Below are 144,179 nucleotides of genomic sequence, written 5' to 3'. Positions count from 1 at the left end.
GTCGCCGACTGGGCATCCTCCGTCGTGCGAAGTCCTTCCTCGGCACACCTGAGCTCCTCACCACATACAAGGCTTTCATCCGCAGCTCAATGGAATACTGTTCTCCCCTATGGGCTGGTGCTCCTGCCTCACACCTGGCTCGGCTTCACGCTGTTGAATCCAAAGCTTTCAAAATCATTGGAATCTCCCGCGATGAAGCTATCTCTGAGGGCCTTTCACTCACTCACCGCAGGCAGGTAGGTGGTCTTTCTGTCTTCTACCGACTCCTCTCCGGCCTTGCTCCCCCAGCTCTCTCCGTGCTCTGTCCCCCAAATATTCCTACAGGTCGCACAAGATCTGCCTGCAACCCTCTGATGGTTAAACTGCCGAAATCTCGGCTCTCTGCTCACCTTCACTCTTTCATTCCTCTTTTCTCCCGCCTGTGGAACAAACTCCCACACTCCCTTCAATCCCTCTCCTCCCTCCAGGTCTTTAAAACAGCTGTTCACCACCATCTCTTATCTTCCCCCATCCATAACCTTGATCTTTTCTACCCCCACTAATTCACCCCAGATCCACCTTGTTTGAAATTCCAACTTATTTCCTGGAAATCCTGGCAGTGTCCATATGTTTATACCTCTCCCACCCCCCCCCCTTCACATGCCTCCCCCCCTTCACATGCCTCCCCCCTTCACATGCCTCCCCCCCAAAGCCCTCTCCCTCCCACAGATCTCTCGATGTCTCCATGTCTCTCGGTCCCTGCTCTCAAATGTTGTGTTTGTGTCCTTCCCCCTCTCTCCCCATCTTGTCTACCGCTCCCGATGTTATTTGTTTTATGTGTCTGTTTGTCTTTCTGTGTGATTAATTTTCGCTCTTTCACGAGCCTCGATCTTGTATACAAAAAAAAAAAAAAAAAAAAAAAAAAAAACTCCAGTCTATTTATGAGGATAAAACAAACTCAAAAAAACATTTTCCATAAAGGAATAATTATGTCTCTTCTATTGGAATTGTAGACGGTGGCTTGCAAACCGAGCCTCAAGGGCGGTGTACAGAAGCGTTTTTTAAAATAACAATAAAAACAAGGCGCAGGGAGGTGAAATTATCTGCACATGATATGCAACGCACACAGAGTAAAACGGGTGTTGATTTACATCCATAGGATGTCTAATAAATAAAGAAGATGTAAGGACATCTGACACTAGGCCGAGGCTTCAGACTTTGGTACGCACACGAGGCTGCACCATTGAATAAACTGATCCTACCCGTCATATGTGATGGGCTTTTCACTAGTTAGAGCCGGCGAAGCCGGTGTTGTGAATGAACGCGTACGTATTATGTTGAAAAGCCAGATGTTGCTGGATCCTTTGAGAATTTCGAAGCTTTGACGCACCAAATCGCTACATGGAGGCCGCCATCTTGTGGATGCAGAAGTATGCATACACAATTGCGAAAAAGTTAAATAGGAGTTTGTTTCACCCGACTTTTTTTGATTCACAATCTCATGTTGAAAAGCCAAATTTTGCAGGATCCTTTGAGAATTTCGAAGCTTTGGCGCACCAAATCGCTCCATGGAGGCCGCCATCTTGCGGATGCGGAAGTGTGCATAAACAATTGCGAAAATGTTCAATAGGAGTTTGTTTCACCCGTCTTTTTTTGATTCACAATCTTACGTTGAAAAGCCAGATTTTGCAGGATCCTTTGAGAATTTCGAAGCTTTGACGCACCAAATCGCTCCACGGAGGCCGCCATCTTGCGGATGCGGAAGTGTGCATAAACAATTGCGAAAAAGTTCAAAAGGAATTTGTTTCACCCATCTTTTTTTGATTCACAATCTTACGTTGAACAGCCAGATTTTGCAGGATCCTTTGAGAATTTCGAAGCTTTGACGCACCAAATCGCTCCATGGAGGCCGGCATCTTGCGGATGCAGAAGTATGCATAAAAAATTGCGAAAAAGTTCAATAGGCGCCCGTGGAACTACGTAACTTCCGGTTAGTGCACCCTTCACGACAATAGTCGTGACTCTGGGGTTTTTTGGAAATTTTTCTCTTCCTTAGTGGTGGACCTAAAAAGGTGAATTAGGCTTCAATCCCTTGTTCCCATGCTCAGTAGGTTTGTCTGATTTATGATGTTGTCCTGCACCTACCGGTATAAGCGGTTTACATAAAGAAAGAAAGCTCGGTTTGATTAACGACAATAACACATTGCCGTTGAAACGGCGCTATCGTCTGATCTGTCGGCACTGGTCTTACTGCAAGCTAACTTCTTCTGGTGGAGTAAGCCGCAGTGCCCGGAGAGAACCAGTCCTGACAGCGACTGAAGTTAGAAGACTACACACATACTGTGAAAACGTATGTTAAGCCCAGTTAAAATTTCTTAAAATAGGCCCTAAGCTAGCACATCGTATAGTTACTTCCTTAAGCTTCTTGTGACATATATTGTATGTAGGTATTGGGGAGGACTGTCTGCTCTTCTCTTTTACCAAGCCTTACCAGGTAGGGCAAAGGGGGGCATTAAGCTCCAGGGGGCATTAGGCTCCACTACTTTGTAAATGCATTATATTTACCTTCAATATTTACAATGTAGTGGAGCCTAATGCCCCCTGGAGCTTAATGCCCCCCTTTTCCCTACAGTACCTACTACACCTACCTACTACCAACTACCTAACCTACTTATGCCATAGTGATGGGTAAAATAGTGGCAAGAGGCTTTGGCTTCGCCGGCTCATTGCGGCTTTGCAGTAGGGTACTAGTATTATATAGTTTGTAATTATTGACATATGATTGCTCAATCTTTCTCCTGTGATGGCATCAGCTGTTATGAGACTTGAGGGGATAGAGAATTAGGAAGGATGCACTATATGATTACCTTGTTTAAATTCAGTATTCTTTTACTTATGACAGTAGTCTTTCTGTACTGGTTTACAGTTGAAGTCTAGTGTCCCTGTCTGTTCTTGTCTTCTTCTCTGTTCAATCAAACTGTTTGGGTTCATTGAGAGCAGAACCGTGCCATGATCATTTCAACAAATATGTGAACCAACTTTCCAGGGCAACCTGAATTATTTAAATCCAGACTTTTAAGAGCGTAAATAGTGTTGGAGAAACAGAGACCTTCAAACAATCACCTGGGCATCAGTTACAAATACATTAGAGTGGCATGGGATGTGAAAGAGGGTATAACATGCCATTGTAGCGGTTACCGCTGGATGCACACAATCGCCTTGCACCGGCCAGAACACGGCCAGACGCGCCTCTCCCGGGCATGCCCGGACTCACTGTTCCCGGGCACGCCCGAACCTCCCGGGCACGCCCGGTCTCGTCTTTCCCGGGCATGCCCGCTCTCGCCTTTCCAGGGCTCGCCCAGAGCGTCCGGGCATGCCCGCTATCGCCTTTCAGGGCTCGCCCAGAGCGTCCGGGCATGCCCGCTATCACCTTTCCAGGGCTCGCCCAGAGCATCCGGGCATTCCCGCTATCGCCTTTCCAGTGCTCGTCCAGAGCGCCCGGGCATGCCCAGCCTCGACTTGCCAGGCCGCAGCCAAACACGCCCGGGCAGGTCCAGACTCGCCTTTCCAAGGCTCGCCCTTGACACCCGGGCATGCCCGATATAGCTTTTGCCGGGCAAACTTCCCGACATAAATGTGTATATATATTGCTGCCCGATAAACGGGCTTTTGGTTCAGAATACCTGAGCTGTTTTGTTTCAATAAAGCAACTCGGACGAATTCCGTCTTTGGTCGCGTCACTTCTTTCGACTCGCGTTGGAGCGCAGCTCCTTCACTGGTGACCTACCGACATGGACACGGCGGTGACTCTTAAACTGCCTACCTTCTGGGAGGCTCACGCGGCTGTTTGGTTCGCCCAGGCGGACTCCCAGTTCGCCCTGCGAGGCATCACCGCGGACGACACCCGCTTCCACCACGTCGTGGCAGCGCTCGGTTCCGCCACCGCGGCCCGCGCCCTGAGCCTCCTCGAGCACCCGCCGGCTGCCGAAAGTATGACGCGCTGAAGACGCTCCTCCTCGACGCTTTCGCCCTCTCACCGGCGGCACGCGCACGGCGCCTGCTCGACCTGCCCGAGCTCGGCGACACGCGCCCGTCCGAGCGCATGGACTATATGCTCTCGTTGCTCGGTGAGCACTCTCCGGATTTTCTGTTCCGCGAGTTGTTCCTTCGCCAGCTGCCTCACCCGGTACGCCTCGCCCTGGCTGGCACGTCGATCACCGATCCCCGCGCCCTCGCCAGGGAAGCCGATAAGATCTCCTCGGCGGGCCAACACATCGGCGTGGCTACCTGGAGCCTGCCGCCGTCCGAGGCGATGCCCGAGCGCCCTGCGTGGTTGGAGGCCGAACTGCCGGTGAAACTGGCGGCCGCCACGCCGCACCGACCGCTTCCGACACGACGGCCGGGGCCTCCACCTGACCAGGCATGGTGTTATTACCACGCCAGGTTCGGACACAAGGCTCGGATGTGCCGACCCCCGTGCACTTTCGGCAAGTCGGGAAACGGCCGGGCCGGCGTTCATTCCCAGCCATGAGCGCCGGCCACTCGGGCAACTTGCTTTTTATTCGGGACAAAGCGTCCGGGCGGCGTTTCCTTTGTGACACCGGCGCCCAACTGAGCGTCATACCCGCCTCCGAGCAGGACAGGCGGGACGCCGTTTACGGCCCCTCTTTGGTCGCTGCTAATGGCTCGGCCATACGCACTTTTGGCCCGCGCAACGTCACCCTCTGCTTCGGCAGCCAGCGCTTTCAGTGGACCTTTGTGACCGCCTGCGTCCCCATGGCTTTGCTGGGCGCCGACTTCCTCTGCGCGCACGGGCTGCTGGTCGACGTCAAACGTCGTCGCCTTGTCAACGCCGAGACCTTCAGCTCCCTGGCGTGCACGATGAGCAGCTCCGCACCGACCGAACTGGCGTGCGCCCTCCCGACGGCGAACGAGTTTGCTCGCCTGCTCGTGGAATTCCCGGCCCTCACACGGCCGACGTTTTCGGCCGTCGCAGTGCGGCATGGGATCGAGCACCACATACCCACTACGGGCCCGCCGGTCTACGCCAGGGCCCGCCGCCTCGACCCGGCCAAGCTCGCCGTGGCAAAGGCCGAGTTCGACGTGTTGGAGCACCTCGGCATCGTGCGGCGCTCCAATAGCGCGTGGGCCTCACCACTGCACATCGTGCCAAAGCCGGGGGGCGGATGGTGCCCGTGTGGCGACTACCGCCGCCTCAACGACGCTACCACCCCCGACAGGTACCCGATCCCACACATCCAGGACTTTTCCACCCGTTTGGCGGGACGGGTCATATTTTCCAAAATTGACCTGATACGGGGATACCACCAGGTACCTGTCCGGGTGGCCGACGTCCCGAAGACGGCCGTCATCACGCCGTTCGGCCTGTTCGAATTTTTGAGGATGCCGTTTGGCCTCAAGAACGCGGCCCAGGCGTTCCAGCGCTTAATGGACGGCGTGCTGCGCGACCTGCCATTTCTTTTCGTCTATCTGGACGACATCCTCGTCGCCAGCACGTCCCGTGCCGAGCACCTCCTCCACCTCCGAACACTGTCCGGTCGCCTCAGCGAGCACGGCTTAATTGTCAACCCGGCCAAATGCCCCTTCGGCATGACGACCGTTGACTTTTTGGGCCACCGCATCACCAAGACCGGGGCCGTGCCGCTGCCGACCAAGGTCGAGGCCATCACCACGTTCCCGCGTCCCCGTTCCATCAAGGCCCTACAAGAGTTCCTCGGCATGGTGAATTTTTATCACCGATTCGTGCCCCGCGCTGCTCAGCTCATGCGGCCCCTTTACAAGGCCCTCCGAGGCAAGCCGGCCAAGCATGACATCGTTTGGTCCGCGGCCATGGACGCGGCCTTCGCGAGCGCAAAACGGGGCCTCGCCGACGCAACGCTGCTGGCTCACCCGGTGCTCAATGCGCCCATCGCCCTCACTACGGACGCCTCCAACTACGCGGTGGGCGCCGTCCATGAACAATGGGTGGACGGGGTTTGGCAGCCACTCGCTTTTTTCAGCCGGCAGCTCCGGCTGAATGAGTTAAAATACAGCACGTTCGACCGCGAGCTGCTCGGTCAAATCCTGGCCGTTTGCCATTTCCGACACCTCCTGGAGGGCCGCCCGTTCACGGCTTTCGTCGACCACAAGCCGTTGGTCTACGCAATGGCCAAAGTCACGGAGCCGTGGTCGGCCCGCCAGCAGCGCCACCTCCTCCGCCGTGTCGGAATTCACCACGGACATCCGGCACGTCGCCGGCAAAGACAACGCTGTGGCCGACTGTCTTTCTTGGGCCAGCGCGAACGCGGTCCACCTCGGCGTGGACTTCGCGCTCATGGCGGCCGACCAGACCACCGACACCTCGGTGCAGGCCCTCCGGGCGGCGCACACGGACCTCCGCCTGGCCGACATCCCCTTCGCGGGCACCATCCTGCTCTGCGACATCTCCCAGGGCCAGCCTCGCCCCATCGTGCCCGTTTCCTGGCAGCGCCGCATCTTCGCCTCCATCCACGGCCTTTCTCACCCGGGCCGGAAAGCTTCTCAGAAGCTGGTGTCGGCGCGTTTCGTCTGGCACGGCCTTCGACGGAACGTCCGCGACTGGGCCAACGCCTGCACGGCCTGCCAGCGGGCCAAGGTCCACCGCCACACCCAGGCCCCGATGGCACCTTTCACCGTGCCTGCACGGCGTTTCGACCACGTCCACGTGGACCTGGTGGGTCCCCTGCCCCCATCGCGGGGGTTCACCCACCTGCTCACCATGGTGGACAGGACCACCAGGTGGCCGGAGGCCGTGCCCCTCACCTCCACCACCACCGCCGACGTGGTGCAGGCGTTCATCCCCACCTGGGTCGCGCGCTTCGGCGCACTGGCGGACATCTCGTCCGACCATGGCCCACAGTTCACGTCCGAACTTTGGGGCGCGGTCGCCCGCTCGTTGGGGGTCACGCTGCACCGCACCACGGCCTACCACCCCCAAGCCAACGGGTTGTGCGAGCGGTTTCACCGCTCCATGAAGGCCGCACTCATGGCCGGCCTTCACGACGACGGTTGGACCGACCGGCTGCCGTGGGTCCTTTAGGGCCTCCGCACGGCCCCCAAGGAGGACCTCTGGGCGTCCGCCGCCGAGCTCGTCTTCGGCCAGCCGCTCCGCGTCCCGGGCGAGTTCGTGCCCGACGCTACCAGTCCCTGGTCCGCCGCACACCAGCGCTCGGACCTCCAGGAGGCCGCCCGCCGATTTGCCCTCGTGCCAACGTCCCGCCACGGTGGCCCCCAGTCATACGTCCCCCCGGCGCTTCGCACAGCGGAGTACGTCTTTGTGCGTCATGACGCGCACCGGGGGCCACTCCGGCCGCCGTACGACGGGCCCTTCCGGGTCCTGCGATGGGGCGACAAGTCCTTTGTCGTCGACGTTGGCGGCCGGTCGGACCGGATCTCTGTGGACCGCCTCAAACCGGCGCACATGGACGTCGACCGACCACCACGGTTGGCCCTTCCTCCGCGGCGAGGCCGCCCCCCGTCCACAGTTCCCCCCGCTCGACCACCCACTACCACGTCGGACCCCTCCCCACGACCCTCCAGGGGTCGCTTCGGCCGGGTCATCCGGACCCCCCTTAAATTGACCCTGCCGGTGCAGGTCGATTCTGGAGGGGCGTGTGTAGCGGTTACCGCTGGATGCACACAATCGCCTTGCACCGGCCAGAACACGGCCAGACGCGCCTCTCCTGGGCATGCCCGGACTCACTGTTCCCGGGCACGCCCGAACCTCCTGGGCACACCCGGTCTCGTCTTTCCCGGGCATGCCCGCTCTCGCCTTTCCAGGGCTCGCCCAGAGCGTCCGGGCATGCCCGCTATCGCCTTTCCAGTGCTGGTCGAGAGCGCCCGGGCACGCCCAGCCTCGACTTGCCAGGCCGCAGCCAAACACGCCCGGGCAGGTCCAGACTCGCCTTTCCAAGGCTCGCCCTTGACACCCGGGCATGCCCGGTATAGCTTTTGCTGGGCAAACTTCCCGACATAAATGTGTATATATATTGCTGCCCGATAAACGGGCTTTTGGTTCAGAATACCTGAGCTGTTATGTTTCAATAAAGCAACTCGGACGAATTCCGTCTTTGGTCGCGTCACTTCTTTCGACTCGCGTTGGAGCGCAGCTCCTTCACCATAATATTTTGTCCATACGGAAGGGTTTTCAAAAAAGTGTCAAAAAGGCGATTTGTGTTCTACTGTGTTAAAGTATATATGAATCAATTTAAATAAAATAAAGATTTGAAAAGTTATAGAAAGAAACTTTTTTCAGAAGTTCACCGCCATTGATGCAGCGCCTTTTACACCACCTAATTTAACACGTTGCATTCGTTATTCATGCCTGTTTGTGTCCTTTATGACGTCCTTAAAAACAGTACGTTTCCTGTTTGGAATGACTTTCAATTTTGTTTGACTGTTTTGACAATGTGATGACCACCCAGACCTTCACTGACGCTGGACATACATCCGTGATGATTTTTCCTCCATCATTTCCCTGTAAGTGTTTCGACTTTTTGCATTTTGTATTCCATTGCATTATTTAATTCTTCATGTAATTTTGCTCTTTTGAGCTGATCCGCTATGACAAGTGGACCCTCCATGTGCGCTCATCAAATGTGTCGAGTGAACAAGCTGGCCAGCCCTGGAATATTTGACTAGAGTTGATTTGCTGACAATATGGAATTTGCGTGGTATATCAACAATTCGACAGAAAACCATGAGATTTTCAATGTCGACTAGCAAAAGGTAGAACCTGGGTACCTAACTGAGGGCTAATAGGATGGCTTGGAGATACACACTCACCTCGAAGCTGTCTAGCCTGGGTTAGAATCTCGACCCGGCTATGAACTGTCATCTCGGTGTTTTGCAGCCATGGTGATTCATCAATCTGTGTGCAGTCTCTCCAATGAACGTTAAACTGTCCCTCAGCCAATGATGCTACCCCGTAACCTTGTGCTGCATACCAAAGAAGAAGCAGCAGAAGTTTCCAAGATTAACATCCATCTGAGACCAGGCGCACTCTTGTGATGCAAACTTCCTGCGAAGCACCAATCCAACAGTTTACAGTCAGGTCAAGAATCAAACTCAGACGAGACACCACGAAGGCAAGTACACAACCACTAGACCCTTATCATTCTAGGTGTGACTCGGGCTGAAAAGTAACATGACACCTGAAATATATTAAGTAAGAAAGAGGAATTGTGTAGACTTGTTCCTGAATTTTTATATACAAATATGACTCATGCCCAAGCTCGGGCAAACATGCCCTAACATTATTAGACTAACAACATTACATTACGACATAACATTATTAGACTAGCAACAAGAGACTAACATTATTAGCCCCTGTTGAACTTGGTGCAAACGGAGGCTTATGCATTGGGTCTCGTCCATCCATCTGTCCATCCGTCCGCAACCATATCTCAGAGATGTATGAACCGATTTTGTTCATACTTGGCAAAAATACAATACATGATGGTGTGGCGGACACAAAAGCCCACTGGTGTGGTGACATCATTCCACGCACCAAGTGGGCGGTGGCCACGCCCGAGGGGTAGGCGTGGCCTCATGATATACACCGGGCGACCAGCCCGGAGGAGTTCAGTGTTACAGTGTAGTCTTACAATAAAGACGTTTGTATGTTACCGCTTGTCCGCTTCCTCCTTGCTCACAAGCAGCGCGCGTAACGCCGCGCTTTACTGGTGACCCTCGACGTTGGATCTGCCGGAGCGATCCTTCCACACGCGACGCCATCGCCATGGCCGCCTTCGTCAAACTTCCGGAATTTTGGGAGGCTCAGGCCGAAGTCTGGTTCGTCCAGGCCGAAGCCCAATTTCAGCTTCGGCACCTCACCGGCGATGACACGCGCTACTGCCACGTCGTCGCCTCCCTCGGGCCCGGCACGGCCGCTCGAGTTGTGTCCGTCCTTCGCCACCCACCGGACGGCCACAAGTACGAGGCACTCAAGCGGCTACTCCTAGCCACGTTCAGCCTCACGGACGACGCACAGGCCGACCGCCTCCTGGATCTCCCCGAGCTCGGTGAGACGCGCCCGTCGGTCCGAATGGACCATATGCTGTCACTGTTGGGCGACGAAGCCCCCGGTTCGCTATTCCGGGCGCTTTTCCGTCGCCAACTTCCAGCGCAGGTTCGCCTCGCGTTGGCCGGGACCGGGCTAACGGAACCCCGAGCATTGGCGGCCGAGGCGGACAAGTACTTCGCCGCTTCGGACACGCGGGCGAGCGTTGGCGTGGCCGTCACGGCCTTCGACGCTGCTGTTCCACAGCATCATCTTCTACAGCACGCTGAAGTTCAGCAGCATGCTGATACGCACCTCGTGAACGCCGCCACGCCCCGCCCTCCGCCGCGGCGAAAACCGCCACCGCGGGGAAACCCGTCGACTCCACCGGCCTGGCGGAGCCAGCCGCGCTCCTCCAGCTCCACCACCTGGTGCTGGTTCCACGCCAAGTTCGGCCACGAAGCTCGGCGGTGTCATCCGCCGTGCTCCTTCAACGGGTCGGGAAATGCCCGGGCCGGCGCTCAATTGTGGCGATGAGCGCCGGCCGTTCGAGCAGCCTGCTGTTCATAACGGACACCTTCTCCGGGCGCCGTTACCTGTGCGACACGGGAGCGCAGGTGAGTGTCATTCCCGCCGGCACGTCAGACAAGCACGCCGCGGGTGGGGGCCCCGCGCTGCTTGCCGCGAACGGGACGCCCATCCGTACGTACGGAAAACGCTGCCTCTCTCTGCGGTTTGGAGGGCAGGTTTTCCGATGGACGTTCGTCACCGCCGACGTGCCCATGGCACTGCTTGGCGCGGACTTCCTGTGCGCTAATGGGCTCCTGGTCGACGTCAAGCGCAGACGGCTTGTCCAGGCCGAGACGTTCAGCTCGCTCGCTTGTGCGTTGCCCAGCTCAACGAGCGGCTTGCCAAGCGGCTTGCCGAACGATTCGGTTCCGGCCACGTTGGTCTGTACGCTTCCGGCAGCGGACGCATTCACCCGCCTCCTCGCCGGCTTCCCGGCCCTCACGCGGCCCACCTTCTCGGCGGGGGCCGTCAAGCACGGGGTGGCCCATCACATCCCCACCGTCGGGCCACCGGTCTACGCCCGGGCACGCCGCCTCGAGCCGACGAAGCTGGCGGTGGCAAAAGCGGTGTTCGCTACCCTGGAGCGACTCGGCATCGTTCGGCGCTCAGAGAGCGCTTGGGCGTCGCCGCTGCACATCGTGCCGAAGCCCGGCGGGGGATGGCGACCGTGCGGGGACTATCGCCGTCTCAATGACGCCACGACTCCCGACCGCTACCCCGTCCCCCACATTCAGGACTTTTCCGCCCGTTTGGCGGGCAGGGCCTTCTTCTCGAAGGTGGACCTCATACGCGGCTACCATCAGGTCCCCGTCAGGCCGGAGGACGTCCCGAAGATGGCGGTCATCACGCCATTCGGACTCTTCGAGTTCCTGCGCATGCCCTTCGGTCTGAAGAATGCGGCTCAGGCGTTCCAGCGACTGATGGACAGCATCCTGCGCGACTTGGATTTTGTCTACGTCTAGATATCCTCGTCGCCAGCGCGTCCCGCGAAGAGCACCTACGCCACCTCCGCACGCTATTCGAACGCCTGGGCCAGCATGGCCTAATTGTGAACCCCGCAAAGTGCCGGTTCGGCGCCGCCACAATCGATTTTCTGGGGCACCGTGTCACCAGGCACGGCGCCGTCCCCCTGCCGGCCAAGGTGGAGGCGGTGAAGGGGTTTCCGCGCCCCCGCACGATCAGAGGGCTGCAGGAGTTCCTGGGCATGGTGAACTTTTACCATCGGTTCCTGCCCCGTATCGCCCAGCTCCTGCGCCCCCTGCACGAAGCTCTCCGAGGTAAGCCGGGCAAAGGCGACGTTACCTGGACCGAGCAGATGGACACGGCGTTCACGGGCGCGAAGCTCGCCTTGGCTAACGCCACCATGCTCGCGCACCCGCCGCCCGATGCACCGATCGCCCTCACCACCGATGCCTCGGACTACGCGGTGGGCGCGGTGCACGAGCAATGGGTGCGTGGAGCTTGGCAACCGCTGGCGTTCTTTAGCCGGCAGCTTCGCCCGCCCGAATGCCGTTACAGTACCTTCGACCGCGATTTGCTCGGACTTCACTTGGCGGTCAGGCACTTCCGCCATCTGCTCGAGGGCCGGGCGTTCACTGCCTTCGTCGACCACAAGCCGCTGATCTTCGCGATGGGCAAGGTCACCGAGCCGTGGTCGGCCCGGCAGCAGCGTCACCTCTCGGTCGTGTCCGAGTACACGACGGACATCCAGCACGTCGCGGGGAAGGACAACCCGGTGGCGGATTGCCTTTCCCGGGCCGTCGCCCACGCAGTCCACCTCGGCATCGACTATGCCCGGATGGCAGCGGACCAGGCCGCTGACCCCGACGTCCAGGCCTTGCGGACCGCCGTCACGGGCCTCCGCGTCACCGAGGTGCCGTTCGACGGCGCGGGCGCGGCCCTCTTGTGCGACGTCTCCCTCGGGCGTCCTCGCCCCATTGTGCCCGCGGGCTGGCAGCGCCAGGTGTTTGACGCCATCCACGGCCTGTCCCACCCGGGCGCGAGGGCCTCCCAAAGGCTGATCGCCGACAAGTTCGTCTGGCATGGCCTCCGGAAGGCCGTCCGCGGCTGGGCCAGGACGTGCCTCACGTGCCAGCGCGCCAAGGTGCACCGGCACACCCAGGCCCCGTTGGCCCCGTTCACGGTGCCGGAACGCCGGTTTGACCACGTCCACGTGGACCTGGTGGGACCTCTGCCCCCCTCGCGGGGTTTCACCTACGTCCTCACCATGGTGGACCGCACCACCCGGTGGCCGGAGGCCGTGCCCTTGGCGTCGACAACGGCGGCCGATGTCGCGCAGGCTTTCATCGCCACCTGGGTCGCCCGGTTCGGCGCCCCCTCAGACATCTCATCCGACCGCGGCCCCCAGTTCACCTCGGAGCTCTGGGGGGCGGTTGCGCAGGGGCTCGGGGTCCGGCTGCACCGAACCACGGCCTACCACCCCCAGGCTAACGGCCTGTGTGAGCGATTTCACCGCTCATTGAAGGCCGCGCTCCGGGCCACCCTCCGCGACGGCGGCTGGGTCGACAGGCTCCCCTGGGTCCTGCTGGGCCTCCGGACGGCGCCCAAGGAGGACCTGCGCGCATCCGCGGCGGAGTTGGTCTTCGGGCAACCGCTGCGGGTGCCGGGCGAGTTCCTCCCCGACTCCACGGCACCATGGTCCGCGGCACAGCAGCGCTCCGCTCTGCAAGAGACTGCCCAGAGGTTCGCCCCGGTGCCAACGGCATGCCACGGGCACCCACCGACGCACGTCGCCCCGGAGCTTCGCACGGCGGAGTACGTCTTCGTCCGCCACGATGCCCATCGGACACCACTGCGGCCCCCGTACGATGGGCCTTTCCGCGTGCTGGAGACCGGGGCGAAGCACTTCACCCTGGACATCGGCGGTACTCCTGACCGCGTTTCGGTAGACCGCCTCAAGCCGGCCCACCTCGATGTGGACCATCCACTGCCAGTGGCCCGACCCCCACGTCGGGGCCGCCCTCCTGCGGGCGGACCCCCGGCACCGCCCAGCCCCGCCGCCACGGCGCCCCCCGGTCCTGCACCCATCCCAGGGGCAGCCAGGGGCATCCCACCTGGTATCCCTGCACCCCGGACGCCGCCGATCGCCAGGGGGCGCTTCGGCCGGGTCATTCGTCTGCCCCGCAAACTGGCCCTCCAGGTGCGCGGGAATTCTGGGGGGGCGCGTGTGGCGGACACAAAAGCCCACTGGCGTGGTGACATCATTCCACGCACCAAGTGGGCGGTGGCCACGCCCGAGGGGTAGGCGTGGCCTCATGATATACACCGGGCGACCAGCCCGGAGGAGTTCAGTGTTACAGTGTAGTCTTACAATAAAGACGTTTGTATGTTACCGCTTGTCCGCTTCCTCCTTGCTCACAAGCAGCGCGCGTAACGCCGCGCTTTAATGGCATACATAACACTTCATTTTGTTTCACGAAGCGATTAAAGATGGCCGACTGGGAGACTGGCGGTCATTTTAGTTGTAAAAAACCCGATATTGAACAAATCCTTAACCATTTCTCGGACATCCATTTACCGATGTTGTTCAAACTTGGCACACAGATAAGGAATGATGAATTACATATGCAAGTCATTTTTTTCAACGTCAGATCTAAGATGGCCAACTGGCCGCCATTTTATTACTTAAACGTGTCTCGAACAATTTCTCAGACATGCATGGACCGATATTGTTCAAATTTGGCACTAGCACAGTACATGATGGAAAACACGTGCGCCTCACTTTATTTTGCAATCTAAACAAGATGGCCGAAAGATAGACTGGCGGCCATTTTAGTTGTAAAAAAAACTCCAATATTGAAAACGTTCTCAATGATTTCATGGACATACATTTACCGATGTTGGTCATACATTGCAGACAGATAAGGAATGATGAATTACATATTATGCATGAAGGAGTCCGGGCTCCAGCATGATACGGACAAAAGGATGGCAAGGCACAAACTCTTCCGAGAAGATATTTATTCGTAAAACCAACTCGGGAACACTGAAAAGCCCGTTTATCGGGCTGCCTTATAAAGCACAACCAGAAACCGAAACCGAAACCGAAAGCCACGCCTCTCAGGCGAGGCGTGCTTCGGTGGTCACGTGATCAACAGGTGTAGCTGATTATACCCGCACGCGCGGCATGCTTTGGTGGTCACGTGACCAGCCACTCTGGCGCCGTGGTTCCCCGCCGGTGACGTCACCGGCTGGAGCAAGGAGATTCTGATGCTGGTCTTGCTTGGGGGACCCATGGGTCGCGACACACGCCCCCCCAGAATGGACTTGGTCCAGGGAGGTCAACCTGAGTGGGTTCCGGATGACCCGACCGAAACGACCCCTGGCCAGTCGCGGGGGGGGGGGGGGGGGGAGGGGGGGGTCCGGTGTGGTGGTGGGTGGTCGGACGGGGGGTGTAGTGGACGGGGGGCGGCCGCGCCGCGGTGGTAGAGCCAGCCGTGGCGGCTGGCCGACGTCCATGTGGGCCGGTTTGAGGCGGTCCAGCGAGATCCGGTCCGCCCGGCCGCCGATGCTGACGATGAAGGACTTGTTGTCCCGGCGTAGGACCCGGAAGGGTCCGTCGTATGGTGGCCGGAGCGGCCCCCGGTGCGCGTCGTGGCGCACAAAGACGTACTCCGCCATGCGGAGTGCTGGGGGGACGTAGGAGTGGGGGTCGCCGTGGCGGGACGTTGGCACCGGGGCGAAACGTTGGGCGGCCTCCTGGAAGTCCGTGTGCTGGCGCGCGGCGGACCAGGGGCTGGTGGCGTCGGGCACGAACTCGCCCGGGACGCGGAGAGTCTGGCCGTACACCAGCTCGGCGGTGGACGCCTGGAGGTCCTCCTTGGGGGCCGTGCGGAGGCCCAAAAGGACCCACCGGAACCGGTCGGCCCACCCGTCGTCCTGGAGGCCGGCCATGAGTGCGGCCTTCATGGAGCGGTGAAACCGCTCGCACAACCCGTTGGCTTGGGGGTGGTAGGCCGTGGTGCGGTGCAGAGTGACTCCCAACGAGCGGGCGACCGTGCCCCAAAGTTCGGACGTGAACTGTGGGCCGCGGTCGGACGAGATGTCCACCGGTGCGCCGAAGCGCGCGACCCAGGTGGCGATGAACGCCTGCGTCACGTCGGCGGTGGTGGTGGAGGTGAGGGGCACGGCCTCCGGCCACCTGGTGGTCCTGTCCACCATGGTGAGCAGGTGGGTGAACCCCCGCGATGGGGGCAGGGGACCCACCAGGTCCACGTGGACATGGTCGAAACGCCGCTCGGGCATGGTGAAAGGAGCCAACGGAGCCAGGGTGTGACAGTGGACCTTGGCCCACTGGCAGGCTGTGCAGGCGTTGGCCCAGTCGCGGACATCCCATCGCAACCCGTGCCAGACGAAGCGTGCCGACACCAGCTTCTGTGATGCCTTCCGGCCTGGGTGCGAGAGGTCGTGGAGGGAAGCGAAAATGCGCCGCCGCCAGGAGACCGGCACGACGGGGCGCGGTTGGCCTTGGGAGATGTCGCAGAGCAGGACCGTGCCCGCGAAGGGGACGTCAGCCAAGCGGAGGCCCGTGTCTGCCACCCTGAGCGCCTGCACCGTGCCGTCGGTGGCCTGGTCTGTCGCCATCAGGGCGAAATCCACGCCGAGGTGGACGGCGTTGGCGCCGGCCCGAGAAAGGCCGTCGGCCACGGTGTTGTCTTTCCCGGCGACGTGCCGGATGTCCGTGGTGTATTCCGACACGGCGGAGAGGTGGCGCTGCTGGCGGGCCGACCACGGCTCCGTGACCTTGGCCATTGCGAAAATCAATGGCTTGTGGTCGACAAAGGCCGTGAATGGGCGGCCCTCCAGGAGGTGGTGAAAATGGCGGACGGCCAGGTACAGCCTGAGGAGCTCGAGGTCGAACGTGCTGTACTTCAGCTCGTTGGGCAGGAGTTGCCGGCTGAAGAACGCGAGCGGCTGCCAGGCCCCGTTCACCCATTGCTCATGGACCGCGCCCACGGCATAGTCGGAGGCGTCCGTGGTGAGGGCGATGGGGGCATGGGGGTACCGGGTGGGCCAGCAGCGTGGCGTTGGCGAGGGCCCGTTTCGCGCCGGCAAAAGCCGCGTCCATGTCTGTGGACCAGACGACGTCGTGCTTCGCCGGCTGGCCGCGGAGGGCGGCGTACAAGGGCCGCATGAGTTGCGCCGCTTGGGGCACGAAGCGGTGATAGAAGTTCACCATCCCGAGGAACTCCTGCAGCGCCTTGACGGAGCGGGGGCGCGGGAAAGCGGCGATGGCCTCGACTTTGGCCGGCAGCGGCACAGCGCCGTTCCGGGTGATGCGGTGGCCCAAAAGGTCGATCGTCGCCGCACCAAAGTGACATTTGGCCGGGTTGACAATCAAGCCGTGCTCGCTGAGGCGGCCGAACAGCGTCCAGAGGTGGAGGAGGTGCTCGGCTCTGGACGTGCTGGCGACGAGGATGTCGTCCAGGTAGGTGAAGAGGAACGGCAGGTCGCGCAGCACGCCGTCCATCAGGCGCTGGAATGCCTGCGCCGTGTTTTTGAGGCCGAAGGGCTTCCGGAGGAACTCGAAGAGGCCGAAAGGTGTGATCACGGCCGTCTTCGGGATGGCGGACGGGCACCTGGTGGTACCCCCGAATCAGGTCCACTTTAGAAAAAATGGTCCGCCCCGCCAACCGGGCGGAAAAATCCTGGATGTGCGGGACGGGGTACCTGTCGGGGGTAGTGGCGTCGTTTAGGCGGCGGTAGTCGCCACCCGCCCCCCGGCTTCGGGACGATGTGCAACGGCGAGGCCCAGGCGCTGCCGGAGTGCCGCACGATGCCGAGGCGCTCCAGCGCCGTGAACTCGGCCTTGGCGATGGCGAGTTTGGCGGGGTTGAGACGGCGAGCCCGGGCATACACCGGCGGGCCCGTAGTGGGGATGTGATGCTCGATGCCATGCCGCACCGCGATGGCCGAAAACGTCGGCCGCGTGAGGGCCGGGAACTCCGCGAGGAGACGTGCGAAGTCGTCCGCCAATGGGAGGGCGCAGGAAAACTCGGTGGGTGCGGCCCGGCTCAAGGCGCACACCAGGGAGCTGAAAGTATCGGCGTTGACGAGACGCCGGCGTTTCACGTCTACCAGCAGCCCGTGGGTGCACAAGAAATCGGCCCCGAGCAAAGCCATGGGGACGTCCGCCGTCACGAACTCCCAGTGAAAGAGCTGGCTGCCGAAGCAGAGGGCGACGGTGCGTGGGCCGAAGGTGCGGATGGCGGAGCCGTTGGCCGCGACCAAGGGGGGGCCGCAAACGGCGGCCCGCCTGTCCTCCGCCGAAGCGGGAATGACGCTCAGCTGAGCGCCGGTGTCGCAGAGGAAGCGCCGTCCCGACGCTCGGTCCGCGATGAACAGCAGGTTTCCGGAACGGCCGGCGTTCATTGCTGGTAGGGAACGCCGGCTCGCCCGTTTCCCGACTTGCCGAACGTGCACGGGGGCTGACATGATCGGGCCTGCCGCCCGAACCTGGCGTGGAAATAACACCAGGCCGGGTCCGGCGGGGTGCTCCGGTCGACGCGTCGGGCCCGGGCGACGCGGCGTCGCCGCTGCCAGTCGCGCCGGCCCGGCGGCCTCCGGGAAGGAAACTGCGTCGCGGACGCCGGGCGGGTGGGCGGGAAGGCTCCCGGCCGCCACCCCGACGAGCTGGCTTGCCGAAGCGATCTTGTCGGCCTCCGTGGCGAGGTCGCGGGGTTTACGATGGTCGTACCTGCCAGGTCGACCCGTACCGGGGCCGCGAGCTGGCGAAGAAAGAGCTCCTGAAACAGGAAATCCGAGGGGTGCTCACTGAGCAATGCGAGCATGTAGTCCATGCGCTCGGACGGGCGCGTATCGCCGAGCTCAGGGAGGTCGAGCAGGCGTCGTGCGCGCTCAGCCGGGGAAAGGGCGAACGCGCCCAGCAGAAGTGCCTTGATGGCGTCGTACTTGCCGTCAGCGGGCGGGTTCTGGAGGAAGCTCAGGCAGCGGGCGGCGGTCGCGGAGCCGAGCGCGGCGACCACGTAATGGTAGCGGGTGGCGTCCTCCGTGATGCCACGCAGGGCAAACTGGGAGTCCGCCTGCGTGAACCAGACGGCGGCATGTGCTTCCCAGAAGGTGGGCAGCTTGAGGGACACTGCGGTGTCCATCGCGTGTTGCAAATTCGGGGTCACCAGTGAAGGAGTCCGGGCTCCACCATGATACGGACAAAAGGATGGCAAGGCACAAACTCTTCCGAGAAGATATTTATTCGTAAAACCAACTCGGGAACACTGAAAAGCCCGTTTATCGGGCTGCCTTATAAAGCACAACCAGAAACCGAAAGCCACGCCTCTCAGGCGAGGCGTGCTTCGGTGGTCACGTGATCAACAGGTGTAGCTGATTATACCCGCACGCTCGGCACGCTTTGGTGGTCACGTGACCAGCCACTCTGGCGCCGTGGTTCCCCGCCGGTGACGTCACCGGCTGGAGCAAGGAGATTCTGATGCTGGTCTTGCTTGGGGGACCCATGGGTCGCTACATGCACATCATTTTGTTTTGAGATCAGATCCAGATGACCGACTAGTGGCAATTTTGTTACTTAAACGTCTCTCCAAGTGACTCCAATAATTTCTCGGACATGCATGGTCCGATTTTTTTCAGGCTTGGCACAAAGACAATACATGAATATACATATGAAGAAGATTTTGTTTTGTAATCCATCCAAAGATGGCCGACTGTCGACCTTTAACTCCGTACAGCAACATTACTAAAACCACGGGTCTATGACATTTTATGCCTTTCTCCTTGTTTATTATCCCCAAGGTTTTTGAAAAAAAACAAGACGGAAAGTCTAACAGTGGCGTAGCCGGGCTTGTTTGATACTTTAGTTGAAAAAAGAGGTAATGACGAGGCATGACACAAAGGTGCTGCTACTTTAATATATAAAAGATATATTTTAACCTCTAGTAACTTTGCAGTAACTATGAAGGGATTCGAGTTACGATTACATTTATTATAATATTAACATTATGTTGTAGTGGCTACCGCTGGGTTTACACAATCGCCTTGCACCTACCAGGACGTGAAGCGATCACCATGCCGGGCTCGTCCAGGACGCCCGGGCAGGCCCGCGCTCAACTTGCCAGGCCTCGGCCGGGACGCCCGGGCATGCCCGGGCACGCCCGGCCACGCCCGCTCTCGACTTGCCAGGCCGCGTCCGGGACGCCCGGGCATGCCCGGGCATGCCCGCCCTCGACTTGCCAGGCCGCGGCCAGGACGCCCGGCCACGCCCCCTCTCACCTTTCCCGGGCAAACGCTCCGGGATAATGTGTGTATATATATTGCTGCCCGATAAACGGGCTTTTCAGAGTACCCGAGTTGTTTTGTGACAATAAAGAAACTCGGACGAATTCCAGCTTTTTGTCGCGTCCATTCTTCCGATTGACGTGGGAGCACAGCTCCTACATTGGTGACCTACCGACAGACATGGACACGGCAGTTGCCCTTAAACTGCCTACCTTCTGGGAGGCTCATGCGGCGGTTTGGTTCGCCCAGGCGGACTCCCTGTTCGCCCTGCGAGGCATCACGGCCGACGACACCCGCTTCCACCATGTGGTAGCAGCGCTCGGTTCAGCCACCGCGGCCCGCGCCCTGAGCCTCCTCGAGAGCCCGCCAGCCGCTGACAAATACGGCGCGATTAAAAAGCTCCTCCTCGAAGCTTTCGCCCTCCCATCGGCGGAACGCGCACGGCGCCTGCTTGACCTGCCCGAGCTCGGCGACACGAGCCCGTCCGAGCGAATGGACTACATGCTTTCGCTGCTCGGCGAGCACTCTCCGGCATTCCTGTTCCGGGAGCTGTTCCTCCGTCAGCTGCCTAGCCCGGTACGCTTCGCCCTGGCAAGCACGACGATCACGGATCCCTGCGCCCTCGCCAGGGAAGCCGACAAAATCTCTGCGGCAGGCCAACACATTGCAGCAGCGACCTGGGGCCCACCGCCGTCCGACACAACGCCCATGGTGCCCGAGCACCCGGCACGGTCAACGACCGAACTGCCGACGCAATTGGCGGCCGCTACGCCGAGCCGACCACCTCCAGCACGACGACCGGGGCCTCCACCTGACCAAGCATGGTGTTACTATCATGCCAGGTTCGGACAGAAGGCCCGGACATGCCGACCCCCGTGCACCTTCGGCAGGCCGGGAAACGGCTGGGCCGGCGTTCATTACCAGCCATGAGCGCCGGCTACACGGGCAACTTACTTTTCATCACGGACAAAGCGTCCGGACGGAGCTTCCTGTGCGACACCGGGGCCCAACTGAGCATCATACCCGCCTCTGATCCGGCCAGGTGCTACGCGTCCCGGGCGAATTTGTGCCTGACGCTACCAGTCCCTGGTCCGCAGCTCACCAGCGCTCGGACCTCCAGGAGGCCGCCCGACGGTTTGCCCCCGTGCCAACATCCGACCACGGTGACCCCCAGTCCTACGTCCCCCCAGCGCTTCGCACAGCCGAGTACGTTTTTGTGCGTCATGACGCACATCGGGGGCCACTCCGGCCGCCGTACGACGGGCCCTTCCGGGTCCTGTGACGGGACGACAAGTCTTTCGTCATCGACATCGGCGGCAGGTCGGACCGGATTGCGGTGGACCGCCTCAAGCCGGCGCACGTGGACATCGAACAACCGCCACGGTTGGCTCTTCCGCCGCGGCGAGGCCGCCCCCCATCCACGGTGCCCCCAACTCGACCGCCCACCACCACACCGGACCCCCCCCCCCCCGACCCACCAGGGGTCGCTTCGGCCGGGTCATCAGGACCCCCCTCAAATTGACCTTGCCGGTGCAAGTCGATTCTGGGGGGACGTGTGTAGCGGCTACCGCTGGGTTTACACAATCGCCTTACACCTACCAAGGACGCGGAGCGATCACCATGCCGGGCTCGTCCAGGACGCCCGGGCAGGCCCGCGCTCAACTTGCCAGGCCTCGGCCGGGACGCCCGGGCATGCCCGGGCACGCCCGGCCACGCCCGCTCTCGACTTGCCAGGCCGCGTCCGGGACACCCGGGCATGCCCGCCCTCGACTTGCCAGGCCGTGGCCAGGACGCCCGGCCACGCCCCCTCTCGCCTTTCCCGGGCAAACGCTCCGGGATAATGTGTGTATATATATTGCTGCCCGATAAACGGGCTTTTCAGAGTACCCGAGTTGTTTTGTGACAATAAAGAAACTCGGACGAATTCCCGCTTTTTGTCGCGTCCATTCTTCCCATTGACGTGGGAGCACAGCTCCTACAATGTTATCATTTTTACGAAAATGATATTACTATAAAACTAGAACAATGCGACTGTGTCGCCAATATGCCTCCAAATAGTCCCACAACGGGTAGATGCAATCACTCTGCATATGTATGGGTAGGGAATCACATTTGTGAAGTTTTGTGTTGATCGGATAAGGTTCGTTGTTCTATCCAAGATTGCTGCCAAACCATGTGACCTATGACATCATCATTTTCAAACTATATGCAACAGTGCTGTTAGATTATAATTGTAAAATTTCGCATCGATAGGGTGATCGGTTTCAGAGATATAATTATTTAATATTTCCCTTCAATCCAATATGGCTGCAAAACCATGTGACCTATGATGTCATAAATTTAATATTTCAATACAAATGGGTCATACATCATGTGCATGTAATTTCAGATTTTTAGGATAAGGAAATCGATTAAAACATTTTTGGCTGGTATACCACTTCACCTATGATGTCATCATTATCTGCTTTTGTTCCACATTGGGAGTCCTTGACAATGTGACAAGTTTCAAATTTTTTCATTCAGTGGTTTCCGAGAAATACATTTTTAATCATTTGCTTTTAATCCAAGATGACTGCCATACCACGTGATCTATGATGTCATATTTATCATAAAAACATTCTGCCTGGGTGTCACTCCTACCCTGAAAGTTTCGTCTCAATCGGACATATGGTTGCTGAGAAAAACAAGGTTCAGCCCGTACGGACAGACGGACGGACAACCCGAAAACATAATGCCTCCGGCGACTTTGTTGGCGGCGGCATAAAAACCTTGGCTAATTTCTTACTTCCACAGTTACACCGCTTATCATTGATTCATGAACCATACACCGCGTCAATCCATTAACCTTCCATTCACGACATTGGGATTAAAGTAATTGTTCCCATTTGTATTTTCGTTATAACTATTTATTTTATGGTGTATATATTGTCTCCCGACGAAGATTTTCGGTGCAAATCTTTCATACCTGTATTGAAAATCGTGTTAATTCGGGTCGTGTTTTGAGGCCTTGTAGTTGTACAGTGAACACTGTACAACCTTGAGGCTTTGTTTTTCTCTCAGCGGTCCGTGTTTTTGTGATCCAATAACTTTCGTTCTCTGTTTTCCCAATCTTTTCACCCCATAGCCCTCTTCCTTGTGTAAATCACAACTCAAAAAAATCCCCAAAAAAACATTTCCTTCTCTGTTCTCATTCGTTTATTCATTCTTATTCGTTCGTTCGTTCGTTCTTCGACCACGTGTTTCTCCCCCATTTCCCCAGATAGATTGTCAAATTTCAACTCGTTATTTTATCGTCCATGCGTTATTGTTTTGATTATAGTTACTTTTGGTTTGAATTTCCTGTAACTTGTAATTATTTAATCGTGTTCTGCTCCTCGTGTGCGGCCTTGTAGTTGTACCCCCGTCGGTGTTTGTTATCTTAATCGTGTTTTGCTTGGCTCTTAGTTTTTTCCCTTCTACCCCGAACATAATTAGTGGGGCGGCTTAGCCCAAATATTCAAAAGAATTGTGCATTTTGTGATACAAGCACCAAATTTGGCACACTAGTAGACTATCATATTATGAAAAGATCTGGATATTGGGCCATCTCAGATTCAGAGATTTTATTTTTGCAAGATTTGCAGATTTTGCAAGCTGAGATTGCAACGCCAGGGACGGCCGACTCCTTCCTACGAGCTGCCCACGTCACCCGCACAAGAAGAGCTCATCAAATCACTGCAGCGGCACTGCACATCCTGCAACACCGTGCGTATGAACGCCACTGTATGACATATGCTGATGATGCAGAAGACCTGCCTGAGTTCGAAGACTGGTGTCACCAGAGAGGAGAAGACATTCCCAACTTTCAGTACTGGGCAACTGTGCTGGAACTAGAGATGTTGGTACTGGTCTACGTGCGTTCTCTGCGGCAGGCTTCATTCACGACGTACCTTGATGCCCTGACGGAACTGGTCCCATGGTTCCATGCCTTAGACCACACACACTATGCCAGGTGGGTCCCTGTTCACCTGAGGGACACGGTTGCACTCCCAATGAAGCACCCAGATGTAGCCAGAGAATTCACGGCTGGCAACTTCACTGTACAGAAGACGAAGAAGGTGTTCTCTTCGATCCCAATCGAATCGAAATCTTGCAAAAATCAAATCTCTGAATCTGAGATGGCCCAATATCCAGATCTTTTCATAATATGATAGTCTACTAGTGTACCAAATTTGGTGCTTGTATCACAAAATGCACAACAGGTTTGCTATGCTGCTACACTAAATACTCTGTCTAACGTTCTAAATCCCCACCTCCCCCCCCCCCCCCCACCCCCAAAAACCAAACAAACAAACAAAAAAACCAAAAACATTTATTTTCCTTTCTCCATGTGTACTGTTGACTCATCCTGTATTTTCTGTCCAGGTGTGCTGTTCGCCCCGCCCCCATTAACTCCTTGCCATCCACCGTTTGCCCTTCACGTGACTCGTGGTGGTCCCTCTCGGCTCTCCCCCCGTTGTTATTTTTGTGCACATAAGATTGTTCACGGTTCTGTTTAAATATTATTTAAATATGTATAACCTTTCCCCTTCAGTGTTTTACTCAGTGGTATTTTACAACACGCTGTTTTTCTTCCTATTTAAAAGGCTTTTCTCAATTTCCTCTCCAACTCATTCCACCTCAAAAAAAAGAAATTCAATATCTTATACGTCTCCCTCACTACATGGTCTAAATTCACATTCATTCCATCCCTCCTCCATCATTCTGAACCGGATTGCTAACTTGAAAATCACAACAAACCCTATTTGTTTTCAATGTTCGTCTTTCATTAATCATCCACTTTCTAAACTCCCCTCTTGCCCCTCCCATCCAAATCCCTCCCCTTGCACCTACACTCCTAAACTCCCCCCTTGCCCCGCCACTCTTAAACTCCCCCCCTACCCCTCCACTCCTGAACTCCCCCCTTGCCCTTCCACTCCTGAACTCCCCCCTTGCCCTTCCCCTCCTAAACTCCCCCCTCACTCCTCCCCTTCAAAACTCCCCCCCAACCCCTCCCATTCAAATCTCCCCCCATACCATTCCTCTCCAATTCTCCCTCCTCCCCCCTCCTCCTCAAAGCTGCCTCCTCCCCACTTCGTCTCCCTTCTATCTCATACCTCCACCCCCCCCAACCTTCTTCTTTCCTCTGCCCCCCCTCAAACAACCCCTCACTGTGCCTCATCCCTTCACCTTCAAACCTTTCATCCTCCTCATCCTTCCCTTTCTTGGAACTCTTCTGCAATCGCTGACACACTAACAACTGCTCTCCCTACCTCCCCCTCTCATCCTTCATCTTACCCTACTCCTCCCCTCCCCTGTCCTGTACCCGATGCTCCCCCTCTCTCTTCATTAACGGTATGGACCTCAAACATCCGCGGCCTTCGCTCAAACCTGACTGATCTCTCCATACAGGTTGCTTCTGACAATCCAGACTTGATCTGCTTAACAGAGACTTTCCTCCTTCAAGATGTCTCTGATTCCTTAATATCTCTTCCTGGTTACTCCCTCCTCCGGTATGATAGACCTGAGCCTCGGCCTGGTGGTGGGGTGGCTATCTTTATCAAAAACTCTCTTCCTCACTCTCCTTGCACTGCCCTCTCTCCTCCTCACCCCCAGGAGTACCTCTGGCTACGGCTTCCTCTCCGCTCCCACCTTTTGTTCATATGTGTGCTGTACCGTCCCCCAAACAGTGATGACTCCATCTACATTTCACTGTCTGACAACATGGACCAACTTCTATCCACTCATCCCAACTCTCTCTTCCTCATATGTGGTGACTTCAATTGTCATCATGCCACCTGGTTGGGTGTGGGTTCCTCTCTCACCAGTCATGGCACCTCAGCAAAGGACTTCTGTGACTCACTGGGATTGACACAATCTGTCAATTTCCCGACCCGGATCTCAGCCAATGGAGTATCTTCTCTTCTAGACTTGGTTATGACTAACTTCCCTGCTAATGTCTGCTGCTCTTCTTCTGCTCCAATCGGTTCTTCTGATCATGTGCTTGTCAAAGTGGACATCTCTCTGGCCATTCTCAGAGAGCCTCCTCAGCGTCGACGAGTCTGGCATTTCACTCAGGCCGACTGGGACGGTCTTCAAGCAGCCATCAATCGTCTGGATTGGTCTCCCATCTCCACTGCCTCTGACATCAATTCTTCCTGGGAATTCTTCCAAAGCAAACTGATCTCTCTCATGCACAGATTTATCCCATCTCGCCTTCAGTTGTCTTACCCTTCCTCCCGTCCATGGTACACTGAATCTTGTGGTGAGGCAGTTGCCCTGAAACAACTTGCCTTTGCCTCTTGGAAGGCTAATCCAACTGAAGGAAATCTCAGTTCCTTCCACCAAGCTCGGAACAAGTGTGTGTCTACCCTCAGGAGTGCCAGGAAGCACTATCTCTCCTCACTCAAGAATGAACTCTCAAACCTGTCTCCTTCCTCCAAATCCTGGTGGCATCTGGTCAAATCCGTTTCTGGTGTTTGTTCCCCCTCCATCCCCTCCCTTACCTCAAATGGCCACACAGTTGACATCGCACGTGACAAAGCCGAATGCCTCAACTCTGTGTTTGCCTCAAAATCCTTAGTCCCAAACCCATCTCTCTCTGTTCCCACCTTTCCCAGTCGAACCAAACTGCTCCTGGACTCTGTGACCTTCTCTCCTGACAAGGTGGAGGAGTTTTTGTCAAACCTCGACTCTGATTCTGCAACTGGACCAGATGGCATCAGCCCACGGGTCCTAAAATCCTGCTCTGCCGCTCTATCTCACCCTCTCTCTGTTCTTTTCACCCTATCTTTTGCTCAAGGTCATCTGCCAGCATCCTGGAAATCAGCAAACATTACCGCTTTACACAAAAAAGGTGCAAAAACAGATCCTTGCAACTCCAGACCAATCAGCCTGCTCCCAATTATCAGCAAAGTCATGGAATCCATCATTGCTTCGGATATGAAATCTTTCCTCTTCTCCAATGGCTTGATCTCTGATCATCAATTTGGTTTCAGACCAGGTCACTCTACTCTGGACATGCTGCTTCTGCTGTCTCAACAATGGATGGAGGTCCTCAATGCCAAACAGGAAATCAGAGCTGTCTCCCTTGACATATCACGTGCCTTCGATACGGTCTGGCACCCAGCTCTGCTCACCAAACTCTCCTCCTATGGTATCCATGGAAATCTCCATGCATGGCTTGCGGACTTCCTCTCTGGTCGTAGTCAACGTGTGGCCCTGAATGGATTTCTCTCATCTCCCCTTCCCGTTCAGGCTGGAGTTCCCCAAGGCAGTGTGCTGGGCCCTGTGCTTTTTCTGGTCTTTATCAATGATCTCTCCGACTCTCTGGAAAATCCTCTGTATCTCTTTGCTGATGACTCCACTCTCTGCCGCTCCATTCCTCTTCCCTCAGATCGGCAGTCTGCAGCCTCCTCACTCTCTGAAGACCTGGACAAAATCACAGACTGGTCAAACATGTGGAACATGTCTTTCAATCCTGACAAATCTCACACTCTTACTATGTCTCTCCGAAAAGATCGACTGGACAACCCTCCCATCTACTTTCTCAACAATCCTCTCCAAGAAGTTCTGTCGCTCAAACCTTTGGGTCTCACCATCTGCCATGATCTTTCTTGGGAAAACCACATTTCCAAGCTGGCCTCCAAAGCCAGTCGCCGACTGGGCATCCTCCGTCGTGCGAAGTCTTTCCTAGGCACACCTGAGCTCCTCACCACATACAAGGCTTTCATCCGCAGCTCAATGGAATACTGTTCTCCCCTATGGGCTGGTGCTCCTGCCTCACACCTGGCTCGGCTTCACGCTGTTGAATCCAAAGCTTTCAGAATCATTGGAATCTCCCGCGATGAAGCTATCTCTGAGGGCCTTTCACTCACTCACCGCAGGCAGGTAGGTGGTCTTTCTGTCTTCTACCGACTCCTCTCCGGCCTTGCTCCCCCAGCTCTCTCTGTGCTCTGTCCCCCAAATATTCCTACAGGTCGCACAAGATCTGCCAGCCACCCTCTGATGGTTAAACTGCCGAAATCTCGGTTCTCTGCTCACCTTCCCTCTTTCATTCCTCTTTTCTCCCGCCTCTGGAACAAACTCCCACACTCACTTCAATCACACTCTGCCCTCCAGGTCTTCAAAACAGCTGTTCACCACCATCTCTTATCTTCCCCCATCCAAAACCTTGATCTTTTCTACCCCCACTAATTCACCCCAGATCCACCTTGTTTGAAATTCCAACTTCTTTCCTGGAAGTCTTGGCAGTATCCATATGTTTTATACCTCTCCCACCCTCTCCCCCCCTTCCCATGCCTTCCCCCCAAAGCCCTCTCCCTCCCACAGTTCTCTCGATGTCTCCATGTCTCTCGGTCCCTGCTCTCAAATGTTGTGTTTGTGTCCTTCCCCCTCTCTCCCCATCTTGTCTACCGCTCCCGATGTTATTTGTTTTGTGTGTCTGTTTGTCTTTCTGTGTGATTAATGTTCGCTCTTTCACGAGCCTCGATCTTGTATACAAAAAAAAAAAAAAAAAAAAAAAAAGTGTTATGCTTATATTTACTATATTATTGTTATTATTACGGTGTTGGCTTTCAAGGGTTGATGTATTTAGCCTGGTGTTGGCTTAGCGGTTAGGGTGCCGGCTTGGTATCCTAGGATCCTGGGTTTGAATCCCGGTCGATCGCTGAATTAACACCAGGGTGGTTGACTCAGCCTGTCATCCTTCCGAGGTCGGCAAATTGAGTACCAGCTTGCTGGGATGAATGATCACGGTGTGTACCCTGATTTAGAATAGGTACACCGTATCCCTGCACATCGTAAGAGTGTGACCAAGGGTTGGCGTCAGGAAGGGCATCCGGCCATAAAAACATTGCCTCAAACAGGGAACCATGATTGTCATGGGGCCCGCAAGGCTAACCCCCGCTCTAGCGGGGAAAATGGCCTTTAAACGATCATTCATTCATTCATTGTTATTATGACGCAAACGATACTACTGAAACGATACATTGCTGTATTAATAAACCTGGGCTTCATTTGTCCAAAGCGGTCCAAAGGTGAGGCATGGAGCTTAAGGCCTATATGTACCATTTTGTTGGAAGTGATGTAATGCTGATGCTTTCGATATTTGATGGTCATTTTAACAATCGGTTTGTTTGTGTTTCACACTGTATGAAAAACGTAAAGGTAGAGCATGCGATTGTGATATATGACAGGTTCGACGATATGTTCGGCCTGAACGAGATTGGAATTAAAATGGCGGTGTGTGGAGTCAGCTGCCGTACCGCCGTAATGACATCAGATGTAATCACTTCACCCTGTCATGTGACCATATCCTCAGCTCTGATTGGTATACGTTTGAGGGGACATTACATGTATGATGTCATTGCGGCGTAAACACCCGCTCACTTCGAGAGCGGCAGGAAAGGTCATTCCTCTTTGGGGTATATAGATTACATTCGATCTATGGGCGGGTCTCAAGAACATTGGGTGTGTGTTCATTTACCAAGTTTATTGTGGAGAGATCGCCAAGTGGTTAAAGCATTCGAGCAAGCACTCCATTCAAAACCCTTAAGGAATGGGTGGCTTGGCAAGCGCTAGCTAGCTGCTTGGTAAATGAGCACACCTCCAAACCTTGTGGGGTATATAGATTACAGTAGATCTTCGCTCAGTTCTGCAAGTAAAACTTACCTCATGGATGTCGAGATTCCTCCAAATTTCTTTGTTTAATGTTATAAACGGCATTAGCGACTGTTTAAAAAGATAATAATATGTGTTTGTGGTTTATAATATTTTACAAGCCCTGCTACGCCGCTGTTTCGACTTTTGGTCTTGTTTTTACATGAAATCAGCATTGGGGGATGTATGAAGAATATGACGATTTTTTGGATTTGACTCCCGGTTCATGCCCAGGGTTAGGGCCTTGGGGTCACAGGGGTCAAAACGGGAGAAATAATTTTCTAACTCAAAATCTGATATTGGGTCCTTCCTGGTGGAACTTTCTGCCATCTTTCAACCTTGCTTTAGGTGGGAAGCCTGGGGATTTGCAATGACACGCATCGACTTCGCTCTAGCACGACTTGTGATTGGCTATTTTGGTGACATACACTTTCCTTGAAGTTGATGTATCCAGTATATTTTTAAAACATGAATACCTTTGCTATCTATTGCTGGAAGAAACACAAGATTTTGTTTGAAACGGTGATACTTCTAACAGTTTCGAGATAGTTTTCACTTCACTTGCAGAGATTTTGTTGAAAGTTGGCACACAGAGACTAACATGAGCCCAAAAAGCTGTTTCATGCCAACCTAAGTTGAATTTCTCAATTTAATACCCTTCTGTAATCCATAAAAGAGGGTGATTGTAGGAATGAGCTTTTTCATTTCCTTTCTGGGATAAACACCAGCTCTGTTAACCGTAATAAGGTGATACGAGTGTCTAGAAGGTCATTTTTAATCACTGCACTGTTGAATACTGATCCTGGAAACTGACATCAACTCTGTAAGCTCATTCACCTAGAGCTTATAGAATCTTCACAAACTATTGAAAATGTCGACTCATCCATTGCATCTTAAAACTGCACCATGTTGCTTTACCTAGATTCACTAACAATGGTTTATTGTATGTATAAAACCATCGTGATGCGTCAAATGTGGAGTTATTAATATCTAACATTCAAACACACTTCCACTTATTAGGACAGGGTAAAGTATAGTCGTCTACATTGTCCACAAAGCAACAGCTGCAGTGCTGAAAAGGCAGGTTCTTAATGGACAAGCAAATGGAGCAGCTGACGCGTAGTGTTGCATCATTGGATGGGATTGGATGTGTGCGTCTTAATCCATCCACAATGGAGGAATCATTGTCTGAAAATGCAGTCGTGAAAAGTCCATCAAGATTCGTTCTTTGGTGCTATAAGTATTTGTCTGATGAGAAATATAGATCGGATTTACATCCAGAATCTGATGCATCCAGAATCTGATGCTTCCAGAATCTGATGCGTCCAGAATCTGATGCGTCCAGAATCTGATGCATCCAGAATCGGATGCATCCAGAATCTGATGCATCCATAAATCGGATGCATCCAGAATCGGATGCATCCAGAATCGGATGCATCCAGAATCTCATGCATCTAGAATCTGATGCATCCAGAATCTGATGCATCCAGAATCTGATGCATCCAGAATCTGATGCATCCAGAATCTGATACAACCACAATCTGATGCATCCAGAATCTGAAACATCCACAGTCTGATGCATCCAGAATGTAATGCAGCCAGAATTTGACACATCCAGAATGTAATGCATCCAGAATCTGATGCATCCAGAATCTGATGCATCCACAATCTGATGCATCCAGAATGTAATGCAGCCAGAATTTGACACATCCAGAATGTAATGCATCCACAATCTGATGCATCCAGAATCTGATGCGTCCAGAATCTGATACATCCAGAATCTGATGCATCCAGAATCTGATACATCCAGAATCTGATGCATCCAGAATCTGATGCATCCAGAATCTGATGCATCCAGAATCTGATGCACCCAGAATCTGATGCATCCAGAATCTGATGCATCCAGAATATGATACATCCAGAATCTGATGCATCCAGAATCTGATGCATCCAGAATCTGATGCATCCAGAATGTAATGCAGCCAGAATTTGATGCATCCAGAATGTAATGCAGCCAGAACTTGATGCATCTAGAATCTGATACATCCAGAATTTGATGCATCCAGAATATGATGCATCGAGAATCTGATGCATCCAGAATCTGATGCATCCAGAATGCAACACTATTCTGCATCAGAAAACCATAGTGAGGTAGGCCGAGAGGTATGCGGGATCTGGCTGAGAGGTATGCGGGATTTGGCTGAGATGTACGTGGGATCTGGCTGAGAGGTATGCGGGATCTAGCCGAGACGTACGTGGGATCTGGTCGAGAGGTATGTGGGATCTGGCCTCGAGGTACACACACTCGCCTCTGCGCAGTCTACCCTTGGTTCGAATCCTATTAGCCCAGCTATAAACTGCCATTCTAGTGCATTGATGTGACTGCCCTAAATTAAGTTAAGCTTGAGGACCCTTGTGCAAGCACTGAGGTTGTCCATGAACATTAACGATGAGTATGGTACGTTGATGATCGATGAGGATGCACTGAGACGTGATGACATCACATGGATGGCTATCTTTCGAGCTGAGGTTAACACCGATTCTTATTTGTTTATTTAGCCATTCTCATGTTTAGTGATTCATTTTTGTTTCTTTGTGCTGAAGGGACAAGAGAAACAGATATCATGTACAGGGTTGAGTGACCTTGGCGAAATACAAAGTGGTGGTCCAGAATGAAAAGAGGATTTTAGAGCCACCAGAATAAATAATTCAATTGCTTTGCTTAAAATAAGGAAGAGGTTTGTCAATATGTTCAATACGTTTTGCTTTTACAAACTCTTCCTCTTCCTTCTCATTTTTATGTGTGTGTCATTGGTTGTTATCTCCAAATGTGGGTTTCAGAAGGAGGAACGCAGTCCTCCCAGGTCTCAAAGTATCCACCACCGTTTCAGTAAGGGATCATGATTCATGGACCAGTTTGTGAAGTTTTCTTGTTCTCAAAGTTTTGTTCCAAGGGCTCTTTTGAGGATCATTACCGAGCCTCGGACAGCTTCCAATTGAAGTTTTTTTTGTCGTAATATTCCCAGGGATGGTTTTTAAGATCTCTGTAAGGTTCTTCCTTATCATTCCCATTGCTCCAGTTATCAATGGTATAATTTCTGCACCTTTGGTTAGATTGCTGGTTACTGACACCTCAATTTGCAATGCCTTATTTTCTTTTTTGTACATAAGTCGCTCTTCCACGAGCCTCAACGATGTATAAAAAAATGTATTACTGTATGTCGGGTCAGAATGCTTGTTTTCTATATTCACAATCGAAGGGATCATCAGGTCATACATGAGTATTACTTCTTTGTTTTCAATGATTGCTTTTGGTTCATGTTTTCATGACTTTTCTGGGACTGGGATATTGAAATTTCTGCAGATGTGCCAGTGGATTACTCGACATACTTTCTTGTGCCTTTGAGTGTACAGCTGCTCTGACATGAGTTTTTTGCATCCTGATAGGAGGGGACTCATACTTTCTGTTTCTACCTTGCAAAACCTACACTTGTCCAATTGACTCAATCCTGCAATTTTCTTAAAGCGATAGGTGTAGTGTCCTTGGTCTTGGGTATTAAAAATGATTTGTTCTCCATCCTAGTTGAGCTGACCTCTTAGCCATTCCAAAGAGACTTCTTTGTCTACTCCCAATCTGTCCAATTCTTTTTTATACCTTTCTGCTCTTTTATCGTTTTCCCAGTTGTCAGTGTATATCTGTTGATATTTCCTTTTATATTTTTGTACACCGCTCCTTTCCTATTCAATCTCCAGTTGCTGCATTACATCATTGATGGGTGCCGAAGGGGTCCAGTGATGACGTGCGCCGAAAATGAGTCCTCAGTTTTAACTTTTTTTTCTTTCTTGTTTGTTTGTTTGTTTGTTTTAAGGGCGATGTCTCAGCCATCCTTTGAGCTAGGAAGCTGAAATTTGGGCAAAATGGTGAGCACCTGCTTGGGCAAAAACAGTATTTTTAATTTTTTGGATTAATCAATTAATTTATTAATTACTTAATTATATTATCGATTTATTAAGTACTTATTTATTTTCTTTCTCATCTGGCTAATCTCATGCACCCTTTGAGTTAGGAAGCTGATATTTGGACATGACAGTGACGAAGCGATTTGGCTGTAAAGGGTATTTTTGAATAATTTATTTATTTATTAATCAATTAATCGATTATTTATTTATTATTTTGATTAATTAATTATTTAATTACTTTTCAAAATGTTAAGGATTTGGATGAAACACTCCTGATTTAGGTATGCTATCAGCCAATTGATTAAGAAATTAATTATTTTACGATTACTTAGTTAGTTATTTTAATTACTCAATTAATCAATAAATCCATCAATTGTTGTACATCGTTCCCTCCGAATTCCGTCTCCATGTGCTGCACAGCGGCATCGCCCAGGCAATGTCACGCGCTGGATGATATATTATTTATTTATTTGACATGGGGGTAGTTTACTTTGAATCTATCTGTACTTCGTATTTATTTATTTTCATTAGGCAATTTTCTCTTTTTTGCAATATTTTGGACTTTATTAGTTGCTGTTTTTAGTTTTGTCTATGACATCTTCCATTCGCACCTATCTTTGGACACGTTTTGCAAGGTGGGTTAGGGATACCTTCTCTGGCTTTCTGTCTTCGTGTTTGTACTCAGCCAACCCTCCTGGTAGGTTAGGTGTGTGTGAGTGTTTGTGAACATTTGTCTGCCTTTTCTTCCACAATTTTAGGCCCTTTAGGGTCTAAAAAGGTGTAAGGGTCCTTTCACTGGACAAAAACGAATGGAGCGTTTTTCATCAATTCACGACCAGCTTATCCCACATGGTTTTCACTGCGCGAATACAATCTTCTTATGATGCCTTTCAGCGCCCCATAACCGGGGCCCATAAGTTTCCATCAAATCAAACTGAAAACCAACTTTGTCACCTAATGCACCATAACTATGACCACCCTCCATCGAGAGACATGTCCGTCCTACTTGGGACTGTTCATTGTAAATTTAAATTGTAATATCCATGAGGCATTATAATGGGGAAGTAGGCTATTAAACTCCCTTTTGTCTCTCGATTTTCATTTCAAAATTGAATTGATATGCAAACCTAAAATGGCCATCGTTTTGACCCAATAAATCCACATAATATTTTACAATTAACCCAGACCTCGAGTCAGCTTTTAACACTTATTGCGATTTAACCAAAGAACAGAAATGACGTCATTTTTCACGATCAAACAAACTAACTACACCTGCTGTTACCTTAATATACTGACACTGGATTTGACAGGATTAAAGATAAACTTGCACCTTTGATCAAGGACAGGGCAATTTACCATACCTCTTCTTCTTCTTTCATATGCAGCAGATGCTGCGGCGAAGCATCATTGGCTGAGAGTGCGGCCGTGCCACTGATGCAGTGCCCCCTGTAGGTTAGAGCAGGAAATTGTAATTTGTACAGTGTGCCGGTGATAGCTCGCCTACTCATCACGAAGGACAACGTGGGATCTTTAACATCCACCAACTGATGCCAGGAGACAGGACAGAAAGTTTAACGTCTATCCGAGGGATGGCACACACATAGATGAATCATCTTGCCTGTGAAACACCAGGACGGCAGTTTACAGCTGGTGGAATAGGTTTCGATGGAGCATTGGAGTGATTTGTGGAATAGGGGTTTGCATCGACTTGCTGGTATGATTCATCGAAATTATTTTAAAATGCACTAATGCATTGGGCGATGAATTATTCAGTGTTTCGGAAGCTTAAATATACCTTCGGGGTGATCACATCACCTGCACTAGGTGTATAAGCCGAGGGGATTAGCTATACCTAGCAGGGCTTGGTCCACCAGAAATTATACCTAAATTAAGGGGAGAAACTTGCATCAGCAAAAGTCTGCCCTGCACCAATTACGGTGCAATTTGGGATCAGTCAAAAGCTATGTACTATAATTTCATGGCATTGCCAACATGAAAATTACAACTTGGACTATATGAAGACTCGTTGAGTCATGCAGTGAGTTCTTTGATTTATTTATTTGGCTCATGGAAGAGCAAGGTGACGGAGCATATACACCGACAGTAGGGCAGTGGGGAAACTCTTGCACACACAATAAGCAAAGGAATGAATGAACAGAGAGAGAGAGAGAGAGAGAGAGAGAGATGGAAGGAAACACTGAAACTGCAATTAAGAAGGATTCATGGGGATAATAAAGATTATGGGTAAAGAAGGGGGATGACAGGAGAAGGTGCACCACCACCTGTTTGAATTACACTGTCGTATAATGTAAAAGTTTAATTTCTCAGGGCGTAAGTTAAACTCCATCTGCACATTAATTATTTTTTTTCCCTCAAAGCAAATATAATACAGCGAAAAGCATTTAACATTCAACTTTATCCTCAATCACATTATTGCAACTTATTTTAATCCAGTGGTTAAGCCCCATTATTATCATGCACTTTTTTGGGGAAAGCATGATTTTTGGCTTTTTTTACATGACCACATAGGGTCATTTTTTCATTAAGATCCACTCATGAAACACCCCATGGTGGTCGCCATCTTGGATTCCAATATGGTCACCACGGATACCAACCTATTTTCCTTTATAACTTCATTCCTTGGACAGATGGAAAAGTAATTTAAATTGCTATTTTAAGACACATGCCAAAAGTAATTTTGCGACTCGAAAGTAATTTAAAAGGACACATGAAAGCCCGCTTGGAGTTTACAAAAAAGCACCTAAAGGAATCTCAGACTGTGAGAAAAGATTCTGTGGGCTTTCATTTGTCTTTCACTGAGGAGAGGATTCCGTCTGGCCACTCTGCCATAAAGCCCAGATCGGTGGAGTGTTGCAGTGATGGTTGTCCTTCTGGAAGTTTCTCCCATCTCCACACAGGATCTCTGGAGCTCAGCCAGAGTGACCATCGGGTTCTTGGTCACCTCTCTTACCAAGGCCCTTCTCCCCCGATTGCTCAGTTTGGCTCTAGGAAGAGTCCTGCTTGTTCCAAACTTCCTCCATTTAAGAATTATGGAGGCCACTGTGCTCTGGGAACCTTCAATGCAGCAGAATTTTTTTTATAGGCTTCCCCAGATCTGTGCCTCGACATAATCCTGTCTCTGAGCTCTGCAGGCAGTTCCTTCGACCTCATGGCTTGGTTTTTGCTCTGATATGCATTGTCAGCTGAGACCTTATATAGACAGGTGTGTGCCTTTCCAAATCATGTCCAATCAATTCAATTTACCACAGGTGGACTCCAATCAAGGTGTAGAAACATCTCAAAGATGATCAAGAGAAATGGGAGGCACCTGAGCTAAATTTCATTTGTCATAGCAAAGGGTCTGAATACTTAATAATGTGTAAATGTGATATTTCCGTTTTTTCTTTTTAATTAATTTACAAAGCTTTCTAAAATCCTGTTTTCTCTCTGTCATTATGGGATATTGAGTGCAGATTGATGAGGGAAAAAAATGAATTTAAACGATTTCAGCATAAGGCTGCAACATAACAAAATGTGAAAAAAGTGAAGGCGTCTGACTACTTTCTGAATGCACTGTGTGTGTGTATATATATATATATATATATATATATATATATATATATATATATATATATATATATATATATATATATATATATATATATATATATATTTTGTATACAAGATCGAGGCTCGTGAAAGAGCTAACATTTATCACACAAAAAGACAAACCGACACACAAAACACAAAAAACAAAGGGAGTGGCAGACAAGATGGGGAGAGAGGGGGAAGGACACAAAAGAGAGGGGGAAGAGGGGGAAGGACACAAACACAACATTTGAGAGCAGGGACATCGGGAGGACTTGGGGGGAGGTGGGAGAGGAATAAAACATATGAACACTGCAAGGACTCTGGGGTGAATTATCAGGGGTAGAAAAGATCAAGGTTTTCGATGGGGGAAGATAAGAGATGGTGGTGAACAGCTGTTTTAAAGACCTGGAGGGAGGAGTGGGATTGAAGGGAGTGGGGGAGTTTGTTCCAGAGGCGGGAGAAAAGGGGAATGAAAGAGTGAAGGTGAGCAGAGAGCCTAGACTTTGGCAGTTTAACCATAATAGGGTTGCAGGCAGATCTTGTGCGACCTGAAGGAATATTGGGGGGACAGAGCACAGAGAGAGATGGGGGAGCAAGGCCGGAGAGGAGTCGGTAGAAGACAGAAAGACCACCAACCTGCCTGCGGTGAGTGAGTGAAAGGCCCTCGGTGTTGACTACATCGCAGGAGATTCCAATGATTCTGAAAGCTTTGGCCTCAACAGCGTGAAGCCGAGCAAGGTGTGAGGCAGGAGCACCAGCGCAGAGGGGGGAACAGTATTCCATTGAGCTGCGGATGAAAGCCTTGTATGTGGTGAGGAGCTCAGGTGTGCCAAGGAAGGACTTCGCACGACGGAGGATGCCCAGTCGGCGACTGGCTTTGGAGGCCAGCTTGGAAATGTGGTTTTCCCAAGAAAGATCATGGCAGATAGTGAGACCCAAAAGCTTGAGCGACAGAACTTCTTGGAGAGGATTGTTGAGAAAGTAGATGGGAGGGTTGTCCAGTCGGTCCTTTCGGAGAGACATTGTAAGAGTGTGAGATTTGTCAGGATTGAAAGACATGTTCCACTTGTTTGACCAGTCTGTGATTTTGTCCAGGTCTGCAGAGAGTGAGGAGGCTGCAGACTGCCGATCTGAGGGATGAGGAATGGAGCGACAGAGAGTAGAGTCGTCAGCAAAGAGATAGAGAGGATTTTCAAGAGAGTCAGAGAGATCATTGATGAAGACCAGAAAAAGCACAGGGCACAGAACACTACCTTGGGGAACTCCAGCCTGAACAGGAAGAGGAGATGAGAGAAACCCATTCAGGGCCACACGTTGACTACGACCAGAGAGGAAGTCCGCCAGCCATGCGTGGAGATTTCCATGGATACCAAAGGAGGAGAGTTTGGTGAGCAGAGCAGGGTGCCAGACCGTATCGAAGGCACGTGAAATGTCAAGGGAGACAGCTCTAATTTCCTGTTTGGTGTTGAGGACCTCCATCCATTGTTGAGAAAGCAGAAGCAGCATGTCCAGAGTAGAGTGACCAAGTCTGAAACCAAATTGATGATCAGAGATCAAGCCATTGGAGAAGAGGAAAGATTTAATATCTGAAGCAATGATGGAATCCATGACTTTGCTGATAATTGGGAGAAGGCTGATTGGTCTGTAGTTGCTGGGATCTGTTTTTGCACCTTTTTTGTGCAAAGCGGTGATGTTGGCTGATTTCCAAGCAGATGGCAGATGACCTTGAGCAAAAGAGAGGGTGAAGAGAACAGAAAGAGGGAGTGAAAGAGCAGAAGAACATGATTTTAGGACCCGTGGGCTGATGCCGTCAGGACCAGTTGCAGAATCAGAGTCGAGGGTTGACAGAAACTTTTCCACCTTGTCAGGAGGAAAGGACACAGAGTCCAGGAGCAGCTGGGTACGACTGGGTACGGTGGGTACAGAGAGGGATGGGTTTGGGACACAAGATTTAGAGGCAAACACAGAGTTGAGGCATTCAGCTTTTTCACTGGCAACAATATATATATATATATTGTTGCATTTGTGAGGGGGTAGGAAATGCAATACCTTAGGGCCAGGTAGGATTGTGTAGGGTAGTGTGCTCCGTATGTCGTGTAGCCACCTTGATGTCCATAAGTCAGGCCGGATGTTGCGTAAGAGTGTATCTTTTTCCCCATGACGAGGGGTGGGGCTATGTTAATTAGGTAGGGTTAAGGGTAATTAATCCCCTCTATGTAAATTGCCTCTGTGACCTTTCCTTTGTTCCTTATGACAATGTACTACACGCAAACTACCCGCCAAGCAATCGGCACGTACTAAAAACAATAAATAAAAGTAACCGGAAACAGGACATTGAGCAACACCAATGATATCACCGATCGGACCATCACAAAGCCCAGCGAGTGACCATGAGGCCACGCCCCGAGGAACGATTGGTTAGGACGGCCATGGAGCGATGAGATGGCACTCGCTGATAGGAGCGTGCGCGGACGTCATCGGATGATGTTAGAGCGCGGGGAACAAAAGGCTTGAGTCCAGACAATTTCCTTCTTCTTGGTCCAGGCTATTGAAGGAGCAGACGCAGTTTATACACTCTTGAGCCAGGGACATTGATAGCGTGCAGTCCCGTCATTTTATTTCTCGTGGGTCCTGGCTTTAGTGACGAGCAGACGCATTCTTTTCTCTTGGTTCGGGGTTTGAAAGCGAACAGTCACGGTTTGGTCCTCTTGGTGTCCCGAGTTACTGCAGATGGTTGCGGCTCATGTTCTTGTTCTTTTGGTCCGGGCGATTGGTGTGAGCGGGCATATTGTCTTTCCCTGGTTCATTGGTGCTGACTGCGTGGTGGCTGGGTGCACCTGAGAGATCATTGGTGCTGTGTGGAGCAGATGATGAGGATGAGCTTTGCCTGCTCGCTTTGCGCTCGGTGGCTGTAGTGAACGAACTGCGCGCCAAGGCCTGTTTTCCAGCGCACTGACTCGGGGACCCGTGCTGCGGCTGGTGGGTGAACCGACTGCGTGCCAAAGAATGTTTTCCCGTGCGGGGATGCGGGACCTGTTGCGATCCTGGACGGTCAAGGAGGACCAGAGATGAGTACACACATTTATTACTTTCAGTTATTTTTCACCTTGTGTTGTATACGGGTCCGTATGGGAGCGCTCCATTTAAGATTTTGGTTACTATGCATTTATTTGTTTCCTGGCATTGTTTTTATTAAACCCTTTTATTGTTACTGTTACGTTTGTATGGGGTAGGGATACTATGGGCCAGGTAGAGTGTATAGCTTAGTGTGCTCCAACTGTCGTGAAGAAGAAGAAAAACCTCGAGTACTATAAGTAGGGATCCGGTAGAACGTGTGTTCAGATTAAGTGTATCTTCGTCCCCATTATGAAAAGTGAGGTATACTAATTAGCTCAGGGATTATGGGTAATTATCCCTTGTATGTCGTTAGCTCTGTAATTTATTTCCTTTGTACCTTTTGGCACCACACCATAGACACATAGCCAAGCCACGCAATCGCCCGCATTTAAACTCACTAATTAAAAAGCTAACTGAGAGTCATGAATCATGCCCTACCACTGACAACCCCGACTTGGGAAGCGTACAGGTCGGGCAGGCCGAGGTCACGCCGGAGGAGCCGTGATTGGCCGGGCTTTTAATTGCAGGGAAGGACTGGTAGGGAGCGACTCGCTGATTGGCAAAGCACCCCAGATGACGTCTGAGCCTGGGTGATAAAAGAACGCGCGAGCAGACATTTTTCTCTCTTCGTTCTTCTCTCTTCGTTCTTCGCTCTTTCCTTCTCATTGGCTTCTCACTCTGACCGACCTTTATCGCCCTCGTGTGCCTCATCCTACCAAAGATTATAGCGAATGGTCACGATTCCCTCTTGCACATTCTCGCCCTGAACCTCGTACGAATGGTGGCATTTTGCTCTCGGGTTCAAGGGATCTCATCGCTGGCGGCCGTGTGCTGACATCTTGCTGGTGGTCTGGAGGAGGAAGAGCCACAGACTGGGAACCACGGGTTTCCAAGCAGAAACTGCGAGTGGACAGGCGTGGCCCGTTCGATTTGCGCGCGAGGTCCTGAGTGAGCGTGACACACCGCGAAGCCTGGTTTTTACTGCCCACGCACTGTGCGGAAGAGCGAGCGTATTTTACCGCAAAGGCCTGAGACGACTTTGACAAGTGCTGACGAGACCCCACCAGCCGATTTGAGTTGATTCCCCGACATAAATTACACATTTGTTTTCCAGTTATTTTATACCATTGTCTGTATACGAGTCTAGTTGTTGGAGTGCTCCAATTTAGGAATTTATTATTATTTGACCGTGTTTTATTTTGTTACCGGCATTTCTTAATAAAGCCGGCATTTTCTTGTACATTTTTAATTTGTCTCGGTTTGAGTTGATTTATTGCAGGTTTGGAGACTGCCAGTGGGACCGTGAAGGTAAGCGCTCCGGTTTCTCCCCCTCCCTCTTGCTTCCCCACGCGTATTCTCCGCCATTTGATGAACGCCTCGGAGTAACAGCTTGTTTGGTCATCCGTGCTACCCTACGGTCATCACCAAGGGCAGTCACGCGACATTACATTTTAATTCCGTGTCAGTTTGAGTTGATTATCGTGGTTCAAGGACGTCCAGTGGAAACCGTGCAGGTAAGAGCTTCACTACCCTTCACTGCCCTCCTCCCCTGCACGTATTAACACCACCATAGTTGACTGAATGCCTTGGAGTTTAAGCTTGATCGGCCACCCATCACCTTGGAGGATCTTAATCCCCCGGTGAACGCGACTATATATATTGTCGCGATCCCGGCTGTGAAATGGTTCCCAGCACGGAATACGGACGTTAATGTCCGGGCTTCAAGTAGTCCACGGAGTGGACAGAGAGAACTCAATAAACACAATTGTGTTTTAATCGGCCTTCTAGGGGTAAGGCACGATGCTTTATTGGCTCGATCACAAAAACCATAAATGGTAACAGAATGGAATACACTGCACAAAGCCTGCAGGAACTGTCGGCCCCAGAAGCTCCAAACAGGACGCAGGCAAGATCACTCGCGGTTCCAATCGACGATCTCCGGGACTCGGAGGGTAACAGAGTGGAATACACCGCACAAGGCCTGCAGGAACGGTCGGCCAGCAGCTCCAACACGACGCAGGCAATATCTGACTCACGGTTCCAATCCACGAGATCCGGGAATCACTCGTTCTCTTCCGGAGTTACTCACTCGTAAAATACAGAACGGTAAACGATCAGCCCAACGCGGCTGTCGTGAAGATTCAGGGAAATCCCTTTATCTATTTCCCACTCGGGGCCTTCGAGTCGCGTCCGTTGCATAAGATGGCGACCGCGCTCTCTGGACTCTCCACCAATCACGTGCCGAATCGCTTCCCGATCGCGTGAGGCTCCAAGGAGGCCACGTCACGCGGTGGGCGGGGCACCAAATCTGGGTGAGAACAGGTGGTTTCACCGGTGGTTTCTCACAATATATATATACATACATATATATATATATATATATATATATATATATATATATATATATATGTATATATATATATATTGTCGTGTGCCTGCCCTCTGGTGAACACCGCAGGGTGACACAGATGACCAAATGAGCTTTAACTCCGAGGCGTTCAATTCAACGGGGGACCTTCATTGTATGCACGGGGAGCAAGTTGGGGAAAAGCCGTGAGCGCTTACTTGCACGGGTCCACCCGACGTCTTCGACCCTGCAATAATCAACTCAAACCCGACACAGAATTTAAAATGTACAAAAATACCGGCTTTATTAAAGAAAATGCCGGTAACAAAGAAAGCACGATAAGACTAAATTCCTAATTGGAGTGCCCCCATACAGACCCGAATACAAACAATGGGAAAAATAACTGGAAAATATATATGTATGTTTTGTGGCACTTATCTCTAATCGGCTCTTGAACCTCATCAGGAATCATCCCGGGCCCCGCGTCCTTGTGTGAGAAAACCGCATGCTGCACTCCGGTGGGTGTGAACTAGGCCTCGCCGTGTGGTCCGCTCACTCCTGGCTTCGTGCGCGAAGCGAACAGGTCTTGGCGTGCCGCTCGCTCTTCCAGCCGTGCTTGTCCTCACGATCTCGTTCACCAACACCAACACCAAAGCCAGACGATGCGAGCCAGCCATGAGAAGGCGAAGAGGAGCGATATTGGGACACGACGGTTCATCGTCAAAGCCAGGACTCGAGAGGATGAAGAAGAGGAGAGCGGAAATCAAGAGGAGAGAATGAAGCCAAGAGCACAAAATGTCGGGGAGACGACCGCTCACCACCAAACCCAGAATATGTGAGGAAATCAAGGGGAAGAGAAAATCGTGATGTCTCAAGGAGTGTCCTTTGCTCAAAAGCCCGAAAATGTCGGCCAGAGCGCTCCTTTATAGTCAAGACTCTGACGTCATCCTACAACTTCTCCACCAATCCCACAGTCCCTTCTTACCAGTCTTTTGCGCCAATCAATCCCGGACCAATCACTGCTCTTCGGGGCGTGGCCCCACGGACCTTTTGTGCCTGTGTGCTCACCAGGTCGATGTTATCCATGGTAGTTCTCAATGTCCTGTTTCCGGTTGGTTTTTATTTAGTGTCATAAATGGACAATTTCTTACGATGTGTGTGTGCTGCTGGTGCCATAAGGAACAGAGGAAAAACAACAGAGGCCATTACATACAGGGGATTAATTACCCATAATCCCTAGCTAATTAACAAACCCCACCCCTCTCATGGGTACGAAGATACACTCTTCCACGACACAGTCTACCGGATCCCTACTTATAATACATGGGGGCTTCTTCTTCACGACTGTTGGAGCACACTACCTATGCAATTCTACCTGGACTAAGGTATTTCGTGCCCCCCCTAAAACGGAACAATATTATTTCTTTATTTGTTTATTAAAATTGAATATTGAATAAACTTCAGCCAGAGAATGAAATCCTTAACTTTTAACGATTAATTTTTTTTTCTTATGATTTTTGAGCTTTGAAATTTAATTTTTGCACTGGTTGTACATTAAATTTGTGGTACTATTTTGTTAAGTTAGGCTTCTATATATTAGGGGGCTGACAGGATGGCCTGGAAGTATACACACTCGCCTGTAAGCTGTTTAGCCTGGGTTTGAATCCAGACCCAGCTATAAACTGTCGTCCTGGTGTTTCACAAGCAGGGTGATTCATCAATGTGTGTGTCTACCCTCGGGTGGACTCTAAACTGGGCAACCCATCTGCTGGCTTTCGTTGGTGGACGCTAAGATCCAACAGTGTCCTTCTTGAAGAGTAGGCGAGCCATCACCGGCACCCTGAACAAATTCCTGCCCTAACTCGCCGAAAGTCAGGCCTGGCTAGCCGGTTTGTGAAGATTCGGTCCTAGCTTCCGCCGACTGACTCCACAGGAAAGGTTGGATAATAGTAGTCGTTATAAAACAAGAAGAAGAAGAAAGAAAAAGAAGAAGAAGCAGAAGGCTTTTATAGATTAAACACATCTTCAAATCGGACAGAAAATCGACTTCGGTTGAACAGCTGAATTAAAAAAAAAAAACCGACCATTAAAAAAGAATACGTACATACTATGTAAACATATCCACCCACTCCGCAGTCGCAACCTTTCCGGGGAGACCATTCCATGCATTTGTCTGTCCTTTGGCACCATTAAGTTCAGCTACAGCAGACTTTGCCCAGAGCCTGGTCAATGTCATAACCCAAAACATCTGTCATTTTCCAAAACTTGCAACCATGGCATAAAAAATCTCCTTGTAACTGCAGTCAAAGTTTAAATGTCTGCAAGAGATTGTATGAAGCAAAAGTATGATTGATATTGGATATCATAGACTTGTAAAGTTGCTAATTTGATATTTAATCAAAACAGCAGTGTATAGTTTGAGTAGTTCAACAAAACTCAAATCAATGTTTATTTATTTCTTTATTTAATTATTTATTCACAGTTATGGAGGAGCTTATACACACACAGTATGTAGGAAATTACTTTAGCAGATGTGTGCTTTTACATGAATTATAAGGACATTTGTAAACAACAGACAAAATTCCCAACCAAATCCAGGTATTCCTTGACTCTGAGAGAGCGAGCGGCAAATTTGATTGGTCGGGATGACGTAAAATGGTGGAATATTTTGTCCAATAGTACTGCTAAACTGGAGGTTTTTGAAAGTGCTAAAAAGGGGATTTTTGTTCTACAGGTCCAAGTACTGTACATATACAGTAATTCAGTTTAAATAAAATCAAGATTTTAAAGGTTGTAGAAAAAGGTTTTTTTCTGAATTTTACCGCTGTTGATGCGGCGTCTTTTACACCACCTTAGTTGACACGTCACATTATTTATTCGTGCCTGTTTTTTGTGTCCATTGTAACATCCTTATGAACAGTATTTCCTGTTTGGCGTGGTTTTCAATTTTGTTGGACTGCCAGACATGCAGACAGAAGTAAAAAAAATTTTTTTTAAATCTTTCTGCGAATGCGTGATCGGGACGCGATTCCGAAGAAATTTGCCAAATTCTGAGCCAAAGTACTGATAAATTGCAGGTTCGTTTCCCGATTCATGTTCCGATTCGTGTTCAAAATATAACCTTCAATTTAAATCAAGTTGTTCCTCGATAATAAACTGACGTCTGTAGACACCAGACAGACAAAGTGACCCAGTTGTTTAACCGCGCTTTTCGCTTGGTGTGCTCCACATAAGTATTAGCTTTTGTATGGTTAGAGGACAGATTCAAAAGTTACACCAGATCTAGTTAAGATCATTCAGGTGCAGATTATCACTGGGAGGAAGATCCATTCTGCAGTTTCGTTAAAGGTGGAGACATCTGAGTTTAAGATTTTCAAGAAAAACTCAGAAGTTAATGCGAACCAAGAAAACTTTTTGAATAATGCTGCCCTTGCCCAACAAGAGCCAAGACAGGAAAGGGAGGTGTGTGCTGCCAAGAAGAATGACTGCTGCTTGCACACACTAAGAAAAGTTACAAGCAGGAGAAGAGGAAGTTTTACAGTTCCATTGATTCAGAAGTTTAGGCTGCATGCCAGAAGATGAGGAAAGGACAAAAGATGCCAGTAATACGATGCTGACCGCATGCATAACATGCTGAGTGTTCTTTTATGAGTTTAGAGACAAAAACAATTCGTAGCTCAGATTAAATTAAAATATATGGACAAACCAGAACAGCAGCCATTAATAGTGTGGTCAGAACATACACATGGAGGAAAGGAGGAGAAACACAAAAACGGGTCACCATGGCCCAGAGAGGAGCAGAATGGTAAAGAATCAACGCGTGTAAAGAGATTGTTTGTGTTCAAGGGAGCGCAGGATGTAGTGAAGGGAAGTGTATTTGAAAGACTGAATTGAAGAGGACGAGACAACGGACACAGGGGGACGATCTCCGCAATCGAGAGAGAATAAGAAATGGGAATCATGAGTGGATGCAGGCGGGCAACCATTGTGGACTTTGGGTTGGTAAGCAGGTGAAGGATTCCTGAGGAATGAGTGTGGAAGTGGGAGGCTGCGTAGGAGAAGAGGGGAAGAGCAAAAAATTGTTAATAAGTTGGAAATAAGCCAGGTGTTGCCTGACCGGTTAAGGTAGCTGGCTTGAGATCTTAGGGTCCTGAGTTTGAGCCCCCGTCTGTTCCGTTGACTCAACCTGCCATCCTTCTGAGGTTGGCACAGTCGAGCCCCCAGGAGATGATGCAGCCAAGTTGGAAATAAATCAGATCCTCGTCAGCCATAGATTTTCTCTGCCGGGAGCGAAAACGATGAAGTAGTCTTGAATGGCCGGGATACAAAGACAATGCTAGAAACCCCACATAGGAATAGAGCCAGTGTTTCCAAACCCGGAGCTGATAATGAGCGTTCAGACTCTGCAACTGATGAGAAAACTCATGCATACTTTAATGATTGAGGTTGTTCCCTAAAAAAACGTTATTCGTATCAAAAACTCATGTGTTTGGTCTTATCTTACTACAATTCACCAAATGTCTGTTTGTTCCCAGGTACCGCAAAAACGGCTGAACCGATCGCAACGAAATTTTGGGTGGGTAATCCTGGGACCCCCTGGAGTAAAATAGGCCTAATTGTTTTCCCATGTTTCCCCCCCAATTTTCCAATTTTTCCAATTTTCCAGTTTTTCCAAACACGATGGAATAATATTTACCGATATGAACAGCGATGTTGCTTTTATTGAAATTCTACAAATACTGTTTAGATTTTGATGATTTGCGTGTGATATGATTTAACGGATGTTTATATAAATCGTAAAAAAAAAAAGAAAAAGCCTTCAATTTCTGATATTTTGCCTTTTCATTTGGGCCTCCCAATTGAAGCCCCGCCCGTAGGGCTGGTACCGGTGTTAGTTGAGCATAATTTGTTTCAGGGTCCCACCAACGACTTCACCTTCTCTTAATCGAAAGACACTGCGGAATCTTTCAGGTCCACCAACAACCAATGCTTGTAGATAGGTCTCCAGCATCACATCACATTTGACTTACAGAACACCTTTTATTCAAAGCAGCAGTCCGACAGTTCATAGACAGGTCGAGAATCAAACCCAGGCAAGACAGCTGATGAAAGGAAAGTGTTCTCCGTCTGCTCCGTCCTGTTCGGCAAAACGACAACAGCAGGTAATCATCAAGTTGGAAGACATTCAAACATTGTACGATACTTGTGCAAATAATTAGACAATTATATATGTTTTGTGAAATGAAGCTCCATGAAAGCCCGTTTGGAGTTTGCAAAAAAGCACCTGAAGGACTCTCAGACTGTGAGAAACAAGATTCTGTGGTCTGATGAAACCAAGATTGAACTGTTTGGCTTCCGTCTGGCCACTCTGCCATAAAGCCCAGATCGGTGGAGTGTTGCAGTGATGGTTGTCCTTCTGGAAGTTTCTCCCATCACACAGGATCTCTGGAGCTCAGCCAGAGTGACCATGGGATTCTTGGTCACCTCTCTTACCAAGGCCCTTCTCCCCGGATTGCTCAGTTTGGCCGGGCGACCAGCTCTAGGAAGAGTCCTGGTTTTTTTTTTTTTTTTTTTTTTTTTTTTTTTTGTATACAAGATCGAGGCTCGTGAAAGAGCGAACATTAATCACACAGAAAGACAAACAGACACATAAAACAAATAACATCGGGAGCGGTAGACAAGATGGGGAGAGAGGGGGAAGGACACAAACACAACATTTGAGAGCAGGGACCGAGAGACATGGAGACATCGAGAGATCTGTGGGAGGGAGAGGGCTTTGGGGGGGAGGCATGTGAAGGGGGGGAGGCATGTGAAGGGGGGGGGGGGGGGGTGGGAGAGGTATAAACATATGGACACTGCCAGGATTTCCAGGAAATAAGTTGGAATTTCAAACAAGGTGGATCTGGGGTGAATTAGTGGGGGTAGAAAAGATCAAGGTTATGGATGGGGGAAGATAAGAGATGGTGGTGAACAGCTGTTTTAAAGACCTGGAGGGAGGAGAGGGATTGAAGGGAGTGTGGGAGTTTGTTCCACAGGCGGGAGAAAAGAGGAATGAAAGAGTGAAGGTGAGCAGAGAGCCGAGATTTCGGCAGTTTAACCATCAGAGGGTTGCTGGCAGATCTTGTGCGACCTGTAGGAATATTTGGGGGACAGAGCACAGAGAGAGCTGGGGGAGCAAGGCCGGAGAGGAGTCGGTAGAAGACAGAAAGACCACCTACCTGCCTGCGGTGAGTGAGTGAAAGGCCCTCAGAGATAGCTTCATCGCGGGAGATTCCAATGATTTTGAAAGCTTTGGATTCAACAGCGTGAAGCCGAGCCAGGTGTGAGGCAGGAGCACCAGCCCATAGGGGAGAACAGTATTCCATAGAGCTGCGGATGAAAGCCTTGTATGTGGTGAGGAGCTCAGGTGTGCCGAGGAAGGACTTCGCACGACGGAGGATGCCCAGTCGGCGACTGGCTTTGGAGGCCAGCTTGGAAATGTGGTTTTCCCAAGAAAGATCATGGCAGATAGTGAGACCCAAAAGCTTGAGTGACAGAACTTCTTGGAGAGGATTGTTGAGAAAGTAGATGGGAGGGTTGTCCAGTCGATCTTTTCGGAGAGACATAGTAAGAGAGTGAGATTTGGCAGGATTGAAAGACATGTTCCACTTGTTTGACCAGTCTGTGATTTTGTCCAGGTCTTCAGAGAGTGAGGAGGCTGCAGACTGCCGATCTGAGGGAAGAGGAATGGAGCGGCAGAGAGTGGAGTCATCAGCAAAGAGATAGAGAGGATTTTCCAGAGAGTCAGAGAGATCATTGATAAAGACCAGAAAAAGCACAGGGCCCAGCACACTTCCTTGGGGAACTCCAGCCTGAACAGGAAGGGGAGATGAGAGAAATCCATTCAGGGCCACACGTTGACTACGACCAGAGAGGAAGTCCGCAAGCCATGCATGGAGATTTCCATGGATACCATAGGAGGAGAGTTTGGTGAGCAGAGCTGGGTGCCAGACCGTATCAAAGGCTCTTGATATGTCAAGGGAGACAGCTCTGATTTCCTGTTTGGCATTGAGGACCTCCATCCATTGTTGAGACAGCAGAAGCAGCATGTCCAGAGTAGAGTGACCTGGTCTGAAACCAAATTGATGATCAGAGATCAAGCCATTGGAGAAGAGGAAAGATTTCATATCCGAAGCAATGATGGATTCCATGACTTTGCTGATAATTGGGAGCAGGCTGATTGGTCTGTAGTTGCAAGGATCTGTTTTTGCACCTTTTTTGTGTAAAGCGGTAATGTTAGCTGATTTCCAGGATGCTGGCAGATGACCTTGAGCAAAAGATAGGGTGAAAAGAACAGAGAGAGGGTGAGATAGAGCGGCAGAGCAGGATTTTAGGACCCGTGGGCTGATGCCGTCTGGTCCAGTTGCAGAATCAGAGTCGAGGTTTGACAAAAACTCCTCCACCTTGTCAGGAGAGAAGGACACAGAGTCCAGGAGCAGTTGGGTTCGACTGGGAAAGGAGGGAACAGAGAGAGATGGGTTTGGGACTAAGGATTTCGAGGCAAACACAGAGTTGAGGCATTCGGCTTTGTCACGTGCGATGTCAACTGTGTGGCCATTTGAGGTAAGGGAGGGGATGGAGGGGGAACAAACACCAGAAACGGATTTGACCAGACGCCACCAGGATTTGGAGGAAGGAGACAGGTTTGAGAGTTCATTCTTGAGTGAGGAGAGATAGTGCTTCCTGGCACTCCTGAGGGTAGACACACACTTGTTCCGAGCTTGGTGGAAGGAACTGAGATTTCCTTCAGTTGGATTAGCCTTCCAAGAGGCAAAGGCAAGTTGTTTCAGGGCAACTGCCTCACCACAAGATTCAGTGTACCATGGACGGGAGGAAGGGTAAGACAATTGAAGGCGAGATGGGATAAATCTGTGCATGAGAGAGATCAGTTTGCTTTGGAAGAATTCCCAGGAAGAATTGATGTCAGCGGCAGTGGAGATGGGAGACCAATCCAGACGATTGATGGCTGCTTGAAGACCGTCCCAGTCGGCCTGAGTGAAATGCCAGACTCGACGACGCTGAGGAGGCTCTCTGAGAATGGCCAGAGAGATGTCCACTTTGACAAGCACATGATCAGAAGAACCGATTGGAGCAGAAGAAGAGCAGCAGACATTAGCAGGGAAGTTTGTCATAACCAAGTCTAGAAGAGAAGATACTCCATTGGCTGAGATCCGGGTCGGGAAATTGACAGATTGTGTCAATCCCAGTGAGTCACAGAAGTCCTTTGCTGAGATGCCATGACTAGTGAGAGAGGAACCCACACCCAACCAGGTGGCATGATGACAGTTGAAGTCACCACATATGAGGAAGAGAGAGTTGGGATGAGTGGATAGAAGTTGGTCCATGTTGTCAGACAGTGAAATGTAGATGGAGTCATCACTGTTTGGGGGACGGTACAGAACACATATGAACAAAAGGTGGGAGCGGAGAGGAAGCCGTAACCAGAGGTACTCCTGCGGGTGAGGAGGAAAGAGAGCAGTGCAAGGAGAGTGAGGAAGAGAGTTTTTGACAAAGATAGCCACCCCACCACCAGGCCGAGGCTGGTTGTTCCAAACTTCTTCCATTTAAGAATTATGGAGGCCACTGTGCTCTTGGGAACCTTCAATGCAGCAGAAATGTTTTTGTGGGCTTCCCCAGATCTGTGCCTCGACAAAATCCTGTCTCTGAGCTGTGCAGGCAGTTCCTTCGACCTCATGGCTTGGTTTTTGCTCTGATATGCATTGTCAGCTGTGAGACCTTATATGGACAGGTGTGTGCCTTTCCAAATCATGTCCAATCAATTGAATTTACCACAGGTGGACTCCAATCAAGGTGTAGAAACATCTCAAAGATGATCAAGATAAATGGGAGGCACCTGAGCTAAATTTCAAGTGTCATAGCAAAGGGTCTGAATACTTATGTAAATGTGATATTTCGGGTTTTTTCTTTTAATAACTTTGCAAAACTTTCTAAAATCCGGTTTTCTATTTGTCATTATGGGGTATTGAGTGTAGATTGATGAGGGAAAAAATGAATTTAAACGATTTCAGCATAAGGCTGCAACATAACAAAATATGAAAAAAGTGAAGGGGTCTGAATACTTTCTGAATGCACTGTATATATGTGTGTGTGCGTGTGTATATATATATATATTAGCAAGCCCAGTGGTGATAAGGATCTATGTGGAGGGAGTGGAGAGATGGAAGGAGAGAGAGAGGTACTGAGAGATCAGATCCTCGTTTGGAGATCCAATAATCAAAGGTGCTATTAGCCAAATCACCCAAAACGATGGTCTAATCTCTGAATAGTGGGAATTCCATCCACAGTGGCTTCAGCGAATGGCAACTCCTTGGATCTAACTGCATATATTATGTGTGCAGGAGGAAGGGTCTCGGAGTTATTGCTATTACGTATTGTTGTGCTCTCATGAGATTCACATCAGAATTCCAGGGAAAAATGGGAATTATTTAATTGCAGTGTATAGCTATATAGTTCATCATTAACAGGTGTCCTTATCTGCAAATCCCAGGTGAAGCAGAGTCTCCTTCAGGCCCAATCAAAGTCCATTAATCCAGGAAAGTTTGAACTCTGTTGAGCCTGCTTGACTTGCACAGTGGCTTAAATATATGAACTAAATAAACCACGTGATGGTGTAAACTCGAAAGAGTGTGCATTGAGTGAGCACGGGGATTTCTATACATTGTAAGTTAGCTTGCTGTTCGCATATTCACTGGAGTCCACCTATATATTACGTACTCAAGTAGAGCGAAGTTATAGCAAGATGTATTAAAATAAAGAGGCAGCTCGAGTCGGTGAAGATAAACGTTTGGGTGGCAAGGTGTCAAAGTTCTTACATTTTCACCTGGGTTCCGCAACATGTAGGTATAGGACGGTCATCGATCGGAGCATTCTGAAAAAAGTTTTGAGAGGGCGTGTCAGGGGCGGGGAAATGAGCAGCGGACGGCACGATGATTGGTCGGCTCGGCGAAATGACGTCATGCCGCACTGTGGGAGATGAGAGCGAGCGAGCCAGCGAGGGAATGCGAGCGCGAGGGCGAGAGTGTACGGGGGCCACGCTCGGAGGAAAGTTCGTGCGTGCGCGCACACGTGCGGACGGTCGTGCAGCGACACGAACTTACTGCTTACGAGCGATCGCGGCGCAAGATCGACATTGAGGCTTTGGACCGGCGAGCCGCCGAGAGCCAAAGGTGATGATGCCTCGGGTGGCGGCGCGATGGGCTCCTGACGCCTCGTCCTGAATAACAATCGGAAGAGAGCGAGGAGGTGTGCGCACCGGAGGGGTGCGTGGTGCCCTACGTACGTATGAGTGCACGGAGGGGACGCAGACAGCCAGCCGGGATGATGTCCCCTTCTCATCTGCCTCTGCTTCTGCTCCTAATAAGAAGATCCGTGCTCGTGTCGTGCTCCGAAGATCCGTGCGTTTGGAAGGGAAGGTAGGTCTTCACCATGATAAGAGCAAATAGTCCTTTAAGTTCGTAATGAATCTCGATCCCAACTATATTAAAGGTGAATATATATGGCGAAAGGGGATCATTTTCTTTGCACGATCAGCATCGTCGTCAGGGTCCAAATTTGACATCGATCTCCCGAGGACCCTCCGAGGGTCGGACCCTCTCGAGCTTTTTGGCGCCTTTTACTGCGCGCCTCCTCTAATGGATTCTTTTGATGGCTCCGAGCTTCGTGGCGATTGATCGTCCGGGAGACCGGGGGGTGCACCTCCTGGAGACGGGCGTTTGGGGAGGGGTGCTTGAGTGGGTGGGGGTGGTGAAAGCGAGGAATTTAATTATGAGCGAAGCGGGGAGTTTGTCCAAAGGGCACAAAACGATTACATTGGCGATTGCGGATTTCGCTTCGTCAATTCAAAAGGGATTACACGACAGCTCCCTGCCAAGTCGTGTCTCCCGGAGAAGCACAAATGGAAATCTGCTCAACGAGCAATTGGTCTCTGCACAGCTGGAAGGTTCCCGCACCAAGGTCACCCATTCGAAATGGTCGCACAAGATGGGTGGCCCCTAGAAGTCATGAAATGGTCTTCTAGATGTCTCGGCCATTCGGTCCATCGAATTTTCTGCAGCAGGTCAACCACTTGTGGAGTCGTGATCTGCACGGTGCCAAATGAAGACCATCAGGTCGGTGGTGCCCTCGTTTTTTAAATAGAGACATTCACAAATGTGACAAATCTCATCCTGTGCTTTGTAATCATTTCAGGCTTTCACTTCGCCCATGGAAGGATTGGACCTCTTCACACTTATGATGAGACATTTCGAGGACACCACCGCACTAATGGAATTGTCAGAGGTGAATGGAATGGACTACCGTGTGGAGTCAGACAGTGGGGTAGGCTACAAGTAGTGTCAGGGTCGTTACAGGTGGTTGATGGCCTGGCAGGATGTCCGAGAGGTACGCACACTCGATTCTAAGGCATCTAGCCTGGGTTTGAATCTGTCGTCCAGGTGTTTCACAGGCAGGGTGATTCAATAATGTGTGTATCGTTAAGCTGGCCGTCCCGTCTGCAGGCATTACTTGGTGGACATTAAAGATCCCACGGTGTCTTTCGTGAAGAGTATGTGAGCTATCACCGGCACTCCGAACAAATTACAAATTCTTGCTCTAACTTATAGAGGGCACTGCATCAGGGGCACAGCTGCACCCTCAGTCAATGACACAAGATAATTTAATTTGCATCCCTATTTCCCAAAAGCCTTTGCAAGTAACCTCCTGGAAGCTGGTGTACAGGTATAGTGTTTTTGTATTAGTGTTTACGTGCTTATTATAATTTGCATAGACATGACCGTGGGGGTGGAGTTGCATGTACACAAAGGTGTCACCACAGTTGCTAGACGGTGTGTGTGTGTGTGTGTGTGTGTGTGTGTGTGTGTGTGTGTGTGTGTGTGTGTGTGTGTGTGTGTGTGTGTGTGTGTATATATATATAACATATAATATAACATATATATATATATATATATATATATATATATATATATATATATATATATATAACAGCTGAAGTACCTGGTGTTGCCTGGAGAGATTCAATGAAATATGTGTTTAAATATTTCCTGCATGACAAATTGGGGAATGTTGGCCTTATGGTTTCGTATGAATTACCAATCTTGGGCGTTGCAAAATGACCTTGGACCGCTTTCCCTTCTTTTAACTTATTTTCAACACTCGGGTCAATCGGATGAAAATTGATTATTTTCAGATGAAAATGGATGATTTTAGAAGTTTGACCTTTTGACCTCGGAATACTTGATTTCTAATTCAGTGAAGCACTATGCAAATGCTCTTTAATTTTCAGGTTAATCAGATGAAAATTGATGATTTTGGAGATGAAAATAGATGATTTTAGAAGTTTGACCTTGAATTGACCTTTGACCTTTTGACCTCAGCATAGGTGATTTCTAATTCAGTGAAGCACTATGCAAATGCTCTTTAATTTTCAGGTTAATCAGATGAAAATGGATTTTTGAGATGAAAATAGATGATTTTAGAAGTTTGACCTTGAGATGACCTTTGCCCTTTTGACCTCAGCATAGGTGATTTCTAATTCAGTGAAGCACTATGAAAATGCTCTTTAATTTTCAGGTTAATCAGATGAAAATGGATTTTTGAGATGAAAATAGATGATTTTAGAAGTTTGACCTTGAGATGACCTTTGCCCTTTTGACCACAGAATAGTTTATTTCTAATTTAGTGAAGCATTATGCAAATGCTCTTTAATTTTCAGGTTAATCAGATGAAAATTGACGATTTTTGAGATGAAAATAGATGTTTTTATAAGTTTGACCTCGAGTCGACCCTTTGACCTCCAAAATAGTTGGTTTCCCAATTCAGTGACACAATATGCAAATCTTGTTCAACTTTCAAGTCAATCGGATGGAAAATGACAATTTTAGGAATCCCACCTCAAGATGACCTCTGACCTTTGACCTCAAAATCAATCGGCTTCTCAGTACAACGTGGTGAAGTTTCATGACGGTCGGTTTAGAATTGTGAGCTGTAGGCGATTGACAGACAATCAAACTGACAGAATAACAAAGTCGACTGACCAATGTACTTGAAAAATCCTCGATTTTCGCAAGTAACAAACTTTATTCTTCATAAATATATATATGTATATTGTATATATAAACATATTATATACAATACATATATATATACTAGCAGAAGTACCCGGCATTGCCGGGCGGGGGAGGGGAGGGGAGGGGAACGGGGGGAAGGGGAGAAGAGGGGGAGGGGGAGAGGGGAGAAGAGGGGGGGATGGGGAGGGTGAGGGATGGGAGGGGGTGGGAGGGGGGAGGGGGGGAGGAGGGGAGGGGGGGAGGGGAGCGTGTTGGGGCCGGAGGGGGGATGGGGAGGGGGGGAGGGGAACGGGGGGGGGGGAGGGGAGAAGAGGGGGGGAGGGGAGAAGGGGAGGGGTAGGGTGGAGGGGGAAGGGAAGGGGGGATGGAGGGGGGGAAGGGGGAGGGAAGGGGATGGCCAGTCAACAATGACGTTGCAGTTCTCATGGTCGGAGAGCAGCACAACAATCGGACATAGTCCTGCATATTCTCAACAGCACGAAGCGGATTTTGGAGACTCACCGATCCTGTGACGTCCTCCAGTACCGGCGTTGCCGGGGGGGGGGGGGGGGGGGAAGGGAGACCCGTACATTCCCAACCCGTACATTCGCCCTCTCGACTCAAGCTCACTCGGACAAAAGCCTCGCACAAATTACACCGTGAAGGCCCAATGGTCATGTCTGTGCCACAAATCACGGGCGCACTGAATTGAAAATATATAGAACGCTCATACTCCGTGAAAAGTGAAGCCGCCGTGTCGCCATCTTGGTCAGCACAACTCGACCAACTCGCTTCGCAGATCTCGTTTTGTGCGGCAAGAAACTGCTCCAATCGGTTACGGAAGGGTTGTGGAAAGACGTTTCACAGCTGTTTCAAAGACATTTAATTCATATCGCACAAAATCGATACAAAACACGATCGCATAAAAGGTGAAGTGACGTGTGACTGGATGGAACATCACGTGATCGCTCTGAGCGAATCAGTCTGGCGGCGGGAATGGAACATCACGTGATCGCTCTGAGCGAATGAGCGAGCTGCTCTGGAACCGGCTGAGATTAGCGGGTACTTCGCTGAAATGCGCTGAGGTAAATATGAATAAAAAATATGGATCGTCAAATATTTTGAGTTCGGCCATGTTCGTCCCACGCTCAATGGCCATGTCTATGTCAAATATCAAGCATGTAAGCCTCTCCGTTTAGGAGTCTATCGGTAACATTACACACACACACACAAACTGTGTTTTATATATATAGATATATATGTATGTATGTATGTATGTATGTATGTATGTATGTATATATATATATATATATATATATATATATATATATATATATATATATATAAATATATATATATATATATATATATATATATATATATATATCTATCTATCTATCTATCTATGTATATATATATATATATATATATATATATATATATATATATATATATATATATATATATGTATATATATATATATATATATATATATATATATATATATAGATATATATTTATATATATATATTTATATATATATATTTATATTTATATATATATATATATATATATATATATAAATAAATATATATTATATATATATATATATACTGTATATATATATATACAGTATATACAGTGTTTCTTGGACTATTGTACCCCATTCCAAAAATTTTTGTGACCAATCCCCTATGTCCTGTCTTTTAATCCTTCATTTAACTCTTCCACCCACCTCAATTTATACAATAAAACATCTCATGTTTGATATCATGTGTATAATGTTGTTTAAAAATAAAAATCGAGGCTCGTGGAGAAACATACGAAGCATGACTGCAGTTATAAGTATGTTGTGAGGGTTTTTATATAAAACAAATGGGTTCATTTGAAATGGCAGTTAAGCATGTGCTTTACTTCACCAAAGTACTTATCAGTGTTTATCTGAAACATCAAAAGGCTGGAAAGAAAACTCTCTTGCTTGTGAATTCAGAGATCAAACAGAAGGCCACAGTTTCAGTTATAATTAAATATTTTTGGGTTATCCGTTATCGCCACAGCTTTGAAGTTTCTATCTCATAAACAATTGATTTGTAATCCATTATTCAACATCAAATGATGCATTGCATTGACTAGCAGAGTACCCACCCTACTGGCGATGTTGTTCCGAGCATGCAACACGTTCTTCTGAACCATCCCTTTATTTGGGCGGTGTATAGGCAACAGACCGCTACCTCGATCCCGAAAATAAAAATAACCTGGGTTGCATGCATGAAGCCAAAACATGCGTACTGCTTATGTGCATATATAATACGTCGTGCTTTTATAGCTCGGACAATTACAATTGCACCCACACTAATTTCTTCGGATATTTCGGATTTCGGATAATTTCTTCCACAAAGGAAGAAAACACCAAGATGGGCATTTTTTTCAAACCTTGATGAAATCAAACGAAACTTGCACATGCACAGCTTCAGGGTGCCCTAATTAATCCTTGAAAGTTTCAGCTTCCGAGGTCAAATCCTCTCAGAGGAATAAATGAAACATACAACATATTCTTTCCCTCCGTTGTATAGAGATGGTGGCAGGAGAATAACGTTTTAAACTGATTATGCAATTTGAAAATAAGGTCGTCCTTTGCACTTGTTTTGCAAGTTTTGGGTACGACTTGCACCTCTCTCCACACACCAACCAAAATAAAACTGCAAATGCATTGCCCTTTGCGCCCCCTTGGGGATTCCTAGTGCATTGTGCTTCCGCCTCAGTCACATCCCATCATCAGTGGGTGTCTGCAAAGTTAGATGAAAATAAAGTTATGTTCTTAAATATTTGAGACTGACGAGACATCTCAGAGGTAGTGCACTTGCCCTTACGGTGTCCGGTCGAAGTCCGATTCCTCGCCCGGCTGTGCAATGTTAGATTGGTACTTCGCAAGCAGGGCCTAGGAAGCCATCCCTTGATGGACTTTAAGCTGGGGTGTCCCGTCTGCCTGAACAAATTCCAAGTTCTTGCCCCTAATTACTCCTGCAAGAAAGGCAATGGCCAACCACCCATTGTATTTCTTCACCCACAGTTCTACTTCAGCAGTTCTGAAGGGAATGGCATCGATCCATCCTGGAGAAGGTATCGGATCGATCCATGTTAAGATAGTTGCATTTGCCCATACTCAATTGACACTGATATCTTGACACTGATATCACATGATGCATGACTTACTCAATTGACACTGATATCTTCAACATGAATCCTCTTCTCCCCCACTCACCCCCCTTCCGTCCCCCTTAGCACCCCCAACAGTTCCAGGAGCTTTAGGGAATTAAAGTGTTTGAAGTATTAAACTATTTTACACCCTTTTTAAATTATAGGATTCACACCATATTCCCACTAACTATTGCACCATTGATGTTTAACTCAAAATATGCTTCCTTCAAGCATGACCAAACTTCTTGCAAATGATTGTGGAAGGAATGTTGTTAAACCATTTCCCTTCTTTCGCTTCACAGTGGTCTGAGCCACGAGGGTTGGTTCGCGTGATGTGGAGCAACTTTACCTTTCTTGCTCCCAAGGAGCGCTCACCTGGCTTTACCCCACCGGTGCACTGCGCTTGTTGCTGCGGCCAGGCCCTGCCGTGCCTCCTTCCGGGCCCGTAACGGCCTGCATCAAGCCGAACGCCGAGTTCGCCGGTGCCAACATTTACCTGGAGCACAAGGACCGACTACAACTGCTCGTGGATGAGCATGACTTACAAAAGAAACGGCATCGCCGTGCACTTTTTGGGCCGTCTCACAGCCTCGAGAATCTCTACTGCTTCAGCGGTTTGCCCTTACCGGCTGTTTTTGTCCAGGCCACACCACATGCTGACATCAGCCGGCGAGTGGCCAGCTTTCGATTTGAGCTGCAGACACCGGGATCTCGACCTCTTCCGGCAGACCTTCTCAATGTCTCTGGCACCAGGGGTAAGGTTACTATTAGATTGTAATGGAAATGTTGCGCAACTCATCACATGAACGTTTTTTGCTTTCAAAAACAGTCGTCTTCATCCATGAAGTTGCTTCAGATCAATATCACATGATGCATTTGGTATTGACTAGCGGAGTACCAATCCTATGGGCGATATGGTTTCAAGCGTGCAACACGTTCTTCTGACCCATCCTTTTATTTGGGTGGTGTATAGGCAACAGACCGCTACCTCCTTTCGATAGATATGCCAATGTGGTTGTGTAGATTCCTGTTAATCCACGACCTGTGTTTGTCTCCGAATCTTTGAAACAGATTTTATTATTTTACAAAGCTGATGGATTTTTCAGAACTTAACAAAGAATCTAGAGGGCATCTTACTATAATTCATCAAATGTCCGTCTGTCTGTTCGAAGGTACCCCAAAAACTGCTGAACCGATCGCAACGATATTTTGGGTGGATATTCCTGGGACCCCTTGGAGTAAAAAATTGTTTTTTTGGCTATATTGTTTTTCCAATTTTTTTTGCCAATTTTCCAATTTATCAATTTTCCAGTTTTTCAAACACGATGGAATAATATTTACCGATATGAACAGTGATGTGGCTTTTATTGAAATTCTACAAATACTGTTTAGATTTTTATGAGAATTACAAACCTGCCGTGAATGTGGAAGTGGACAGATTAAGGCAATGCGCAGGTTTGATAATATCCCAATACAACCGTCATTCAATCGTAATGTTAAATTGTTAAACGTTAATCGTGTTAATCGTTTTGTTAAAGTATCAATTGATGATTGGATTTGAGTGAATACAATTACGATTTTGAATTCGTAATTGTGTTCACCCAACCGTATGGAACTTCACATCAGGATTTAAATATTTGTTTATGTCACGAATGTTGTTAAAAGTTTATTATATTAATGTGTATTTGTGATTGGAGTTATGCTGTTTGGAATGAAAAAAAAGAAATATCGAGTTCAAGTGAATGACGAAATGCAGTGACGGTTTTACGTTCTAAACGTGACATTCGCGGATTGCCATATGCAGATTCGCCATTGACTGGGAATGGAACACACGTACCTGTTTGTTTGCGAACGGGTACGTTTTTCATGGAAGTCCTTCACGAACTTGCTGTCCATGTCTGACGTGCGACTGAAGGTGCTACAGGAATGTGGAATTATTTGGTTTCATGCTTTAGCATTCGCCGTTTCTGCATTGTCTGTTTGCTTATGGCCTCCCACCCGTGCGTAGCACGGTTACCTCACTAGTTTCATAAATTCGGAATGTTGTGAACATTTGTTTGTCATTTGATTATCATTTTTGACAAATTATCACAAGGCAGCTCAGGCCCAGGAGGAGACAAAGCAGGGCAATGGCCCTGCTTTGTCACATCCTGACAAATCAATATTGCAGCACTCCCAGCTCATGCAGGTATTTATTCTTTTACTTGTCATAAACCCAGGTTTCCTAATGATGGATATGCATCTGGGAGCTTGTTGAAAAGTTGATTTTATTAACAGGTAAACCACAACACTTGATACAACGGCACAGTACTGCAGTACAAAGCAAAAGGTTACCGCCTTGTTTTTCTTCTTCTCTCTGTGTTCTCAGCATACCTTGCTGTACCACCTTTTATTAGATTCGACCATCTTTAATCCTTTACTCCACAAACTTCCAGAAAACAGGGCCCCCTAGAAACAGCTCATTATTACAAGATCGTGCCGTCTCTGGAAGCCGCTCGAATTTACTTGAACATACATGATTTTTTTCCATCAGCTGTAAAGTATAACTTCTCACATATTAGCACTTGTCATATTTAAAATTTACTCCACATTTACAACTTGCATCGATCTTCAACAAACATGACAAACATCATACATATGAAGCAATTCATTCCAGAAGGAACTAGTATGGCACACTTGGTGGAGCACGTACCTCCGCAAGGCTGAACAGTTTATGTTTTGTATCCACTGATATGTCGGATCTGGATTCGGACCTGAACTAAAATCTAATCGGCTTGTTCTTGTCACCTAACCAACTCATCCACCAAGTTTAGTCATAAATCGTCCATAACTTTTTGAAATATCGTGTTGTATTTCGCTTTTCTCCTGATCTCTCAATGGTGAATAATTCTTTAAAAATTAAATAATTCTCGTATCTGAATTCACATTCAGATCTTCACCAGAATCGAATCGAATCGCCCTTGTCAGACACCCAACCGGTCCACCAAGTTTTGTCCAAATTCATCCACAACTTTTTGAGATATCCTGCTATATATCATTTTTGGCTCTATCTCCCAATGGTGAAGAATCACTTTTAAAAATTTCTGATCAGGATGAATCTTCACCAAAATCCAATAAATTCTTCCTTGTCATATACGCAACCGGTCCACCAAGTTTCGTCTAAATCCGTCTAACTTTTTGAGATATCCTGCCATGTCTAGTTTTTGGCCATATCTCCCAATGGTGACAAAACACCTTAAAAATTCTAGTAGCCGGATCCGAATCCGGATCTTCACCAAAATCTAATCATTTCGTCCTTGTCACATGCACTACCTCTATGCCAAATTTCGTCCGAATCCGTCCACAACTTTTTGAGATATCTTGTTTAGAGACAAACAGACAGACAGACAAACAACCAGACAGACAGGGGTGAAAACATAACCTCCATCCACCTTCGGTGGCGGAGGTAATTCTAATGTCTGGATCCGGGTCTTCACCAAAATCTAATCAATTCGTCCTTATCACAAACCCAACCTACCCACTAAATGTCACCGAATATGTTCACAACTTTTTGAGATACCCTGCTGACTGACAGATAGACAGGGGTGAAAACCACCTCCATCCACCTTCGGTGGTGGAGGTAATCATCCGTACACGTGCATAAAACAGTGCACAGAACATTGATACACCGCTTTACAAAATCATTTAATTCTCTACCTGACTCGACCGTCGGATCATGGTCCTGCGCAGACAGGACGTTGCATCACAAAGTGCACCGTCCCCGTCAGATGGAAGTTAAGGTGTATGTACTGCTAGCATTAGTTGGTGGAATTGAAGATCCCAGGGTTCCTTCCACGAGGAGTAGGCGATATTATCGCCGGCACAATGCACTGGTTCAAAATTCATGCCTGGCCAGCCATTTTGTGAAACGCTTGGGCATAAAACATTCCATGCTTGACTCGCCAAGAAGGTGGGAATAATTGGGGATATTACATAAGTAGTGGTAGTAGTGGTAGTCATAACTACATCAATACAGTTACTAAACTTGCACTCATCATTCAATTTAACCAAAACCTGATCGTTGCCACATGGTTTAAAGTTTGTCAATCATGACATTGTGCTTTTTTCGCAACAGTTTTCAACACTTTTATGATAGAGGACACCATACTGTCACGCAGTATTTCTGGCATGGGGATACTTTTCGTGTTTTATGCCTTTAAAAGAAGCCTTGATGCTGCGCTGTGTTCTCTCGAGCTGACATGTCACATACTGAAGGTGGAAGAAAACCAGAGCTTGAAGCATGCGCTGTTTGTGTCTGGATTTCTTTACAGAACACATGACTTGTTTTTGTTTTCACAGGAATTGGTAAAACAACCGCTAAGATGAAAGTCAACAAGGGTTGATTGATTATACTGTTATTTGTATTCGCTGTATGTTTGGTCATGCTCTCTTTCTTTTAGTGTTACCCTTAGGGGAATATATACTCTGTGTGTGTGTGTGTGTTTGGGTGTGCAAGTAATATAACAACAAGGAACTTTGGTGTGGTGCAAGAGGAGGCCCATCATGCCTGCGCTACACCAACACCAGATACCATTACCCATCCATGTGCGAGCTACCTACAAGTCCTGCCAACATCCCTGTACCTCTCTATTACCGATGTTTCTTGGTACCTTATTCCAGTTTAAACTTATCTCCTCTTTCTACTGCCATCACCCATTCCATGCATTAACTACTCTGATTGAAAGACCCCTTGCCTTATTAATGTCTTAACTCTCAACTTCTTTACTTGCAGGCTTTGGCCTATCACTGCCTATTCTGCTGAGAACCTTTTCTGCACTTATCTTCTTCACATCCTTCATCGTCTTAAACATCTGTATCATATCCTCTCGTAACCACCTCCTTTCTAATGTATCAAGTCCTGTCTCGTCCTTCAGCCGCTCCTCAAAGCTGAGACTAGCTCGGCCCTGGAATCGATCCAGTCACCCTACGCTGAATCCTCTTTATGGCAACTATGTTCCTCCTCAGCTGTGGTGAGCAAAGCTGAACACAATATCCTGTATCAGGCCTCAATAAATTCCTGTACAATGTTAACAACTACCTCTTTTGATTTATAATTTATCCCCCTAGGAATACAACTTAAAACCCTGTTTGTTTCACCTATAGCTACCTGGCATTGTCCTGTCTGCTTACCTCCATATCTATTACCACTTCTCCTGTGTGACATGCTCCAGGATTGCTCCTTCCATCATGTAATCTCCATTTTCATTACTAGCAACGGTACTCGCCCGACGGTACTCGCCTGACAGGCGGGGCTTCAATTGGGAGGCCCAAATGAAAAGGCAAAATATCAGAAATTTAAGGCTTTTTTTATTTTAAACGATTTATATAAACATCTGCAAAGTTTGTGGAGTAAAAGTATAAAAGATGGTCGAATCTAATAAAAGGTGGTACAGCAAGGTATGCTGAGAACACAGAGAGAAGAAGAAAAACAAGACGGTAACCTTTTGCTTTGTACTGCAGTACTGTGCCGTTGTATCAAGTGTTGTGATTTACCTGTTAATAAAATCATCTTTTCAACAAGCTCCCAGATGCAAATCCATCATTAGGAAACCTGGGTTTATGACAAGTATAAGAATTAATACCTGCATGAGGTGGGAGTGCTGCAATATTGATTTGTCAGGATGTGACAAAGCAGGGCCATTGCCTGTGCCTGAGCTGCCCTGTGATAATTTTCAAAAATGAAAATCAAATGACAAACAAATGATCACAACATTCCGAATTTATGAAACTAGTGAGGTACCCGTGCTATGCACGGGTGGGAGGCCATAAGCAAACAGACAATGCAGAAACGGCGAATGCTAAAGCATGAAACCAATAAATTCCACATTCCTGTAGCACCTTCAGTCGCACATCAGACATGGACAGCAAGTTCGTGAAGGACTTCCATGAAAACCGTACCCATTCGCAAACAAACAGGTACGTGTGTTCCATTCCCAGTCAATGGCGAATCTGCATATGGCGATCCGCGAATTTCACCTTCAAAACGTAAAACCGGCACGGCATTTCGTCATTCACTTGAACTCGATATTTCTTTTTTTTCATTCCAAACAGCATAACTCCAATCACAAATACACATTAATATAATAAACTTTTAACAACATTCGTGACATAAACAAATATTTAAATCCTGATGTGAAGTTCCGTACGGTTGGGTGAACACAATTACGAATTCAAAATTGTAATTGTATTCACTCAATTCCAATCATCCATTGATACTTTAACATTTAACGATTAACACGATTAACGTTTAACGATTTAACATTACGATTGAATGACGGTTGTATTGGGATATTATCAAACCCACTCATTGCCGTAATCTGTCCACTTCCGCATTAGCGGCAGGTTCATAATTTTCATTATAATCTAAACAGTATTTGTAGAATTTCAATAAAAACCACATCACTGTTCATATCGGTAAATATTATTCCATCGTGTTTGGAAAAACTGGAAAATTGGAAAAATCGGAAATTGGAAAATTGGGAAAACAATATAGCCTATTTTACTCGAGGGGTTCCCAGGATTACCCACCCAAAATTTCGTTGTGATCAGTTGAGCTGTTTTTGCGGTACCTGGGAACAGAAGGACGGACAGACAGACGGACATTTGGTGAATTACAGTAAGATTCCTATCCATCCCCAGCACTTTACATTTGCTTATGTTAACCTTACGATAACAAAAAACGACGATAACAGAACATGTGATTTGTTTATGACACTCTGGCCTAGGTATAAATACTAAAACATAATTAATTAAAACGGACAAATTCCTTTTTAACCTTTTCTAACTGCATAAATATTTGAGGCTGAAATCCCTAACACCTGTCTTGATTAGCAGTGAACGTGATAATTCTGCTTTAAGACCGTCATAAGGCAGCAGGCAGACTTAAGATTAATTACGTGTTTCGTGACTGTCTGCAGACGCTCGGGCAGACTGCACACTCCGCATCTGAGTGTTATTAGTGCAGGGCCGCAGTGTGTGCATGTTAGAGAATTGAGCCCATGATTATAGCGGTTCACATATGGAATGAACATCAGCAAATACACCCTCCCAATGTTGATAACCCAGAAAAAATGAGAGCAGACTCAGGTCAAAATGTAATTGTGTGTCGTGTCTTAGATCACAAAGACATTTTTTTGAAGATTTTTTTTTTTGAATTTTACAGGATGTAAGGCTCTCGTGGAGCTGACACACACACACAAACGAACACGCGAGACATGACACACGACGGTTAGGTGAGACGAACACAACCGCTGAGCTTGGGGGAAATGCTGTCACTTCCCAGGGTACCCTGGGTACCAACGACGTCACAACAATGGAGTCGCCTTTCTCACTGCACTCAGTGGGGCATTTCCTAAGGAGGAACCTCCTCCTCCCCATGGATGCCTACCTATGGGGATTGCCCATGCCCTTAACCTTTTAAAGGCTGAAAGTCAAGCAACGAAGCAGCACGTACTTTCTAAACCTTTGGTCTGAATCGGCCTGGTTTTGAACCGCTGACCTCCATCAATAAAGTTTAATTACTTGTGATGCGAAGAGTGCTTTTCAGATGGGCCATAATTTCTTTACAAGTCTTCACTTGTCGTTTGTTAAATTAATTACCTGAAGTGATTGGATATGACTTCCTTTTTACCTCTGCCACCGAAGGTGGATGGAGGTTATGTTTTCACCCCTGTCTGTCTGAATGTCTGTCTTTTTTTGTCTGTCTGTCTGTGAACAAGATATCTCAAAATGTTGTGGACGGATTCGAATCGATTCGATTTGGGTGAAGATCTGAATATGGATTCGGATACGAGAATTATTTAATTTTTCAGTGATTCTTCACCATTGAGGGATTGGGCGAAAAGCGATAAATAACATGTTAAAAAAAGGTATGGATAACTTGTGACTAAACTTGGTGGATGAGTTGGTTAGGTGACAAGAACAAGCCGATTCGATTTTGGTTCAGGTCCGAATCCAGGTCCGACCTATCATTGGTATAACAAAACAAACTGTTCACCTGGCGGAGGTATGTGCTCTACCGAGTGCCCTTCTAGTTTATACAGGTAATGAGTCTCATGGAAGAGCATAATTACAGGGGAAATGACTCAACTGATAGTATAGGGCAAAGTGAGAACACTGGGACAACAACAAATGGATGCACACAGCGCAAGGAGAGGATTGACAGGGGCACAATGGGAACATGGTAACAATGGGTGTGGTAAAGCTCAGTAGTGTAAATGGGAGAGATCATGAGGTGACGGTGGTTAGCAAACTTCGAATTCTGAAGGGGAGAGCTTGAGACACCAGGGTCAGGTGGACAATTCCACAGGTGAGAAAATAGGGAATTAAAATTGAGTGAAGATGAGCATTGAGTATTGAAGTACGGAGGGTACTTCTTACCATTCATTGTTTGTTTGAAAATTCTTTTTCTGTATTTCATTTTTTTTCTCTTTCTATTCTTCTTCCCCTTTTGGGGGGTTAAAGGTCATTTGTAACACAATGTGTCATGTACTCATTGTGTTTACAAGATCGTGCATTTTTGGCCTTTCCTCCACTTAATCATACATTCAGCCTCCATAGAACAACAACAGGCATTTTAAGGCCATTTTCCCTGCTAGAGTGGGGGTTAGCCTTGCGGTCCCCATGACAATCTTCTCCATTTCACCCTATTTTCTGCATCTCCCCTTCTTAACCCCCTTGCCCGCATTTCTTCTTCCACCATCTTTAGCCAAGTCTTTCTCGGTCTTCCCCGTCCTCTACTTCCTTCTATATTCATTTCCATCACTCTTCTCAACCAGTCACTTTCATCCTTCCTCAATACATGACCAATCCATCTCCACCTGTTTTTCTTCACAGCATCCATCACAGGCTCTATTCCCATCATCTTTCGCAATTCATCATTTGTCTTCCTCTCTCTCAACGATACACCGCACATCCACCGAACCATTCGCATTTCCACCCTTTCCAGCCTTCGTTGCTGCTCTACGTTCATTACCCATGTCTCGCTCCCATAAATCATAACACTTCTCACACATGCAGCATACACCTTTCCCTTCAGCTTCAATGACACTCCCCTCCTCGTCAGCATGCCACTCAGTTCCCGGAACTTCTTCCATGCACATCTCACTCTAGCAACCGTTGCCGAGTCTGATCCACCTTCTCCATTCAGCATGTCTCCTAGGTAACAAAATGTTTTCACACCTTCCAGCTTCACGCCGTCTCCAAGATCCAACTCAACATTTCCTCCATCTGTAGCTCCCTCTGTGCACACCTTACATTTGAATGTAGCTGCCACACTGGTTAATGACCCTCTCAGACCACTACATTTTTGATGAACCCACTCAGCGCACATTGTACATTGAATGGAGTTCACTCCGACACCCTTCCTGCACACAGCACAGGGCCACTTCCCAGTTCTTTCCACCTCACCACATGCTTTACCACTTGCCATCACCTTCCTTTTTCCAATACTCACCTTCAGACCTTTTGCCTCCATACATTCCTTCCACTTGTTCATCTTCTCCTTCAGTCCAACCATACTTTCCACAATCAACAGCAGATCATCTGCATACAACAACTCCCACGGTAAACCCTCCTTTACGTTCCGAGCCAGCACCTCCATCACAGCTACAAATAGTAGTGGACTTAGTACCGACCCCTGATGCACTCCCACCTTCACCTCAAACTCAACACTGTTCCCGCCCTTCGTCCTTACAGCTGTGCACGCTCTTTCGTACATTGCCATAACTACTCTGATCAACCATTCCTCCACTCCTACCTTCCTCAATGCCCATGTCATTACTTTACGCGGAACCCTATCGAATGCTTTCTCCAGATCAACAAACCCAAGAAACAACGTCTTCTTCTTCTCCATGTACTTCTCCTGCAACTGCCTTACAATAAAAAGCGCGTCTGTCATTCCTCTTCCTGCCATAAATCCAAACTGCATTTTGTCGATCCATATTTGACCTCCAAATTTTGGTTATTTAGCCTCCATAACCTTCAAATATATCAACTTTGCAGGATAAAGATCACTGAGATTGAGTGATATAGTATCAGCTGTGAAATGAATATTATTTCAAAACCAAAACCAACAATATATTTAGCCTTACCCGAATGGGGAAGGGAAGGCCATTGTAATTACCTCCGTCACCGAAGGTGGACGGGGTTATGTTTTCACCTCTGTTTGTTTGTATGTGAACAGGACATCTCAAAACGTTATGGATTCGGACAAAACTTGGTGGACAGGTTTGTTGTCTGACAATGACGAATTGATTTGATTTTGATGAAGATCCGACTCCGGGTCTGGATCACAGAATTAATTAATTTTTCGCATTGATTCTTCACCATTGATTGATCGGGCCAAAAACGATCCAGAATGATATTTCAAAAAGTTGTGGAATGATTCAAACAAAACTTTGTGGATGAGTTGGGTAAGTGACAAGAACAAGCTGATTAGATTTTGTTTCACGTCTGAATCCAGATCCTGCCTATCAGTGGGATACAAAACGTAACCTGTTCAGCCTGACGGAGGTAACCGCTCTACTCAGTGTCGTTCTACTTGTTCATTGTTTCAGTTTGTGTGTATCGTAGCATGCAGATCAACTTTAATATAGCACCCCTTAGTCACAATTTGAAAAAATTGTCGAATTTTATCACAACATTTTACGTCAAATTTAAGCATCAAGTTGATTTAGTACCTTAAATGCGGATCAGTGGCACCCGTTCCGGAGTGCATGTTTGCCCTCACCACCCGCGATTGCAGATGCACTGCAAGTCCTATGGGCTTGTCTAGCACACCTAGGCTGGCCTAGAACACAGTTTGACAAAGTCATCTTGTGCAAACATCACATGTTTATAATCTAATTTAACCATGAGTTGATTTTATCAGTTTAACATGGGTTATGTCTGAGTTTGCCATGCTTGTTCCTGAGGATGTTTTTGGCTTCACCTAGTTTAGTTCTAGTTGGGTGAAGTTGGTTCCTAAACGAACACTGTCGTGAGGTATTGCTTTCGTTATTGCTTTCGTTATTTCTCTATAATGTTTTGGACTTGTATTAAGAAAACTCCCCACCACAAGTGTGTGCACTCCTAATTACCGGCACACACACACACACACACACACACACACACACACACACACACACACACACACACACACACACACACACACACACACACACACAGTGTCCAGGCAGTCGACTATCCCTGGTACTGCAGAAAATAATTGGTTCTGGAGTTCCGTAAGTTGATCGATATCCCCAGGTCACTGAATATAATGAAATATCATTCACCAATCACAAACATTGTCATACATAGAAGAGTGTAATATTGTCTTTCATTTTCAGGAATAGAGGAACATACATTTTGATTTGGTCATTGCAGCTTTGGCCAACTTCATGTATGCTTGCAATTTGACAGGTGCTCATTTATCACCTGCACCTTGATGTTGAACATTTCTTGGTTCCGTGCTTTGGGAATGGTCCAAATTCGAGTGGCTGTTTTTGGTTGAACGCTACGTTTGATGTTTAATGAAAAGCCGAAACAAATTTGGCCAGAAGAAGCGCTATGAACCTTTCAACTATACTGCACTATACCAATGTGAGATTGCAAAAGCAGAAAATAGACAAACTATGGATAACTTGATTACGACTACTATTATCTCGTTATATAGTTCCTTTCATTCATGGACATGATCAGATTTCTTCAACCATCCCTATCCTACACTGCTTTCCGAAATTCTGGCAGACAACTTGGTTGCAACCTTTACGCCATCCATCCAGCAAATATACGCCCTGCCTCTTCTTCTTCTTCCTCCAGCCATATGCAGCGTGGTTGACTTCTGCAGACTTAAAATTGCTGTTTAGTTTTCGAGTTAATCGGATGAAAAGTGACAATTTTTCAGATGAAAATTGATGATTTTAAAAGTTTGACCTTAAGTTGGCCTTTGACCTTTTGACCGTAAAAATAGTTGGTTTCCCAATTTAGTGACTCAATGTGCAAATGCTGTTCAATTTTCAAGTCAATCGGATGTATTTATTGTAGAAATTGTAGAAATATTGTAAAAATTGTAGAAATGTAGAAATTTGACCTCAAGATGACCTTCGACCTCAAAATCAATAGGCTTCTTCGTATGACCAACTCTACCATCTAGTGAAGATTCGTAAAGATCGGTTTAAAATTGTGACCTGTAGGCGATTGACAGACAGACACACAGACAGACAGACAGAATAACGCACAACACCGACCAATATGCTTGAAAAATCTTCGATTTTGCAAGTCATAAATATAAAGTTCATTTGTTTCCGTGACATTAGTGCACATCCTCATGAGTCTCAGAAAGACCCCAAAACCTGTCTGCACACATCCTTATGAGTCTTCGAAAGACCCCAAAACCTGTCTGCACACATCCTCATGAGTCTTAGAAAGACCCCAAAACCTGTCTGCACACATCCTCATGAGTCTTAGAAAGACCCCAAAACCTGTCTGCACACATCCTCATGAGTCTTCGAAAGACCCCAAAACCTGTCTGCACACATCCTCATGAGTCTTCGAAAGACCCTAAAAACCTGTCTGCACACATCCTCATGAGTCTTCGAAAGACCCTAAAAACCTGTCTGCACACATCCTCATGAGTCTTCGAAAGACCCTAAAACCTGTCTGCACACATCCTCATGAGTCTTCGAAAGACCCCAAAACCTGTCTGCACACATCGTCATGAGTCTTAGAAAGACCCCAAAACCTGTCTGCACACATCCTCATGAGTCTTAGAAAGACCCCAAAACCTGTCTGCACACATCCTCATGAGTCTTCGAAAGACCCCAAAACCTGTCTGCACACATCGTCATGAGTCTTAGAAAGACCCCAAAACCTGTCTGCACACATCCTCATGAGTCTTAGAAAGACCCCAAAACCTGTCTGCACACATCCTCATGAGTCTTCAAAAGACCCCAAAACCTGTCTGCACACATCCTCATGAGTCTTCGAAAGACCCCAAAACCTGTCTGCACACATCCTCATGAGTCTTCGAAAGACCCCAAAACCTGTCTGCACACATCCTCATGAGTCTTTGAAAGACCCCAAAACTGTGAGACTCATGGAAAGTCCGTGACAATTTACCACGTCTTCCTCACTTCCCTTTTATTTCTCAATATTCTTTTTTCTACCTGTCTCTCCTCTTGATAGGTATGTCATTTGTAGATTCTTACTTCATATCAAGATAGTCTGCAGATACTGTGGCAATGATTAAACACCAAGGAATGCTTTAGTGGGATATTTCAATACATATTTTTAAAGCTAAGTTTGCACATTTCTTACTGGAATGATGGTCAATACAATACTGGAGAAACAAAATGGAAGTTTGAGAACTCCACTTTGTTATCACAATGGACGATTCTAAGGGTTGTTTGACTTTCTGTAAGTACATATTTGGAGTTTGATTTAACTTTTATGTTAAAGTAGTAAGTAAGGACAATTTCTCCGGCAAATAAACCGCTTTAATGGCTTTACAACAAATTTCTCAGTAATTGTTTCAGTGTGTTTGTTTGAAAATGTGATAACATGCAATGATAACGGGGCCGCCATGCAATCTGGCCAAAATCGGTCCAAAGTAGTGTTGCAGTTGAGTTACGATGCGAATCAAAGAGCATTAATTATAACTAATGAAGAACGAGCCTTTTTCCACTTCGGATCCAAAAGGGTCGCGAACAAAAGCGCACCCTCTCCATATACTTCAGGTGCAGCTGCAGGGGGAATGGTCAGTGGCTCACCCGCGGAGGAGGAGGTCTTTCAATGCCCCATTAGCCGTTAATAAAAGCAGGAATGCCTGCTTCGCCTGTCCACCCTGCCAGACGAGCCGATGCATCAGAAAAGACAGGCTCGGCGGGCCGGAGCAGGGATGATGGACGAGGGGGTGAGGGTTCGGCCCAAAAAAGAAGGACGTGCGCACCGTGTTGGGGTTAGGGCTGGCACGGCGAGGGGGGAACGATGGAGGCAGAGAGGGCCGGTAATTAGGAGGCACTCCAGAGCAGAAGCGACACGGGCAGATTGTTTGTGCGGCGTGTCTGGGTGCATTCCAGCGCAGCTTGCCCCCGTTCCTTGCGACTGCTGGATCCCTGCAGGCGTGGCTAACACAGCTGAGTGCACAGTTTTTTGTTGGTTTTTATCCTCGGCCTGATGGACCAACACTATGCTGATCTGCTTTGTATTAGGCGGTGTAGTCGAAACCATGCTTGTGGAAGAGCGCTTCGTTAGAAGCCTTTTATTGAACCCGATGAAGCCAATTTCCAAAGCAGCAGGATCTTGGCACATGACTTATGGGTAAGCAGACAGCTGATAAATGATTGGTGATTCACACAGACAAAACTATTTTTGAGTTTCATGCAGTTTTAAGACTTTCAATAATTTACAAAGGCAGTTTTGAGAAACGAGGATCTGCGAGCGGCAAATTTGATTGGTCGCGATGAGGTAAGATGACGTAATATTTTGTCCAAGGGGTTTGAAAGTGCCAAAAAGGTGACTTCTGTTCAACTATAATTAAATTGAAATAAATTAAAGATTTTCAAGATTGTAGAAAGAAAAAAAAATTCGGAAGTATCCCGCCGTTGATGCAGCGTCTTTTACACCACCTTTCCTAACGCGTTGCATCAGTTATTTGTGCCTGTTTTTGTGTCCTTTCTGACGTCCTTAAAAACTACGTTTCCAGTTTGAACTTATTTTCAGTTTTGTTTAACTGCCAGACATGCAAAGTAAAAATATGATCTCTCTCCTCTTTGTCGATGGCCTTAAAACGATCATTCATTCATTCATATACTCCTCTTTGTGGATGTGCGATTGGGAGAAATTCAGAGACAAAGTACTGCCAAACTACAGGTTTATTTTCCAATTCGTGTTCAAAATATAATATTCAATAGAAATGAAGTTGTTACTCAATCAGTTGCTCCAAAATTTTGTGTCAATGACGTTAATTGACGGGCAAGTGATAACATTTGTCAAAGCATTATTCATAAACCAATATGGCGGCCAACATAGTCACGTGTAACATTAAGTTCCACGTCAGGGAGCTTCAAATTCAAAGGAGACTGTCTGCACAATTAGATGAGGTGTGTATTTCATGTAGTTGTGCATTTAGCTGGTGAAGTCCCTTCAAAGATTGCTATTGATTTGTGAGCGATCTTCAGCATTCTTGGATGTCACGCAAGCAAGTCGGGTAAGTCTGCTACCATTAATTGGTGGGCGTTCAAGATCCCATGGTGTGTTGTTGTTATGTTGCCCCGGTCAGTTCTGGTTGAACAGACCAGCGGCACGGAAATAGCCGATCAATCTCACAGGAGTGACCTAGAAATCCCTCACATCCAAGCTGTTGTCCCCATGGTGTGTTTAGACACACGGTGTATTTTGTCGAAGGGTATATACCTGAGTTACCACTGCTCCCCTGTCCGATTGGGATCTGCCAGCATAAAGATTCTCAATGGCACCTAATGATGAGAAGGAGGCAATGTCCATCAGGAAACGCTACATATGGCAGATGATGATGACAAGAGGGTTGATCAGTAAGTGTGTGGCATAACATAAACGCACCAGAATAAAATAATGATAACTCATGCGATGAAAATTGAAGTTATTGTAAAATGACTATAATAACAATGACTACATTCCCACAAGGCCATGGTGCAAGAGTTGCTCGTCAGCCATTGTGGCCGTCCACATTAGTACAATTTGACCGAGCTAATGGTTTAATTTCTCGCTCAACCACAATTATCTTGGCAAATTAGAGAGAGAAAAGAGACTTCGTCCAAAAGTTCTAACACTTAAATGTTTTGTTTTGATGTTGCCCTGACAAATCAAGGCTAATAGAGTCTGGCATAATGCTGAGGATTTATTGTCAAATTGCATGTTTTTGTGCCTCAACACATCATATGACATTCTTTGTTATTTTTGAAGTGGCGATGCAGTACCATGGACATGATATCAGAGTATTTTTACGGCATAGCCCATAGGGCAAAGCCGTCGAGAACAGTGTTTGTCCGTCTGTATGTGATGTCCCCTCAAACGTATACCAATCAGAGCTGAGGATCTGGTCACATGACAGGGTGATGTGATTACGTCTGATGTCATTACGGCAGTACGGCGGCTGACTCTCCACACTCCGGCATTTTGATTCCAATTTTGTTCAGGCTGAACATATCGTCGAACCTGTCATATATCACAATCGCCATGCTCTACCTTTACGATTTTCATTCAGTGTGAAGCACAAACAAACTGATTGTTAAAATTATCATCAAATATCAAAAGCATCGGCGTTATGTCTCTTCCAACAAAATGGTACATATAGGCCTTAGGCTTCATGCCTCACCTTTGGACCGCTTTGGACAAATTAAGCCCAGGTTTCGTAATACAGTATTGTATCGTTTCAGTAGTATCGTTTTCGTAATAATTAATAATATTATAGTAAATATAACCATAACACTTTAATCCCAATGTCGTGAATGGAAGGTTAATGGATTGAAGCGGTGTATGGTTCATTATTCAATGATAAGCGGTGTACGGTACTAACAACTGTGGAAGTAAGGAATTCGCCTCGGTTTTTTGATAGCATGTTATTAACCCAAACCTTGTGGGGTATATAGATTACAGTAGATCTTCTGTAAGTAAAACTTACCTCACGGATGTCGGAATTCCTCCAAATTTCTTTGTTTAATGTTATAAACAGCATTAGCGACTGTAAAAAGCTAATCATATGTGTTTGTGGTTTATAATATATTACATACCCGGCTACGCCGCTGTTAGACTTTCGGTCTTGCGGGAGCTCCAAGCATTCTCATCACAAAATTGCAGCAAAATCCACCAATGACATATTTTTCAGGGACTCACGTGGCTGGTGACCCAGCTTGAATTCGAATTCCGACCCAGCTACAAACTGTCATCCTGCCATATCGCTGGCAGGGCAAGGCATCATTGTGTGTGCCATCCCTCGGATGGACGTTAAACTGGGCGTCCCGTCTGCCGGAATTAGTTTGTGGATGCTAAAGATCCCAGGGTGTCCTTCAAGAGAAGTAGGAGAGTCATCGCCGGCATGCTGAACGAGTTCCAAATTCCGACCCTAACATACAGAGGGTGTTGCACTGCGGTACAGGCGCGCCCTCAGCCAATGATGTTACTCACAGCCATGTGCTGCATACTGAAGAAGAAGAAGAAAAAGAAAACAGGACTCACATGATCAATGGCAAAGAAAAACTGTCTACTTTTGCCTGTTCTGTGTGTGTGTGTGTGTGTGTGTTTGTGTCACATTATTTTTGTTGTTATACAATTGGATACCCTTGGAACAATTGCCCCAAAATCTGCTGTACCACATTAGTGTAACATGCGCCAGGCAAACGTTACATAAAAAATTGCAATTGTTAATCAAATTGATGTTAAATCGAATCAAATTCAAAACGAATAAAAAATTGATGCATTGGACGATCAAAACGAATTTATGAAGCTTTCTTACAAGGAGTATGCATAATAATCAAATCATAATAATCATAACATGTCTCCATGGATACTCTTTTCAATGCACATCAACGTACACAATATACAGACTTGGCATTTAATATGGAATATTTTTTTTTTCTTGACTTGGGTTTACTTTCTGAACTCAGTATATCAATCTGGTGAGTTTCTTTTACCCTTCGGTGATGTCTTTGTTGAAAGAACCATGTCACTGATTGTCTTTCGCAGCAAGAAGTCAATAACAGGATTATATCACAGGTGGCGTGACAAAATGTAGGGACAGGTACATTTGACGATTGGCTTCACAATCGGGTATATAAGGGTTGTTGCGTTCTGTATTAGTGGAAAACAACTGCTGCACGTCCACAAAAGTTATTGCTGCTTCCTCTGGAGATGGTCCGTCAACTTGACAATGCTGTTTGTCATGGAGTGGTGGCTTTACGAAATTCTGGTATGAAACAGCGTGCTATTGCTCGGCAGTATGGCATCACTCAAGGTCAGGTGTCAAAGATCCTGAAACGAAATGCTCAGAGGGGTGTCCCTACTCCAATACTGAGGCCAGGACGTCCACGCAGAACCACAAGGAGAGATGATCGCCAGCTGCACCGGTTAGTCTGCAATGGCCGTACCAAGTCAGCTAATCGGCTTAGGGCTGAGTGGCAGCAACTGACAAATGTGCCTGTATCCAGAAGGCTAGTCAACCAACGACTGGTTCAAGCAGGCTATCGTGCCAGGCGTCCCCTGAGAAAGCCACGCCTGACCAGACAACACAGCCAGCGCCGAATTGCAGTGGGCCAGAGAGCACCGTCAATGGCAGCCAGGACACTGGAATCACGTGACCTTCAGTGACGAGTCTAGATTTCTGGTCTATCGTCAAGATGGCCGCGTCCGAGTGTGCAGACAAGTGCATGAAGCCCACAACGAAGATTTTATAGTGCCAAGAGTCCAAGCTGAAGGTGGTGAGGTGACCGTTTGGGCTGATTTTCATGCAGGGGGCAAAACTGACCTGGTTGTTCTGAATGGAAACCTGAACCAGTTCAAGTACAGGATCATTCTGGAAGAAACATTGCTTCCATTTGCTCGTGCAGCCTTTCGAGGAAACTTTGTCTTCCAAGATGACAATGCACAGCCTCATCGTGCTCGCATGATCCAACACTTTCTTGCTGACCGTGGTGTAGAGCATATGGAGGGGCCTGCCATGTCCCCGGATATGAATCCGATAGAGAACTTGTGGGCAGAATTAACGCGTCAAATCGACAACTTGGACCAGCAGCCTACCTCTGTGCGTGAATTGCAGCAGGCTATTGTCACTGCATGGCAAGCGATTCCTGTCCAAACCTTGGCAAATCTCGGGAACAGCATGCCTCGACGTGTACGTGCTCTCCTGAATGCTCGTGGGGGTTACACGAAGTACTGAACTGTAATTTTACTGTCCGTAATCCCAGTCATAATTTAGCTTTTGTTTTTGTTGAAATTTTTTTTTGGCTAATGTGCAAAATAAAGAGATACTTCTGGAAAACGTACAGAAGTTTAACACAGTACTGTCCATGAATTGAGTTCGATATCAGTTTACATCACTTTCAAGGATCAATTTATTTGCTTCGAAATGTCAAATGTGGTTTTTGTTTCTTTTGAAGGTCACATTAACAAAATCTAGAATAATTTCAACATAATTCCAATGAACTTTTGGTTCTAGTTCATCTTGAAAAGTAAGTTCACCCCCACAAAAAAATATTCCATATTAAATGCCAAGTCTGTACGAGAGGCTACGAGCCGGACCATGGTCAGGTGTACCTGCTTGTCCTAATTAGCCGCGTCGCAGACGCTGCTCATAGAGTGCCCTCTGCTGTTGTTGTTGTTCTTCTTGTTCTTCTTGTTCTTGTTCTTCTTGTTCTTGCAGAGAAGACAAAACCTCAAAGCTCCACCAATTCTGGGAACCATTGTGGGAGAGGCTTCATATAAACAAATATCCATCATTTTATTAACTCGCATAGCTTTGAGGCCTGTTTTGTAGGCCCGTGGTGTCTTCCTCTCTCACACAGTTTTATTTCAAATCAAATTCGATATATCATTTCATTTTTCACAGTCGCTAACATAGTTTTAGACTCGGTTGAAAAAAAACGGGAAGAAAATCCGATGAAAGTTGCCCTTTATAGAACGAAATGAATTCTCAAAGGCCTGTAACTTCAAGTCCATTGAGATATATTTTGTTTAAATCGCGGCATGGTGTCATACACCGCCCGAAATAACAGATGGGAAAATGCAGAGATATATTAAAAATTCGTCCATTTGATGACAATCGTCACGATGAAATATTTAATTTATACGTCGTCACAATAATGTGGAGAGAGGGGCATAGCTTCGTTCACGTGTCGCTACACACGAGAAATTGCCGAGATATATTTTTTTACAATCACGGCATGGTCAGTCATACACCGCCTGAAATAACAGACGGGAAAATGCCGAGATATATTAAAAATTCGTCCATTTGATGACAATCGTCACGATGAAATATTTAATTTATATGTCGTCACAATAATGTGGAGAGAGGAGCATAGCTTCGTTCACGTGTCGCCACACACGGGAAATTGCCGAGATTTTTTTTTTTTAATCGCAGCATGGTCAGTCATACACCGCCTGAAATAACAGACGGGAAAATGCCGAGATATATTAAAAATTCGTCCATTTGATGACAATCGTCACGATGAAATATTTAATTTATATGTCGTCACAATAATGTGGAGAGAGGAGCATAGCTTCGTTCACGTGTCGCCACACACGGGAAATTGCCGAGATTTTTTTTTTTTAATCGCAGCATGGTCAGTCATACACCGCCTGAAATAACAGACGGGAAAATGCCGAGATATATTAAAAATTCGTCGCCACACACGGGAAATTGCGGAGATATATTTTCACTTTGCACAAAAATAACATCAAGTAATCGAATCAATAGGAATGTCCTGTGCCTATAACATCGACGTTATAGGCACAGCTGCATCTAGGCATTGTGTAACATCGACGCGGCTTTTGTTTTAATTAAAACTTTTTGTACTTGTTATACGTTAGAACATCCTCGTGCCTTGTTAGATGTATATTTTAAGAATTGAAGATCATGGTGACCAAATCCTTAAAGAGAGGAGATGATGAAAGAGCCAAGAATAAGAGGAAATCTCTCTGGCTGCTCAGATTGTTGGTGCTTCTGCGGTTAGACAGAGTCTAAGTGTGTCTGCATTGTGGCCTATTGAGGTACATCCTGGCATTATGCCCCCAGTATCAAGCCAGCCTCGGAGACGACTCCAAAACAATTGTAATTTTACTTTTTAATCTGAATGTAAATAATTTGAAAAAACCATTAGCGAACTGTCTGGCGGAATGGTGCAGAAGTACTCTGACCTATATACTGTCAGCCGTCTAGTCTGGGTTTGATTCCTGACGAGACTATAAATTGTCCTATTGGTGCTTCACCGGCTGGGTGTTTTGTATCTGCAAGCACACCGTCCTTCAGATGTCTGCTCAAATGGGTTGGCAGATCTTAAAGATTTTTCGCAATGAGTAGGCGAGTTATCACCAGCACCCTGGAAAAATCACAAATTTCTGCCCAAATCACATTCAGGCCCAGCTGGATATGTTTGGATGGTTTTTGTGTAGTTTCCGCCCCTTTTGAGTTTGTTTGTGCCGCCATGATGGCTCTTTGGTTCTTCTCTGTGTCATGTTGTTGGTATCTCCATGTGTGATGTCTTTCTTATCACTGAATGCTCTTTCATTGGTGTGATTCTTGTCTGTTTTCTCTTGAACCATTTTCTGATGGATCTTTTAATGGGGGCACGGTTTACGTTAAACAGGGGAGCTTATTATTGCAGGTGTTTTCTGATGTCTCAGGCTTGATGAGCCAAATGACCTTTCTGGTGACTGGTGGTTTTTTTTCTTCCTGTTTTGATTGTTTTAATGCATCCAAAGACGTTGTGAGCTAAAGTGTACCCTGATTGTTTTGCAGCTGTCTGCAGGCCATGTAACAACACAGAATTGCTGCTGGCAGTGTGCACCAGTGATGTGGGTAAGTCGGGAAAAGCTGGGAATCTATCTCTGATCGTCACAACCCACCTTCTCATAACTTCAACTGTCATGGAAGATGCAACAAACACTACGATGTCATAGGTGGTAATGACATCGGTAGCTAATGCATGTTCATTAGGGTGACACTAAAAACCGAATGTTTCATAATTTTAGGTCTTAGGGTCTGGTTTTGTTTGATCCCATGAGAAAACACTCTTGGTAAATTTTCAGTGATCAAATCATATTTAGAGGTTGCTCATGGCCTCTAAAGTTTCTCTACTGGCGTGGTCAACCCAACACATGCGGTCTAACTCACTCGGCCACCGTGCTCCCTAATAATAATAATTATTATTATAATAACAGTAATAACAATAGGGTACGTTTTTGTTTTTGTTTTTCATCTTAACCCATTAAAGCCCACTGGGAACAATAGCTGCCAGTGATTTATGTTCACGAGCAACGGTAACTATGGGCGGGGCTTCAAATGGGAGGCCCAAATGAAAAGGAAAAATATCAGAAATTAAAGGCATTTTTTATTTTAAACGATTCATATAAACATCCGTTGAATTATATCACACGCAAATCATCAACATCTAAAGAGTACATGGCGCCCATTTTGAAAAAAAGATTCAATTCTGCAAAACGGAAGCGGCCGCTACACATCTTTCTCAGTCGCACGTTTATGTGTGAAGAGTGCGCGTCGAATCTGTAACACGGAAGCGGCGGCTACACGTCTTTCTCAGTCACACGTTTATGTGTGAAGAGTGCTTGCCAAATCTGTAACACGGAAGCGGCCGCTACACCTGTTTCTCAGTCGCTTTGCACACGCTGCCGTGTTACTTCGGCGCCACACGTTTATATAGGAAGAGTTCGTCAGGAGTCGATCTACTCTCTCCTGGTACGTAGAATTTCAACAAAAGCCACATCACTGTTCATATCAGTAAATATTATTCCATCGTGTTTGGAAAAACTGGAAAATTGGAAAACTTGGAAAAATTGGAAAAACAATATACCCTATTTTACTCCAGGAGATCCCAGGATTACCCACCCAAAATATCGTAGCGATAAGTTCAGCCGTTTTTGCGGTACCTTCGAACGGACGGACAGACAGACGGACGGACGGACATTCGGTGAATTATAGTAAGATTATTTTTTAAGTTTATGAATTATTCATGGTCAGATTATATTTGTCTATGTTGCAGTTTGTTATGTAATATGTTTGGACATAATAATGTAATTATAATATTATTATAGAATTGTATGTAATTATACAATTTTGTATTGTATGCTCACCGCAACAAGCCGTATTGCGGTGAGCAACCCCTAAATATTATACGCTTTGCATAAATGTTACGTGTGTGATTTCTATAATAAATTGAACCACTTTGAATGGTAAGACCATAATTTTCATGTGTTTGAAATTTTACCCCTATTTTAGTGCCACCCTAAATTGTTCATTCATTCCACTGGTCATATCCGCATTACTGCAGCATGGCTGTGCCACCGATGTCTGTGTCCCTGCACATTTAGGTAGGAATGGGCAATTTGTTTCGGGATCTGGCAACAACTGACCAACTCTTATCAAAATACACCGTAGGATCTTTAACGTCCACTGGCAATCAATGCTGGCAGTCGGGTTCCCAGGTTTACATCCTTCTGAGGGATGTCGCACTCATTGATGCAACATTGCAACATCAATCGGTCTCACAGCTTACAAAGCAACAGTCTGACGGTTTATCCATAATTATTCAGTCAGGAATCGAACACAGACGAGTTTCGAACCCAGCTAAGAAGTGAGTATGCGTTCTCGACCACATCCTGGCTGATATTTAGTACTAGTTGTTGTGGTCTGGCAGTTTTGCTCAGAGGTAGCATTACTCACATTTGAGCCATATAGTGTGGGTTTAATTCTGAACTCGCATATAAACTGTTCTGCTGGTGCTTCGCCGACGTAAATGGCACCATTCTCAAGGTAGATGTTAAGCTGGGTGTCCCATGGATACACCATAGAGCTGGTGGATATTAATGATCCCACAGTGCATTTTGCAAGAGTAGTCGGTATCGTGGCCAAACTACAAATTCCTACCTAACCGAGGGCACTCTGTGACTGAGTGGCAACCTGTCCTGCATAGGTTCCAGGCCAGCAACCTGCATGACTTGCTGTGAGTGCCCCAATGTTCTGTGATGAGTGTGGGTGTAAGTTGACCTTGAGTAGTAATGATAGTCAGACAGCAGGACTATCCTTATCTCCTGCTGATAAAGCTGTACCACGTTGGTTCTGAACCGTAGAAGCATTCTTTTAATCATAAATGGGAACTTGCTTTGGCAGATAATGAGAAATATTTTACTACAAGTGAAGAAATAGGAATTTTATGATTACTAGAGACAGCCTCTCCCTACGGTGCAGAAGCGGCCAGGGGGAATCGTGCTATTATCGTTATTATTATTGTCAATTATTATGAATATTATTATTCTGCAACTATAATCGTTGTTGTTAGCTCATCTGCCATGCAGCAGGAGACAGGGGTTTGCAATCGTGCGCGTGTGTGTGTGTGTGTGTGTGTGTGTGGTTTACGTGTGTGTGTGTGTGTGTGTGGTTATGTGTGTGTGTGTGTGTGTGTGTGTGTGTGTGTGTGTGTGTGTGTGTGTGTGTGTGTGTGTGTGTGTGTGTGTGTGTGTGTGTGTGTGTGTCATGTGTGTGTATGTGTGTGTGTGTGGTTATGTGTGTGTGTGGTTGTGTGTGTGTGTGTGTGTGTGTGTGTGTGTGTGTGTGTGTGTGTGTGTGTGTGTGTGTGTGTTTATGTGTGTGTTTGTGTGTGTTTGTGTGTGTATGTGTGTGTGTGTGGTGCTGTGTCTGTTATTGGAAGTCTCTGTACAGACAACAACCTTTTTACCATTTCAGCTTTTGTTATCAAATTTTCAACAAACCTTTATTATGAGAACATTAATAAAATTTACGGTACATGAAAATATTTTTCAGCTGGGGTTTTCGTAAAGTTTAGTTTGAGTACAAAGTGGACGTGGATAAGCTTTGCATATTGAGATGCTTTCTAGTTACTTTTGTCATTGGAAGCGTCCTCGTTAAAATGCTACGATAAGGTGGAACGACACTCAAGCTGCTATATGTACACCTCAACATGGTGGTTTTTACAAGGTATAAAAAGGCAATAAATCATGGGAATTCCTCCCGAGTTTTTACAGTCGAGTCAAAAGCCAAATAGGCTAAGCGAGTGCGAAAATAACGTGAAGTCTTAATCTTACTAACCCTTAAAACTCTTACTTTAACTAGTAATACAACGAAGGCCTCTGAAGTGTCATTCGTAATACCTCTCCCCACCACCTTCATTCGGCGCTGCACGGTACACATTTACGGAGAGATTCTGCATCGGCTCCATCATCTTTCGGGGAGGGAGGGGGCACCAAGTAGCTAAGACCTTTTGCTTTATGACCCTTAGTCCCCCTGGCAAGTTTGGTTGAGATCGGATAAGTAGTGACCGAATGCATCGGCCACAGACGAACGGACTCCGAATTGCGTATTTTGGTACTAGTATCGCCATTACTCATAATATGAGTCGTTATTATGTTATGGTTCACATTGTATTGAGCTATAATCTGCAGTATATCTACACTAAATTGCGGAATGAATCATCGTGAGACGCAAAACTTATTTTTCATGTCACATTTTCTTTAGTCTCTCTTGCTTGTTCTCATATTATTTCCTTTTTCACTTCCAATTCTCTCCACTATGTGTGCTGATTCGGCTTATGTTCCTCTTGTTATATATGGGAACTGTCTTCCAGTTTATTCAAAACAAGTTCTAAAATTTTTCCTCATTCCTGCTTCATAAAATGAGGATTTTCCTTTTCCTGTAGTGCTTGTTTCACTTCTTGAATGAGCGTTCATCATTGCATCAAAATTGCATCACCTGCAAGTCATTGACTCAGGAGCGATGTGCATGACTCCCCTGTTGGGATTTGTGCTTCCGGTGTGGCAATCAATGCAGATGTGTCCATTTTAACAAGTTGAAGACAATGAATCAGTGACTGGGTTGTGTCTTGGGAATTTCACCCAGTTTGGCTTTTCGGTGTCTTCCTGATTTACATCAGGATACTTAGAGTCAAGGAGAGGCAATTTGGCCCAATATACCCATGTCATAAAAACATCAATCAATGGACTCAAATATCCTGTCACATTGTCACCATGAATTCAAACCTCAACTCAACAATCTACTACGACTTGCTTTAATGGCCCAATTTATTCCTACCTTGTTGAGAGTTCGGCCACAGAAAGGTTTTGGGCCCGTTCTTTAATGAACCAGATAGCCAGGCCTAGCGGGTTGACTGAAGGTACTCCAGGCAGGAATTTCTAATTTGTTCAGGGTGTCAGCAATAACTCACCTACTCTTCACAAAATATTTCCATGGGGATCTACAACGTCCACCATTGACCATTGCTGGCAGACTGGTCCACCGGCTCAACATCCTCTCGATGAACCGTACACGGATTGATGCGTCGGAGCAAAGCACCATGGTGACAGATTACAGACAGCCATGTCAGGATTCAAACCCAGGCTCGAGAGGTCAAAGTTCAGCGCAAATATCTCTGGGCTCTCCTGCCACCCCAAACAAAAATGCAATCATATCATCTCAAATGTTGAGAGTTAAATTGTCTTTTAATGTAATAATCACCACCCAAACCACATGTTTGCTGAATTGAAATACAACAACAACAGGCATTTTAAGGCCATTTTCCCTGCTACAGCGGGGGTTAGCCTTGCGGACGATCTTCTCCTTTTTGCCCTATTTTCTGCATCTCCCCTTGTTAACCCCCTTCCCCGCATTTCTTCTTCCACCATCTTTAGCCAAGTCTTTCTCGGTCTTTCCCGTCCTCTACTTCCTTCTACATTCATTTCCATCACTCTTCTCAACCAGTCACTTTCATCCTTCCTCAACACATGACCAAACCATCTCCACCTGTTCCTCTTCACAGCATCAATCACAGGCTCTATTCCCATCATCTTTCGCAATTCATCATTTGTCTTCCTCTCTCTCAACGACACTCCGCACATCCACCGAACCATTCGCATTTCCACCCTTTCCAGCCTTCGTTGCTGCTCTGCGTTCATTACCCATGTCTCGCTCCCATAATTGAAATGCTGCTCAGAAATCAAATATCTCACCTGACCTCACAATTGATTTCCGCCCTTCCATGAATCCTCATGAGGATGCTGCAGTGGTTGCAGACGAAAAATAGACCATATGCGGCATCACGGTGAATTACTCTCTCAACCCATGCATGGAATTTGGCTTTGGTCCAAAGGCCCGGCCTATCTTTGCAAAAGATGCAATGGGCCCTTAGTCATCTGCAAAGCGACAGCAAGCAGATAAGATTGCCAGTGTATCATCCCATCTTTAGGGTGGCACGCTTTAAGGTGCAGTTCTTTCTCCCAGCCCAGCACCAGATGTAAGGATTAGTCAGATATAATCCATTGGGCATGGAATCCAGAACTTTGTGGCAAAAAAACATTTAAAAAAATTAGTTGGAAAGCTTGCAGGTGCAGAATTTTTGCAGATTATTGCGTCATAAATGTTGTCGAGCATATACTATAAAACCATATAGGGCTTTCATGATAGCTAAGCACACTCACACGCCTTTGAGATGTCTAGCCTGGGTTCGAATCTGGACACAGTTATGTCACGCTCGTGTTTTGCATGCGTGTTCGGTCCATCGGAACGATGTTAAGCCAGAGGACACGTATGCCAGCCGTTGGTGGCCGTGAAAGATCACATGGTGTCTTCACCCCGAACAAATTACAAATTCAAGCCAAAATCACCTTCAGGCAAACATCAGGCCTGGCCAGCCGGTTCGAGAAAGATTTGAGCCAAAAACAATCCCCTCAAGACCCCACAGGAAGATGTATTAGTCGGAAGCTTTGGTAACATAAAACCTGAAAACAAAATTCTAAGTCTCAGAAAATCCTTTGCCTTCAATTACCTTTTTTTTCCTACAACTGTGACTTAACCCCTCTTACGCTCATTAATCCAGTCGTTCTGACCCTTCATTGAAAAATTCTCTTTTCATTGCTGCACGTGTAACAAATGCCTGACCTGCATGTCATGTCTCCCCCAGCCCCCCAGCATGAAAGAAAAAGTCTGCTTAGAAGGTCACGGCCACATTAAACGTTAGCTAATAACATCTGCTTGGGATTACCACACCTACTGCATTGGAATGGCCTTAACACGCATCTCGTACCGCATGTTGACTCCGCTCAGTTGCACTTCAATGGCGAGCTTCTTCTTTACTCCAAACCGTTACTGAATGCGTTTTCCATTCAATCGCTGTGTTAAGAAGTCACGTTTGTGATTGACAATATAATGGTCTCATCCAGTCGGAGTCATTCATTAACTAAAACCTCAGCTGTCAGTGTAATTCGATTAGCATATAAATTAAATAAAAGAAGAAAAACTCTCATTGATAAAGCAACATCTGTGCTCCGGTGCAAGAAAGTGGATCTTTGTAACGTTTACTATTGTACCAGAACGACTGATGTGTAATGTATAGTGAGCCGTGCAATGAATGTGAAGCGGCGTTTAATGCCGAGAGTGTTTTTATTGCGAATTAATTTAAATAAATAAATAACCACCAATAAATAAATAAATAAATAAATAAATAAGTAAGATAAAATAAATAAATAAATAAGAATGGGTTTCTCTCAACGTTCACTTAGGTTGACAGGGTGGCCTAGATGTATGCACACTCACCTCTAAGCTGTCCAGCCTGGGTTCGAATCCCAACACAGCTATAAACTAGATGGTATTCATAGAATACTTACCCTGCGCAGTCAACTTGTTGAGAGCCAACTCTTCTGTTTTTGAACATTTTTTTTCTTTGATCCAATATGGCTGCCAGACCACGTGAGCGATGGCATCATAAATTTATATTCTCTAATATTATTGTTGCATAGATCACATTCAATACATTTCAAACTGATCAGACTAAGCGTTGTCCCTGTCGAATTATGACATCATAATTATGGCACCATTGATGTCATCGTTAACAGCACATATTCCCCTTATGGAGTTCTTTACAATGAGCCATGTTTAAATTTTTTCCATGCAGCGGTTTTGGAGATATAGAGGTGCAACTTTTTTCGATTTTTCCCAAGATGGCGTCTGTACCACGTGACCTATGACGTTATAATTATCATTAAAAAATTATACAGGCGGAGCCGCTCATATTCTGAAAACTTCGTGTCCATCGAACAGTTGCAGAGGAATTTTTGTTTTATTCATGCTGATCGGATCAAGCGTTGTACTTGTCGAATTATGACGTCATAATGAAGGAACTGATGACATCATCATCAACATATATATTTCCCCATGGGGAGTACTTGACAATGAGCCATGTTTCAATTTTTTCCATTGAGCGGTTTTGGAGATATAGAGGTGTAACCTTTTTCCAAAATGGCGTTTTCCACGTGACCTATGACGTCATTATGAATAAAAAAATTATAGAGGTGGAGGCGGTCCTATGGTAAAATTTTGTGTCAAGCGGACCAACGGTTGCCGAGAAAATGAATTTTATAAATGCAGACGCACGGCACACACACATACGGCGCACGGCACACGTACGCAAATGAATGCTTAACCCCGTTTTCGCTTCGCGAGCGCAGGGTAATTATCATTACAATTTGTGATGCCCCAGACATGGGTGATTTATCAATGTGTGTGCCATCCTTTGGATATGTGTAAAATGGGCGTCCTGTTCAATGCCAGCATTTGATGGTGGATGTTAAAGTCCCATAGTGGTCTTTGCGAAGAGGAGGAAAGCTATCACCGGCACTCAGCAGAATGCAATGCATCAGCAGCAGTACGACCGCACCTTCAGACAATGATGCTACCCCGCAGCCTTGTGCTGCATAAAAACGAAGAACGTTTACTTCATTTTTGCAAAGGGCTGAATGACAGGATAGCTTCCAGGTGTGTGCACTCACCTTTGGCTCTCTTTCCTGGATTCTAATCTCAACCGAGCTATGAACATTCGTCTTGGAGTTATCGCGAGCAGGGTGAGGCATCAATGCTTTGACGTTTGAGCTGGCCGCCCCACATAACAAAGCACACATGGCCTATATCTCGTATATACAAACACATTTGGTCTGGGCATTGGTACAGGTTAAATATCCTACATTGTCTTTATCAAAGTGTTGGTGAGTTACCGCTGTCGTCCTGAACAAATTACTGCCTCCTTCAGTGGGAGCTCCGGCCTGGTCAGCTGGTATGTGAAAGACTTGGGCCAGAATCGTTTCTCAGCTGACCCCACAAGAAGGTGGAAATAACTGTGGTCATTAAATAAATAGTAGTAAACTATTATTCCTGCAGATAGTTTGTACGTTTATACATTGCAATAATCAACTAGCCCGGCACTCTGTGGAGCACATGCCTCCACCAGGCTGAACAGTTTATGTTTTGTATCCACTCATAGGCCGGATCTGCATTCGGACCTGAACCAAAATCTAATCGGCTTGTTCTTGTCACCGAACCAACTCATCCACCAAGTTTAGTCATAAATCGTCCATTACTTTTTGAAATATCATGTTATATATCACTTTTCGCCCAATCTCTCTCATTGGTGAAGAATCACTTAAAAATTAAATAATTCTCGTATCCGAATCCATATTCAGATCTTCACCAAAATCGAATCGATTCATCCTTGTCACACACCCAACCTGTCCACCAAGTGTCGTCCAATTCCGTCCACAACATTGAGATATCCTGCTATGTATCGTTTTTGTCTCTGTCTCCCAATGGTGAAGAATCACTTAAAAGATTCTAGTAGCCGAATCCGAATCCGGATCTTCATCAAAATCGAAACATTTCGTCCTTGTCACATACGCTAACACGCTGCCAAATTCGTCAAATCAGTCCACAACTTTTTGAGATATCTTGTTCACAAACAAACAAACAATAAATATGTCATGCATAGCACGACACTTGTGAAATCCCTAAAATAGGTTGTTGGCCTATGATGACCTCTTGGCTTATGTTGACTTTTTGGCCTATGTTGACATAAAAAATACTAGGTGGGTGAATTCAATGACCTGGTATGCAAATCCTCTTAAAATTTCAAGTCAATCAGATGAAAATTGAGGATTTTAGAAATTCGGCCTATGTTGACCTTTTGGCCAATGTTAACCTCAAAAATAGTTGGTGGTTGAATTCTGTGACCATATATGCAAATCCTCTTAAAATTTCAAGTCAATCAGATGAAAATTGAGGATTTTAGAAATTCGGCCTATGTTGACCTTTTGGCCAATGTTAACCTCAAAAATAGTTGGTGGTTGAATTCTGTGACCATATATGCAAATCCTCTTAAAATTTCAAGTCAATCAGATGAAAATTGAGGATTTTAGAAATTCGGCCTATGTTGACCTTTTGGCCAATGTTAACCTCAAAAATAGTTGGTGGTTGAATTCTGTGACCATATATGCAAATCCTCTTAAAATTTCAAGTCAATCAGATGAAAATTGGGGATTTTAGAAATCTGGCCTATGTTGACCTTTTGGCCTATGTTGACCTCAAAAATAGTTGGTGGTTGAATTCTGTGGCCATATATGCAAATCCTCTTAAAATTTCAAGTCAATCAGATGAAAATTGGGGATTTTAGAAATCTGGCCTATGTTGACCTTTTGGCCTATGTTGACCTCAAAAATAGTTGGTTGAATTATGTGGCCATATATGCAAATCCTCTTAAAATTTGAAGTCAATCGGATGAAAATTGAGGATTTTAGAAACTTGACAATGTTGGTGCCTTTTGGCCTATATTGACCTCAAAAATAGTTGGTGGTTGAATTCTGTGACCATATATGCAAATCCTCTTAAAATTTCAAGTCAATCAGATTAAAATTGGGGATTTTTGAAATCTGGCCTATGTTGACCTTTTGGCCTATGTTGACCTAAAAAATAGTTGGTTGAATTATGTGACCATATATGCAAATCCTCTTAAAATTTGAAGTCAATCGGATGAAAATTGAGGATTTTAGAAACTTGACAATGTTGGTGCCTTTTGGCCTATATTGACCTATTGACCATTTTACCCCAAAAACAATACGATTCTTGCTTATGACCAACTCCACCATATGGTGAAGTTTCGTGAAGATCGGTTGGAAATTGTGACTTGTAGGTGACATACATACATACAGACAGAAGGCAGACAGACAAATAGACAGACAGACAGACAGACAGACAGACAGACAGGGGTGAAAACATCACCTCCATCCACCTTTGGTGGCGGAGGTAATTACAGCTTGTGATGTTTGTCATACTCGAACCATCGTATTCCTTTAGTTTACGCGGAGCTTCACAGAATGGTTTAGAAAGTTGTTCTTATTGGGATTTTTAAAGGAATCTTCCTGAAGGAGCGAAACTTTCCACAACTCCAATCCTCGTAGCAGTCATAGTGTGTGCTCAGTAAGGAAAAAATGCAGAGGTGGAATTCACGTTTAAAACCACAGTGTTCGTCATCGTAATGGGTACAAATCCAGCAATGCTGACAAGGGATGGAAAGAAGTCTTTAAGATGCTAACACAAGCGCCCCTTTTGTTGCTTAATATATATATATATATATATATATACATACACATACATACAGTATATGTATATAAATAATGTACACACACATATATATATATATAAGTATATATATATATATATATATATATATATATATATATATATATATATATATATATACATATATATATATATATATATATATATATATATATATATATATATACATCCACGAGACAGGCCATGTGTGCTTTGTCATGTTGGGCGGCCAGCTCAAACCTCAAAGCTCATGGTCGAATTCCTCCCCTCCCCCTTCCCCCTCCCCCTCCCCCTCCCCCCTTCCCCTCCCCCTTCCCCCTTCCCCCATCCCTTCTTGACTTCAGGCCGTGTTTGGGTTATGGCACACTTCAGTAAACCGCCGAGAGTATCATTCACAATTCAGTCCACAGAGCTCTGATTGTTTCATTGTGACTATTCAAGATTCTTTCATGCAATGGAAGTTTACATCTTCTTTATAAATCAACATTATTTTATTGCATACATTATTTTATTGCATACATTATTTTATTGCATACATTATTTTATTGCATACATTATTTTGCATGTCCAGCTGCATGGAACGAATCTCGCAATTAATTTTAACAATAATGGGAATTCTAATAATTGTTGGAGTGCAATGCTGGCCATTTATTTATTATTTATCCCTTAATGGTGGAATTTTGAACTCCTGTTGCACCCTCTCCCATATGCTTCATGCTTGCCCTTCACTTCCTTAACTGTTAGCTTCTTCCAACCTTAATTTAAGTTCCTTTACAACCACCGACCTGGGTGGAGTTCGAACCACCGACCTCCCCGACTCACAGCAGACACTCAAAGCATTACCCCGCCGAGTCTGGTTCTTCCCTTCTCTCTCCTATCCTCTTCCCTTTTATTTTTTTATGCCTCCGTCCCCGAAGGTGACCGGAGGCATTTTGTTGTCGGGTTGTCCATCCATCCGTCCGTCCGTCTGTCCATATGGGCAAAACCTCATTTTTCTGAGCAACCACATGTCCAATTGAGATGAAACTTTCAGGGTAGGAGTGACACCCATGCAGAATGTTATTTTATGACAATTGTGACATTATAGGTCACGTGGTATGGCAACCATCTTGGATTAAAAGCAAAGAATTAAAAAAATATTTCTTGGAAACCACTGAATGGAAAAATTTGAAACTTGGCATTTTTTTTTTTCTTTGGGATACAAGATCGAGGCTCGTGAAAGAGCTAACATTAATCATACAAAAAGTCAAACCGACACATTAAACACAAAATAAGGGGAGCGGTAGACAAGATGGGGAGAAAGGGGGAAGGACACAAACACAACATTTGAGAGAAGGGACATCGAGAGAACTGTGGGAGGGACAGGGCTTGGGGTGAGGTGGGAGAGGTATATGGACATTGCAAGGACTTCCAGGAAAGAAGTTGGAATTTCAAAAAAGTGGATCTGGGGTGAATTAGCGGGGGAAGAAAAGATCAAGGTTTTGGATGGGGGAAGATAAGAGATGGTGGTGAACAGCTGTTTTAAAGACCTGGAGGGAGGAGTGGGATTGAAGGGAGTGTGGGAGTTTGTTCCAGAGGCGGGAGAAAAGCGGAATGAAAGAGTGAAGGTGAGCAGAGAGCCGAGATTTTGGCAGTTTAACCATAAGAGGGTTGCAGGCGGATCTTGCGCGACCTGTAGGAATATTTGGGGGACAGAGCACAGAGAGAGCTGGGGGAGCAAGGCCGGAGAGGAGTCGGTAGAAGACAGAAAGACCACCAACCTGCCTGCGGTGAGTGAGTGAAAGGCCCTCGGAGTTAGGAAAGGCCCTCGGAGTATATTGTCAAGTACTCCCAATGGGGAGCAAAGCCATGATAATGATGACATCAGAGGTGAAGTGGTCTACCAGCCGAAAATGTTTTCATCGAATTCCTTATCCTAAAAATCTGAAATTGCATGCACATGATTTATGACCCATTTGTATTGAAATATTAAATTTATGACATCATAGGTCACATGGTTTGGGAGCCATATTGGATATAACCTAAAAACTTAAAAAACATCTTCTCCCAAATCACCAAATCGATTGACTCAAAACTTTACGTGTGTCATTGACTAGGCATGGCGATTAGAAGATGATCACGAAAACATCATTGGTCACATGGTGTGGCAGCCATATTGGATTGAAGGAAAATATTAAATAATTATATCTCTGAAACCACTCACCCTATCGATGCGAAATTTTACAAATATCATCTAAGAACATTGTTGCATATAGTTTGAAAATGATGATGTTGTTGGTCATGTGGTTTGGCAGCCATCTTGTATAGAAAAACGAACCTTATCCGATCAACACTAAACTTTACAAACGTGTTCCCCTACCCATACATATGCAGAGTGTACATTTTATGGTCATATGTCACGTGGTATGGCAGCCATTTTAGCTTGAAAGCCGATATTTAAAAAAATCCCTTCTCTGAAACCGCTTCACCGATCGATGTGAAACCGCATTGGTAACCGCTTCATCGATGTGAAACCTGTCATGGCTGGTGAAAATGTGATACTTGAAAACAGCTGAAGGGATTTAAATCAAACTTGTTTATTTTCAGGACAGTTAACGATGGCATCTACCCGTTGTGGGACTATGCGGAGGCATATTAGCGACACAGTCACATTGCTTGAGTTACTCAAGTTATTACTTTCTCATTTTAGTCCGCCTCCTGCCTCCCTCCAGGCTCCAGAGTGCCTACATCATAAATAGGCAACTTCTATAGTAAATCTTCTTTAGTGCGTAAGTGACTATTTTTGAAAGGGACCAGTAATTTGCCCAAAACAATCAGGCAGGCATTGAACTTTTTGAGCAGAAATTATTTTGAAGCAAGGAGCGCAATATGGCTTTCGTGGATAATATCCGGGAAAAAGAGTGGATTTGATTTTTTTTCCCCCCCATTGGAGACTCGCTATCCGTGAAACTGCTGTCATGGCTATAAAGCAGGCCAGGTCCTGTTGAAGCAAAATAGTCAACCGTATGCTTCGCTCCCGTTTAGTGTAACCTTCTTGATGTGTTTGCCCCTGCTGACAGTATTTTAAGCTTGATCCCGCGATTTTGCTGGAATCAAACCCAGGAGCCGACAGTTCCGAGGTGAGCGGCGTCTGAAATAAAGCTGTTTATTTCATTTCCCTTCTAATCCAATGCATTGTTTGATCATCGTCCATAAAGCAGGGACAATTGCGGACTTTAATCAGAAAAAGAAAAACTTGGCAGACATAGAAAGCAGGGACAACAAAGAAGCACTTTCCATTCTCCGACGCTTCCCGTCCACGCCCACAGTCTTCCCGGCTGCTTTTAAAGCATCACCATTACAGAGGTGCTCATTGTGTCACTTCACTCCCTGCGCCTGGGATGAGCTTGCTGAACAAACGCTGACGGTCGTCCGTGAATAGTCGGATTGACAGCGCCAACTCCCGACCCAACAATGAGGACTCTTCGTTGTCTTTCGGCCAACGGCAGGCCCCGCTGGCGGTGGCAGGCATGGCTGCCCTCTTGGGTCTTGTGAATGACAAATTGCGTGAGAAGGAGGGTCTCTGCAGGGTGTTTATCAAAACTAGACTTGAACCTGCATTCCTTCGGCCATTTGATATACCTAGATGCATTATGCTTATAAATCAAGGTCTGTAATTTTTTCGACCTAATGCATTCCTGTTTACTCAAGTAATTCGAGAATAAGCACCGGACACCTTTTTAACATTGATATAAGACCCATGGTAGGTGCTGGTATTTATATCGCGTGCGTAACAACGATACTACTTCGGAGGTGTGAGTGTACTTGTAAATGGATTTCAAGTGGGTTTCAAGTTTCAATTGGACATTTGTTTATACACTAAGCCCGCATCTACATTATAAAAAGGACACCTGCAACCTGCATTAATTTTAAAGGTGTGCACCTACATTACTGCTTCAATACTTGGCTATGTCCTTCCTACTGCTTCAATACTTGACTATTATAAAAAGGACACCTGCATTACTTTAAATATTGAACACTGCTCTGAATTTGTCCCGATCGAGCATGCGCACAAATGAGTGAGATCTTTTTAAGCAGTGAAGCTACTTCAATACTTGGCTATGTCCTTCCATCCATCAAAAATGACGAAGAAGAACCTTTCTACCCCTTTTGCACCGAGCATGAGTCTTAGATCAATCTTGAAAAGGTGTCCGGTGTGTATTCTCCAATTACTTGAGTAAACAGGGAATGTATAAGGTAGAATAACATACAATGACCTTGATTTATAAGCGTGTTGCATCTAGGTATATCAAATGGCCAAAAGAATGCAGGTTCAACCTTTCTTTCTTCAACCTTTTTAATTCGAAAGAGTTCTAAAGGGTTTTGCTTGTTTTAAGCTTTGCCTATTTTAAATTGAAAATGCCAAACTGAACCACTTCCTTCAGACATGGGTGCGAAGTTGAAGCGGTGAATCCACCTCAATATATGGCTCTGTCCTGCCGTCCCTCCGTCCGTTAAAATTAAGAAGAAGAACCTTTCTAACCCACCATGTTCAACTCTAATGGGTTCTAAAGTGTAATTCTAGAGGGTTCTAATGGGTGATTCTAAAGGGTACTAAGTTGTCAGCATCCGGAAGTCCTGTGACTTGCATGGATTGCACACATACTGCCAAACTGCACCGCTTCCTCTGGACACGGATGCGATTTTTTTTACTCTGCATGTCCGACAGTCAAACAAAATTGAAAAATATTCCAAAGAGGAAACTTACTGTTTTTAAGGACATCATAAAGGACACAAACAACAGGCACGAATAACTAATGTAACATATTAAATAAGGTGGTGTAAAAGATGCCGCATCAACGGCGGTAAACCTTAGAATTTTTTAAATTTTTTGTACAACCTTTAAAAATCTTTATTTTATTTCAATTTAATTATATATTGAACACTGCAGAACACAAATTGCCTTTTTGAGACTTTCAAAACCCTTCTGTTTAGCAATACTTAGACAAAATATTACAGCATTTTTCATCATTGCAACCAATCCATTTTCTGTTGCCAGACCCCACCCATGTCCTTGTTTCACCAAGTTTGTGTGGTGTAAGGTGTTCTACAAACACTCTAGTTTTCGATGTGTTCGGAGCCAGTGCAGAATATTGTTGGTAATAATGGATTTTATCCACCAGTGGTTAATAAGCATGTTTTCGACCATTGGGAATGTGCTACGGATGGTTTTTCAACGATCCGCGCTTTATCAGAGCAAAATACCCGATGAAGGGCTAATGCTCGAAACATCAGCCAAAGTTGGTTGTCATTGAAAGTTATTAATGTGCATACATTACCCTGCCTCTGACTCTACAAAGAGACCAGGTGAATTTTGAGGAGCGTACACCATGAGTAGACAATGGACAAAACATAATATACGTAAGGATTTCACGCTGAATCCTAGCATCATGAGTCATGGACTAGATGAGAAGGTTACACCCTAGTTTCTTCTTCTTCTTCTTCTTCTTCTTTCATATCCAGCACAATGCTGCCGGGTACCATCATTGCTGAGGGCACGGCTGTGCCACTGACGCAATTCCCTCCATAGGTTAGGGCAGGAATTTGTAATTTGTTCAGGGCGCCGGTGATGACTCGACAACTCTTCATGAAGGACACCGTGGGGTCGTTAACATGCACCAACGAATTACAGCAGACAAGACGCCAAATTTAATGTCCATCCGAGGGACGGCACACACATTGATGAATCACAATGACAGGTTATAGCTGCTTTAGGATTCGAACCCAGGCTAAACAGCTTAGAAGGCAAGTGCAGGTACCTCTAGGTCTAGGGCCTAGGCCATCCTGCCAGCCTACATTTGTCACCGATACTGCCTAAGTAATCTTTAAAAGCATTTTCAATGTACTCTCAAATAATCCTGAGAGCATTGTGCTTCGGTTGTTTTGGATGGAGAGCATTGTTAAGGTGTTGGTGGGTGGGAGGTCGTACAAAATTAGATATCCTGGGGAGGCGCCAGGTTCTTTCAGGCAAAAAAACAACAAAAAAAATCCAGGGAAAATGTGTCCCTTTTGTGAAGGAGTCAATAACCAAAACAAATGTTTCATTTGACACCTTTCCATCAACCATTACAATTTAGTTGAAGAAATACCAATTTGGATTTGTTGTTGCAATGCAGGGAATCTGGAACTCGGTGTGTGTGTGTGTGTGTGTGTGTGTGTGTGTGTGTGTGTGTGTGTGTGTGTGTGTGTGTGTGTGTGTGTGTGTGTGTGTAACGACTTATAGATTCAGGTGTTCCTTAGCGTGCCACACCTTTCAGCTCAATTGTCACGACATAATTGGACAGCAGTGGGGGATCAAAGTTTTGAATGACACAATGCGCAAATGATTGATCATTGAGGAATTACTCAAATGAAATAAATATCCATCCCACCAAATGTCATAATTTACCCTTTAGTTAATTGAGTAAATAACCATATAAATGTGGTCACAATAAGTAGAAAGTCTGGTGGAGCATTTGTTAACATCCATAACATGAAATTATCAGAGATAGAAATACAATAGTTTCATTGTTGAATTTTCTGTTATACCAAATATATAGTTTCACAAGGAATTCCACGTTTATATATACATATATATATTTATATATGTTATTTTATCACTAACACTAATTATACAGGTGGGTATTAATGGGAGATACCTATAGAAATAGCTCCGGTAGTTAAACGACACAGCTGTGTTAACCGACTGCGTTCTATGCGGTGAAGGCAGTCAATGGCAAACAAAGGGTGGCTGCAGTGAGCTTTTCCACATCAGTCCTTTTGTTTGGAATCTGGCTGGGAAGGGACTTGAAGGCCGGGACCCACAGGCTCTGAATGTGGTCACTCTTGGCCGTAAGCCCTGGTGAGGCCATATGGCCCTCTGCTTGAGATGCAGATTTCGACATAAATAGCTTAGAATTGATGTTCTAGTGCAGGCAATGAAGTGCGAAGGGGCGTTTCGAGTCCCTGTGTTTAGATCATACAATGAAGCGCAAACGATCCTTCGGTAGAATAGGTTGTGTCCGTGTGGTCTCTGAGGTGCCTTTAACATATTAAATGCATGACCTTTACGGATGAATGGTGGTGTGTAAATGCAACACTTTTTCTTGGTGCCTCCATTATTCAAACATCAATGGTCCAATGTTTGTGGAGTCATAAAATGTTAAGCCTTTACAGCAGCAGGATTTAATTGTTTATGGAACAACATTCTTACTTGCCAGTGCATAGATTGTTCCTTCAGCATACAATTTTGGAAATAAAATTTTTAAAAGTACAGAAATTGTGATGACTAGATTGGATTTGTCCTTTCAATAAACATTGCATGTCCATACATATTTGTACATATACAGACATATATATATATATATATATATACATACATATATATATATATATGCATATGTATATATATATCTACAATAAAAGTCAGTGTCCATCCGTCCGTCTGTCTGTCTCCTCCAAAACTCCAAAACCATGAAACCTAGCGGCCCCAAACTTTGCATGTATACACCTGGACCTCCAAGAGATTGCAATGATGAAAATTGGGTGTTTGGGTGTATTATAACACCCATTTTGAAGATGGTTAGCGAGGTGCTCATAAGAAAAACCCCAAAAAGCCTTACCAATGTGGCAGCCCACCATCTTGGTCAGCCCACGGCACCTCGCTGGGTTCTTAAGCCGCCATTTTGTTTCAACCTACTCAAACATGCATTGCCTTGGAAACACGATCGATTATTATCATTACGTAATTGAAGCATATCATCAAAATCTGGATTTTGGTATGAGGATTGGATGCTGTAGACTAAATAAATGTCCAAATCTGGAGTGAAATATGACAAAATTTACCATATCTAGCGATTTCATAACGAAGTGTATGTATTCATTTATTTAAGCGAAGCTGTGATTCTCTTTCTCGGGTTAGTTTTTATTTCATTTAACCGAAAGATCGACTGGACAACCCTCCCATCTACTTTCTCAACAATCCTCTCCAAGAAGTTCTGTCGCTCAAGCTTTTGGGTCTCGCTATCTGCCATGATCTTTCTTGGGAAAACCACATTTCCAAGCTGGCCTGCAAAGCCAGTCGCCGACTGGGCATCCTCCGTCGTGCGAAGTCCTTCCTAGGCACACCTGAGCTCCTCACCACATACAAGGCTTTCATCCGCAGCTCAATGGAATACTGTTCTCCCCTATGGGCTGGTGCTCCTGCCTCACACCTAGCTCGGCTTCATGCTGTTGAAACCAAAGCTTTCAGAATCATTGGAATCTCCCGCGATGAAGCTATCTCTGAGGGCCTTTCACTCACTCACCGCAGGCAGGTAGGTGGTCTTTCTGTCTTCTACCGACTCCTCTCCGGCCTTGCTCCCCCAGCTCTCTCTGTGCTCTGTCCCCCAAATATTCCTACAGGTCGCACAAGATCTGCCAGCAAGCCTCTGATGGTTAAACTGCCGAAATCTCGGCTCTCTGCTCACCTTCACTCCTTCATTCCTCTTTTCTCCCGCCGCTGGAACAAACTCCCACACTCCCTTCAATCCCACTCCTCCCTCCAGGTCTTTAAAACAGCTGTTCACCACCATCTCTTATCTTCCCCCATCCAAAACCTTGATCTTTTCTACCCCCACTAATTCACCCCAGATCCACCTTGTTTGTAATTCCAACTTCTTTCCTGGTAGTCCTGGCAGAGTCCATATGTTTTATGCCTCTCCCACCCCCCCCCCCCCCTTCCCATGCCTCCCCACCAAAGCCCTCTCCCTCCCACAGTTCTCTCGATGTCTCCATGTCTCTCGGTCCCTGCTCTCAAATGTTGTGTTTGTGTCCTTCCCCCTCTCTCCCCATCTTGTCTACCGCTCCCGATGTTATTTGTTTTATGTGTCGGTTTGTCTTTCTGTGTGATAAATGTTCGCTCTTTCACGAGCCTCGATCTTGTATACAAAAAAAAAAAAAAAAAAAAAAAAAACATAATAATTTTTACCTTAATTCATACTTCCATGGGATAGGGTGTCACTCCAATGCATAGTCCACTGCACCTACGATCTTTTTTAAAAATTCCCTCCAGATGATGGACCCAGATTGCGTATATTTTTGATTATGATTAACCACCACTTATAACCACCTTCAGAGGCCATTTCCCCCCGCAAAGCGGGGGTTGGCCTTTTTCGGGAACCGTGGTTGTTGTTGTTTTTTGGTCCCCTTTTTGAAGCAATGTTTTACGGCCGGATGCCCTTCCTGATGCCAACCCTTTTTGCTGCCTTTTAACGACAAACAGGGAATTACCAGTGAACTGGTACTCAATTAGCCGACCTCGGAAGGTATGACAGGCTGAGTCAACCCCCCTGGCGTTAATTCAGCGATCGACCGGGATTCGAACCCAGGATCCTAGGATCCTAAGCCGGCACCCTAGCTGCTAGCCCAACACCAGGGCTAACACCCAACACCAGATTAACCACCACTTGGTGAACGCTATTGAGGCTGCTTCTGTAAGCCATGGCGTTACAGTAGACAGAGCTCCCTTTTGTTTTTACGTACCCATTTTTTATTGACTAACATTTTTGTGCGATATACTAACCCTCCCCTCCCTTCCCCCCCCCCCCTCTGTCTCTCTCCTACCCCTCCCCTTCCCTTCCCCTCCTATATATATATATATATATATATATATATATATATATATATATATATATATATGTGAGGCCCGGGCGATAATGGAAAAACCTGTATCACGATAATGAACCTCATAATCATAATTATCACGATAATATAAATAATGTAATTGGTGCCTTGAGAAACATAAACATACCTACACATATACATATACATATTTATGTACGTATGTATATATATATATATATATATATATATATGTACACACACACAAACGTGTGTGTGTGTGTGTGTGTGTGCGTACATACAAATGATCTTGCACAATCGCCAGCACATGCGTATGTTCATATATGAGTGATCGATTAGATGAGTACTCGACCCATCCGCCAGCAGTCATAAATAAAACGAATCCATTGAAGAATGCATGGTTCAATTTAAGAGCGCAATGTACTCATGATCTGCAAACATCTTTGTGGAACATTACCCCTTATACCGTTGTACCTCATGAAGAAGGAAGGTCTTTTAAATAGTTTCACTGAAGGTTTTTTTTTTTTTTTTTAATAAGCTCTTATTTATTTCCATATGTGTTTATTTTTTATTTAATACTTCCTGTGCTTTTCTTCTCCTCAATTATCAAAATTAGTTTCAAAGACTCAGTAGCATTGTGGTTAAAGCGTCCGCTCTGAGTCTGGAAGGTCAGCAGTTCGATTCCGAAGCCGGGGAGGTGGGGTCGGGACATTGGGGAAATTGCTCCTTAATGTCCCGACTCGCTTCTGAAAGAAAATTGACGTCACAACACAGTGTCGCCGGCACCTAGAATGCTCCGGGAAGTTGTCATTTCCCCCCAAGGTCATCGGCTGTGAAGTCGAGTCCTGTGTTGTCTGGTGCCTGTCTGCACGTGTGTCCCTGTTTTGTGTGAAAGCTCCTCCATATATCCTTATAAGCTGTAAAATAGAGAAATAACTAAAAAGGCCTTTCCATTCCATCTGATTCTATTGTATTTGCAGTGTCGCTCAAACTATGTTTTCAGCAGACAAATTTTTGTGAATGTGAATGTGAAAAATTTGTGAACATTTTTGTGAACAATTGTGAATGTCCAACTGAAATAGACTTAAAATCTGATTTTAACATAATCAACTTATCTATGTTGCAGTGGTCAAGGGCCTCATTCGATCTGTGAAACCGGATGTCGCACGTGGAGTGGCCGCCATCGAGATCAGCACTTTGCGAATTTTCCGACAGAAGGAGGATGTGTTTTCACCAGTGGGCAAAGGCCAAGCACGGCTCGGCACGATGTGGGCACCGCTGTGCTGCGGGGTGCGTAAAGGGGACGGGGCCTTCCTTTTCACCGCCAGCCTGCACTTTGGGGAGGCATGGCTCAGCTGCGCACCACGCTACCATGAATTCCGCCAACTGTACAAGCACGCACAGCATGCTGGGATCAACCCTTGTGAGATCTCTTTAAACTGAGGCATTTGATTGCTCGTCGAAGCTTGAAAAGTCAAGCTAATGCAAACTTTTAGACCTAGATGTTTTAGTGCCAACCCACATAGACACACAACCAACCACAAAACTCAACAAGCATCTGTAAACGTGACACGGTCTTCTTCTTATGTTACGATCTACATTCATACTCGGTGTCTTGGCTGCAGACGGCACTAAAGAGATGCATTTCCATTTTTCCGATTGCGCCTGGGACATGGTTTCAGAATTTTGCAAAAACAACAACAAAAGAAACAGCCGCCATCAACCTGCAGCTGACTCCAGCCGCCATCAACCTGCAGCTGACTCCAGCCACCATCAACCTACAGCTGACTCCAGCCGCCATCAACCTGCAGCTGACTCCAGCCGCCATCAACCTGCAGCTGACTCCAGCCACCATCAACCTGCAGCTGACTCCAGCCACCATCAACCTACAGCTGACTCCAGCCGCCATCAACCTGCAGCTGACTCCAGCCGCCATCAACCTGCAGCTGACTCCAGCCACCGTCAACCTGCAGCTGACTCCAGCCGCCATCAACCTGCAGCTGACTCCAGCCGCCATCAACCTGCAGCTGACTCCAGCCGCCATCAACCTGCAGCTGACTCCAGCCACCATCAACCTGCAGCTGACTCCAGCCACCATCAACCTACAGCTGACTCCAGAATGTGTCAACGGCTTCTCCTTCACACACTTGGCAATTTTGCTGCAAATAAACTTTGAATATCCACTTCCTTGTTTTGTGAGATGTCGGAATATGTTTTCAAGAACCCCGATCCAAGGATTCTCAACAACAGAACAAATGTCTGTTAAAGATGGTATTTCAATTGGGTGGTCGTTGGGGGGTTGTGGTTAAACCTATTCCAGGATGGTGAGTAAAAAGTGTACATGGTCCTCTCAAGTGTGTGCATGTATGTGTGTGTGTGTATGTGTGTGTGTGAGATCATCTTGTGCGGTACGCTAATAATTTTTCAGAAGTGCGCAGCTGTAATTACGTTGCAGGAAACAGATCAACTCTGCCAAGATTTTCTGAGCGGTCTGCAGAAGGGTACTGGCCCCGGTACTGCGTAATCGGCTCACGTTAGACAATACGTTTTACTGAAGAAAAACAACAACATTTTCTTGAAGGCGATGCTGCTCAGCATCCAAACAAGTGATGCTGTTTTATGCTTTGCACTATGGCAGACTGCATTATGACGTCATCTTTTAACTCCAGGTGTACTATTTTTTTCCCGATGCAATAATTGTGCTTTATTAGAAGGAAATATACTCTGCGCATACGAAGGGTGTTCATAATGTTCTGCAAAAACATATACTCGCAAATAGTCCATGTAACGTCATTGTGATATATTTCTTTTTTCATGTGACATCATCCTCAACATCAGAAGCCTGGTGTTGGCTTAGCGGTTAGGGTGCCGGCTTGCGATCCTAGGATACTGGGTTTGAATCCCGGTCTATCGCTGAATTAACACCAGGGGGGTTGACTCAGCCTGACCCATCCTTCCGAGGTCCACAAATTGAGTACCCATTCACTGGTAATTTCCTGTGTGTCGCAAGAGGCGACTAACAGGGTTGGCGGCAAGAAGGACATCCGGCCATAAAACATTGCTTCAAAAAGGGGACCAATGTGCCCGAAAAAGGCCAACCCCTGCTCTGCGGGGAAAAATGGCCTCTAAAGGTGGTTCATCATCATCAATATCAGCTTGTTTCCAGTCAACTGCAGAATGAAGGCCTCCCTCACCTCGCATTTGGGGGAGGGCGGGAATGTTGAAATATTCGCCATGCTTGCCAAGTGTGGGTTGAAAAAGAAGTTTGGACTATAATTTGGCCAGGGTTTAATTAATTGTTTTAATAAACGAGTAAATATGATTTAGAGACAAGCTGGTGGGATAGTGAAGAGGTATGCACACATCTCCGAGCTGTCCGGCCTTGGTTTGAACGTCAACCCGTCCCTCTGAGGGATGTTAACCCCGTCTGCCGGCACTAGTTGTTGGTAGCCGTTAAAGACCCCACAGTGTCCTTCAGCAAGAATACCTGAACAAATTATAAATTTCCGTCAACTTTGGTCGAGCGGCGGCCTGGTCATCCGGTTCGTGAAAGACTTGGCCCAAAAACATTCTCTTTCCCACCCCACAATAACATGGGAATAAGTGGAGCCATTGAAGTAGTAGTAGTAGTAGTAGTAGTAGTAGTAGTAGTAGTAGTTGTCAAGATTTGTAAGAAAATAAATAAAAAAACATATACTTTTGGATTGTAAAACAAACAAGATGGCGTTACCTGCACTATTACGGGCATCTCGATCTTCGAACTTTTTGAACACCCCAGGTAGTTTTCAATATTTCTTCTGCCTATTAATCCATGAAAAAAATAACATTAACACAACATCTCAATGATTGTAAATTGCCTTGTAAATTGCATTGCTGTTATGACAATTGTGTGGTTTATACTTTTCTGTCCGTTGGCGGGATTCAACGCGGACAGGCAACATGCATTTCTGAACTCTTTCGTTTATTACGTCACATATTCCCTCCCTTACGTAACATTTTCCACTCCTAATTTAATCCTGTAATGTTGTCAAGTGTGGTTGGTTTGCTCTTTTTGTTTTCCAAGCATTTTGAAACGTTCTTTAGCACTTTTTTCTTGTTGTTAAGTTAGACTTTGCTGGCAGAGATGAAATGTGTTTATCTCTATGATCAGATCGATGAAGCTGTTTGTTGTTGGGATTTTTTTGTAGATAATATTGTAAATCGTGGAAAGTTTGTTTTGTACATATTGTGTGTACATACTTAGTTGAAATGTAGTTTTGTTGGAGAATAAAGCCGAAAATTAAATCATTTACAGCTAGAAGGCTTTTTCTTACTATCCATCTGCCGGCACCGAATGTGGATGAAGGGGTTGTTGGTGGATGTTAGATTCCAGGGTGATTCTTGCAATGAGTGGGTGGTTTTTCCCCCCCACCAGCACCACCCTCACCACCACCACACCCCCACCACCACCCCATACCACCACCTCCACCACCACCCATAACACCACCTCCAACACCAAAAACCACCCCCACCACCACCACACCCCCACCACCCCATACCACCACCACCACACCCCCACCACCACCCCATACCATCACCTCCACCACCATCAAAAACCACCACCACCCCCAACACCCCATACCCCATACCACCACCACCCCCCCACCCCCACCACCCCATACCACCACCACCACACCCCCCCCCCACCACCACCCCATACCACCACCACACCTCCACCACCACCACCCCATACCACCACCACACCCCCACCACCACCACCCCATACCACCACCACCACACCCCCACCCCATACCACCACCACCACACCCCCACCACCCCATACCACCACCACCACACCACCACCCAGGCATCATCAACAAATTCCAAATTCCTGCCACAGTAGAACGTCAGGCCTGACCAGCTGCTTCCAGAAAAGCTTGTGCGAAAACGTTCCCCGACCAATCCCACAAAAAGAGGGAACAATTCTTTTTCTTTAGCGGCCACAATTATTTTCACGTTTTTTGGGGATTTTGGGAAGTTTTTTTTGCCCAAGTCTTTCACGAACCGGCTGGCCAAGGCTGACGCTTGACTAAGTGGTTAAGGCAGGAATTTGGAATTTGGCCATTGTGCCAAGGATAGCTTGTCTACTCTTCGCCAAGGACACCGTGGGATCTTTAAGGTCCAACAACTACGTAATGCCGGTCGATGAGACGTCCAGTTTAACGTCCAGTCTGATTCTGCGAGGTCAGTGGTTCAAATCCAGGCCGAGCCATACCAAGGGATAGAGCACAGACGGACAACACTGGGAGGGCAATGGCAAACCACCTAGTATATCCCTTACCAAGAAACTGCTTCTTGTGATCTGACCATGTGGTTCTGATATTCTTCCGATTATGTTCTTCTGATCACAGTGCTGCCTCTGCAAGAACAAAGGAGTTCAACCCTTGATTTCCCATAAAGGAAACAAGTCAAGGATGTTTTAATCAGTTTGCTCTCCCACAACACGTTGATGTTTTTGTCGCTGTTCTTTACAATATTGTTTGGTAACGAGTAAAAAAAGAAAATGAGAGAAGGAACATTTAAATCTTTTTCACAAACAGGCACCAAAATAGCCTTCCAGGGAAAATATTTTTGGAAGTGTTTTACTGAACCCAAGGGAAGAGGAGAGAACATCGCCGTTCGGGTGACAGAACTCAACGCAGAAGGAATTGCTTGAGAATTGAACACAAATTCAGATGATCTGGGATGAAAGAGCAGAACCGGAATATCGACATTCAGACGTTCAACAAAGCAGTGCATACCTGTGCGTCATGTTCTAATACCTTGTCACTTTGCTTAAACTGCTGCTTTATCTACATCTTTGATTGTTTTTAAAAGATCAAGATATGTTTTATTCTGCCGATTGAAAGGGTTGCAAAAAACAAAATTCTTAAAAAAAAATTCATCAGTCGGTCTAGGGTGGGTCGCTCATCGCGTAGAAGCTATTTCATAAGATCAGGGTGATTGGTGAGAAGAAACATTAAAACTTACTATAAACTTGGGGTGATGGAGGCTTACACTCATAGTGGAGCATCAAGGTTTCCAATTTGCATTTTGGTCAGCGTTTTTGCGCTGCATATTTGCGTATTTTGCGTAATTTGCGTAATTTTGCGTATTTTGCGTAATTTGCGTATTGGTCAGCGAAAACAATAAAAAAGGAAAGAGCAGAGATTGCAGACACTCGCAGGACATGTTTTCGTGGTTTTTAAGGCTTTTGGGTTAAAACGAATATGGCCACCGAACCACGTGACCGATGACGTCATAATTTTGTTTTCCTCCACCAATTTATCCCGAGATAATGCTGAAAAAATTTCATCTTGATGGGATGAAGTTTTATACTTTTCGAATTATGACATCATAATGGAGGCACATATGACATCATTATTTACCTATGTTATTCCACATGAAGAGTTCTTTACAATGAGCGATGTCTCAATTTTTTCTATGCAGTGCTTTCGGAGATGTAGAGGTGCAATTTTTTTCTGTATTTCCAAGATGGCGCCCGTACCACGTGACCTATGATGCCATAAGTACCATTTAAAAATTCTGCAGGAGGAGGTGCACCTATTGTGAAAATTTCCTGTTAATTGGACCAACAGTTGCAGAGAAAATCATATTTATTATGTGCGGACAAAGACATACAGACAAACAAACAAACGGACTCAAATGCAATACCCTCTCCTCTGGCAAAGGGAACAAGAAAGAGCAATCAGAGATTGCAAACCCTCGCCAGGACGTGTTTTAGTGGTTAAGGCTTTTTTGTTGAAACAAATATGGATGCCAAACCACGTGACCAATGACGTCATCATTATTATTATTATTTTCCTCCACCAATTTATCCCAACATCATGCTCAAAAAATTTCATCTTGATCGGAGGAAGTTTTGTACTTGTCAAATTATGATGGCATAATGGAGGCACCTATGACATCACCATTAACCGATGTTATTCCCCATGGAAAGTTCTTTACAATGAGCCGTTTCACATTTTTTTCTATGCAACGCTTTCAGAGATATAGAGGTGAATTTTTTTTTTCCCAGGATGGTGTCCGTACCACGTGACCTAAGACGTCATAATTTTTTTTCCTCCACCAATTTATCCCGAGACGCTGAACAAATTTCATCTTAATCGGATGAAGTTTTGTACTTGTCGAATTATGACGTCATAATGGAGGCACCTATGACATCATCATTAACATATTTTATTCCCCATGGAGAGTTCTTTACAATGAGCCATGTCTCAATTTATGCATGCAGCGCTTTCGGAGATATAGAGGTGCAAAATTTTTCGGTTTTTCCAAGATGGTGCCCGTACCACCTAACCGATGACGTCATAATTATGATTGAACAATTCTACAGGAGGAGATGCACCACTACAGGACGGTGAAAATTTCCTGTTAATCGAACCAACGGTTGCAGAGAAAATCATATTTATTCTGTGCGGACAAACAAACAAACAGACAGACAAACGGACTCAAATTCATTACCCTCTCCTTTGGCGAGGGTAACTAGAATGGCATCAGCTGAACAGTTCACGTTTTGTATCCCACTGATAGGTCAGATCTGGATTCGGAACTGAACCAAAAAATAAATCGGTTTGTTCTTATCACTTACCCAACTCTTCCACCAAGTTTTGTCATAATCCGTCAACAACTTTTTAAAATATCATGCTATATATCGTTTTTGTCCCTGTCTCAATGGTGAAGAATCACTTAAAAACAAAACAGTTCTCTGATCCAGATCCGCATTCGGATCTTCACCAAAATTGAAAAAAATCTTCCTCATCACATACACAACCCGTCCATCAAGTTTTGTGCGAATCCGACCACAACATTTTGAGATATCCTGCTATGCAGTATATAGTTTTTTTTCGCCATATCTCTTCTTTTTTGCCCTTATCTTTCTCTTCTAAACTTGGTTATGACTAACTTCCCTGCAAATGTCTGCTGCTCTTCTTCTGCTCCAATCGGTTCTTCTGATAATTTCCTTGTTAAAGTGGAAATCTCTCTGGCCATTCTCATAGAACCTCCTCAGCGCCGACGAGTCTGGCATTTCACTCAGGCTGACTGGCGTGGTCTTCAGGCAGCAATCAATCATCTGGACTGGTCTCCAATCTCCACTGCCTCTGACATCAACTCTTCCTGGGAATTCTTCCAAAGTAAACTGCTCTCTGTCATGCACTGATTTATCCCTTCTTGTCTTCAGTTGTCGTACCCTTCCTCCCGTCCATGGTACACTGAAGCTTGTGGTGAGGCAGTTGCCCTGAAACAACTTGCCTTTGCCTCTTGGAAGGCAAATCCAACTGAAGGTAATCTCAGGTCCTTCCACCAAGCTCGGAAGAATTGTGTGTCTACCCTCAGGAGAGCCAGGAAACAATATCTCTCTGCTCTCAAAACTGAACTCTCAAACCTGTCTCCCTCCTCCAATCCTGGTGGTGTCTGGTCCAGTCTGTTTCTGGTGTTTGTTCCCCCTCCATCCCCTCCCTTACCTCAAAGGGCTACACAGCTGACCACACGTGAAAAAGCTGAATGCCTCAACTCTGTGTTTGCCTCAAAATCTTGTGTCCCAACCACGTCTCGCTCTGTACCCACCGTACCCAGTCGAACCCAGCTGCTCCTGAACTCTGTGTCCTTCTCTCCTGACAAGGTGGAGAAGTCTCTGTCAATCCTCGACTCTGATTCTGCAACTGGACCAGATGGAATCAGCCCACGGGTCCTTAAATCCTGCTCTGCCGCTCTATCTCACCCTCTCTCTGTTCTCCTCACCCTCTCTTTTGCTCAAGATCATCTGCCATCTGCTTGGAAATCAGCCATCATTACCTCTTTACACAAAAAGGTGCAAAAACAGATCCTTGCAACGACAGACCAATCAGCCTGCTCGCAATAATCAGCAAGGTCATGGAATCCAACATCGCTTCTGACATCAAATCCTTCCTTTTCTCCAATGGCTTGATCTCGGATCATCAATTTGGATTCAGACCAGGTAATTTACACTGGACATGCTGCTTCTGCTGTCTCAACAATGGATGGAGGTCCTTAATGACAAACAGGAAATCAGAGCTGTCTCCCTTGACATATCACGTGCCTTCGATACGGTCTGGCACCCCGCTCTGCTCACCAAACATGAAAAAGTATCCATGGAAATCTCCACGCATGGCTTGCGGACTTCCTCTCTGGTCGTAGTCAATGTGTGGCCCTGAATGGATTTCTCTCATCTCCCCTTCCTGTTCAGGCTGGAGTTCCCAAGGCAGTGTTCTGGGCCCTGTGCTTTTTCTGGTCTTCATCAATGATCTCTCCAGCTCTCTGGAAAATCCTCTCTATCTCTTTGCTGATGACTCCATTCTCTGCCACTCCATAACCCATCCCTCAGATCGGCAGTCTGCAGCCTCCTCACTCTCTGCAGACCTGGACAAAATCACAGACTGGTCAAACAAGTGGAACATGTCTTTCAATCCTGAAAAATCTCACACTCTTACGATGTCTCTCTGAAAAGACCGGCTGGACAACCCTCCAATCTACTTTCTCAACAATCCTCTTCAAGAAGTTTTGTCACTCAAGCTTTTGGGTCTCACTATCTGCCATGATCTTTCCTGGGAAAACCACATCTTCAAGCAGGCCTCCAAAGCCAGTCGCCGACTGGGCATCCTCCGTCGTGCAAAGTCCTTCCTTGGCACACCTGAGCTCCTCACCACATTCAAGGCTTTCATCCACAGCTCAATGGAATACTGTTCTCCCCTCTGGGCCGGTGCTTCTGCCTTAGACCTAGCTCGGTTTCACGCTGTTGAAACAAAAGCTTTCAGAATCATTGGAATCTCTGGCGATGAAGCTAACTCTGAGGGCCTTTCACTCACTCACCACAGGCAGGTAGGTGGTCTTTCTGTCTTCTACCCACTCCTATCTGGCCTAGCTCCCCCAGCTCTATCTGTGGTCTGTCCTCCAAATATTCATGCAGGGCGCACAAGATCTGCCTGTAACCCTCTTCTGGTGAAATTGCCAAAATCAAGACTCTCTGCTCACCTTCACTCCTTCATTCCTCTTTACTCCCGCCTCTGGAACAAACTCCCTCACTCTCTCCAATCCCACTCCTCCCTCCAGGTCTTTAAAACAGCTGTTCACCACCATCTCTTATCTTCCCCCATCCAAAACCTTGATCTCTTCTTCCCCCGTTAATTCAACCCAGATCTACTTTTTGGGGGGGCGGGGGGGGGGGGGGAAATATCGACTTCTTTCTTTCCTGGAGGTTCTCGCAGTGTCCATGTGTTTTATACCTTTCCCACCCACCTCCACCGCCTTCCCATGCCTCCCTCCCCCCTCCCCCCAAGGCCTCTCCCTCCCACGGATCTTCCGTTGTCCCTGTTCTCTGCTGTTGTACTTGTGTGTGCTTCCCTCCCACTCCCCATCTTATCTCCGGCTCCCTTTATTGTATGTTTTGTGTGTCCGTTTGTCTTTTTTTGTTATCGATGTTAGCTCTTTCACGAGCATCGATTTTGTATTAAAAAAACAAAAACACAAAAGAGAGATTTTAAACTCCCACACTCTCTTCAATCCCTCTCCTCTCTCCACGTCTTTAAAACAGCTGTCCACCACCATCTCTTATCTTCCCCCATCCAAAACCTTGATCTTTTCTACCCCCGTTAATTCACTCCAGATCCACTTTTTTGAAATACCGATTTCTTTCCTGGAAGTCCTAGCAGTGTCCACGTGTTTTTTTTTTTTTACTTCTCCCACCCCCCCCCCCCCCCCCCAGTCTCATGCCTCCTCCCCCCAAGTCCTCTCCCTCCCATAGATCTCCCGATGTCCCTGCCCTCCATCTTGTTCTCCTGCTCCCTTTATCATGTTTTATGTTTTTAGTGTCAGTCTGTCTTTTTGTGATCAACGTTAGCTCTTACACGAGCCACGATCTTGTATACAAAAAATAAATAAATAATTCTCTCAATGGTGAAGAATCACTTTTAAAATTCTCAGATCCGAATTCGGATATTCACGAAAATCGAATCATTTCGTCCTTTTCACACACCCAAACTCTACCAAATTTCGTCCAAATCCTTCCACAAGTTTTTGGGATATCCTGTTCAAAGACAAGCTGACAAACAAACAAACAAGAAAGACATCGTGCAGAGCACGACACTTGCATAATCCACCCCCCCCCCCCCCCACAAAAAAACGTTGCCATGGATACATGAAATGGTCCATTTCATTGAGATTAAAATTGACAATCTTATTCAAAGCAAGGGTCAATCGGATTAAATTTGATTATTTTTCAGATAAAAATTGATGATTTTAGAAGTTTGATGTTGAGTTGATCTTTTGACCTCAAAATAGTTCTGTTTCCCAATTCAGTGATGCAATATGCAATTTCTCTTCGATCTTCAGGTTAATCGGATGAAAATTGACGATTTTTCAAAGGGAAATCGATGATTTTAGAAGTTTGCCCTTGGGTTGACGTTTGACCTCAAAAATAGTTGCTTTCCCAATTCAGTGTGGCAATATGCAAATATTAGTCGAATTTGAAGTCAATCAGATGGAAAATGATGATTTTTCAGATGAAAATTGATGATTGTAGAAGTTTGACCTTCAATTGACCTTTTGACCGAAAAAAAATGTTGCTTTCCCAATTCAGTGATGCAATATGCAATATTATTAATCGAATTTGTCGTCAATCAGATGGAAAATGCCGATTTTTCAGATGAAAATTAACATTCTAGAAGTTTGACCTTTAATTCACCTTTGACCTATTGACCTCAAAAATCGTTGCTTTCCCAATTCAGTGATGCAATATGCAATTATTAGTCGAATTTGAAGTCAATCAGATGGAAAATGATGATTTTTCAGGTGAAAATTGATGATTGTAGAAGTTTGACCTTCAATTGACCTTTTGACCGAAAAAAAAATGTTGCTTTCCCAATTCAGTGATGCAATATGCAATATTATTAGTCGAATTTGTAGTCAATCGGATGAAAATTGACGATTTTTCAAATGGAAATTGATGATTTTAGAAGTTTGCCCTTGGGTTGATGTTTGACCTCAAAAATAGTTGCTTTCCCAATTAAGTGATGCAATATGTAATTATTAGTTGAATCTGAAGTCTATCAGATGGAAAATGACGATTTATCAGATGAAAATTGACGATTGTAGAAGTTTGACCTTTAATTGACCTTTGACCTTTTGACCTCAAAAATAGTTTCTTTCCCAATTCAGTGATGTAATATGCAATTGCTGTTTAATATCAGAATAATTGTTCAGATCTTCCTAGAAGCATGAAACTTTGCACAAATGTTAAAATTTACATTCGATATTGATATAGAAACACATTGCGCGAGACTTACTTCCGATTATTTTCAAGATGGCGAAATTTTTGTATAGAAAGTACATAGAGGCATCAAAATTTTTTCTTTGAAATAACGTTGTTGACACCCTGAGAAAATAAATAGAAATCTACATTACTTACTCCACTTAAATAAGATAAATGTTCAGGACCGTACCACAGAATACCAGGTCCTTCCGGAATCATTTACACAAGGGCAAGAAGCGACTTAGGTATTGACGTTTCCTGGCAGTCTACTTAAAAGGAACCTTTAGTGGTAACATATCCTGACGTGGTCTGCAAAAATTGGACAGTTTGAAAACAGGAGCAGTTGTCTCATATGTGGCGCTTAATACTTCTATTGTATGATAGTAGCTCTGCAAATGTTATACCATGGCAAATCTGTTCTGCTGAGTTCTGCCCGCCGCTATCATCTTTTGTCAACTTGTGTGCCATGTCGTCATAAAGTGAAAGCAAGTAGTTGGTGTGATACTTGGCTTCCTGAGAAATGAAATCTCCAGCACTAGGCTTAACCAGTTGACTCCTTGCCATCACCAGATCCCTTTTAAATGAGTTCTTTTTTCCGCATTACACGACAAGGTGTATGCCAACTTGCGGCCCGATCACGTAGTGTAGCCACTGCCCCATCTCCTTCATCCAAGCAAGACAATTAGACGGTAGCTTCCAATTGTAACCAATTTCTTGGAAGTCAAGCAAATTCTCTTTCAGAGTTTTATATCCTGCCAATTTGACCAATCAATAGGAGGAAGAGAATCATGCTGCACTGATGTTCCTGGCTTTTCTGGATCAAATAATGAAATTACAAGATTTGGACATGTTAGCTTTCTTTGCATAATGTTATGTTTTTGGGGTATGGATGAAATACCTTAATGAAGTTCAGAACGTGTAGGTTTAGAATGCTCCGTATGCCGCGAAGCCACCTCGATGTAAATTGAGTTAGGCCGATTGTCCAGGTAAGATCGTATATGTGTCTCCATATGAGGGGTGGAGCTATGCTAGTTAGGTAGGGCTTAAGGATAAACCCCAGTGTGTAATTGCCCTGTCATTTTTCCCTTTGTTGTTATTGTATCAAAAAGGACCGCCACAATAACTACAACAACCGCGCTGTAAATGGACTCATTCGCTCAGAATGCCGCAAGTTCCGACAAACCCGGCACATTTGCTGATCGGCAAGGGAACGACATCATCCGAACATTCCCGAACGGAGATTAGACTCCGCCGTCGACGAATCGTAATGGGGAGGCACACCCCAGCCTTCATGATTGAGTGGCGCTCGGTGATTGGACAGAGATTGTGACGTCATCTTGGAGGGTTCGAGAGTGAAGGAAAAAAAAAAAGATGCAGTTGCACCATCTTGCGCTCTCTCTCTCTCTCTCTCTTTCTCTCTCTCTCTCTCTCTCGTTCTGGCTCTCGTCTCGAGTGGATGCTGCTGAGGAGACGTGTCGGGGCTTTGGGACTTTTCCAATGTGGAAGGAGGAGGTTTTGGTTGATGGTGGTGCTCTGCGGAGAAGGAGGGGGGTCGCGAGCGAAACAAAGAGGGATCCTGCCTGCTTGCCTCACGCCGGCAGCTGGCTACGGGCGCGGATCCACGCCATCTTGTGCACTTCTCGCATGGTGCCTCTGGTTCAACGACAGCCGGCCCTACCAGCCATTTTGGGGATGTAAAGTTAAGTGCTGGCTGGCAACAAACTAAATATCATTTATTTTTACTTTCGCTTTCCCCATGTTTGTATACGAGTCTGATGGACGGTCCCTTATTAAGGAATTTCAGTTTTTACCTCACCTTTCATTGTTATTTGCATTTCTTTTCATTAAATCATTATTTGTTGAATTTGACTTGCTCCTCACCACAAACAAGGCGTTCATCCGCAGCTCAATGGAATACTGCTCTCCCCTCTGGGACAGACAAGACAAGACAAGACCTGGTTCCTGGTCCTGGTTCGTTTTTGTGTCTGTGGGGATAGGATAACCCCTGCGTGGGTGTCAGATCAGGTAAGACCTCGAACCTTCCCGTGCGTGTCACTGCCGCCAAATTGGGTATATGCCTCGGAGTTAAAGCTCGTTTTGGCCATTCGTCCTCTTGGGGTCTTAACCCTGGGGACACGACAATATGTATGTCAACTATAATGTTAGTATATTGGTGCAAAATGAATATTTTTCGTTCCTGATAATATATACACTATGCATATAGATATACCAGAAAGGGTACTTATCTCATCCCACGTGATGGGAAAAGCGAGCAAAAGTATCGCCCTCCTCTCTCTCTCCCTTCGCTTCCTCCCTCGACTAGTTACAAATAAAGTCTGATCGCATTCAGTTACATAGGAAATCAAAATACTTTTTCTTCAGTCAAAGGGATGAGGATATTTGTACATTATATTGGGGAGAAGGACCTATACCATGCCACAAATTCACATATAATATGGAACATGGACCATAGGTCAGAGAATACACACACAACAAGAATCAAGAGAATCAACAGAGAATCAAGAGAGGAAATAAGGTGCTCATGTTGACTGTGATGCAAAGACCCAGATACCCAGATTTGAACCAATAAGAACAATATTCCTATAAAAAGGGTGATGTGGGGGAGGAGCATGGAGTTGGTTCTCTCTGAGGACTCTATGGATCATCCCGACCCTCATTAAGTGTGTGCAACCTCCTTGCGGTCCGCTTTGCCTAATGGCATGGGACTTGTGCCGTCTGTGTGCGCCTTGGGAATGCGACAAGGGACAAAGCGAACGATGCTTTTCACAGACGTTCCCGTGGCGGTGTCCATATTTCCAAACCCCCCTCCTCCCCTACCTCCTCTTATTTTAATAGGAAAGCTAGAACCACCCGCCTCCACACAGATGTTACAAGTTTGGAGGGCAGACAATAGCGGGCCAGGGGGCCTATAGAGGTGGGAGAAGGGAATGTCGTTGGCACTGCATCACCACTGAACCATGCTTTTTGTGCTCGGTCCCTCCAGCCGTGGGAAGGGAACCGCAGAGGGTGATGACGAGGGCTGTTGTGGATGGACACTGTAAAGCAGGATTGGGAGGGAGATGACATACATGATCAAATGTATACCTTCAACGATTTCCTATAACAGGGACACTTGTACAAACCATTATTGATATCGATGTTTATGGCTATGGTTATGTCTCTTAGAATCAACAGCGGGAGTCATGGGTGTTCAAGAAGTTCTCAGAATGGGATATTTACTGCAATAGTCCAATAAATGCTGCTTTCATTTAATCTTGATAAATAAAAAATAAATAAAAAATAAAAAATGATGAATGAGTGAAGGATTGAATAATAAATAAATACATGAATGAATGAATGGAGTGAATGAATAAATAAATGAGTGAGTGAATGAATATTGAGATAAATGAATGAGTGAATGAACGAGTGAATGGATAAATAAATATATAAATTAATGAGAGTGAATGAATAAATAGATAAATGAAAGTGAATTAATAAATAAATAAATGAGTGAATGAATGAATAAAGAAATAAATACATGAATGAATGAATGAATGGAGTGAATGAATAAATAAATGAGTGAGTGAATTAATAAATAGATAAATGAATGAGTGAATGAATGAGTGAATGAATAACTAAATTAATTAATTAACATCCCACATTAATTAAAATTCCAATTAACAATGAATACATCGATAAATGAATGAGTGAATGAGTGAATTAATGAATAATGAATGAGTAAATAATGAATTAATAAATAAACGAGTGAATCAATAAATACATGAATGAATGGAAGTGAATGAATTATTTATTAACGAATGAATTATGGAATAAATAAATACTAGTTCCTTTACAATTATGAACTTTAAGGCATGAGGAGGTCATTGGGGTCATCAAAGCTTGCGCTATTATCACCAACCTATGGTTGCTTTCTCCTGCCCTATCCTAGTAAATGCCGAGATTCAGACAAGGAAGCAGCTCGTACCATTTATAAAGTCTTCTCGGCCAAGGATCGAACCACCGACCTCCCAGACTCAGATCGGACGCTCGATGAATAACCATGACGTCACCGAGTCTGGTTGACGACAGTCTTTCTGGGTTTGTACGGGGTTTACATTGTGGGTAATGAAGATGGGAATTTGTGGGTTTGGACGAGTGATGCACATGTTGCTTCCGGAGAGGGAGTGCGACAGGTGGGGTGGCAGGAGGTTCATAAAAAAATGCGCTATATTTGCGTACGTAATAAATAAATGGCCCACATTGTACATAATAATATTAATAATATCTCATTTCGAGACGTCAAGCGACGATTTCTTTTCATGGATCAATAAATCATTGGGACTGTTGCGCACACTGAATGGAGATCCGCAGACCTTATATAGCTGCGCATTTCCTCTCCCGGCCTTGACTTGATCTGGGAAATCAATTTCCGTTTATCTCCAGCGGTGAAAGATCCCCAAAAACCTCCCCATGTATCCGACATGGCGCGAGGAGGTGGATCGCTTTAACATGGACCGCCTTCTCCAGCGGAAACGCTCAGCCATCACTCACTTTCGTTAGCTGGCCAAAAACCAAGATGTCAGCTGTTTGGTCCTTACTTTGTTTCCAGATGGAGTCCAATCTTGCTTCAAAACTAACCTTGCCCCCGCATTCCCCACTGCAGTTGCCGCAGGTAGTGCTGCATAATGGAGAACGCAGTCCTCCAAATGGCGAGGTGAAGCTTGTTGGACTGTCCCGTCTGCATTCACATGGAAGTAATCAATAGATCGTGTCGTGGATGATGATTGTTCCAAAATGTAGGAGGGCATCTATTTATTACGTACGTAGGTATGGCAGAATTGTGACAGCACTCTCCCTCGCACATACCCATACCATATATATATATATTGTTGCGGATATGAGGATTGCATTTTTTTGATTGTGTTGTATTGTATTGGAAATTGTTATGAATTATTGCTTGAGTCTGGCCCCTCCTGCCTCCAGTGTTGTGTAAAGGTCAAAGGGCATCCCGGTAGTTAATTCCATAAAAGCACACATTGAAGGACACGATAAAACCCTTGTTTAGTAGCTTATATCTTTATTATGTGTTTAAGATTAAGGCTTTGTCGTCCATTAAAATGACACTCCATTGCACCAAGTGAAAAAGATAGATTCCCTTCATCCTTCATTCCCATTCCCAAAAACCTCCATTTCCCCTTTCGTCATGGCCAAGCCTCAATTTGGCAATTACATCTCCTCCAAAGCCGCCATTGAACATGTGCTTGGGTCGGGGAAGAAAGGCGTGCCCGCCCGTCGTCATCAAGGGCGGAGCCAGAGGGTTGCGCGACCAACCAGGGCCGAGGTGAGCACACCGATGGGCGTGTCCTGAAGGCCGGCGGCTTAATCGCCGGAGGCGTTATAAAAGCGCGCGCGCAAGAGTGACCAGGGCTGAGCTGCGTGGTGAGGTCCATGAAAAGAGCTGAGTCGTCAGAGGAAAGCTGCGGAGTTGTAAGGTCCAAGAGAGAGAAGGGAGATCATCCAGCAGCGATTCTTGTCCAAGAGAAGAGATCATCCAGCAGCGATTCTTGTTCAAAGGAGATCATCCAGGAAAGCACAAAGCCTGCTATTCGTCGCCTTGCTAGCCAGCAGCAGCGTCCACAGCAGCAACAACCCTCAACAGCCGCTTGGGGCCTGGACGGCGGTTTTGAGCAGGGCCGCGAAGGAACGGCGGCTGCCCAACGCACCGATCGTGCTGCCGGACCCGTTGGACCTCCCTCTCCTTCCAGCCAATCCACTCTGCAATCCCCCGTGTGAGTCCGTTTCTGTTTGTTCTGTCCTGGGTAGTTAATTAAGTTTGTATAAGCTAGTATTTTCACTGTGTCTCTAAAGGCTTCTGTATATTATTTTATTATCTTTCCTTCTCCTTGGTTTCTTTGAGCCTGTACATAGTAAATAAATTTAGTAGTATTTTCAACCTTTTGTCTTCTTCTTCTTCCTTTTCTTCACATCCTTCGTTTTAGTCTTTTCCATATTGAATAGCTGTGGCGCGATACGGCCAACGTCGGGTGAATCGGGTGAATCAGGGAAACTGTTAGGCCGCGGTGCCTCCGCTCGGCAAACAACATCCTTAACCGCGGACCGTAACAATATATATATATATATATATATATATATATATATATATATATATATATATATATATATATATATATATATATATATATATATATATATATATATATATTATATATATATATATATATATATATATATATATTATATATATATATATTGTAAAGATTTTGAGAAGTGTGTAACGAATTTGAGAAGTGTAACGGTTTTTGAGAAGTGTAACAATTTTGGAGGAAGTGTAACGAATGTGAAAACGTTACAATGTGAACGTTACAAAAGGATGGTAACACCCTGGTAATGTAAATAATGGTCGCAGCCGTCCTCCTAGTTAATTCCATGAAACTTACACGCAGGTCACGATATATCTTTTTAAATAGTGTATTTCCTTATTCTATGTAGGCTAAATATGTGTTTCCCACTATAGTCCTTGAGCCAGACCAAAAGTAATGCTCCGGCGGGGGGAGTAATTCTCATTATGATTTTCCATTAGACCAATGTCTCAAGTGTCAGAAAAGGTGTGATGGACATCTGAGAACGGTAGCTTAGTGCCCGGATGGACGCCATCTTTGAAACCACCCAGCTCGAAAATGCCCATTTGGTGGGGTACATTGTTGCACGTGTATCTGGACTTCTATACTAGCTATCGATGTGCGGTTGACGACTAAATATACGTCCGATGTGTACCGTCTAAATAAAAAATAATATGAAGCATTTTGTTTTAGATTAATTATTATAAAAATCAATTATCGAAAAAAAATCATATATTTTTCAATATTTTATTATTAGACTTGTACTTTTTTTTAGTGAAACAACACTGGTATGATTTTCCAAATTATGCATTGTGCTACACCGTTTATCTGTCTATAAAAATAACTCAAAAACTAAAACATATCATCCACCACGAGTTTACAACAAATAAATGTAAAGAGGCATAAAATGACTTAGGCCGCCGCTGGCATTATCTATTCTGACGATAACGCAAGTTAGGAATGTCGTACGGAGAGGATTTTAACACCATACGATATCTAATAAGCAGGCGGAAATTATTACATAGGAAATCTGCACTTTGGTGGCCATCTTGGATTTCAAAATGGCCGCCAATTATATTAATTATTCATTACTAGAGTTTGGAAAGACGTATGGAGCTGATTTTAACACCATACGATGTATATTCCTAATAAGCAAGCGGAGGTATCATTGAACATGTCATGTTTTAGTCAAATAACACCGGTATGATCTTCCAAATTATACATTTTGCTAAACCGTTTATCTGTCTATAAAGATTTTCAGGCAATTTGGCCTGCATTATAATAGAGAACAACATATGCTATACAATATACAGTGCACACAAAGTTAATCATCAGAGTCGCCATCAGAGTCATTGGCATCCTGAGCCACGATAGCATCATCCTGCACCATGTTGGAGCATCCCTGCAGCTTACACACAACAGTGCACTTCAACCCATTCAGTATGCAGGAGCAATCTGATGGTCGACACGTCCTTCTGCATGTGCATGAGATGAGATTCAAGACGACATCTGGAGCTGGTAGACCCGCCATCCATCGGATTGTGAGCGAACCGCCATCATCGAGTTCCCAACCATGTCCTGCTGATGGTGTTGGGACGTCTGGTAGGTTTTCAAGGCTGCGTCGCCAGATAGCCGCCTGATAGTTGGCCCTAAGCGTATGCTGCATCAAGGAGTCTTCACAAGGCGGCAATTGTCCAGATTCGATCTGGCCCTTCTTTGCACAGAACATGTGATAACGGAGCGAATTAACACCGACGATCTTCGTGTTCTTGGCGTACAGCTGACACGTGAAGGCCTGAATGCTATTGAAGACGTCTGTTGGTACATTCCACGAAGATCCCAGATCTGTGAATGCTTGAAGATACAGCTCATTCGCTTGCACAAGCTTCAAAGCCTTTATCTTTCCTTGGCTAGCCAGAGCACTCACAGTGTCACACCCGCTCCATGCATGAAGCCCTGGCAATGCACTGCAAACTCCAGACCCCAATACCGCAGCCAACTTTCCAACGTCGATCATTCTGACTCGAACCTTTGTTCCTCGTCTGATGAAGAGCTGACTATCGATGGTTCTGCTGAGATGAAGAATGATGATCAGAACGTCGGTGTCATCTGCCACTAAGATGATCGTCTTGTAGTGGGTAGCGGCGTGCTTTGCGTGGAGAAACATACGCGTGTCTGCTTCCTCGTGGCTACATTCGAGTGCTTGCACCAACTTCCACCTATCGCGGGTCAGTACCACACATTTTTCACCACAGGTGACACAGTGTTCTGTTGCCTAGCTTTTCGCGATTTGTTTCATGTTTCCACGACTCCGCCAGAAACACAACCAGTTTCTCCTTTGTCTGGCTGCAAGCAAGGAGACGCCGCCAGTTCATGATTTTGTGTGCGGGTCTGATCTCGCTGAAACTGATGCCTTCATTTGAACCGCGGTTCACACGCTCAGCTGCTTTGATGGATTCTTCTGTGTATGTGTCAAAGACAACATCGATGCGCTCACTGCCTTGACCAGCGTGAAGCGCTGCAGCAAGGATGCGGTCAGATAGTTCTTCGAACGTGTCGTTCTCGCCATGCATCTTTTGTATGAGAGCCATCGCATCAATTATTGTTGCACTTCGCTTGTCAACGCTCTCGGCTGGTTCCACAAGACCTTCCATGTGTTTCGCAAGTGCAGCTTTGTTCGTTTTTTTCATTGACCCATCAACGTTTGCCAAAGACCATGGTAACGGCCCTAGTGGGTGACAAAGGACAAGTTGCATGTCGAGGTTCCTTGTCTTGGCGATGAGTATCATGGTGGCAAACAGTTGTCTGTCAGCTCTCAGGACGATCTCCTTGTTTGTGCCCTTCACAACTTTCTGCTTGATCTTACCAAAGGTCTTCAAGTTTAGCTTGTTCAATGTGTCATGAAAGCCTGTTCCCTCTTCAAGACGGTTCTGGAAGCTTTGATACGCAGCTTCCCCCTTTTGCAGGGTGTTGAGTAGGTCATTAGAAACGTCCTCCCTCGCAGCCGCTCCGGTAGATATACTGAGAAGACATGACGGATCATCGGCGAATGGATTGGTCCAGTCATTTTCCAGTAGATCACAGATAGCTGTGACGCCAGACTCATCACGTTTGATGCGAGAAGTAGACAAGTCAGGGTGCTTGGCGTGAGATGTGTCGCTGCCATTCACAAGGATAGTTTCTCGTAGTTGCCTCAGTGCAGTAGCCCGATTTTCTGCAGTTAGATAGTATCGTGACACAGCCCCTTGTCGAAGACTAAAACCTCGTGTTCCTCCAGCTGTTTGCGTATCTTTGTTTACTGTTTCTTCTGTTGTCTGATCAACAGCGATTCTGGCAAATGGATTCCCTGGTCTAAGCTGTACGGATAAGTAGCCTTGATTGAAATGCCTGTACAACTCGGGGCATGTTTCGTGGAGTTGCGTCATCTGTGCATAGTACACTGGTAGATATCTAGCATAGTTCACCTTGTTCATTGCGAAACACCAAGGGATCACTCTTCTGACACAAGCCAAGTGAAGCATCCAGTCGCCTTCTCTATCCGCACGAATCAACCCCAGCAGGGTCTCTACCATATCAATATACATCATCCAGAAGCGAGCCAGGTCTCCATGTTTGGTTCGCAGAAAATGTAGGTATTTCGCGAACATGTCAAAGCTCTGTACACATGAATCATCATCGAGAGCAGCAGCGAGAGTCTCGTGGCAAACATCCTCCTTGATGCTGCGAATTTTGAGGTCAGTGCTTCGAATCTGGGGTTCCTTGTCAGGATGATTGCTTTCTATCCACACCTGGAAGCCCTTCCAAATGATGCGCATTAGTGCCTCGTACATCAACTTGTGGAGTCACACAGCACGGTTGTATTGCTTGCCTTCCAGAACCCTGTTGATGGAACCTTCAGCGATTACTCCTGACTCAACAGCTACATCCCGAAGGCCTGCATCTCCAAACATTTTCCCAATGCTCGACATGAAGTTACAGATGGTATGGAAGTTCCCCATCATGAGCACGATTCTTCCATATCGATCGACATCTTTCCATGCTATTTCGGTCGCCTTAGCAAATAGTGCCTGGTCTAGCACCACCGGTATACGCTCAAGCTGAAGTGATGACATGATGTTCAGAGCTTCTCTGAGGATTTCTTGCACTGTTGCCATATCTGTGGCAGGCGCGTTTATAGTCGGCAGGTAGCCAACTACATCTTCCGTCACCTGAACACGATCTCTAGTCATGATGTTGAAACCAGTCCACGAACTGATTGTCTGGTCGCATGGTTCCAGCATGCGAGTCATAATCCATACGTGATTTCGGCGCTGCGCAAGGGATGTTGCGCCTGCAAGAGTGTCAGAAAGATCTGCAGGCTTGATTGCAGGTGGGCCCTCTCGTTTCCCACCGCTGTATATTGGAACTAAATCGCTGGATGATGGGATAGATCGCTTCTTATCTGCTTTGGATACTGCCGATGGAGGTTGGGGCGGCAAACACGACTGCGACTTCGGTTGGACGATGATACCGTTGACGCGATGCGATGTTCCGCCACCACTCAGGGATTCCTCTAGCCTGTCGATGTTATCGAATGCTAATACAGTCGGGACCGAAGGGTGCACATGTGACGGAAGTGGTACTGTATCTTTCTCCACACTTGCTAATTTGTCTATGCATAGCGCTGTCTCGATTTCTTCCAGAACTGTGTACGAACATCCGTGCCCGAGTCGATTCAATATTCTGATGACCTCTGTATTACCGGTGAGCGTTTTCATGACCCACGGAAGTAGGACATGCTTCGATGTTCTGATGGTACCCCGGTGTACAGCATTGATGATATCTTGAGCCATCGACCATACCAGTGTGTCGGCACGCGCAGAGCTACCCCCACTCCCACAAATCAAAGTATGCAGAAATACACGAAGAGAATCTGGTATCTTCACGTAATCTGAAGTGAGTTCTGCTGGCTGAGGCGGCCAACGTTCATTGTAATGAGCATCTTTGATCTGGTGTCGCAGTGAAGTAGCTGCACGCACAATGTTACTTTCACCGTCCGTTCGTTCAAATGCTTTCACTTCTGCTTTCAGGTTTACGCACTCTGCAGCAATCTCTCGCTTTGTCAGATTATCGGGCATCAAGTATACACGGTGTTTCACATTGAAGAAGATGAGCGATTCTCCAAACTCTCTTTGTAATGTGCGCTGCAGATTCTTCTTGATGGAGTCACGAACATCAACTGAAAATGTATCTGAAGACAGGATATCTGTTGCAACATCAACTATTGGAACAATCCTCGGGTTCAAGAACAAGTCAGTGCGAATGAAATTGAATATACATCGTATCATTTCTTTTTTCTCGATATTATCTTCAATGTCAGTTTCTACTTGAGGTTTTTGGGGCCGTGTGTAGTTTCTATAGCAGGAGAAGTGGTAGTGAGCCTCAGCTGCAACCATATCTCGTGTAGTCAATGCCAAAACTCTCTCATCATTGCGAGCTGTCGCAGCATCTCTTATTGTCTTATCTGCTCGAAGTTCAACAGCCAAGACAACTGTTTCACGGGTACGACTGCCTTTTATGAATTTTGAAGCACGCTGGCAAAAAATGCATTTATCATCGTAGACCGTTGAAGTTGATCCTGTCTCTTCCCGTGATGATCGCCGTCGCACCGCATCGCCAGTATCAACTGAAGAACTTCTAGCTGCATTGGTCAAAGTAGCTAGGTGGTTTTTGTGAGTGAAGTCTGATCTACAAGCCCTATGGTATAATATTGGAATATTAGGAAGTTCAACTGCGCCTTCTTGGACTAGCTTTAGAATTGGATAAAAGTTTCTAACTGCGGCTGCGTCACACAATGTCTTCCAAGAACTGTTGCCTGCTGCCTTGCTTAGTTCAGAGAGTGGCGACTTCTTGCTGCACAGGATGCACGTTCCGGACTCAGGTTCAATCTTCGCCCGTTTCGCCTCGACACCGGCAATCTCAGCTGAAAGAACAAAAAGACTGACGTTAGATTACTCCGATATCCGAAAAGCTCGCCAGCTTACATAGACATACTCATCCAAGTCAGTGAACATGTTAGATGGCGCCACAATACAACTCTATAATAGAGTTGTATGTGGCGCCATCTAACATGTTCACTTTTAGTTCTTAAGCCACCCACCCCCCCCCCCCCCCCCCCTCAGAAATTAATCAGGTCACCGCAACAAATCTCAGACTGAGATATAGAATATAGAATATAGATATAGAATAGACTGACGTCACTTTCGGCACTGGGTTCTGTGGGTTGATTATCGGCGGGAAATTCCAACTGACATAGTTTCGGTTTGTGGAAAGTGCATGCCTTTTCATATATACACAAAGAATTAAGTTAAGCACCCCCCCCGTTTTTTTACAACCTCGCACATTACAAGTTTGTTGTCGTCAAAACAGTGTAATATACCCATGATATTGCTATATTTTCTGGAGAAGTGATATTATGGTCACATAAAAACATAACAATCATGCCGTTTTCAATATTTTATTCTGAATAATTTAAGGTGAAATTTTTTGGGAATTTTAGGCATATTTTCACCTCCATTTAAGTATGGAGCTATAGGTCCATCACGGACAGTGTGGATGACGTTTATGTTTTCTAACGTACAGTCATTGTTCTGAGAAGACCTCTAGCGATCTTTGCGTCAATAACGTGTGTAGGACCCACGTGATCGGATCACTGACTCAACCCTACGTCTCATAGACCCTGTAAGCCGTCGTATGCGTTGCTGTGGCAGGTTGTTCCATTCCCGATGTAATGCACGTTCCAATTCATCCAGATTGGCTATTGGAGGGACCATCTTCGCAATTTGTCGTCCCAACATGTCCCAAACGTGCTCGAGGGGGTTCAGGTCAGGACTGTACGCAGGCCAGGGGATGGTTGTCACAGCACCTTGCTCCAGCAAGGCTCGGACGCGTCTCGCACGGTGAGGCCTGGCGTTGTCATCCATGAAGATGGGTCTGCTGGCGAGGGTGTGGTCATCGAAGTGCGGGATTACGGTGGTATTCAGGATTTCCTCGGCATATCGCTCTCCGTTGGTCCCTCCAATAGCCCAATAGTCCCAATAGTCCCAATAGTCCCAATAGTCCCAATAGTCCCAATAGTCCCAATAGTCCCAAAAGTCCCAATAGTCCCAATAGATGGTCCCTCCAATAGCCAATCTGGATGAATTGGAACGTGCATTACATCGGGAATGGAACAACCTGCCACAGCAACGCATACGACGGCTTACAGGGTCTATGAGACGTAGGGTTGAGTCAGTGATCCGATCACGTGAGTCCTACACACGTTATTGACGCAAAGATCGCTAGAGGTCTTCTCAGAACAATGACTGTACGTTAGAAAACATAAACGTCATCCACACTGTCCGTGATGGACCTATAGCTCCATACTGAAATTGAGGTGAAAATATGCCTAAAATTCCCAAAAAATTTCACCTTAAATTATTCAGAATAAAATATTGAAAACGGCATGATTGTTATGTTTTTATGTGACCATAATATCACTTCTCCAGAAAATATAGCAATATCATGGGTATATTACACTGTTTTGACGACAACAAACTTGTAATGTGCGAGGTTGTACAAAAACGGGGGGGGGGGGGTGCTTAACTTAATTCTTTGTGTATATTTTTTGTGTACACTCGTGGTGGATGATATGTTTTAGTTTTTGAGTTATTTTTATAGACAGATAAACGGTGTAGCACAATGCATAATTTGGAAAATTATACCAGTGTTGTTTCACTAAAAAAAGTACAAGTAATAAAATATTGAAAAATATATGATTTTTTTTCGATAATTGATTTTTATAATAATTAATCTAAAACAAAATGCTTCATATTATTTTTTATTTAGACGGTACACATCGGACGTATATTTAGTCGTCAACCGCACATCGATAGCTAGTATAGAAGTCCAGATACACGTGCAACAATGTACCCCACCAAATGGGCATTTTCGAGCTGGGTGGTTTCAAAGATGGCGTCCATCCGGGCACTAAGCTACCGTTCTCAGATGTCCATCACTCCTTTTCTGACACTTGAGACATTGGTCTAATGGAAAATCATAATGAGAATTACTCCCCCCCCCCCCCCCCCCGGAGCATTCACTTCAAAAAATGGCCGGTTGGCTCAAGGACTACTAGATCGACTTTGCATTGTATCAAACAAAATAAGCATAGGCCCTTGCAATTTCCCCAAACATCTCCGCTCTCCAAAGTTCCTTTCAAAAGGATGGGAGTTGTTTTCAATCCCGCAGGCCGCCATTGCCCATGTGCTAATCTCGGAGAAGAAAGGCGTGTCTCCACCTCGTCATAAGGGGGGAGGAGTGAGCCAGCCCTAACAGCCAATCAGCACCGCGGTGAGCGACCCGGTAGGCGTGCCCTCGGAGCCGGCGGCTTGATTTCGCCCGAGGTGATAAAAGCGACTGTAAGGGACTGCTTTACCAGAGGACCTGGGAGATGAGCAAAGAGGCGGCACCAAGAGGAGCGGTGAGATGCGAAATGCTCCAAGCCAAAGAGGAGAGGTACTCGGCAAGGAAACCAGCTTTGGAGAGACGCGCTGAAAGGAGGGAGACGGCTCCACCACAAGAAGAGGAGCAGGTGTGCCGAACCAGCGCGTGACGTCTACCGCAGCGGATATGCGACGGAGGGTTTTCCCGCCAAAACCGCGAGGAATTGAGAGCTGCTGCCTCCGACTTTGCCTCCCTCTCAAGCAATCCACCTCAAGCCCTACCTGCCTGAAATATCCCCTGTGTAAGTGTGAACGTCCTGTCCTGCTCGTTGTCTTGGGGTTAAGTAAAAATGAATAGTGTAAGTTAACGATTCGCTGTGTTACTGCTTCTTCCATCCATTGCTTGTGTGTGTATAATAAATCTGTTCTTCCTCCGTATTCTTCTTCTTCTTCTTTTTCATTCTCTTTCGGTCGCTTTAGAGGTTTCCCGATTGAATATCTGTGGGGCGATCTGGTCAACGTCGGGTGGAATCGGGTTCTAATCGGGGAGTAACTGTTCGGACGCGGTTAAATACACCACCGCTCGGTCAATATAACATCTAAAACCGCGTCTGTAACAATATATTTTATATATATATATATATATATATATATATATATATATATATATATATATATATATATATATATTATATATATATATATATATATATATATATATATATATTATATATATATATATATTTATATATATATATTATATATATATATATATATATATGTATATATATATATATATATATATATATATATATTATATATATATATATATATATATATATATATATATGTATATATATATTTTTTATATATATATATATATATATATATATATATATATATATATATATATATATATATATATATATATATATATATATATATATATATATATATATATATATATATATATATTTTATATATATATATATATATATATATATACATATTGTAAGTAGAAGAGAATATCCAACCAAAAAAGTAACTGGTGCAATTTTTACAGTGAGTAAACATACACATGCAATTCTAACAACCCCTCAACACCCACCCCCCACTCCGCAACAACTCGCACCGAAACCCTGAAAGCCTCAACCTCCCCCTCACAATTCTGTCCCATCTTTGCTCTCGCCTCCCCATCCCTTCCAAACCCAAGTCATCTCTCCCTCCCACTCCCCCCCCCCCCCATCCTAACCCCATGTCCTCAGTCCTCACTCCTCACTCTCCCCATTCCAACCCTAAGGCATCAATCCCTTCCCCATCTCAATCCTTCAAACCCCTCCCCATCCTCCTTCGACCTACCACAATTCCTGAACCTCCCTTACCCACCCCCCACTGAAAGTCCTCAACAACCGTCCCCCGCCCCCCCCCCCCCCAAAGCCTCAACCTCTCCCTTCCAAATCGGTCCCATATTTACTTCTCCCCCTGCCTCCATATCCGTCCCCCCACCTCTCATCCTCCTTCCACTCATAAAACAAGTGGGTATTCCCACATCAAAACAACGGAATATTTATCGCATTCTGCTCACATATCAGCTACTTTCAGCAACTTCACAAAAACCGATCAAGGTCACCTGTCCAGCTCACAATTTTAAGAAAAAATAGTGGAAAATAATAGCAAAGACTTGTGTAACCTTTGTGGTAAAAGAACTGCTTGAGAGAATGCCACATAGTTACCCTGCGCTCACGAAGCGAAAAGCGGGGTAAGCATTCGTGTGCGTGCGTGTGCCGTGTCTGCATTTAAAAAAATAATTTTCTTGTCAACCGTTGGTCCGATTGACACGAAATTTTACCATAGGAGCGCCTCCGCCTGTAGAAATGTTTTATTCATAATTATGACGTCATAGGTCACATGGTACGGACGCCATCTTGGAAAAACGTTACACCTCTATATCTACCAAACCGCTCGATGGAAAAAATTGAAACATGGCTCATTATCAAGTACTCCACATGGGGAATAACATATCTTGGTGATGATGTCATCTGTGCCTTAATTATGACGTCATAATTCGATAAGTACAATGCTTGATCTGATCAGTATTAAAAAAATAATTTCTCCTGCAACTGTTAGTCTGATTGGCACAAAATTTTCAGAATATGAGCGGCTCCTCCTGTGGTATTTTAAAAATGATAATTATGACATCATAGGTCACGTGGTACAGGCGCCATCTTGGAAAACTCGAAAAAGGTTGCACTTCTATATCTACGAAACCGCTCCATGGGGAAAAAAAATCGAGACAAAAAATTGAGATGGCTAAAAATCTCATTAGCTGTCGATTTGGTTGTTTTACACTACAGGGAAAACCTATGTGGAGTGCATCGTGATTGTGTATTTAACAGCTCCAAACTGTCCAACCAATGGGTATAACCTCGACGCGTGGAAGGACACATGGACGGACGCATGCACAGCTTCTTTTATGATATAGAAACAAGGGCAGCACCGGTCTCGGGCGGTGTTTCACCGGCGTCTGTGAGATTCCTCAGGCCAATAGACCATGTGACTCGGCACGTGTCCGCTTTTATTACCTCCGCCACCCAGGGTGGATGGAGTTTATGTTTTCACAGGGGGTCTGTTTTTCTGTTTGTCTGTGAACAGGATATCTCAAATAGTTATTCACTGATTCGGACGAAACTTGGTGGACATGTTGGGTGTGTGACAAGGACATATTGATTTGATTTTGGTGAATATCCGAATCCGGGTACGAGAATTTTTTTTTTTTTTTAGTGAATTCTTCACAATTGAGAGATGGGGCCAAAATTATATGCTGCATCGCATGATATTTCAAGAGGTTGTGGACGGATTATGACGAAACTTGGTGGACGTGTTGGTTATGTGACAAGAACAAGCCGATTAGATTTTGGTTCAGGTCCAGATGGAGATCCGGAACATGAGATGGAGATCACGAAACAGATCCGCCCCCGAAACAGATCCGCCCCCCCGGCGATTCTGTACCGGTACAGATTCGCCCCCCTCGAAATATATTCGCCCCCCTGCCACGAAATAGACTCTCCCCCGTGACAAAATCGCCCCCTCATAATATATATGTACATGTTTCAGCAGATATTCAAACTTGGAAAAAAGTGTAACAATTGTATGGCTCTTGGTGATTGTGGAAGAGTTCGTTTACAATTAATCTACAACTAGAGCAACTGAATATTGGTGTAAACTTGTACAACTAAACAATACTAGACTACCTTATGAATGTTATAACATGTTAAAATATCTTGATGATGCTGGTGGGGTTGCTTGGCGACTCATATAAAAACGATATTATATCAGTATGGATTTGGCTTTGTGTGGTTGTCACAACTAACCCTAACCCTAACAACCCTTACCCCAACCCCAACCCCAACCCTAACGATATTAGTAGTACTTTTATCACGTCCCCTCTTGTAAACCAATATTTCCATATGTATATTTATATATCCGCAAACGAGAATTGGGGGCGATTCTATTCTGATGGGGGCGAGAAACGTATCCGCCGGAGGCGAGTTTATACCGGTACAGATTCGCCGGGGGACGAGTTTATACCGGTACAGATTCGCCGGGGGGCGAGTTTATACCGGTACAGATTCGCCGGGGGAGAGTTTATACGGAGGCGGATTTATTTCGCAACACAGGCCTATCATATTGAAAATTAGAATAATTGGAACAAAGTAAATTTGGGCGGGAATATTGAATTTGGTCAGGCTCAGGGATCCAACGATAACTCACGTACTCTTCAGTCTTCACAATAGGCTGTGGGATCTTTAACATCCACCAACTAATGGATCAACAACTAATGGTATCAGATGGATCATCCAGCTTAATCAACAACTAATGGATCAACAACTAATGGTATCAGATGGATCAGCCAGCTTAATCAACAACTAATGGATCAACAACTAATGGTATCAGATGGACCACCCAGCTTGATCAACAACTAATGGTATCAGATGGATCACCTGGCTTAATCAACAACTAATGGATCAACAACTAATGGTATCAAATGGACCACCCAGCTTAATCAACAACTAATGGTATCAGATGGACCACCCAGCTTGATCAACAACTAATGGTATCAGATGGATCACCTGGCTTAATCAACAACTAATGGATCAACAACTAATGGTATCAAATGGACCACCCAGCTTAATCAACAACTAATGGTATCAGATGGACCACCCATCATGATCAACAACTAATGGTATCAGATGGACCAGCCAGATTAATCAACAACTAATGGATCAACAACTAATGGTATCGGATGGATCACCCGGCTTAATCAACAACTAATGCATCAACAACTAATGGTATCAGATGGATCAGCCAGCTTAATCAACAACTAATGGATCAACAACTAATGGTATCAGATGGACCACCCAGCTTGATCAACAACTAATGGTATCAGATGGATCACCCGGCTTAATCAACAACTAATGGATCAACAACTAATGGTATCAAATGGACCACCCAGCTTAATCAACAACTAATGGTATCAGATGGACCACCCAGCTTGATCAACAACTAATGGTATCAGATGGATCAGCCAGCTTAATCAACAACTAATGGATCAACAACTAATGGTATCAGATGGATCACACGGCTTAATCAACAACTAATGGAGGCGTAATCAGCCAGCTTAATCAACAACTAATGGATCAACAACTAATGGGTCAACAACTAATGGTATCAGATGGATCACCTGGCTTAATAAACAACTAATGGATCAACAACTAATGGTATCAGATGGATCACACGGCTTAATCAACAACTAATGGAGGCTTAGTCAGTCAGCTTAATCAACAACTAATGGATCAACAACTAATGGTATCAGATGGATCACACGGCTTAATCAACAACTAATGGAGGCTTAATCAACAACTAATGGATCAACAACTAATGGTATCAGATGGATCACACGGCTTAATCAACAACTTATGGAGGCTTAATCAGCCAGCTTAATCAACAAGTAATGGATCAACAACTAATGGTATCAGATGGATCACACGGCTTAATCAACAACTAATGGAGGCTTAATCAGCCAGCTTAATCAACAACTAATGGATCAACAACTAATGGTATCAGATGGATCACACGGCTTAATCAACAACTAATGGAGGCTTAATCAACAACGAATGGATCAACAACTAATGGTATCAGATGGATCACCCAGCTTAATCAACAACTAATGGATCAACAACTAATGGTATCAGATGGATCATCCAGCTTAATCAACAACTAATGGATCAACAACTAATGGTGTCAGATGTATCACCCAGCTTAATGTCCTTCTGAGGGATGTCACACTTTGCAGCACCCCTCTCTACCCTCTCCGCTTGCGAAACACCAGGACAACAGTTTATCACTGGGCAGAGATTCAAACTCAGGCTACACATCTCAAAGGCAAGTGTGCATACCTCTCAGCTCTCCGACCAGGCTCTCATTTCCATATACGTAGATGCAAAATATTGAAAATGTTCAAAACAAGTTGAGTCATTTCTGGAAAAATTACTTCATTTTGAAAAAAACAAAAACCGAGGTTGGAGATCCATGCCCTGAAGGTAAACTCATGATATTGTTCCAGAAATGCGCCCACCTGTTTTGTGTGCCATTGAGGGGCACCAAAAGGTCTAGCTAGGTACAGCGGATAAATAACAAGAAACCAGTGAAAGGTCCACATAACTCTGCGGGAATTGTGGCAACGAATCCACAGCTGCAATGATGGCGCAGTTTTACAATGGCGTCGATTCAGGGAGGAAATGAGTCACGAGGCCCTTAAGCCAAGAGGTGGGAGTAAAAGCGGTGGGCCGTTGCACACCACTCGTCTCGGGAACATCGGGGCACACGTCTTTTAACCGCCCCGTACACGATACACCCACCACACGTGCCGACTCCAAGCGAACGCTTCCTGACACGCTTGATCCCACAATAATTAATAACAATTGTACAAACGTCACGTGGGCACGAGCCACGTGCACGAGGCCTAGCTGCCGAACATGAAACGACAAAGCGAGCGCTCAGAGGCACCCGGGCATGTCCTGTTTGCTGTGGAACCACATCCGCTGATTTAACAATTGTGCTCTGTGACGTCCGAGGTCCGTTTTGCTCCCTCATGGAAGTATTTGATTTTTACTTCCTACTATACTATTTTATCATTTCATAAGGTTTGTAGCACTAACCTGAATTTTGGAAAAAGAACTTTCCAATAGTGATATTTAAAAAAACATTATCACGGGGTCAAGCTTATCCTTTCAAAAAATGTTCTCTAGGAATTCTACAGAACTCAATGGAAATTTTATGGAAACATGAATTCTATGGAACTCAGTTGAGAGGTCGGTTGTTCCATAGAATTCGTTAGATGTTCTATAGAAGATCCATTCAAATGTTTATATATCTTTGCAGAAAATGAGTTTTCTATAGAATTCTTCAGATGCTCTGTGGAACCTGTCCATATAAAATTTCTTTAGTACTTTAGGACCAAGTCCTATAGAACTCTTCCATAGACATTCCATATAAAATTTCTTTAGTACTTTAGGACCAAGTCCTATAGAACTCTTCCATAGACATTCCATATAAAATTTCTTTAGTAATTTAGGACCAAGTCCTATAGAACTCTTCCATAGACATTCCATATATAATTTCTTTAGTAATTTAGGACCAAGTCCTATATAACTCTTCCATAGACATTTCATATGAAATTTCTTTAATAATTTAGGACCAAGTGTTACGTGCTCCTCCCCGACCCCCTGGTCACGGTGTACCTCTGAGCCCCGAGAGGAGCCACGGCAGAAAAATATGTTATTCTGTGTCAAAAATCAATAGGGAAACCACACCAATGGTTATCAACAAACAAATATTGTATTAAAAATCACACAAGAATAACGATACAACAATAATAGCAATCAAAAGTACAATCAACACATCTTATGATGGTACCATCAGCTAGTATAGGATAACTCACTGTGCTCCAAGTGAGTGAAAAAAAGAACATTCCCCAATGTCTCTATAACTCAAAGTTGATCCCCTCCAGTGATCATTAGAGCGATGTCGAATCGAAACCCGAACCCCGTTCAGATGACGGGCCCAGTCACACCGCCAAAACAGCAGAAAGGCGTATACGGCCGAAGCAGCGCAAAGAGTCACGTGGTCCAAAACTGCGTAAAGCAAACTCAAGGTGAATGGGGAATCCAAAGGCGCCACTGCATAAGGCAAACTCAAGGCGAATGGGAAATCCAAAGACGCCCTCCAGGTCTGAACTTTCACGGCTCAGTCGGCGAACCGCAAATTAAACTTCCAAAAGCCACGGTGCACACACACACATCAGAAACGTCTGAAAGCGGTGGAAATGGCTGACGAAACAAATACCTTGCTTGATGCGCGAAGCACATGAATCAAAATGGCCGACGGCTCGTTCTCGAGTCGCGACGACCCAGCGATGATTCTTCAGAATCCCAACGCCAAACCTGATACCCAGGTTGATCAGTCACAGCGATAACCCCTATCGCAGAAATTCCTATCCAGGAAATTCAAAGTTCACTCGTGACTCTTGCTCGACAATGTTTGATCCAGAACGCAAAAGCAACCAGCTTCTTGTCTGACTTTTCGCTCCTTTCTTTCCTCTCACCTCCTCTTCTTCTTCATCTTCCGGGTCCCGATCCGGTTTCCTGTTTCATTTAACATTAACCTTTTTACCTTTTGACAATAATAATGGCTATTTCCCTCAAACAATAATAATAATAATAATAATACATAGAACCAGAAATGTTTCAAGTGGATGAAAACCACAACACCGGAAGTGACGAATCCGTAACACAAGTCCGATAGAACTCTTCCATAGACATTCCATAAAAAATTCATTTGTAATTTAGGACCAGGTCCGATAGAACTCATCCATAGACATTCCATATAAAATTTCTTAAGTAATTTAGGACCAAGTCCTATAGGACTCTTCCATACACATTCCATATGAAATTTATTTAGTAATTTAGGACCAAGTCCTATAGAACTCTTCCATAGACATTCCATAGAAAATTTATTTAGTAATTTAGGACCAAGTCCTACAGAACTCTTCCATAGACATTCCATGAAAAATTTCTTTTGTAATTTAGGACCAAGTCATATAGAACTCTTCCATAGACATTCCATATACAATTTTATTTAGTAATTTAGGACCAAGTCCTATCGAACTTTTCCATAGACATTCCATAAAAAATTCATTATTAATTTAAGACCAAGTCCTATAGAACTCTTCCATAGACATTCCATAGAAAATTGATTTAGTAATTTAGGACCAAGTCCTATATAACTCTTCCATAGACATTCCATATACAATTTCTTTAGTAAATTAGGACCAAGTCCTATAGAACTTTTCCAAAGACATTCCATGAAAAATTTCTTTAGTAATTTAGGACCAAGTCCTACAGAACTCTTCCATAGACATTCCATATATAATTTCTTTAGTGCTTTAGGACCTAGTCCTATATAACTTTTCCATAGACATTCCATATAAGATTTATTTCGTACTTTAGGACCAAGTCCTATGGAACATTTCCATAGACATTCCATATAAAATTTCTTTCATAATTTAGGACCAAGTCCTATATAACTTTTCCATAGACATTCCATATAAGATTTATTTCGTACTTTAGGACCAAGTCCTATGGAACTCTTCCATAGACATTCCATATAAAATTTCTTTCATAATTTAGGACCAAGTCCTAAATGGACGCCCAGTTTAATATGGCCATCCGGGGGATGGCACACCCTTTGATGAACCCTACCTGAGAAACACCAGGATGACAGTTTATACCTGAGCCAAGCTGATTTCCTACAGCAGGTTAATGCTGTTTGATTCCCCAAAAATGACAGATAATCCCTGAATCTTTGGAAATATTCAAATGCCAACTCCCAAGACTCAAACAAACTTTTCAACCTTGGGATCCAAAATAGGTGTCTCTTTGGTGAAGTGGTTAAAGACATTTCTTTTCCCACTGGCCGATGTGATGTCGGTAACAAGTGCTGCTAACTCTCGGCATCCCACACTCGACCAGGATGTTAAGTATGCCAAATCCCCCTCAATATGAATCGAAGAAGACCATTGTCGTCTAATCACCTAAAATGGACCGCTTTATGGATTGAAGATGAAGGACCCAAAATGGCTAGCTTGGTGCTTGCACCTTGGTCCGGCTTTAAACTTGGTTGGGGCACAAATCCAAGCTCTTTTCTACTCCCGCTAAACCTCTGCCCACCCACACAACCACCAAATTTCCTGTTTTCCTTTTTGAGAGTTTGCTCCTGTATCCATCTTGTCCACCCCCTGCATCTTCCCCTACCTCTCATTCTTACCCGCATCCCTTGTTTGTCCGTCTCCGTCTATTTTGTCACTTCCCCCTCTCTTTCTGCTGTTCCTTTTCTTCTGTTGCGTCCTGATCCGTTCTAGCTCTTCCATGAGCCTTGACAATGTATAGAGAAAGAAACTGTCTTCCTGGTGTTTCTCAGGTAGGGTAAGACATCAATGTGGGTGTCATCCCACAGATGGATGTTAAACTGACATTCCCTTAAAAACCCCTTTGCAAAGACTCAGTGAGATATCGCCCGCAACCTGGCTAACCTCCAAGTTCCTGAACGCTCAGTGGAATATCCTGCGGAGCGACGACCCATCGAGGATTGTAACCTCTTGCCAAGAAACTTTTTTTTGGCAGAAGTGAGCTCTGTTTAAAGAATGGTCTGTAATAATCATACCATACCATATATAAATCTGGAAATGTCTGTTTGTTTGTGCGTTTGTTTGTTTGACTTGTATCCATACCTAAACTGGTGGATTGAGTGATTTGAAAACTGGTGGTTCAACTTGCGCTCATTGTTTGCACGAGAAGTTTATAGACAATAAAAAATGTTCTTAGCCACCGGGGTTCAGGGTGAAGGGAGAATGCAAATTTTCTCTACCAGACAGGTTTATAGCCAACACGAGATTCCTAAACCGTCCTAATGCCCAAAGCAATATTTATTTGTCTGAAAGAAGGGAAGACGAGGAAGTGAAGAAGTATATAAGGATAATAAAACCACAACATGAGAAGAAGCAAATAGAGTTATTATATTGGCTTTTTCTGTTCCATTTTGATAGGCCCCACACCTGTCCAGGTTGCAGTGTTGCTGTCTAGGTCAAGTCCTCCATTTACTCACTGTCCTTTGGTAACACAAACCCCTCTTCACCCTCTGAAATACGTCTGCCTATGTATAACTCTCAGCAACTAACTAATGCTTGTCTGTATGGTTTGATGACGTCTCCATGTTCAACTTTATTTCCGCAAACATGGATCAACTGATAAATCATTCATCACAACCCTCAGAATGAGTTGAAAACTGGTGGGTGAACTCAGCGTGCACACGACAAGCTTTTAGAGGATAAAAAATAAACCCATAGCCCCCGGGGTTCATGGAAACAAATTATCTACATAAATGTGCATCGTATAGCACCCCTCTTGGTGTGAGGGGGAATTACAAATCATAAAAAGAGCAATCAGAGATTGCAAACCCTCGCCAAGATGTATTTTCAGTGGTTTATAAGGCTTTTGTGTTAAAACAAATATGGCGGCCGAACCACGTGACCGATGATGTCATCGTTATTTCTTTTTTCTCCACTAATTTATTCCTAGATTATGCTCAAGAAATTTCATCTTGATCGGATGAGGTTTTGTACTTGTCAAATTATGACGTCATAATGGAGGCACCTATGACATCATCATTAACATATTTTATTTCCCATGGAGAGTTCTTTACAATGAGCCATGTCTCTATTTTTTCTATTCAGAGCTTTCGGAGATATAGAGGTGCAATTTTTTTCGGTTTTTCCAAGATGGTGGCTGAAACACGTGACCTATGACGTCATAATTATCATTGAAAAAATTATACAGGTGTAATTGCACCTATTGTGAAAATTTCCTGTCAATCGGACCAATGGTTGCAGAGAAAATCATATTTATTCTGTGCGGACAAACAGACAGACAAACAGACAAACAAACACAGACAATCAGATGAAAAATCGGTCAGAGACCGAAGACATGCCGGAATGTACTTTTTTCGGCCATTTTGGACAAATATGGCGGCCGAACTACGTGACCGATGACGTCATCATTATTTGTTTTCTAAACTAATTTATTCCTTGATGATGCTCAATAAATTTCATCTTGATCGGATGAAGTTTTGTACTTGTCGAATTATGACGTCATAATGGAGTCACCTATGACATCATCATTAACATATTTTATTCACCATGGAGAGTTCTTTACAATGAGCCACGTCTCAATTTTTTTCTATTCAGCACTTTCGGAGATATAGAGGTGCAAAGTTTTTCCGTTTTTCCAAGATGGCGGCCGAACCACGTGACTGATGACGTCATCATCATTATTTTTTTTCTCCACCAGTTTATGCCGTCATGTCACTCAAGAAATTGCATCTTGATTGGATGAAGTTTTGTACTTGTCGTATTATCAAATTATGGAGGCCTTGGGCCGACAGAGTTAAAAATTGGGCACAGCCTATTCCAGAGCAAGACAAATATGTGTGTAAAGTATGGCGATGTTATGTGCAACGATGTAGACGTAGTGCTGCGCACAGTCAAGCAGGCAGACAGACAAACCAACCGATCAACATACTTGCCGGAATCTTTTCCGGCAAGTAACAAACTGACTCAAATGCAATACCCTCTCCTCTAGCGAGGGTAACTAGAACACTCTCGGAAGAACAGTTTACGTTTTGCATCGCACTGATAGGCCGGATCTGGATCCGGACTTGTACCAAACTTTACTCGTCTTTCACCTCACCAACTCATCAACCTAGTTTCGTCTGAATCCATCCACAATTTTTTGACTTATCGTGCTCATAGACAGACAAACAAACACAGACAGGGTGAAAACAACCTCTGTCTTCCTTTGGTGGCAGAGGTAATAAAATACAGCTATTCTATGTTTGAAAACTGTCGACATCAAATAAGGGGAGGAATTATCATAGTATAATATTATCCTATTTGTGTGTTTGTTTTTTACTCTCATCCACTCCTGAACTGCTGGACGGAATTAATTGAAAACTTGGGGTTGTACTTTTGGTTGTCCACAGGAAGGTTTTATCCGGGTAAAATAATCATATCCGGGTGTTCAAGGGAGGGAGAGGACTCCAATGCTCAGTAAATGTCTATCATGTAGCACCGCCCCAGGTGGACGTGAGTGTTACCTGGCATATTAATACATGCCAATTCTGGGGGAATTGAAGCCGACGCCACACCAACTAATTTCTTCCAACGCGACACAACTTAACTGTCGTGAGATAATCATAAGAAATCATGGAAATGTAGTAGTAGTAGTGGTAGTACAAGTAGTCCATCAGTGATGATTATCTTGCAACCAGTTGACCAAATGAATCATTGAATCTCCACGAAATAAAATGCATTCGCAAGGGAAGATGCACAAAGAGCAATGACAACAAGTTAGAGCCAGATTGTGTTACCATCAGGAATCATGCTTTGGTCAGACAATCGAGAGACAAACACTACCACAGAATCCTCCTGTGAGCCCAAGTGTTTTTTTTTTTAAACTAAGCAAGTAGACACAGTTTGAGTCTAGATCACTGTCCCTTCTTTGGAACTTCAAAAAGTATAAAGTTCAACAAGCATGGTATTGATTCTGGAAGCCTGCTGAGCGTGCTATTGTTTTCAAACTGTGATGCAAATACCCATACGAGTCGAGGGCCAGCTGAAGGCAACACATGTACAAGGGTTTCTGTTTTCATCATAGCATTTTAACCCTTTCATGTCAAGCATCACTACAGTGTGCATGTGGTTTGCATTTCCTGTGGCTGTGGTTACTTTGATGTTATCTCTGTGTGGCATTCCAAAAGCAGGCAAGAACATCCCCTTCAAGATGCAATGTTCATCTGGATGGCGTTTAATTCCTCCTAATGATATATGTTTGAGGTTCATTATTGGCTAGCATGGTTTTTGTACTTATTGCTTCAATTTTATTTACTTACTAGCTAAAGTACCTGGCGTAAAATTCAATGAAATACTCATACTTAAATTTGTGTTGTTGCCAACAAATCACTTCAATTTCAACATACGGTCTTCACAATACATATTACTCGATCGCTTCCGGGGGGAGGGGGGGGGGGGACCCAGGCAGTATATAAGCACAGGACCTGATTGAGGCCTGAAGGCCAATTATCTGGTTTTACCTGGGGTCATTTTTTATCCAAACAAGGAGTCATTTTTCTATCTGGTTCTTGCAGGTATGCCTAAACAAGCAAACAAACGTTCCTCTTTATATATTACACCTTTATATATTATATCAGATTACCTACCTTCTGGGTGGGTCGAGTTTGTGCATTACTTGCTGAAAAAAAGCGTGAAAGAAAAAGAAGACTATAGATGTTTGTGTGGTGTTTGCTTAAAAGTTTCTAGATGGTCTAAAGGGTACATTCCAATAATAGTTAGTGTTTCGGTCGTTGAAAAGGTCTAATCTCTCAAGCATGTAAAAAGGGTCTAAAAGGTCTAAGTGGTCTAAAGCTCTAAATGGTCAAGGGTTCAAGCTGTCTAATCTGTCTGAAGGGTGTAAGGGGTCGAAATCTTGTTAAGGTCTTCCCTTCACTGGAACTAATGGGCCTTTTATCTTCAAGACCATTAATTTTTAATACTATTGTGCAACTCCGGTTAACACCAGATGAGAAGTATAAAACACAAGGACACTGCAATGACTGCCAGGAAAGAAGCCGGTATTTCAAAAAAGTGGCTCTGGGGTGAAATTAGCGGGTGTAGAAAAGATCAAGGATTTGGATGGGGGAAGATAAGAGATGGTGGTAAACAGCTGTTTTAAAGACCTGGAGGGAGGAGTGGGATTGAAGAGTGTGGGAGTTTGTTCCAGAGGTGGTAGAAAAGGGGAATGAAGGAGTGAAGGTGAGCAGAGAGCCTAGATTTTGGCAGTTTAACCATAAGAGGGTTGCAGGCAGATCTTGTGCGACCTGTAGGAATATTTGGGGGACAGAGCCCAGAGAGAGCTGGGGGAACAAGGCTGGAGAGGAGTCGGTAGAAGACAGAAAGACCACCAACCTGCCTGCGGTGAGTAAGTGAAAGGCCCTCGGAGTTAGTTTCATCGCGGGAGATTCCAAAGATTCTGAAAGCTTTGGTTTCAACAGCGTGAAGCCGAGCTAGGTGTGAGGCAGGAGCACCGGCCCGGGGGGGGGGGGGGGGGGGGCAGTAATCCATTGAGCTGCGGATGAAAGCCTTGTCTGTGGTGAGGAGCTTAGGTGTGCCAAGGAAGGACTTCACACGAAGGAGGATGCCCAGTCGGTGACTGGCTTTGAAGGCCAGATTTGAAATGTGGTTTTCCCAGAAAAGATCATGGCAGATAGTGAGACCCAAAAGCTTGAGTGACAGAACTTCTTGGAGAGGATTGTTCAGAAAATAGATGGGAGGGTTGTCCAGTCGGTCTTTTCTGAGAGACATAGTATGAGTGTGGGATTTGTCAGGATTGAAAGACATGTTCCACTTGTTTGACCAGTCTGTGATTTTGACCTTGGTCTGCAGAGAGTGAAGTAGGCTGCAGACTGCCGATCTGAGGAATGAGGAATGGAGCGGCAGGGAGTGGAGTCATCAGCAAAGAGATGGAGAGGATTTTCCAGAGAGTCGGAGAGATCATTGATGAAGACCAGAAAAAGCACAGGGCCCAGAACACTGCCTTGGGGAACTCCAGCCTGAACAGGAAGGGGAGATGAGGGACTAAGATCTTATGGATCTTATGGAGACACTTGGACCTAAGATCTTATGGATCTTATGTGTCTTTGGGGTCTTTGAGGTCTTAAGGGTCTTATGGGTCTTTGGGGTATTAAGTGTCTTCAAGGTCATAAAGGATCTTTGAGATCTTAAGGGGTCTAATCTCTCTATCATGTGAAGTCTTCTCTCAAGCATGTAATCTAGTCTCTCAAGCATGTAGAAAATAGTCTTATGAGTATTTGGGGTCTTTGAAGACTGAGTTGAATGAAAATGCGCTTAGAACAATCCCTGGTTTGGATTTGGTCTGTATGCCAAAGTTGGTGTTTGTTGGCTCAGCGGTCTTTGCAAAAACTGCGAACACACAGATAGACAGACAGACAGACATTGACGAATTAGATTTATGAGATTTGCTTTGAACATCTTAAAATCATGCTGCAATTAAGGATCTACCACGGTGACCCGAGCTTTAATTTGTATTGGATTAGTCAGACAGTGCTATATTCCAAGATGAAAATGTATCGAGATATTCGACAACATGACCTCGACTTTGCATTTAATGTACTGCATCAGGATATGAGTGGTGGACCACATCAGTATATGAGTGGTGGACCACATCAGGATATGAGTGGTGGACCACATCAGGATATGTGTGGTGGACCACATCAGGATATGAGTGGTGGACAACATCAGGATATGAGTGGTGGACCACATCAGGGTATGAGTGGTGGACCACATCAGGGTATGAGTGGTGGACCACATCAGGGTATGAGTGGTGGACCACATCAGGGTATGAGTGGTGGATCCCATCAGGGTATGAGGGGTGGACCACATCAGGATATGAGTGGTGGACCACATCAGGATATGAGTAGTGGACCACATCAGGCTATGAGTGGTGGACCACATTAGGAGATGATTGTATGATCCCATCAGAAGAAGATTGGAGGACCCTGCCAGAAGATTATTGGTGGATCCCATCAGGAGATGATGGGAGGAGCACATCAGGAGAGCAGTGGAGGTCCACATCAGCCTATGACTGGAGGACTGCAGCAGGACATATGTGCTAGACTACATTAGGAGATGATTGTATGATCCCATCAGAAGAAGATTGGAGGACCCTGTTAGAAGATTATTGGTGGAACCCATCAGGAGATAATGGGAGGACCGCATCAGGATATGAGTGGAGGACCGCATCAGGAGATGATGGGAGGACCGCATCAGGAGATGAAGGGAGGACCGCATCAGGAGATGAGTGGAGGACCGCATCAGGAGATGAGTGGAGGGCCCGAGGACTCCTCTATAGGTTAGGGCAGGAATTTGTAATTTGTTCATGGTGCCGTTGATAGCTCTCCTCCTCTTTGCGAAGGACACCGTGGGATCTTAAACGTCCACCAAGTAATACCAGCAGATGTGACGCCCAGTTTAACGTCCATCTGAGGGACGACACACACATTGATGATTCACACTGACTGTGAAACACCAGGATGACAGTTTATAGCTGGGTCAGGATTCGAACGCAGGCTAGACAGCTTAGAGATGAGTGTGTGTACCTCTGGGCTATCGAGTCGACAAACTCGGTGTCACAATAACGTTACAAAAGTTATTGAACGTGTTTAATGCACCGCGCACCTTCAGAGTTTCATGGTTCATGAGGAATTCATCGTTTCCAGAAAAATATATTGCAACTTTTTCAAAACCTGGAACACACTCACCATATGGTATTTGTATTGGAATGCGTGACGTATAACATGGTCTTGGAAGTTCTTGTAAAGTATACTTTAACTTTCCATGTTCTCAATTTTATAACTTTTTACT

General features: G+C 45.7%; 1 protein-coding gene and 1 long non-coding RNA gene across 2 annotated transcripts; one reads left to right on the top strand and one right to left on the bottom strand.

Moving 5' to 3' along the window:
- The first annotated feature begins 58,610 nt into the window (after positions 1-58,610).
- Positions 58,611-104,948, top strand: LOC137422995 (meteorin-like protein). Its single transcript, XM_078773640.1, is given in 5 exon segments — positions 58,611-58,774; positions 59,155-59,170; positions 59,172-59,607; positions 80,358-80,417; positions 101,788-104,948. Coding segments are annotated over 5 exon segments (993 nt in total). The 3' UTR covers positions 102,105-104,948.
- A 10,411-nt stretch (positions 104,949-115,359) lies between these two features.
- LOC137423913 (uncharacterized) lies at positions 115,360-117,123 on the bottom strand. Its single transcript, XR_010983816.2, has 2 exons — positions 116,954-117,123; positions 115,360-116,024 (listed from the first exon to the last, which is right to left on the bottom strand). It is a non-coding gene; the product is annotated as an uncharacterized LOC137423913 (long non-coding RNA).
- Positions 117,124-144,179: the final 27,056 nt, after the last annotated feature.

This window comes from Myxine glutinosa, chromosome 3 (assembly GCF_964187855.1).
Source record: "Myxine glutinosa chromosome 3, kmMyxGlut1.1, whole genome shotgun sequence".
In the NCBI taxonomy this organism is placed as follows: Eukaryota; Metazoa; Chordata; class Myxini; order Myxiniformes; family Myxinidae; genus Myxine; species Myxine glutinosa.
Note: the sequence above shows the minus strand (reverse complement) of the source record. Positions and strands in the feature narration are given on the sequence as shown.